We start from the raw sequence: 144179 nt of genomic DNA on the forward strand, positions 1-144179 counted from the left end.
CTTTCGAAATGGAGGAAAAGTAACTGGGCTATATATGTAGATTTCTCCTTTCCGTGTGTAGACGGCATCTCCAAGGGGTGAGTACAATTAGTGCTGCTGGAAAACAAAACTGGGGATGTAACGCATGGGCGTAGTGGCAGATTGAATTGAGGCGGCAAAAACAAGCAGCAGATAACTTGTTGTAGAGATAGCAGCAGGTGACTCTCTCATAGAGGGTCAAAAGAGCAACAGGTGGCTCTAGTGGACGTTATCTAAAAAGCAACAATAAGCAACCAAATTTTATCCCAATAATGATCAAAACGTTTTACAATGATGCATATTTATAGGCTTTTGAAAAGACTAATGCTAATCCTAATCATACGTTAATTAATTTCCTACTCTAAAGAAACTTCCCAAAACAAAAAACTCCTAACCTCAATCAAATTCCTAAAAATCCTCTAACTAAATCTATATAAAAGTGAAACTATTAACTAATTCCTTTTCTTGGACGTTACATCTAAAGAAAATTGCTAAAATTACTTAAAGCAAATCTTAAATAAAATCAAACTAAAATAGGACTCTCTTGAAGATTAGTAATCAACGTGGACCGTTGATTTGAGCGCCACATAATATCTTCTGAGTAGAGGGATTCTGACGGTCCGATCAAGTTTTTAATGATCTTGATCGTTGATCTTCTTAAGTGCGCAAGATGCATCTGCATCATGATGTTGGAAAATTCAAAACCGAAGAATATCTACACAATGGGGTCGGGGCGTGACATTATGGTATCAAAGAGAGAACTCGCACACTTCAATGTTCTAGTAAGGACATTGGGCCCTAAGAGGGGTGGATTGAACGATCACACATCGGAAAAGCGCTTTTAAAGCATCTCCAAGGGGCGGGCCCTGCGGAGTGGGTTGGGCATGGTTGGTGCTGCTGGAAAACAAAACTGGGGAGGGTGGAAAATCCAGAACCGAACCGGACAATATCTACACAGTGGGGTTGGGGCATGACATTATGGGATTGAAAGATCTCCACATCGGAAAGGGAGGAAAAGTTACTGGGCTATATATGTGGATTTCTCCTGCCCTTGTGTAAACGCATTTTCAGCATCTCTAAGGGACGGGCTCGCGGAGTGGGTCTGGCCCGGTCAGTGCTACTGGAAAACAAAGTTGGGAAGGGTGGAAAACCCAGAATCAGACAATATCTACACAGTGGGATCGGTGTGGCATTATGGTATCAGAGCGAGACTTCCCACAGTATGATGTGCCAGCGAGGATGCTGGGCCCTAAGCGGGGTGGATTGAAAGATCCTACAACAGAGAGGGAGGAAAAGTTATAGGGCTATATCTGTGGATTTCTCCTCTTCCTGTGTAGATGCGTTTTTCAACATCTCCATGGGGCGGTCCCTGTGGAGTGGGTCGGGTACGGTTAATGTTGTTAGAAAACAAAACCGGGAATGGTGGAAAACCCAGAACCGGACAATATCTAGACAGTGGGGTCCAGGTGCGACATATGGTCTAGAAATACTACGAAAGTGAATAGAATATATGTTTTCCAACCTGATGGTATGTTCTCCTCATTTAACACCTCCTCAAATCTTTCTCTCCCACCTCTCTACTTATCTTACACCAGGCAAACAAATAATCCATGAATATTTTTTCAAAGGTTGATAAACACGCCCTACATCTTTTACCAACTATGCCTATGCCAATCCTTCTTTGGTTCTTATTAGAATTCCAAGTACTTTGATCCGGCTGGACTAGCCCGCCTCAAAATTTTGAAAGTGTAGAGATGTTTTACTAGGTCCAATTCGGTGGCTATCATCACCTCTGTAGCTGCCACTACTCTCCATTCTACATGTGCCCATGAACAGTGACCACAAAAGATTAAGCATCAAGCCCCATAATGGATGTTAAAGTTTAAGAATCGAGTGCACCGTGGATGTTGTGCGTCGGAACAAAAAGTCACACCAATCAAATGAGAAAAAGGAAACCATACAACTTTGAAAGGGGAGTGTTGGCAATTTCACAAAAAGCCTTGTGCACGGCCCCTCTTCAAGCTGAATTTGTCTTAATCATTTAATTCCAATGAGGCGTCACTCCACCCCTTTTAACTTGGTTTGACGTCAAATAGTGTTAAAGTTTCCAATGGGGGCCACCAAAATACAAGAGTTGTGAACGGGGGACACAATTTTGAATTTTTTTTAAAGAGTTTTGATAACCCCCTTTTGAGAATTTGAATCCAAGAAGATCTTAACCGTGCATAGGTCCGAAAGCGACAACTCTACGTGTCAATTGCTAGGCTGTCGCACGTTCCCTCTGAATATCATTGTTGTCTGACAGCAATAGTGATGGGCTTACCGACGGGAGATGATAAATTCGCACTCTATGTAGGATAATTCGCACCCCTGGAACATGAATTGGCATTAACACTTACCCTCCTTTACAAGGGAGCGAATTATCCTTCAGGGCGTGCGAATTTATCATTGCCATTAGTCCATTACCGACAAACTGCTTTGAGCCATAGCCTGCGCTCCGGGCTTACGGCTTTATCGCATCCTTGAATATAAAATGAAGAAAAATACTGGTCCTTGCCAAGGTTTAAAATTTCGGTTTCGGTGTCGAAATCTGGTACAAAAGTCGAAATTTCGGTTTCAGTGAAATATTAAATGAATTTAAAAAAAAAAGATTTTTTGGGTCAAATTTCGGAAAAACCAAAATTTCAAGAAATTCTGAAATTTCGGCCGAAATAAGTGACCGTTTCGGTTTTTAGTGGTTTCAGTGTCGATCTCCACCGAAATTTTGTATTTCGGTCGAAATTTAAAACCATGGTCCTTGCCAAACCCCAGCTTCCAACAAAAAGAAAGAAGAAAAATAAAAAATGTATTCATGCCCATCGTTGTTGCTCACTATCATATCAATACCACACCTTGAAATCTAATATGTTTCAGTTGTTATTTTACGTACGGTTCTATTATCCTATAGTTTTAAATTTTGGAAATCTAATTAGTTTCCGTTGTCATTTTACTCACCGTTCTATAATCACCCTGATTTTAAAATTCAAAATTTCGGCCGAAACAAAATTCATAACAAATTGGATTTTTACAGATTTTGACCGAACGAAATTTTGTTTTTTACCGCTATTTACAAAATTTCTTCAGAAATATTAAAGATTTCTACTGGAATTTTAAAAATTTCTCCCGAAATTTAAAGATTTACACCAAAATTTTAGAAATTTCAGTGAAAATTTTATGAAAACCAAAATATAATCTTTTTTTTTTTTTACATAATTTCAGCCATGGCCGGAACCAACATTTAAATCCTTGATTATCATGAGGTTGTGTTTGTGTGAAGTCCATTATTTTTTAAGAAGTACCGTGGGCCCACTTTATAGGATGATCAAATCATTCATTCATTGAATTGCAACCTGAATAGAAAGGATGTACCTCTAATCAATTTCTTAGGATGATCCTAACCCTCTGACTATCGGGCTCACAAGTCACACATTGTAAAAGCTCTATAGATTGCAGGGTTATGTGATACTGCTAGTTACTCCAAAAGCTTAAGCGGTTGAAGATGTGTTATTTAATCCTTTATACTTTAACAGATCTAGTAATTTTCAATAAGATGGGTACTTTAGTTATTTTATATGAAATAGAAGTGCTTGATTATTTTCTGACAAGAAATAAGAAAACTTTGACCATTTTCATGTGTTAGTTATTTTGGTCATCTTCATAAGATAGGGGCATTTTAGTTATTTTTCATGTGATTGATGTATTTTGGTTATTTTTAGGGAAGTGATATATCCACCCCTTTTGATTACTAGGGACACCCAGAGCGAGTTTATCAATGACTAAAGTGGGGCTGATGTTCTTGACATTAGAAGAATTCAATGGGCATGATTATCACATACGCTGGCGCTGGGTGTCCCTAGTAATCAAAAGGGGCAGATATATCACTTCCCTATTTTTTTATTGAGATTATGGTATTTTATCTTTCTCCATGAGATATGTCTTGGTGATTACTTTTCAGGAGAGTGTATTTTGGTAATTTCCTATGTCATATTGGATGGACAGTTCATAGAAACCAAGGAGTATTCGAGCTTTATTGGTCATTTGGCATTTAATGAGGGTTCATCCAAAAATAATCATAGAAAATATTTTTTTCCCTTAACTTGGCAATTCATATATATAAAGGGCGATGATATTGTCACCCCCCCTGCGTACGCATTCGCCCCCCTTATTAATGCTTTTTGACGTCAAATCAAGCCAAAAGGGGAGCGAATGCGTAATTTAGGGGGGGTGACAATATCATCGCCCTATATAAAATAATAAAAGAAGTTTTTTGTGGATTTTTTCCCTCTTTAGGCTTAGTTATCCCAAGTTCCCAACAGTAGAAACGTCTTTTTGCAAAGAAAAAGTAAAGGGATAGTTGAGCGAAGGACGCTAGTTCTCGTTTTTCAGGTGATTTTGTCTTCATTCACGAGGTGGCTGTTGTCAGATGCAAAAGACCATCCGCGAAATGCCTTCTGCAATGGACGCTAGCATATCCCAAAAGTAAAAGGAGTTTTGTTACTTTTGTAATTTGTACTTGCCAAGTTGGCAAGCTAATCCGTCCTTTTTGCCAATTCTCCGCATTTTTTATGGGCAATTATAATTCGCACCCCCTGTAGGATAATTCGCACCCTTGCAACTTGAACTGACGTTAAAACCGTAAAGTCTGCCACGTACCCTCTTTTTATCATCGGAAAGTCGTACGTCAAAATTTTAAATCCGAGAAGATCTTAACCGTCCATAGGATCCGAAAGCAATAATTGCTACGTGTCAACTGCTAGGCTGTCGCACGTTCCCTCTTTAATATCATTACCCAACCGTTGTCTGACAGCAATAGTGATGGCCTGATGAGCCTGACTCTAACCTTTCCGACAAACTGCTATGAGCCATAACCTGCGCTCCGTCCTTTGGCTTTATGGCATCGTTGAATATAAAATGAAGAAAAATAGTGGTCCTTGCCAAACCACGGCTCCTAACAAAAATAAAGAGGAAAAATAAAAATGTATTCATGCCCATCGATTTTGCCCAATATTATATCGATACCACAGCATGAAATCTAATCCGGTTCGGGTGTTGTTTTACGTACGTTTCTATTATCCCATAGTTATAAATTTCCGAAATCTAATCTGTTTCGGTTGTTGTGGTTTTTTTAACCCTGAATTTATCTAAGAGCCCGGGCCGGGACCTTACATTTTTATTAATGAATGATAAAATACATGAGGGAACCTAGCACCTTATCTAGGAACTCAGAATTTATCTAATCTGTTTCGGCTGTTGTTTTATGTACGGTTCTATCATCACCGTAGTTTTAAAATTCAAAATTTCTGCGAAGGCCAAAATGAAACTCATAACAAATTAGATTTTTATAGATTTTGCTGAAATTTCACCGGAATCCAGCCGAAATTTTGTTTTCCCCCCATATTTACAAAATTTCCTAGAAACTGTTAAAGATTTCACCTGAAATATTAAATATCTCCCGAAATTTAATGATCTAAAATTTCAGTGAAAATTTTATGAAAACCAAAATATAATATTTTTTTTAATATAATTTCAGCCTTGGCCGAAACCGGCATTTAAATCCTTGATTATCACGAGGCTGTGTGTGCATGAAGTCCATTATTTTTTAAGAAGTACGGTGGGCCCACTTTACAGGATGATCCAAACCCTTCATTCATCGAACCACAACGTAAATAGGAAGGCTGTACCTGTACCTGTAAGCAGTTTCTAAGGATGATTCTTAACCCTCCGACACGGCTCACAAGTCACACATTATAAAAATTCTATCGATTGGAGGGTTGATCTAGTAATTTTCTATGAGAGCGGTACTTTATTTTTCATGCGATCCATGTATTCTGGTTATTTTTAGGGGAGTGATAAATCGACCCCGTATATCTTAAATCGATTTACCAGAGAGAGAGAGAAAGACACAAAGGGGAGTCGATTTAAGATATATGGGAGTCGATTTATCACTGCCCTATTTTTATTGAGATTATGCTATTTTATCTTTCAGCATGAGATATGTGTAGCTGATGACTTTTCATGGGACGTGTATTTTGGTAATTTCCTATGTCATATTAGATGGACAGTCCATAGAAAACAAGGATCACTCAAGCTATATTGGTCATTTGGCATTTAATGTGGGCTCATCCAAAAAAATCATAGAAAATATTTTCTCCCTTAACTTGGTAATTCATATATATATATAAAAAAAAGGTTTTTGTGCATTTATTTTCCTTTTTAGGCTCAGTTATCCCAACGGTAGAAAAGTCTTTCTGTGGAAATGTAAAAAAAATCTGGAAGCGATGGAATTTTATTTATTTTTCAGGCCCATTTATCCGACAGTAGAATCTTGGAAGGATAAAACATTCATTTCCACCACGGCTTTCCCAAAAAGTGTGTAATCGTACCAAGGTTCTTCCACCGACTAGCACATAGAGAATGATTCAGTGGGCGGGCCCAGCAAGGAATGGGGCCATAACCAAACAGTTTTATTTGAAATTGACCAAACGCAATACTGTTTGACCGTCCACTTATGAGCCATTAATCTGATGGTTGAGATCATGTCGATTGCCTGAGCTAATGGCCCCATCGTACTTTAGGGTTCAAATTAGGTCATCCAAATTGGGCCACGTATTCGGTTTTGTTAAAGGTCAAAATGCCGTTAGTTCCCTTGCCGACCCACTTGCGGCAACCAATAAACCCCTGGTAGGTCTTTTTCGGAATTTCATGGAACATGAGCGCTATTTCTGGAATGCCGAATTCGGAGCGTCTCGCATGCCATGATGGAAAAATAAAAAAATACAAAAAACATTTTCCATTGATTTTATCTCTCTACTCCTCCTTCTATTGATTTTATCTCTCCACTCCTCCTTCTAAACCCCCCCCAACCCCCCCCCCCCCCCCCTCTCAATCTCTCTCTCTGCAGGAAAATGGCGAAAACCTTGTATCCCCTTTTATTTCTCATCCTTTTACTGGCCGGAGTAGCGAACAGTCGTTTCATTACAGAGACATCTTCCGATCTAATTTCCGACGGAATCCGCCATGTCCGGCCATCTTCCTTTCTCCGAATCGGTCTTCCATCTGTTACAGAGACCTGTGACCAGACGTACGGATTCTTGCCTTGCACGACCACTGTTATAGGTAATCTCTTCCTTATCCTCGTCTATGGATTCCTGATGTTCCGGGCTGCCACGTATCTCTCGCACGGGAGCGAGATCCTTCTACAAGTCCTCGGCCCTGGCATCATCGGAGGCCTCTTCCTCCCCGTTATCGGTGCTCTTCCTGACGCTATGCTTATCCTCGGTATGCTCTGTTTTTTTTCAGGATTTCAGTTCTTTCATCACGTCTGAGAAACTATTAATCTGAAGGTTTTTGAAGCTATTAGAAGTGTAAATCGACTGTCTTTTGCTTGTTCTGCACTCTGCTTAAATTGTTCCATGGATATTTTTTTTTCTTTTTTCTTGTTTGAAGCTGTGGATCTTGTGTATCTGTTAATTCTCTTTCATTATTTGTCTATAATGTCTGAGTACTGGTGTTGTTATGATTTGAGAAAAGGTTACTGTTTGATCAATTCACGAATTTCGATTCAATCTCTACACAAGAAAGATCTGTATAGCAACCGTTGAACCTCCTAACTTTCATCTCACGATGAGGCTTTCTGAGGATATGGTATGTGTTAAATGTAGTTTGAGCAAAGTGGCTGAGCAGATATTTTTAATCAGTTGCTTATGAAAAATATAATCAGAGTTAGATCCATCTATCCTGTTAGTCTCAACTATTGAGAACCTTAAACAAACCTTTTTTTTAGACCTACTTTAGTTGTTTCAATCATTGTTTCAAAAAACTTCTCTCTGTCAATCATCGGCTCGCCGAAGTAGATTCCCTTTTGCCTTGGGCAAGGTCTTATCTGAATCCGTGTTTTGCCCTACCACAGCAATCAACGCTCCTTTGACTCTCCCGAGTTATGACTTTGTTAACTGAGTACTCAGCCGCACTGCAGAGTCAATTAGGATTTTCTTTGGTCACATTTTGGCGCACAATCGTGTTTTGAAACACGGGTTTCAAGTGGTAATTTTTGGGCCGTAGCGTTGTACAATGTGAGGAAAGACTTGATAGCTAGGAACGTAACAGAGAACTTGACCTTGGATAGATTAGAATGGAAGAAAATGATCCACGTAGAAGAAAACAACTAGAGCCAGGATTAGAGCCAGGTAGATTCCTTTCACCTTCTTCTTGAAATTTTTCTAAAGGATTCATTTAGCCGACCCCAACTAGTTTGGGACAAATGCTTTGTTGAGTTGAGTTGAGTTGAGCGTTGTACAATGTGAATAGTTATTGGTGTCTTTTTTGGTCAAATAGGTGTCTCTCAAGGAGTTTACATCAAGGGCCAAGTTATAGTGGTAGGGGTTTATGATTACTAAAGATAAATGCTTTATATTCTTTTGATGGAGTTTGATGTTTCATACGTGGATTTCGTGACACTATTCCTTTCTCCCTTTCTAGTTACTTGCTACAATAATTTTGCTCCATTGTTTTACTGTGGATTGGTTTCTACATTAAAAGAATTATTATTGAATTTATTTTCATACGTTATTTGTTAGGAAAGCAAGTTTCGACCTATTTGTTCCTGCCAATTTTTGTCGAGATTTGCTAGATCCTTGTTAAAGCTTCTCAGGATACCCCACATTGGTATCTTTTTGCAAGTTTTCTACATGGAAATGAGGGAGAAGACCGAATTTATGGGAAAGTAATGCAAAACAAGATGAAATGCATTGTAACGATACTGAACACAGTTTTAAAACTCCCCCACGGCGTCGTGGACTCCCCCGAGTTGACTCCCTTTTAACTTGGCCGTGTCCTTATCCGATTCCATGTTTTCCCCTACAAAATCAATCAAAACTCCTTTGCCTCTCCCAAGTCATGACAGCATCAACTGAGTACTCAGCCACGTCAACCGTTGTGCCTAGTTGACTAGGATTTTCTTTGGCCTTGTTTTGACCTGCATTCGTGTTTTGAAACACTTGATACCAAGTGAATTGAGTAGTTAAGTCGGGATGTTGAGGACACGATACTAAAGTTAGATTATAACACAATAGCTTTGGAAGGGTTGAGAGTAGAGAAACCAGATCTCAAAGAATTCTTACAAATGATGGATGGATTTAATGTCCTACCTAATTGGATTTGGAGGTTAGCAATGGCATATATGATATCGAGGAGATTACGTAAGGAGTTGATCTAGGCAATGATCATCCAATATATGATCATGCACTGAGGATTGATTGGACCCAAGGACATGTAGATTGACAAATGATGGAGTACACTTTCAGCCTTGGAAGACAGTGTGTTAATGGTGATCATGTGTGCCATGGGTGTGAATAGCTAGATTATAGAGTGAGATTGGAATTGTTGGGTTACTGCGTGAAAACAAATCCCGAATTATTCATTGATTGGATTGCCAAGATGGAAATATTCTTTGATTGGAAAGAAATACTGTAATGAGGAAAGTGCAATTTGTTAAAGATGAATTGAATGGATATGCACTAGTCTCTAATGGAATCGACCATAAGAAGTTGATATTATAACAAGATGAGGTGCAATTAGTACAAGATGGGAGAAAAATGTCACACAGAAAATTTTATGCTCATGGATTATGAATAAAATCTTCTTATCGAGCTTCGACTTTGCCAATAGAAGGATAATCAGTTGATAAACATATCGATAAATTCTTTGAGTTGGTAACTTGCGCCAGTACATTAGAAACTAGAGGAGTGTTGGCGAAAGGATATAGGATTGGATTTAAGCCATGGGTTGATGGGCTTGTTCCTGTTCACTTGTGGAATATGGTAAGTAGCATATCAAGTTGCCTTGCAAATTTATGATAAATTTTGTAGAAAAGCTGTTGTTTGAAAACTTAAAGTGAGACAAGCATATCTAAGGGTCGTTCCCCATCTATTTCTGGTGGAATTGAACCAGTAAAATACTTGGGAAGTGATTTGAAAAAGGAGTAAAATGATGATACAAAGCCTAGAGATGCTTTAAAAAAATTGTCTGAGATATTGAGAAACTATCACATAAGATAAAAAATGACTAAAATGTATAGAAATCAAGCATTAAGTTTTATACAAATATCATGATATTATTTCCATCATTTTAAAAGTATTGGAATTTCTCATGATAAATTCAATATATTGGATAATTATCGCAATAGATTTAGTAAATAAGACCCCCTCCCTCGCCAAACACACACACACGCACGCACACACAACCAGAACGACAAGCCTAGCTAAGGGAGGAAGATGAAGAAGCTGAGGAAGGCTGTTGTGACTACCATTGAAAGTTTCGTTATCCCTCAGAGTTATTTGATGCTTTTGAAGTATCAGTGTGCGGTTCTTTGACTATGTGGCCATGTTGTTGTACTGTTCATTAATTATGCCATTTTCCCAAAATATAATTTATTAGAGTTTAATCCAATCTCAAATCTTTGTTGAGAAGTGTAACTTGTTTATCATGTGCATCTAATCTACTATTGTTTATTTGCAGTATCCGGTCTTTCTGGAAGTAAAGAAACTGCTCAAAGTCAGGTATTGATTGGAATGGGCTTGCTTTCTGGGTCAACTGTTATGCTTCTGACAATACTGTGGGGTGCTTGTGTTGTTATCGGCAAATGTGATCTTTCAGAGAATTCAACTGCAATAGATATGAAGGATACAAAGCGGTTCAGCCTAACAGGTTTGACATTTTTCCAATATTTACACATGCAAGAATGAGCCGAGTCTAGCTATTGAACATATGAACTGTGTCCCATTAGAAGTGAAATGATGAAACTGCTCCTAACTATAAATGGCTATCCTAAATATTGTTGTGAGAGAGAATAGAGAGAAAGAGAAAAGTGAGTTAGGGCTAGCTCCCCCTCACTATAGTATTTATATATTAAGAGATAGAAATAGATACAATGACTATATTGCCCCTACTGGGCTTATTCTAACACTCCCCCTCAAGCTGGAATGTATAAATTATGCATTCCTAGCTTGTTACAGATATCATTCTTGCTTTATTCTCAATGGCTTTGTAAACATATCAGCCAATTGTTCTGCGGAACGAGTAAACATAGTTACATATCTCCCCTTTTTGAATCCTCTGACGGATGAAATGACAATCGACTTCGATGTGCTTTGTTCGTTCATGGAAGACTGGATTTGTTGCAATATTAATGGTAGCCTTGTTGTCACAGTACAACTGTGACGGTGAAGAAGATACAATGCCGATCTCAGACAAAAGTGATCTCAACCATATAAGTTATGTGCTTGTGTGCGCCATCGCTCTGTATTTTGCTTCAGCACTCGACTTTGCAATGACCTCATGCTTCTTGCTTTTCCATGACACAAGGTTACCTCCTACAAAGGTACAATACCCAGTAGTTGATCTCCTGTCTGCAGAAGATCCAGCTCAATCAACATCAGAGAACTCCTCAATTCTCATATGACCGTGTCTTTTGAATAATAGGCCCTTTCCTGGTGCACCTTTCAGGTATTTAAGAATCTGAATCACTTCACTCCAGTGTAAGGTACGTGGGGAGCTCATATACTGGCTGACTACCCCCACAACATAAGATATATTAGGGCGAGTAACAATGAGATATATGAGCTTGCCCACCAGTCTTCTATACCTGCCAGGGTCCTCCAACAAATCTCCTTCTTCTGGAACTAGTTTTGTATTCGGATCCATAGGTGCAGACACAGGTTTTATGCCAAGATTCCCTGTCTCCTCCAAAAAATCCAGAACATACTTCCTCTGTGATAGGGACAAACCACGAGAGGAGTATGCTACCTCTATCCTAAGAAAATATCTGAGGCATCCCAAGTCTTTGGTAGCAAATTCTCTTTGCAGGAAGGTCTTCAGCTTCTGTATTCCACCTGAATTACTACCTGTGATGGTGATATCGTCAACATACACGATCAATAGAATGCACCCTGTTGAGGACTGGTGACTAAATACCGAGTGATCTACAACGCACTGTCTCAAACCAAACCGCATAGCAACCTCACTGAATCTGCCAAACCATGCTCGTGGAGATTGTTTCAAGCCATACAAAGATTTCCTGATGCGACATACAGAAGAGGACATCTCCCCCTGAGCAACATACCCTGGAGGTTGCTCCATATAAACCTCTTCATGAAGGTTGCCATGTAAGAATGCATTTTTCACATCTAATTGATGAAGATGCCAGCCATGATTAATTGCAAGTGACAGAATAACGCGAACAGAAGGAATCTTTGCCATTGGAGAGAACGTTTCATGGTAATCAACTCCAAACGTTTGAGTATATCTTTTCGCCACAAGACGGGCTTTCAGTCTCTCAACAGTACCATCTGACAAGTATTTGATAGAGAATACCCATCGACAGCCAACAGGTTTAGCACCAGAGGTAATGGGAACCAGATCCCATGTCTGGTTCGAGTGTAGAGCACCTATTTCAAGGTCCATGGAGCACGCCAGCCTGGGCTGTAACAACTGTGGTAACACAATAGAAGACAAAGCGGAAACAAAACTTTTGAAAGTAGGAGTCAGACGATCATAAGAGATAACATCAGAAAGAGGGTGAGTAATAGAATGAGAACGAGTACGAGAGGCAATAGGTGAGTCACTGAGAACGACAGGAGAAGGGATAGAGGAAACCTGTGTAGATGGAACCGGGATCTCTACCTGTGAAGATGATGGTTTGGGTGGAGTTGTTGGAGGCCCATCTTTGCGCTGCCGCCTATGATAATGCTTTGTTACTAGTGGTGGATTTGCTACAGGGACTGAATCACCATCTTGAACAACAATAGGCTGACTTGGAGGTACAGATGGTAAAGAGGTCGGTAGAGGAACTGACTCGGGAAGTACAGGAAGAGATATAGGCACTTCGAGTTCCAGAGGGGCTGAACTAGGCAAAGATGGGGAGTGGAAGAAGGACTCAGACTCAAAGAAGGTAACGTCGGCGGATACAAACCACCGATGAAGACGAGGACTATAACAACGGTAGCCTTTCTGAGTTTTAGAGTAACCCAGGAAACACCGTTCTGACCGTGGATCAAGTTTGTCACGAACTAGACCTAAGAGATGAACAAAGTAGACACACCCAAAAACACGAGGTGTGAGGGAAAAAGGGTCTTGTTTAGGATACAAGACCTGAAAGGGGGAGGAGCCACAAATGACAGATGATGGAAGGCGATTCACAAGAAAACATGAAGTTAAAACCGCATCGCCCCAAAATGACTTAGGAACTCGCATATGAAACATTATGGTACGAGTGATCTCGAGTAAATAGCGCAGTTTTCTCTCGGCTACACCATTCTGTTGCGAAGTGTAGGCACAAGAGGATTGATGAAGAATCCCATGAGAGGAAAGATAATCCTGAAAGCCATGAGTGGCTGAGAAGAACTCTCGAGCATTATCAGTACGAAGACATTTAATAGTGTAATGAAATTGAGTTTTTATTTCAGCATGAAAAGATTGAAAAGCTGAAAAAACCTGAGAACGGCCCTTGAGCAAATACACCCAAGTCATACGAGAATAATCATCAATAAATACTATAAAATACTTGAATCCAGTATTTGACGCGATCCTAGAAGGTTCCCAGACATCAGAATGAACTAACTGAAAAAGACTATCAACTCGACTAACGACTCGGGAAGGAAAAGACACCCTGTGGTGCTTCCCGAGTTCACAAGACTTGCACTGGAATGAAGACATAGAAGCAGGAACTAATGACGTTTGCTGGAGCCTTTGAAGGGAAGGATGTCCAAGACGACAATACCATTGGAAGGCATCCACAGAGCTATGCAAAACAGTAGAAGTAGGTCTGCAATCAAGACGATAAAGGCCATCCACCTCACGACCCGAACCAATCGTCTTCCCAGTCGAAAGATCCTAAAACAAACAATACGAAGGGTAGAATGAGATTGAGCACTGAAGGTTTTTCGCTAATTGACTAACATAAAGTAGACTGAAAGGAGATTTAGGAACACAGAGTACAGAAGATAATGAGATACTAGGGGAATGACTCACAGTACCAATACCAGTGATGGGGGTAGTAGACCCATCAGCTAGAGTAATGGTCTGATAGTCAGAGGGAAAAGAGCGAAAGGATGAGAGCTGAGATTACTTACCAGTCATGTGATTGGAGGCTCCCGAGTCAATAATCCAGGACCCGAAGCTAGAGAGTAAAGTTGTGGGTGAACAACCTAGCTGGGCAAAAACTGCGGTGGGAGCGCGAGTACTCTGACGAAGGCGCTGTAATTCCTCATAATCTGTCCTGGTGAAGGTAAAGGCATCATCGGCAGGTGCAATGACAATACTAGATGGGGGAAGAGGCGCCTCGGAGGGGCTGGTCGTCGAGAGATGAGTTAAGCGAGACAGTCGAAAATCAGGATGGAGAGTGTAGCAAGTCTCAATCTGGTGGCCATCACGCTGGCAATGTGTACAGTAGGGGCGGCCTTGGCCAACGCGGCCACCACCACAGCCACGTCCATGGCCTCGTGAAAAGGAGCCACCGCTCCGAATAGGCCGACTACCAGTCGTATAAGTGGCGAGTGCAGAGCTATCAGCATGGAGGCGCGACGGAGACTCACCAAGACTCTATTGTGCACGATTATAGGCCTCAGATAGTGAAGGGATAGTGCCTGACCCAAGGATCTGATGACCAGATGAGGAACTCAGGGCCTAGGTTATCAAGGTAGTGAACTACACGAATTTGTTCCCGTTGTTGACGAAGAACAGTGATATCAGATGTAAGAGGCAGGAACACATCAAACTGCTGACATAGAGATACAAACTGGCCATAGTGAACCTTGAGTGACAGATCACTACGGCGTAATCGCATCCAGTCAGAATATGTGTTACAAATACGAGTGAGTTGATGTGCTCCAGTTTGGTAGTAGTTGGTCCCATCAAGTTTGGCAGTAGTCAATTGTGGGTAAGAGTTGTCTACAGGTGCCAAGGTAGAAGACGAAGACGGAGAGGGGGCCGAGGGTGTGGTAGAAGCACGGACCTCAGTGGTCATGCCAATAGAGGGATCAACAATAACAGGAAGATCCATCAGGACAACAAATGTCGACAACAGAGAGACCAACACCAACGGCTACGACTAGTAGAAGTGGAGACGACAAAAGATAAACCAACTAATCAACAGAGGGACTCATAGGACAATCGCATGAATGAAGAAGAGGTGCAGAGATGAGCCCATAGAGAAGCTAAGAAGATGCGGGAGATGAAAACAAAGAAGACAAATTTAACACATGAAATTAAAGGAGAAAAATTGGGTTGTGTTCGTCTCGTCTCGTCTTCAGGGGACAAATTTAACACATGAAACTCAGTTCGTCTCGTCTCGTCTTCAGGAGACAAATTTAACACATGAAACTCGGTTCGTCTCGTCTCGTCTCGTCTTCAGAGTTGTGTTTTAGAAGTTCTAGGTTTTGTGTTTCTTCAAAGATGGCTGGGTTTTGAAGGGTAAGGGTTAGGATTAGAGTTATGGTTAGGGTTAGGGTTAGGGGGGGAGATGATAAGAGTTAGGGTTTTCGGAGAGGCGGAGAAGATGGAGGCTACGGGGTTTCCCTAAGGATCAGAAGCCCTAGGGCTCTGATACCATGTTGTGAGAGAGAATAGAGAGAAAGAGAAAAGTGAGTTAGGGCTAGCTCCTTCTCACTATAATATTTATATATTAAGAGATAGAAATAGATACAATGACTATAATGCCCCTACTGGGCTTATTCTAACAAATATAAATGACCGTAAATGACTGGTTATCTCTCAACAACCCCTTCAAGTTGGCACATTATTTTGGTTTAGATTAAGTAGTAATTGGTGGTTTTGTCTTTCAGGAGAGGTAATGTATTTTGGAGTATTTAATTCTTGAGGGGATTTTAGAGTCAAATTAGGAAAGGTGACATGCTTTTAGTTGTTTATGGTTTTATTTGTTTGATATAATTATTTAGAAACTGGGATACTTAGTGAAATTAGGTCTTTTTTCTTAGCTATAAATGCTTGTGATAAGGGGTGTAGTAAGGGTTAAGCCTCTCTAGCACATTAGGTTAAGGCTTTGTTCATCAACCTACATGAGAGGGGTTGGGCCGGGGGGGGATTGTGTAGGAGATGAACCCCCCCCCCCCCGGTGGATTGCTTATGATCATGTTCATAGTTCATGTTCTTGGTATATCAAGATTTTCAGCTGCATCACTACTTTTTCCCTTGTTGGTTCTTCTGTTTTGGTTCCTCTACTACATCATATGTCTGCTGGTACTGTCGCCCACACCTATCAAGGAGAGCTATTGTTGCTATGCTTTCTGATGTTTCAACTACTCATAATCCAACTTCCATGGGTACTGACCTGACATTGTTTGTTGAGCACATGTATATGGTCGATACTTTTGATATTTCCTGCTATCATTCATTTTTTTGTACAATTGTTCACTTCTTCCACGAACCTCGGTGTTATCGCGAGACTTATGGTATTCCCCATTCGCAGCATGCTATGGCTGAAGAGATCCCGATTCTCTTGGAATCTTAAACTGGAAAACTGTCATTGGGTGTTAGTGCCTCTATAAGGTTAAGACCTAAGACTCATTTTAATGGTTCTCTTCACTATAAGGAGGTCTCTATTGTCACAGGTCGATTTTCCTTCTTCATCACCAGCATCACTCTATTGTGATAACAGAGTAGCACTTCATATTGCTTCCAACCCAGTGTTCCATGAGAGGACAAAGCATATCAAAGTATATTGTCACTTCGTGAGAAACTTCATAGAGGCGAGATTAGCACTGTCTTCACTCGGTCCGTGGATCAATTGTCAGATGTATTCACTAAATCATTAGGAAAGTCCAGATTGAGAGATATTTGTAACAAGCTGGGGTTGTATGATATATACACTCCGGCTTGAGGGGGACTGTTGGAGGGGTATTTCAGTCTTTTCATGTTATCCTTGTATACATATGTAAGACTCACTTTCTCCCTCGTCTCTCTTCTTCTCTTCTTCTCATGGAAATTAAACACCATTAATGATTTATATACTCCGCACTTTAACAATCAAAGTGCAATCAAAATCTCACAAAATCATGTATTTGATGCCCAAACCAAGCACATTGAAATAAAAACTCATTTCATTCACGAAAAGAAGGAAAGTGGGCTACCATGACACATTCTGAGTAAGGATCAGGTGGCTGAAGATGAAAGAGATATATGGTAAACCCTAACAATCTCAATCTCAATAGAAAAGAAAACAATAGCAAAGAAAGACCCCTTTTCTCTCTTTTCCCTTCTCTTATGTATGAAACCCTAGGCTTGATGCCCCCTCAATTTGAATTTTCATGCAAATAAATAAACTAAATTCCTAACGTACTCCCACGAGTTATTTAATAGAAAATGACAACTATGCCTATATTTGTTGTAATTAACAAACCAATCATCTTCTAGCCAGAAAAACTATAGTAGATGTTATCCATTTCACCTCAAATTCAAACCATAGATAGTTGACTTGATGATGATTCTCCACACCATGTTTCAACTCATATGGTTTACAATTGATTTTGCAGAAATTAGTCTCTAATTTGAGCAACCTTTGCCACTACTAATTCTAGGTTGATGACAGAATAATTCAATTATTTTTCTTTCTTCTTTTTGCAGGGTCAGGTGTTACTACTGATTTTTGGACGAGTTATGCTGCAAGGATCATGGTTATATCTGTGGTCCCATTTATCATTGTGCAAATACCACAAATTTTCAAATTATCATCTGGAAGTCGTGTGGCAATATTGACTTCTCTCATTATTTCCATTGTGTTCCTACTTTCATATTGCCTATATCAGGTAATCCATTTTACTTATGGTACTATTACTAAGTCCAATAACTCGTTTTGTTGGCCATATATGATATATCTATGAATCTTCCGAGAATAGTGGTCCAACCCAGGAGTCCGTTTTGATTTTTACTCATTGTGGGGTAGAAGAACTTCAAAAAATTTAGTGTTAATTTTATAAGCATATAATGTTGTATTGAAAGTAAGCATCTTCAATTTTTTTTCATTAGTGTTATCTGTATATCGAAACGTCTACTTTGATTTTTACTCATATTATGGGTAGAGGAACTTCAAAAATTTTAATGTTAATTTTATAAGCATATAATGTTGTATTGAACATAAACATCTTTTTTTTTTTATTGTTTCATTAGTGTTCTGTTTGTGTATATTGAAACCCATGCAGGTTATTACTGTTGTCACAGGTATTGTCACTTAAGTTAATTTCAAAATTATGGGATGGTTAGTGACTTTCAAAATATTGTTCTTGCATGTCCCTCAATTGCATTCCAAAATATTCGAGAACATATCTCCACCCTAAAAAAAAAAGCTCAGCCCTAGGGCGCATTAGGTGCTTGGATATCAACAGGAGGTCCTACTCCCATTTAAACCTCCATAGCAATTATTTTGATGCGATGAGGGTGACAAACTGGGATAGCCCAAATGTCATTGGAGCTCCGTTCAACAAACATACAGTAGGCCAAGGATTTGGCCAGATCCTTGGGTGGTGAAAATATGCCAAGGATGTGGCCAAATAGTGGTGACTAACAAAGATACTCAAACCATTAAAAAAAAACAAAAAACAAAAAACAAAGATAGCTCTAGAATTGAGTTTTTGGGACAAAGTCATGGTGAATAGTCCCTAATAATGACACTTTTTTTGGGTAGGTAAGTTGGAGTCGAACCCCCGACCTCAGGGTGAAGAACATAGTCTTTACCAGCTGTAGGTAACCCATTGTATACCTGAAGTCTTTTGGTTTTCAAACTCTAGCCTTCTTCTTCGATCATTGACTTCACTCTCTTCAAGTGCTTAAGAGAGTGAAGACATGAACATCGTTGAATAGAAGGTCGGTGACATGAACATCGCTGCATGAAGAGAGGTCAACGGGGAAATTGTCGCTTGAAGAGAGCCAACCAACGATGGGGACACCATCATCTGGAAAGAAGGTCGACGGGGGCATCGTCGCCTGAATGATATGAAGAACAAACAATGCGGATGCAAAGGAGCAACTCACAAAAGACTGACAATGAAGATGACAAGACATATGAGGAAGAACAACACGAAGAACAACACCAACACTCCCCTCTCGGGCGAGAGACTATAGGAGCCTGGACACAACAACAAGACAAGAGAAAGGACAACACTCCCTCAAGAGAAGACAACAAAAGAAGAACTACATGACAACATGATAGCACTCCCCCTCAAGTTGAAGGTCGAATACCTTCAACTTGCAACGAAAAAAAAGAGACAATCAAGGCATCACACCTCATTCTGGCATTTCATCAAACACTTGGTGTGCACCTTGAAGAACAACACATTGTAAATTCAGGACAATGGGAAAAAAGAGATGACAGAGAGACAACAACAAGAGAACAACACGAAAACAATACAAGACAAACAAAAAAGAAGACATTCAAGGCACAAAATCTCTCTCGAAAATTTCATTGAACACTTGAGATGCACCTTGAAGATGAAGAGAATAAATGAATAAATGAATGAATAAATTTGGGGAGTGGATCTATAAAATAGAAGAATAAATGAATTTGGAGTTGAGATTGGGGGTTTTGGATGGAAGGCCAAAAGGGATTTAGGAAGAAGATTTCTTCCCAAATGAATTCAAAAGAGAAAGAAAGGAAAGATTTGGGGTTTGAATGGAGATTTGTGATTGGAAGAGAACCAAAAAATGGGTTTACAAGAGGGAAAAAGAACTAAATCTTGTTTTTTTTGTTGTTTGGAAGTTACAACAACCCAAATATGGATATATATATATATATATATATATATATATATATATATATATATATATTGATTTACTAGAAAAAGTAATTGGAGATCTGAGTTTGCAAGGGGAGTAATTGCAACACAGAACACAGAGGCGTCGAGATTAGAGAGAGACATGAGGCTTGCGATTAAAGGGGGAAAAAGTAATCGCACACAAACAAAGAAAGAAGAAAAAAAAAGGTAATTGCAACACTGGAATTTTTTATTATTATTTGTTTTTTCTCTCACGTTATTCTCTCTAAAATCTCTCTTGGCTCTCTCTCATCACGCCTCTCCTGTGTTAGAAATGAGATTAAGGTTAGAGAGAGGGGAAGAAGAAGAGGAGTAGAGATATGGAGAGTCTCCACTAGGGAGCTCGTCATGTAAGTGATGTATATATGCCCCAATTAGGGCAATAGTGTACAAAGACTACAATACCCCTAATACTACAAGTAATGACTAAACTAACCTAATACATTATTCAATAAGAACTATTCTTTTTATGTGCATCTTGGAGCAGACGAGTTTCTGATGCAAACTTGGTTCAGACGTACAATATGTAGAAATTTGAATCTCTCTAGATTTCCAAGGTCTTAATTAGTCTACTGCCTATGTTATATGTGTGTGCGTTTGCGCGCACGTGTGTAGTTTACTAAATGTGAATCTTTCCTTTGTCATTCATCTTTCCCCATAATTTTTTTTATTTCTACTTTTTCCATGGAAATTTTTTCAGGAATATCTCAGTAGGATCTGGATTGCGTCCTTATCTTATCCTTTCCTTAGGAACTACACTCTAATAGAAATAGAATTCATATAATCTGCTATAACTGCTATAACTAATAGTTATAGTTATATTCTATATATAATATATAATATATCCGGAGTATGAACCGTAAAAGAAAATACCTATTGAACCAATCACAGGAATACCAGTTACAGTACCTATCAGCCAAAGAGGAATCCTTCTTGTAGTATCAGCCATTTACCCCGCTTCCCTCCACATTTCACTTACTCGACAAGGAATTTCGCTACCTTAGGACCGTTATAGTTACGGCCACCGTTCACCGGGGCTTCGGTCACCGGCTCCCCTGTCATCAGGTCACCAACTTCCTTGACCTTCCGACACTGGGCAGGCGAAAGAAAGCAAGAAAGACTCAATAAGAAACACTCAATACAATAATAATTAATTGTATGGTAGAAATTGTATCCTTTAAAGGAGATTGACTCCTTTAGCTTTAGAGAGAGAGGAGGGGCGGATGTAGCCAAGTGGATCAAGGCAGTGGATTGTGAATGGAGGTAGGGGTGCAGAGACAGATAGGAGGTTTGCCTAGAAGCAGCCACCCTTGAAAGAGTGCGTAATAGCTCACTGATCGAGCGCCCTTGCGCCGAAGATAGTCCTTCCTATCATCCCTCCTTGGATCCTAGGAACAAGGATTTACAGTCCTTTAGGAGCCTTCCTTTGGATACCCTGATTTTGATCCCTGACTTTTGTACCCAAGCAGTTGGAGGAGAGTTGGATCTCTGACCGCGTGCTTGTTGAAGAATGAGCCGGCGACTCATAGGCAGTGGCTTGGTTAAGGGAACCCACCGGTCTGGCTACAGTTTTTGAAACTCCGCCCATTTCATAAAGTATTCGACCTGGTTTAACGACGGATACCCAATATTCGAGGGATCCCTTACCCGAACCCATACGTGTTTCTGTGGGTCTTACTGTAACGGGAAACTGGTAGAGATATGCAAGAACAAACCATATTTATTGGAAATATTCCTCTAATGAATTCCTTGGGAACCTCTATAGTAAATGGAATATACAGAATTGTGATCAATCAAATATTGCAAAGGACGTTTCATTTTGTCCCCGCTTATGAAAGGTCAAGCAGATATGATAGGTATCGCTATGTGAAGGGCTTTACTTGGAGAAATAGAAGGAACAAGTATCACACTCGCAAATTGGTGAGGCAATAGCTTACCAAGGCGATGATCAGTAGCTGGTCCGAGAGGATGATCAGCCACACTGGGACTGAGACACGGCCCAGACTCCTACGGGAGGCAGCAGTGGGGAAGATGAATAATCATTTTACTATTTCATTTCCTATCGGAATAAGCGTTTAGATCCAATCACTAGGATAGGATCCATAGACCCCCTGTTACAGGATCTAATCCTCCACGAAAAGTAAGAAATTCTGCGTATTTTGACCAATTCAAGGTGAAAATGGGGTTGCTCCCTCGGCAAAACTGGGATAAAGTTGAGCCAAAAGATCCCGATTCAAGATAAACTCATGAGGAAGTGGTATCTCTCCCGCCGTGATCTAATGAGAATGGATAAGAGGCTCGTGGCATTGACGTGAGAGGGTAGGGATGGCTATATTGCTGGGAGCGAACTCCAGGCTAATATGAAGCCCATGCCCTTCTCCGACCCTTACTGCCCAACCGGAGAGCGGACAGCTAATGCGTTCCACTTATTGAACAGGGTCTATGGTCGGTCTGTGACCCCTGGATGCCGAAGGTGTCCTTGAGGTGATCTTGTAGTTCCTACGGGGCCAGCCTTGATCGTTACAAAGGGCGATGCTACCACATCGAGCCTGTTGCTGGGGAGGAAGATCAATATATTGCTTATGTAGCTTGCCCTTAGACCTTTTGGAAGGAGTTCTATTTAGAAAAAGAATAATGAAAGAGCTTACAAAAGTGAACTCAATTTTATTATTTGGGTTGAGGAAAGGCTATCAACCGAGTGGGCGAATAGCCCAACCCTTGGAACATACTACAGCCCCAGGTGGCGAAGAGCCGACATCGAGGTGCCAAACCTTCCCGTCGATGTGAACTCTTGGGGAAGATCAGCCTGTTATCCCTAGATGGGAGTTAGAATTAATTCCTGTTTACCTACTTTTATCCATGTGGGGAGGTAAGAAACGTCTGTACTCAGTTACAAAGTTCATTTTGTACACTGCGGGGGGTTCGATTTTTCTCTTAATGGGAGTTCCAGGTATGGGTTTATATGGTTCCAATGAACCACCTCCCCGTGGGAGGCCCGCAGGGCTATTAGCTCAGTGGTAGAGCGCGCCCCTGATAATTACGTCGTTGTGCCTGGGCTGTGAGGGCTCTCAGCCACATGGATAGTTCATGCTCATCAGCTTTGAAATCCGATGGTGTTTTTCTTAGCAGTCCAAGGGGTTGGTTTACTTTTGGACATGCTCCGTTTGCTTTGCTCTTCTTTTTCGGGCACATTTGGGTTGACAAAAATTGTTTGCAATTGGATCAATCAAATCTTGATATGGATATGGAATGGTTCGGGCTGATGAATCCATCCGTTTATATCAATGCGCAATAATGATAAAGAAAAGGAAGAGAAAAGTTTACAAACAAATAAGATTCAGAAAAAGGTAGGTTAACGAATTGAGTTCGTATAGGCATTTTGCACGCAGCTATTTCAATAGCTGCTCTGGCTACAGTTTCTGAAACTCCGCCCATTTCATAAAGTATTCGACCCGGTTTAATTCGTCAGAGTGTAGCCCCACCGACTGGAACACTTAGAGGGGCTCCCGTGTCAATCACTTCCATTCCTCTCATCAGACCATCTGTAGCACTCATAGCTACGGCTCTAACTCGATTATTTCCTTGTGTTGGATTTTTTTACACCTCATGCAAAGTTTGGGTACGGCCACCAATTTTTTTTTTTATGGTAGGGCCCACCATTTTATACGCCCTCCTTTTTATACCATGTTTTGATGGGTTGGGTCCCACCAACTCCACCCAAACCCATGCATCCGATGGGGCACACCATTTTAGGTCATGTGTTGATGACTTGATGGGGGTGGCCCACCCAAACCCATGCAAATGGTGAGGCCCACCATTTACACCTAATATTTTGACGTGATGGGGCCCACTATCTTACATATGTTTTGATGGGATGGGGCCCACTATTTTACAAACATTATTAGAAAATTTTAATGGAATATTTTTACTAGAAATTTTTATTTGAATTTTTTTCATAGAGAATAAAATTTCCAGCATTTTCTAAACTGATTTTACATGGAAATTATTTTCCAAAATTGAAATTGACCCTGTTTTCGAGGGACATTTCAAACCTGCTAAAACTTGGATTTTTTTCCGTGGAATATTAATTTTCATGAGTTTTTTTAAAACCTTGTGCATATCATGGTGGGACCCACCATCTCCACCCAAATGCATGCATAGGCTGTGGCCCACCATTTTACACCATATTTTTGGGAAAATGATATATTCGCTTCCATTTATTTCCTGTGGCACCCCTCTAGTGTATTTATTACTATTTTTATGCTACAGGGTGGTAGTCCAGGGAAGATAAGGGGACAAATATATCATGTCCTGATTTTTTGATGGCGTGGAGCCAACAATTTTACACCACTTTTTTATGGGGTGGGGCGTGCGCGCGCGCACACACTATGTGCTAGTAGCCATGACACCAATGCGTTTCCTTTTGATATCCCACAGGTCTTTCAACCTTGGATTCAGAGGAGAAAACTAGCATATGCAAAGCACAAACACGTAATATCAGGAATTTTAAGACATTGGCAAAAGAGTACAATGGGAAAGCTCCTCACTGATGCTGGTGAACCTAATGTTGATCTTATAGAAAAGTTAGTTTTTTATTGCATACTTTCTGCAACTTTGGATTCTATAGACTGCTATGGTTGGTTATTGTTTCCCTTTTCTGATTACAGATTATTTAAAAGAGTCGATCAAGATAAAAATGAACATTTATCAAAGAACGAGATAAGTGCACTGCTTATAGGGATAACATTTGAAGAGATAGATTTGGACGAGGATGATGCTGCCAAAAAAATAATGGAAGAATTTGATACATCTCTTGATGGGAATATTGATGAGGCTGAGTTTGTGAAAGGAATAACAAAATGGCTTGCAGAAGCTAGGCGTTCTGTTCCTAATCCAGGTCGTTACTCATCGAAGTTTGCATCTGACTTTCATCAGGTAAGCAGCCTCATGGTATTTCTTTCTTAAGTCTATTTCTTTCCTCAGCATATCATGTTGTTATGATCTATGACATCTTCAAAATGCATATGTAGAAAACTAGAGAAGAATATGATGTGGTGGCTGATAAGAGTGATGAGGTTGTGGAGGATATTGATAATCCTTCTTGGATTATCTTTAAAGCGGTATTATTGTTGTTGCTGGGGACTGTTGTTGCAGCAGTGTTTGCAGATCCTCTCGTAGATGCCGTTGACAATTTTTCCAGTGCTACTAGTATACCGTCATTCTTCATCTCTTTTATCGCAATGCCTTTGGCTACCAACTCCAGTGAGGCTGTCTCAGCAATTATTTTTGCCAGCCGGAAGAAGCAAAGGAGTGCTTCCTTAACATTCTCTGAGGTTTGTTTCTCTCACAGTTTTTCCACTTCTCTTTTAGATATTAATACACGCGACTACCTACAGCTCTGTTTTCAAGAGTCTTATCTGTCTCGGATCCTTGTGAACACGACTAATTCATCTCAAATGCTAGGAACATATAGCTAACATAAACTTTAAACCTCTCACAGAAATATATTCAGGAGTAATTATGGTTTAAAAGTTAGATGGTCCCTCTAGATGCATATGTGGTACCATCCCTTCAAATTGCTATCCCTATTTTCTTGCTTTATTTAATTATTATAGTTGGCTTGTTATAGATAGACTGTCTCTCTGATCACTCCTTCTAAGAGGCTCACTGAAGTGGGCTATCTGGAAAATTTTGAGCAATTTGGACTTTACATTTGTATGGCGAAGCATTTACTTTAACTCCGTGAGCCAATCTGACAATAACTTTACATGTAAACCTTGGCGTTCAGAGCCTTAGACCATATGTAAAATGATCCTGATGTCTTCAAGTGACCATTTGTAACACCAATGTGTTGTAGTTTCAGGCCAACACTTTCAACCTGACTAGAAATCCAACTTACGTGCGAGCTAGTTTTTTTTTATAACGGTTAATAAAGATAAAACACATAGGTGCAATTTTTTATTTTTTTTTTGAAATGGAGAGAAAAAAAAAATTGGAATATACCAGAGCAGGAAAATTCAGAGTAGAAAAGGCTACACCAGGTAAATATTTCCTAAATCTCTGGGTATTAATATATGCCCCCAGAACAAAGCCATCAAGATATAGATGCAAAAGCATCTCTCTCTCGCATAGGTGCAATTTTGTGTAGCCTTAATCCCAAAAATAGATGGGACAGACCGGTTCGTCGACTTTTGACCTTCAGCTTGGTTGGCAGTGTGTACAGGATCATTGCCCAAGTTTTAGCAAACCGTCTCCGGGGCATGTTGGGTTTTGTTGGGTAATTTCAAGAGGGCGGAGCGCTTTTATCGAAAAAGGCAAATTTTAGATGGGGAGCTTATTTGCTAATTGTGGACCCCGATCCGAGGACGGTGCCGAGGGACGCGAGATCCCTCCTGCGATCCTCTAAGATCTCCACAATGTGAAGGTGCCACCCTCACAGCATAGCATGAGTGGGGATATAAAAAGAAAGAGATACATCCTGATCCGGAGCCAGAGCTCGAAACCAAGATATATCTGAAAATAACTCAGAGTCGCCATCCATGGATGCGCCATGGAACCAAAACAAATGCTCTGTTTGCAATGGATAACCAGAGATACAAAAGGTCCGTGCCTGATGACGAATGGAGAAGGTCCGAAGAGCGCCCCCAATTCGCCCGAGTGCGAACACTTGGTCTCTTATGCCATTTATTATTAACCTCGAAGAGTTTTGGGCAAAAATCATGTGAAATGGGAACAATCCTCAGGAGTCATCTACCTAAGCATGCATTTCCTGAGGATAAAGATAATAAGCACCCATAAAATAAAATGAAAGATGTGTTGCCTAAGCATAGCTAGGTTATGAGTGGCATGCCTAAAGGGTGTCTAAGTTCTGATGTGCAAACACATGCATGCTACAGCTAAAGGTATAGGTCTGCACAAGAAAGTAAGAAAACACTACAAAATATACAATATAACAACACAACAAATCCTAAGACTCTAAACGATTTAGCCCGAGTCCTCGGATTCATCCAAAGAAGCCTACGTATCCCCGCCTCCACGAGAATCAAGGCAACGTAGTTCTTCGCACTTATTCTAAACTATGATGCCTAAGACACCTAGACCTCTATCTTAGACTCGATCTAAAAAACCGGACTAGTTCTTAAAGTTTATTGTACGATTATTTAAATTCCAGTGAATTGTGGATTTTAGGACACCCTATATGCCCTAGCTAAATGCGGGTTAGCCCTAAGCTAATGCAGGTGGTTCCTACAACCTATGTGTAACTAGGCTGAGCTTCCTAAGGAAAACAATGGGATCACTAACGCATCTTAGACTTAGTCATCAGTCGGCGATGTGAATCGCCAACTGACCGGACGGACGCACAACAGACTCCTAACTCTAACACAAACACAAACAAAACACACAACAAGCAAACAACACACCCAGGACGAAACTCTTAACTCTAAAACAAACGTAACAAGCACATAACAAATCAAAGACTAAAACCAAAGACAAACCCCTAACTCTAAAACTCTCATTCTAGGACAAACTCCTAACTCTAGAGGAAGATCTTGTTGAAAACAACGTTTTGAAAGATTTTTATATTTTTTAAAAGGTTTAAAAGATTTATTTACAAAGTTTGGCTGGACTTGGGATAAAGATCCCAAGCTGCACTACGTACCTCGTGGAAGAGGATCAAGCCAACGTAGTTCGAAACGAACTCCCAAACTACGCTTCTAAAAGAAACACTTTATATATATTTTTTTAAGGTTTTCAAATGTTTTTTGAAGTGCTTTTATATTTTTGACGATTAAAAAGTGTGTTAACACCCTTCAGCTAAAGGGGATCCGATAGAAGAGCCTCCTTACCCACCATATCGCGGTAGAGTAATTTTAGAGGGAAACGGGATCCCTAAAGCCTAAGGGGAAAGAAGACAAACGAAGGAACTAAAATCCTAAAGAGAAGAACAATCTCGAAGAGACGAAAACAAAACTAACGAGCCCTAATCAATCTCCAAAGGAGACGATATCTAACCCGCGAGGGAAAACCCTAAACAAAAGATAGATGAAAAGCTTCTAACCCTAAGGGACAGATAAAAACTCTATAAGAAGATCTATTAAACGATCAGTCACTGAGAGAGGGTCCTAACTAGTTAAACACTCTAGAAGGAGAGAATCCCTTAACCTGCGAAAACTCTAAGGCAGGAAGGGAAGAGGTTGGCTCAAGAAACGTTCCATCGTTGCCAAACCCAAGAGAAGTGTTCCCAAAATCGATGGAATCCAGAAACTCGAAAAGGATCCCGAGGAACGCGCAAAGAATAGTCCCGAAAAAGAAAGAAAACCCCTCAAACCCTGCGAAGGCCCTAAGATGGGGGAAAATGATAAGAAGGGCAAGGGGCTGGCTCAAGAACATTCCGTCATCGCCTGACCCGACAATATGCGCTCCCAAAATCGATAGGATCCTGAAATACAAAGAAAATCCTGAGGAGCATGTAAAGGATATGTCTCGAAGAACTGAAATAGGCCTCGAAAGATAGGGATGACCCCAGAAATTTTAAGGAACCAAAGGTAAATGAAGACCCCAGAAATCTCACAAAGACCCTGAATGCTAGAGCGAAATCTGCAGGAGAGACGAAAGAGGCTTGGTGAAACACTTGGATAACTCCCAGCACTGCACATCGAGAATTAGGGGCCATGATAAGATATGACCTAGAGGGCGGCTAGGAGGGATTTCATGAAAGGGAAGGCCCCTATTTAATGATCTTTCAGCGCAAATTCACATTATTTTGAGAGCAAACAATCAGGGCATTCAATGACCAAACACAGGTATTTAACAAAATTTTCGAAGGACAAAGCCCCTAATTCATACTATAAGAAATGACAATTGATCATCATAACAATACCCTAATATTCAAAGTCCAAAACACATCATATTGAAACCAAATCATACAACAGGCACCATTCAACCAAGCGGATTAGAGCAAGAACCAACCACTAGTCTTGAACCCAAAATTAGAAATGAAAAGGAAAATTACTTACACTGATGATTCGCAATCCGGAGAGATGCCGCAATTCTGGGATCAATGGCAGTGATTGCGGATCACGGGAATGTCCAGATTTCAATAGGATCTCGCCGGAGATGATGATTCTCATGGGAATTGCAGAGGAAAAGGGATTAGAGTCGAGATGCTGGCTAAAAAAAAAAGATGAAAACTCGCTTGCATGATGAAGATCCGACCAAGATTAGCAAGAAAAACCGGTCACTACTCTTCCTCCTCTCCTGCAAACCTTGAAACCTTATAGACAAACCCCTTTTTTTTTTTATATCCTTCCTCTCACATCCGAACCACGTGGAATGAGGGAAAATGAAGGAGAAAAAGGGTTTACAGGTAGGTGATAATGGTGGAAGGAAAGGATTTGCTAGATGGGGGTAAGGAGGCTGCAAATGGAGGGTTTAATGTTGAAGATGGAGGAGTGAAGCAACTGTGATGCTTGACCGGCGGGAGGATGGTTGGATTCTGGGCCGGAATTAAGGGGTATTGGTGCTGGGGTGCTCGGAACCAAGAAATGGTGGGTGTGGCTGCTGTTGGTGAAGATGAATGGCCTAGATGTTGGAGATGATGGCCGGATTCCGTGGAGGTTGCGGCCAGAATGGGGTGGAGATGGGTCTAAGAGATAGAAATGGGTTTCTAGAGGGGGTTTGATCGGATTTAATGGAGGTGGCCGGCCGGAGTTGCAGAAATGGGTGGAGATGGTCGGATTTGATGGGTTTCGGCTGTGGGTTACAGAGGTAGAAGATGGTGGTTGGTCGGTGGCAAATTGCAGAGAAAGGGGTTTTGGGTTTGAAATGGAGAAGATGGGGTTGCGGAGGTGGCCGGCCGGAGATAGTCGTCGGAGGTGGGTTTGATGGTGAAGCTCCGGTGGAGAAGAAGATGGAGGAGGTGGGTGTGGGTTTTTGAGAAGAAAAATAAAAATAAAATAAAAATAAAAGAAGAAGATAAAGGAGATGGTGGTCCGCCGGAAAGATGAGGGAGATGGCCGGAGCTCCGGTGGGTTTTTCTTCTTCTTCTTCCTCTCTCTCTCTCTCTCTCTCTCTCTGCAGATGGGTTTGGGAAAAAGATGAAGTGGGTTTAGGGGATAATTGATGGTGGTTGAGAGGGTTTGGGTGGTTTGGGTGATGGAAGATGGAGGTGTAGGGGTGCGGCTGAGATGAGGATCGGTTGGAGGAGGTGGGAGAAGATGATGGCTAGTGGGTTTGATCGGATTCCGGCAAGCTTGCCGGAATCAATGGGTTTGCCGGAGGTTGAAAGGGGGTGGCAGATGGGAAGAAAGTGGTCGATGGTGGATGGGTGTGGCTTCGATGGAGGCGGCCGGAGATGGGGATGGGTTTGAAGAAGGAGATGAAGAAGAGGGTTTTGAGGGTTAGTAGAGAAGATGGAGGCGGGGATCGGGTGAGATGGAGCTCGGCTCTCCCGTTGCAGCTCCCGCTCTCCCTCCCTCTGTAATTTCTATGCGGCTCCTCCTCAATCAAGAAGCCCCCCTTTGGAAACCCTAGTTCACGGGTTTTATTCAGAGGAAAATGATATATTTAGCCTCCTTTTCTCCCATGGGCAGCCCTACCAGTGTATTTATCACTACTCTCTCCTCATATGGAGGGTGGCTAGGCAAAGGGGAGGGGAGGGGCAAATATATCATTTCTCTTTTAGGACAAAGGGATTGGTATCGGCACACATCCCTTGTCCAAAAATAAACCCCCTTCTAGTCTTGTTTAACTAAGAAAATGGCGAGAACAACCATTTTTTTGGTAAACGCACTCCCCCAGCTCACCCTTTCTCTTTTGGGTTAAAAGTAGATGGGAACTGACATGAGAACATCTCCGCCTCGATAAGCCACGCTCCTTCAACATTGAATGAAGAAAAAGGATGTCAGTACCTGTTTTCGGGTTTTTCAAAAATATTTTTTTATGTAAACGAGGGAACTTTGGATTTTTCAGGCTCTTTCGCACTCAGGACTAGATTTATTTTTTTTAGAAATTTTGAGATCGATTTTGAGAATTTGAAATTGACTCTGAATTCGGTTTTGAAACTTGGGTTTTGGGAACTTTAATCAATTTCGAGCACTTTAGGGTCCGGTCAAAATGGGATGTCTACACTAATAAATGCATTGGATGTTACCATAGAGTTGGCAAGCCGGAAATACTTTGTAAGGTGGACGTGGAAAATGCCCATGACAGAGTGGAATGGAAGATTCTTCAAAGAGCATGGAGAATCATAAGTCAAATGGGTGAACTCCGTTGAAAAAAGATGTCAGTTCGAGATTTTTTTAGCCGTCGTCGTTTAAACCCTCAGGTGGACTTCGACTCTGGCTCCAATCACTGTATTTGTGGTGCTAACCTGGATTGGGCATCCCTGACGATTCTGGATTTACTCGATAGCGGATATTCGAGCCACGAAGTTTTCTCCTCGATCGGGGTTTTTAACAGTTGTTGTCGGAGCTCCTTGATAGTTTTGGGCCAAAGGGAAAATAGAGATGCCCTCTCGTGGCGCCCTCCCAGATCTTTCCCTCGATCAATCGGAAGCCAAGAAGATGTGGATCTATTGACTCGCCGTCTTGACCTCAGAAATGGCTTTGCTCATGGAAAGCAGTTTGTTTCACCTCCTACTGATTGGAGATGTTCAAAGTGTAGCTACAATTATTTTGACCATAGATGCATTTGTAGAAAATGTCTGGAGCCGAAGAATAGGAAACCCACTGATTTCGGTAGAAAGACAGCTTCAGGACAAGTATGGATACCGAAGTTGCCCCAAATCATTCCGGAACCCTCTAGGGAAGGCAATCCCGCAATATCTATCTCTAGTGAAGTGATTAGCGAAAGGAAGAATTTTCTGAAAAATTGCTTGATTGGTACCCTGAGAAATAAAGCACTCCTGGAAGAAATCTGGACTTGGGCTAAAAATCATTGGGCTCTGCCACAGCTAAGCAAGCCCTATTGTTTGAGCCCTTTATCGGTGTTTTCCCCTTCGATTCCCAGCGTCATCCTACCTCTATTCTACGTCTGGGGGGTGATGCTTTCGGAGGTTATCTCTTGTCTCTCCAATCTTGGTCTCCGATTTTGAATACGGGTGCAAGATCTGTGAATCTTAGATTCTTTAATATCCCCCTTCATGCATGGTCCCTATCAGCGGTGGAGAAGCTGGGTCAGCACTTTGGTCAGACTTTGGATTCGCAATTGTCGGGTAGTCACGAGCATTGTATGGAATTTGCCACCGTCAAAGTTTTAACTCCCTTATGGAATTGTTTGCCATCTTTCATTAATATCACGGTAGACTCCATGATTTTCCCAATTGGAGTTAGGTTGGTGGAAGAGCCTTTAAATCCATCAATGTTTCTCTGGAGGAAAGGCCACCTGTGGTCTCGGAGGAAGGCGATCCGGTCGACTCATCTCCGGTGGAAGTTCCGCTTCCGGCTGGGCCCTTTCCGGTTGCCTCTCAGGGTATTTTTGTCAATTCCACTGGGAAAGATCCGGTTGGTATACCTACTCCGGAATTTGAATTTTCTTCCACCTCAGGAATAATTGCTCAGACAGATGTAGCGATTGGTCCTGTCTCATCACCGAATGGGATTTTGGTCAATCCCAAGGAAAAATCAGGCCAGTAGTACTCAAAAGCTAAATCTAGTATTCCATCAGGGAAAGGCGTTAGAAAGGATGTATTTGACAGTAACCTTCACCCCGTGTCAGTAGAGAAGTCGTTAAAATCAAAAATCATTTTTTCAGACGGAAGAAAAATAAGATAATCCCAAAAAGTTCATCAAGGAATACCAATAGTCGATCGCTTAGGAGTGGTGCCATCATTACAAGCGATAAGCCCTGAAAAGGTCTGCAGGGGCGAGGGATGAATATCGAGAACAAATATTTATTGGCAACAAAGGGCGGTTTGTTTCTCTTCAAAAGAAACCTTCTGGGTTCTTATAAGAGAGAGGCTCCGAAAAATCTTGTGTCCAAGTTTAAAACTCTCCTTAAAGATTTTGATAAACCTTTCCGCCCTCTTACCTCCTCTATGGATTCTCCTGCTCCATCTCTTCCTTGTTCTCAGGAGGTAACCCCGTTCGAGATTGGCGACCTTCAGTTCCTCCGAGAATTATAGTATGATGAGATTCTGGCATCTAAAGAATGTCCTATGCCTAAGGAAATCTATATGTCTATCTTGAAGAATCAGTGGAAGCAATTCATACGGGAAGCTATGGCTAACAAGGAAAGCTTTTTCTAGATTTCAGGCATGTCTGATCCAAAAGAAGTTTTTGTTCAAATCTATAAGATGGATTTTTTCCAGAAGGCCTTGGAAGAAGAGCGACTTGCACGTCGTCATCGTTGGGAAGATAATAAGGTGGCAGAGATTGAACAACTAGAGAAGTTATTAGGCTCCTCGAATGAAGTCTCCTTGGTGTTCCGAGACACCTTTGACAGGGAAGTTAGCTCTGAGATTCGCAAGCGGATGAGTGAGTGTAGACACCCCATTTTGACCGTACCCTAAACCTCTCATGTTTGAGCAAAACCTAACCAAACCAATGTTTTAAAAATCCTAATTTCACCTCAAGGTAGGTTAGGGTCCCAGCAAGGTCCCTGTAAAATTTCGTCGAAATCTGAGCGCGTTGGCCTAGCGAACAGGCCGAGGCATTGCTGTAGGGTAAATGCGCAGAAGGGGGGTGAATTATCCGGAGCGGTGCAGATCGTGGTCCGAATAGGACACGACAGAACCGCTCGTCTATCACTTTTTCGCGCAACCGCGCGCTCATCACAACTAGAAGTGCCAATATCAACTTCCCCTTCTGCCTATAAATAGCAATATAACCATCATTTTAAAAAGATTTTTAGTTTTTCTTAACCTAATCTAGAGAGAGAAGCTCTCAGTTTTGAGAGAGAAAGCAGATCTCGCAAGTTATCTCTCCCGTTCATCTTCTCCGATCAACCTTTTCCGGTGGGATTGCCAAAGCTCCGGCAAGCTCTTTTCTCTACTGCTGGATCTAAGGCTTCCGGATCTATGATTTCTGCTGACGAGCTCTTCTTAAAGAGAAAAATCCGTCCAATGAAGCTCTCATCTCACGTACAGAGGCCTCAGAATCTCGCTCCTTTGCTATATGTAAAAAAAAAAAGAAAAAGAGGAAAAGAAACTCATTCTTAGATTTGAGAGGGTGAAAGAGAGAGAGAGAGCGAGGAAATGGATAGATCGGCACCTTGTTCTTTGTGAAAAAAATCTCGGATTCTAGAGCTAGGGTTTAGAGAACGTATTCAGAGGAGATTTCGACGAATCGAGGCTCTCTGATCTTCGATTCTACTGGATTTTTGTTTTTGGATCGTTAGGGCTTCGGATTCGAGGTATTTTTGGGGGAAATAGCGGAAGATTTTAGAGCGGAGGATTTCAGGAACGTGTTGAGAGGAGATGTCGACGAATTGACACTCTCTGATCTTCGGTTCCACTGGTTTTTTGTGTTCGGAGTGTTAGGGTTTCGGATTTGAGAGGAGAATCACTGCGGACGGAGGTTTCAGGGAGTTTGGACTTTTTCATCTTCCTTTCTATTTGATTTTGGTGCTTCGAGCTGGTTTAGGGTCAGATTTGGTTTGAGTATCGTTTTCTTGGCTTTCTTTTTGGATTTTTACCTTTTAGAGCGAGTAAGAGTTCGGATTTCTTTAGGAAAAATCGGAAGGAGGAGGTGCAGATGTGAGATCTGTTGAGGATTTTGTGAGTTATGGCTTCTTCCGAGGTTTCTGTGAAGGGGAATAGTTGTAGTGGAAGAGGAGAGAGTTTCTCTTTCGGTTGTAGCGAGCCAAACGATGGCGGAATCGCAAGGAAGGCCGTTCCGGAGCCGCCGTGCCGGATTTCAGCTTCTCCGGCTGCCGGAAAAGATTCCGAGGACTCTCTCTATACAGAGCTCTGGCATACTTGTGCCGGACTGCTCGTGACAGTTCCTCGAGTAAGTGAGAGAGTTTTCTACTTTCCTCAGGGGCATATAGAACAGGTTGAGGCGTCCACGAATCAGATCGTTGACCGGCAGATGCCTGTTTACAATCTCCTGTCAAAGATACTTTGCCGTGTAATGAACGTAGAATTGAAGGCTGAACCGGAGCTCAGATCTGAGAATTAAAGGAGAGCTGGGAGTAGAAATTTGAGTAAAATTGAAGAAATTAAAAGAGGAAAGGAGGCTATTCATCATTTTTTTCAGATATCACTGGAGCTTTGACCGAGCTACAATCCAAGTTTTTTTTATCAAAATCATCATCAAATATTTCTGGCAAGTATCTTCTTCAGGTAAGTACTCTCTAATTTTCCATTTTATTTTTCTTATAATTTTGCTATAGTCTTTAAGATTTGATGTTTATAGTGTTAGGAAGGGGATGTCAATAAAGCATTCTGTCAAGTCAGTATAATTTGTTTTAAGTTCATAATTTTTGAAGTGTGCTCCAAAGCTTTCTTACTTTTAAAAAAAAATACTATTTTCCCTTGCTCTGTTCATTTTAGTATAGTGATACCCACATCTTAAGATTGTGAGTTTATGCTGTGTTACCATAGATGTATGAGTCATCTAATTCCTTTTGTTTTTAAAGTTAGTTTAGAGCTATATTTGTTAAGTTTCATAAAGGCTTGCTTGTTTTCAAATGAAGTTATCCTCAGGATATATTTTGAAATGACTTAGTTAATCTTTCCCATACTCTTATTTTGAGCTGATAGTTTCTATTGTGGATACTCCAAAAATGCTTATGTGTGAATGAGTGTTATAGGGCTTGACTTTCTCTTTGGTGGTTTTTGTGTTGGACTTTGAGATTATTGATGCAAGTAATGTGCTTTCATTGAAATTATAGGAAAGAAGTTTCATTTTAACAAGGGCGATGAAGGCGCTAGCCCAAGCCGGGGGACTTGCACAGTTTGAATAGCACTCCCCTCCTTTTGTTTTAAAACTTGCTCCATCTTTTGAATACCTTTAAAACATTAGGAGCCTTATCATTGCAAGGGCGATGAAAGAGTCATCTAGAGCCCCTGGTTAGGGAGACAAGCTATGTCTCGTGCAGAGAAAATCATACCTTTCGAAGACAAGCTTTGTCTCATTAGCGAGTCATACATAGGAGACTACCCAAGTCTCAAATAGAACATCTCCTTTAGGTTAAAGACCGACTTGGTCTGTTAAAAACCGTACCCCATCTTGTCTTTGCAAGGGCAATGGAGCCCATCTATGTGTTTAGGAGACCAGCCTAGTCTCACTAGCACCCTTCTTATCTCCTCTTCTTTTAGGAGACTAGCCTAGTCTCATTGGCACTGCCCTTTTAGGTTTTTTGCATTAAGAGTCAGTCCTTTCGTATAGGAGTCAGTCCTTTAGCATAGGATCTCTGTCCTTAGCTAGAGAGTCCGTCTTTCAGGAGTCTATCATATCATCATAGGGGTTAGGATTTTTTCCAACCTCTCGTCAAGTCATGTGATTTCTTATCCGCTCCTGCAAGGTATATGATGCTGTCCAACCCTTGCAGAGTTGTTATTCTTTTTCATTCCCCCGCAAAGCATAGGATGCTGTCCGACCTTTGCGGGATATCAGGAGTCTTGTCCTGCCCTTATGATGATAGGATTCTGTCCTCTTGTGTCAAAAATAACAAAAACATTTCAAAATCCAAAAATCTTAAAAATCTTGAGTCATTCAGAATAGTTAGGAAATTCTATTCCGAACTACGTTGGCTTGATCCCTTTCAACAGGGTACGTAGTGGAGCTTGGGAGCCACGTCCCAGGTCCAGCCAAACCTTTAAAAATAAACATTTCAAACCTTTCAAAAATATAAAAATCTTCAAAACCTTTTCAAAAAGATCTTCCCCTAGAGTTAGGAGTCTGTCCTAGATATTTGAGGTGTTTTAGAGTTAGGAGTCTGTCCTGATTTGTATTGATATGGTGTGTCCTGTCGGGTGAGTGTCCCTAGAGTTAGGAGGCCTCAAGTTGATCGATTAGACACTTAGTCGAACCGATGGCTAGACTAGGAAGCATATAGTCAGCCCATGGTTTTCATTAGGATGCACAGCCTAGATATACATAGGATATAGGGTCCACCTGCATTAGCTTAAGGCTAACCAACTTGCATTAGTTAGGGCATATAGAGAGTCCTGAAAATTACAATTCACCTGAACTTAAGCAATCGTGCAAAAAGCTTTAAAAATCAATCGAGTCTAGTGGATCGAGTCTAGGATAGCGGTTCTAGATTGTTAGGCATCGTAGTTTAGAATAGGTCATCGAACTACGTTGACTCCGATTCTTCCCGAGGCCGGGATACGTAGAGCAGCTAGGATGGACGGCCATCTTGGTCCGAGTCAAGTCGCATTAGAGTTTTAGGATTCATCTTGTCCAGTCATGTATAGAATTGAATTATGTTGTGTGTTTTGCTGTGTTTTCTTACTTTCATGTACAGATCCTATACCTTTAGCTGTAGCATGCATGTGTTTGCACACCAGAACTTATACACCAATTAGGTATGACACTCATAACCTAGCAATTCTTAGGCGACACTACTTTCATTTATTTTGTGTGTGCTTATTAATCATCTCCGAGACATGCATGATTAGATAGACGTCTTCTCGGAGATATTCGTTCCCATTTCATATGACTTTCGCCCAAAACTCTTCAAAATTATTAAGTAAATGGCATAAGAGACCAGGTGCTTGCACTTGGGCGGATGAGGTGCTGTTGGGACCTTCCGAATTCGTAACCAGGCACGAACCTTCTTTTATATCTCTGGTTATCCGTTGCAACAGAGCATAGTATGGGATCCTTGGCCCACTTCCTTGGATGACGACTCTTATTTGTTTAAGGTACGCCTCGAATCTGGGCTAGTCCCCGAATCGAGAGGTATCTCACCTTTGTATCGCCACTCATGCTGTGAGGGGTACTTTTTTCGAGAGTTTCTTGGTAGAGCTCTCCATTCAGGTGGATGATCCTGAGAGACTCGCGTGTGGGGGCCCGTCCCCCGCCCCTCTCGGATCGGGGTCCACAGTGAGGAGGTGAATAGATTGGAGGAGGATTCTAGCCCTTTAGTCTTCTTGGATTCCGAAGAGGATACTGTTCTCCCTCGTGAAGAAATGGATGAGCTCTTGGCGGTAGGAGATGTCTTTGGAATTGGTTTTGATGACAACTTTGAAGCAACAAAAAACCTGTTCCGTGATATGGCTATTAGGGCTTTGAAGGAGTACAGAGAAGATGGTAAGGAGACGAAGATTAAGGGGACCGACGGTAATAGCCCTGAATGATATGTCTTCTGGCCCCGTGGAAGCAAAAAGAAAAAAAGAAGGGAGGAAACAAAAAGAGAGGAAAAATAGAGGAAGAGAGGAAAAAGAAAAAGAAAAAAAAAATGAAAGGATGGAAGGATTAGAGAAAAAGGAATAGAAAAGGTAAAATGAGGAAAAGAAGAAGGAAACTGATAAAAGGACTTAGAAGAAGGAATTACAGGGTAAAATGTTTTAGTTCAGTGAGCTAAGAAGATTGATTTTAGGCTAGTTTAGGTTGGATTCGATGTTTTTTTTAGGAGGCTATGCGAGCCAAAGCTTCAATGTTCCGGTTTAAGGGTTATGAAGAACGTTCTGCCCCAGGATTTATGGACTAGTAGTTGCCGATTGCGAAATAGCCAGAATTCACTTTTAATTGTAGTAGCTTGAGAGATTTGTTCTTTTGCTTCGCTATGTCTGGTCATTTTAGCTAGGTCCTTCCTGGGGGGAGTAGGAGCTTCGAAGTGCAGAGTTTAAAGGGGGCAATATTATCTACTTCCCAGTCTTTCAAGATGACGTTTTGAGGTTCCAAGGTGCTGGTTAGTAGTGAGTGGTGGCTTAATCATGAATAGATGGTATATATTTTGTGGTCAAAAGACAATGAAAAGATTACAGCTTTTTGTGCAGTACAGGGATGTATATATTCTAATGTCAAGGTTATGTTTACTTTGGACTGGTGCCGGCATGTCGGTCCAGTCCTCATTAATATTTTGTAATGCAGGATGGGACTACTGGTCCCGATTGCTATCTTAATATTAATGAAATATGTCACTTTTCAAAAAAAAAGAAGGAAAAAGAGTGGAATGGAAGTGCATTGATGCCACCATGAGTCGAATGGGATTCGGTTGCAAGTGGAGGGATCGATGATGAAGTGCATATCCTCTACGTGGTGCTCGATTTGGGTCCATAGATCTCCTTGTGGCTTACTTTAAAATTTCAAGGTCCTTTGTCAGGGTGACCCTCTCTTTCCCCCCCTTCCTATTCACTATCCTGGCTGAGGTTTGAGTAGAATGTTGGACAAGGTCATTGGAGGTTTCAAAGTAGACTAATATGGGGTCAGCATATTAGCCTGGCCTCCTAGAGGAACCGCATTTTTTGACCTATTCAGAGTTTTTGGGTTCTCCATGGACACATTGCATATCACATTGAGTCGTGGGCCTTTACCCCCTGGTCTCCTAGAGGCAAGGTTGTTTTTTTGTTGTCGTCCTTTGGCTGGTTTGGAAAGAAAGAAACGTGAGACTTTTTAAAGGTACCTCAAATGGTGTTTGTTGTTTAGTGTTTACAAAGGAAAATTTTCTTGACCGTAATTTGGTGGGCAACCATTGTTCCTTTCTTCTGTGGAATTCCACTAGCTTCATTCTATAGAGCTTGGGAGGAAAACTAGAATGAGTAGATGTGTCACACGGAGGGCCCGTGGCCCAAGTGGGAGCCTCCTCTCTAGGGAAATTGAAATTAAATTTCAATGGTTCAAGCCTCGGCAACCCAGGGTGGGCAGGTGTCAAGGGTCTTCTGGGAAGAGATGATGGATCTACGAGTTGGATTTTCTTGGGTCCAGTCGAAATTAAAGATTCAAACAAAGCTGAGGTCCAGGCGATTCTACATGGAGTTAAGTTTTTGGATCTCTCATAGCTAGAGCAGACGATGATAGAGGGAGACTCTCGCAACGTGATCATGTGGGTGACAGTTAGTTGTCTGCCAAACATACTAGATATCTCTGAGACTGGCGGATGCCATTGAGGAGATCGACATTCTGGAGGGTCATTGGGTTGTGTTCAACTATGTTTTGCAGACAACTTACTCGGAGGAAGATGCTCATGCACTCTCTAGGCTGATCAGGAAGTCGATCCAGCTGACAGATCAGGCCATATGAGCCGGGGTCCTCTTAAGTTCTGTTTTCCTTTGATTATCCCTGCCATACTTTGGGATATCTTTTGTATTGCCTTTTTCTTCTTTTCTTCGTAGTTATTTTGTATTTGTCCACCTCAGTCATGGGGATTAGTTCCTTTAATAAAATTTCGTCATCTTTCAAGAAAAATAATAATATAGAGCAAGATGGATATTAATTAGTCCATCATCTTTTCCTGTCTGGGTCAGTTCACTGGTTTCCTGTTCAACTTGTTTGGCCTACATCAAGTCTCAGTACATTTCGTAGGTTCAATCCCATTTTACCTACCCTAAAAAAGTCTCAGTACAGTCCAAGTCATTTTTTGATGATTTGAGACTGAGTGGAGCTGATTGTAACTTATGGACTCTTTGATATACCATGTTTATTAACTCCAATACTTCAATGGAAGTGACAATACACTTGTTCAAAACTCCTTACCTTTATTTTGTCTTCACTTTCTTGTAGAACATACTTGGTATGTACAGTGCTCGGCGTTCTTGTAGAGCATACTTGGTATATAAAGTGCTTGGCTGCAACATTACTTATCCAGATATGGTCCTTAAAAAAAATCTGCATACTTGATAAGGGTCTGCCTGCTGCCTAGTGGTTATACTAGTGCCTAATGATCTCAATGCTTAATTTATTCTTCTTTGTCTTTAATTGTTATTAATTTATTCTCTAGGCTGGTGTAATTTCTCTTTTTCCTCTTATTGCCCCATCTGTTTGGAGTTTGCAATCCTTGGATCAATGAGCAATAACGTCTATGCATCCATAAATGTTATCTTCTATAAATTGAAGAATTAGACAGACGAGCCACACAGCAAAAAGTTTCACCTTCACTATAGGCAATGAATGTAGTGAGAGGGTGAAATAATCATTAGGATTTTTTATGGATCTATTCCAAGCAAGATAACAAAGGACCTCCCATTTTTCTCAAAACATGTCTTGGTCCCACATGAATATGTTTTCTAGTTATCATTTAAGATGCTCCTCAAACCAGTCATATTACCTTGAGGTGGCTAAACCAAGGGCAAATTGCCCCTAACAAAATATTGTGTAGGTTGTAAGATATGTGAATCTGAGCATGTATCCTTTTTCTTGTTTTGGTGATTTGGCCGACACCGAGGCAAGGGCACTCTTGCTCGGGCTATGCATTTTTAAAAAGGATTTAGGTAGATCTCTAGGCATTGAAGGGGATTAGTTGAACACGATTGGTTGGGCATTACGGACCGTGGAGATTCTCTCATATTTTCTAAATGAAATTTCTGATATTTGTAAAGATCTACATGTTTACTTTTAAAAAAAAAAGTTTTCAGCTATACGATGGCGGTAGCCAACTCCTTTGCTATAAGCCGAGTTATTTCCTTCTCACTCACGATCTCTCAGATCTTTGAGTGGTGTTTCATTGATTTCCTTGTCACTCTTGATCTCTCCATGCTGCAACTAACTAGAGATAGTGATACAAACACGTAGAGCCAGTAGAAAATATTTATAATCAGCATGTATACTCACTATACAAATTCACTAACTAAAGGAATGCCATCTGAGCTTTATATTTTTTGTTGCTGCGGCAGATCTACGGTGCAGTGACCATGAACAATATCCTTTGTTTGGCCGTGTTCTTGGCCCTTGTTTACGCGCGAGACTTGACATGGGACTTCTCGGCCGAAGTGCTGGTCATTCTTATCGTCTCCATTGTAATGGGTTTATTTGGTAGCTTCCGCACCACGTTCTCGCTTTGGACATGTTTCATAGCATTCTTGCTCTACCCATTCTCGCTAGCGCTGGTTTATGTCCTTGACTATGTTTTTGGGTGGTCGTAAACTCTTGAAATGATAGAGGGTGATGGTGAGTCCAGAGTGCAGAAATTTTCTTTTCCTTCTATTTCCTCATACATTTTTAGCATGAGAATCTTTGGCTTGAGATGTTACCTAATCTTATCTATCGTTATGTATGATTTTTATTTTCCGAAGTAGTAAAACCTGGGCATCTTTTCCATCACCTTGTTAATAAACTAATTGTGTTTTTTTTTTTCCTGTATTTGTGGCTTGCTGTGGAGTCAAACCTGTAACATGCGAACCTGATATTCAGCTTCCTCAGTCTAGGGAACATGAACCAAAACTAGTACAAAAACCAAAACACGCACAAATGCACAAGGGTGCGGAGACTATCATGATCTAACAAATCTTCAACCCTTTACTGAGCGAGACTATCCAGGTATAAATAATTTGCCAATAGCCCTGAAATCGTCCTTCTCTGCGTGGTAACTCATTTTCAAGGTACATGCCCCCCGCCCCGCCCCCCCCCCCCCCCACACACACACACACGCACACACACACAACGAAAGCGTGATTTGGTTGCAGCTGGCTAGGGCTGCAACTCAAGTCAAGGGTGCCCATTGGATCCATGTCATCCTACCGCATTTATGATGGCACAAAGAAATGAAAATTTACAGGAAGATAAATGCGGTTACCTGAGGAGGATCCAATGGGGCACCCTTGCAGATGGGTTTTTGGTATATATTTGGAATGGTCATAGGCATTCTTGATTCATTGAATTACCATGCTTTCTAGCAAATACAATACACCTTGATTAAGATGAACCATTCACATGATATGTTCCAACTTAGATAGGTTGTAGTTCAAAAACCAAATCATACCATTAAATTCATTTAATGGTCACTCAATTTGAATAGATGTATATTCATGTTTTTTATTATTTTATGGATCTTGATCGGATACTTATTATCCTCATCACAATTTCTCGGCATTGCATCAACCAAGGTGAGGTCTACAGTGGTGAAAATGGCTTGTATTCTCTCCCACAGTTCAAGAGTTAATTCAATGATAACTGGTCGAAAAGATGGGTGAGATTCACGTGCTTACAAAAGACACAATAAGAAAATCGATGGTTTCTGACTCTGAGTCTTTTATAAGTAGACGAAGGAGCTGCATTCCCGAATCACTTCTCTTCCATTTAATCATCGGAAGAGGGCAGAGCCCTTTCTATAGGTGGGCTTTCATTTACTTGGGCGACGAGGAGGAGGTTTTGACAAATGATAGGCCTTCTCCAGTACTGAACTTACATGGGTGGAAGTGCCTAATTTTATGGGCGACAAAGCATGCCCATCTTGGTTTGTTCTGGGTAGGGGAAACCTTGGGCTAGCTTTGGCACGTCTAAGCTCAATAATGAAGGATAAACAAAGAGGAAAAGCTATGTAGATGTAGGAATTTTAAGAATTGAAAATAAAGAGAACAAGAATTAAGAGAGGAGGCTTCAGTGTAGATAAGAAGAAAACGGCACTTTTTTATTTATTTTATTCAATCACCCTCTTGTGAAACAACTAGCAGACACATCTTGATATAGATGTTGGTGTCGGTCAAAACAGCCACACGTTTCATCTCGTTTCCCAAAGCTAATAGAACTAGAACCTACTTCAACAGAAATACTAAAAAAGTAAACGACTTGGGTGGGGCCCATAACACTGCTTCCTATTTGAATTAGTATTCCAACAGTAGAACGGTAAGAGCTTATATAGTTTTAGTTTTATTAACATGGCTGAATATCATTGGAAAACAATCCTAGGAACTCTAGGACCCTATTTTGAATTTTGAAAACCGATTGTGAGTCCAAGTTCAAGACCCTGTTTAATTTTGAGTCCAATAATCAATTTTGTACTCACAATCGGTTCTCTAAATACATAACAAACAGGGCCTTGGATTCAACATTTTGCTGTATCAGCAATTCAGCATAGAAATCATGTGCATTGTACAATATCATAGACAATTATGGGGTTGGCAAGCTGGGGTTTATCTTATCCTTGAACAGGTTTGCTCGTCTCAGTTCACATGTAGAGAAGCACCTCAATAGGTTGGGCATACTTATAGAGGCAGCGTAGCCAATACCGACTAGTCAACATAAAATTAACGAAGTAGGGTCACCAATTCCAGAAGCAGCTTATCCAGGGATTCTATCCCCGTGAAGAACAGCCCCGTTACTTTTATTATGAGGCGAATCAGATGAATGGTGGGGGATCAATCAACGGTTGGTCTAGAAAGCATAGTTTCGAAACTCCCCGCATCACCATAGACTCCCCTAAGCCAACTGACTTTTACTTTAGCCGCATTTTAGTTCAAATCTGTGTTTTATCCTACAATGTCAATCAAAATTTCGTTGATTCTCTCAAGTTATGACCGCATAAATCGAGTATTAAATTGTGGTGCCTTATTGACTAGGATTTGCTTTGACCGCATTTTGGCCCGCATTGGTGTCTTAAAATACTACTGAAGAGAGTTAATGTTGGGTAGATGGAATAGTGGGTTAATTGATTGGAGATGGGATAATTACTACTTGGGTAATGAGAATACAATTGACGCGGTAATAATTAATGTTCCATAAATTCATAATCTCTTATATCTTATTGCTTAGACCAAGAACCAACTGCCGATAATTTATAGTGTCTTATTTTTATTACTTTATAAAAACCGAGTGATATAAGAGAGTACCTTGTTAGAAAATGATAGGGCTGCAACTCGGGTCGGGTATTTTTTTCGGAAAACCCACGATTCCCAAACCCGGCCCTACCCATGATAAATCTCGGGTCGGGTCTCCATCTATATAAAAACTCTCGAATATCTCATATAAAATTTAGCCTCCATCTATATAAAAACTCTCTAATATCTAATATAAAATGCAGCCCCTCAATATAAATGATTAGAGCTCCAACTACAAACCACTTTCACTTTGCATTTGTCACAGACTATATGAATAAGCAAACTTAGTAGTACTGTGCGTCTGTGCGTTCATTAGATTTTAGAAAGCCTCTCTCTCTCTCTCTCTCTCTCTCTCTCTCTCTCTCTCTCTCTCTCTTCAAGATGTAGGTAGTTTTATTTTTTTGTCATGAATCATGGTATACACCGGGACACAAGACGGCCAACACATGGAGCCCACAAAAAGCAATAGAAGACAAAGTGCATTTATCTTGCTCTGCATGGCTTTGTATTTTCCAATTCATCATTCAAGTAACAAGACTGCAAAAACAAAACAGTTTCTTTTAAAGCTAAAAAAGACACCTACAATCTTTTGTTTCTATCTCTTTCTACTCACATGGGCCGATTCAGATATCTGAGCTCATTGTATCCTGCAAATCCTCCACACAGATCTGCCCCTCTGAGACACTGAATCAGAAAGGATCTTACTTTCATTGAGGGCCCAAGAGGAGAGACACACAGGCTTTTCACAGTTTTAAATTCAGATCAACACTCTCAGAGCCTTCCCCCCTCTGGTCACTAGAGTTGGCTGTATGACTGGTGGGTCCCACTGGCAAGAAACTGTAAAAGGGTTGTGGTGGTCCCGAAGCACTGGTTCTGAGAAATTCAACTTTCATGCTTCCCTGGATCAAATGAAAATACACATAAAAGAACAGATCAAAATCAACATCATTAGACTTGAAATGTGGGATGGAAAGCTGGTTTCATTTTCTTTGATCTTACTTGGAAGGGTGGTAGCTCTGGTTTTAGATTTGATGTGGTAGCTGGGGGAGCCAGGGTGAGAAAACATTCATCCATACATTCATTTTCCTTGGTGGGGTTAATGTCATCAGCTTGATATGTATTAGAGCTGGAAGGAATAGTGCTTGAATTGGAACGACCCTCTCTGTGGGAGAGCAACAAAATGAGCAAATAAAATGGAAAATAAGAAAACAAGTTATCTCTCAAATAAAATTAGAGAACAAGTTTACAAAAAACTAAAGTTACCTGAATAAGATTGGGTTTTTTGAATCCATTTTGAATGCGTCAAACGAAGATGATAATTCCTCATATCTGTGAGATGGGGGCACGAATGGTGGGAATTTGTAGTGGAAGGTGTTGGCCGGAGGATCATCGAGAGCAAAGGGCCAAGGGCGCTTCATGCCAACCATCTATACTACATTCTAACCAAATCCACAATCAGAAAGCATTTTCTGTTTTAATTCATAAACTCAACTAAATTTTATGGAACAATCATTTACAGAGTAATCTAGACAGACAGACATTGATACATAGTCTCATGCCAAGCATCTATACTGCATTCTAACCAAACCCACAATCAGAAATCATTTTCTACTTTAATTCATGAACCCAACTAAATTATATCATCCTATGTAAAGAAGGAACAGCATTCACAGAGTAATCTTGACAGACATTGATACATACCCTCTCTTCCTGAGGCCATGATCTTGTTGAATTGCTATAATAGCTTTGGTTTGAAGGGGGCTCTCTCTGGAGATTAACTCCAGATGATGTAGAAAAATTCATCTGCAAAAAACAACAAGCCTCTCTCATTTGATTTCTCTTAATAATAAAATACACTAAGACCCTGTTTGGATTGCAAGAATTTTTCTGGAAACGTTTGGAAAGAAAAAAATATTTCCAAAATCACCTACTTTATTTAAACATGAAAAAGTACAACTTGAACCAATCTTATTCAATTTTTACCGTGCTGATAATGATATTCTTGCCCTCTAAATTGTGGAAATGAGAAAAAAATTCAGTCAGAAATGTTTTTCATGCAATCCAAACATGAACTAATAGAGAGAAAAAAAAATTCAATCAATCAGCATACCACTGGATAGGGCTCCTGTTTTCTCTGTAAAAAAACAGGAGGGCGCCAAACAGGATTTGATGAGGAGGATGAATCATTGTGGAAAGGAGGGCGAAATGTATCGAATTTTCGCCCCTCCCAATCATGATTGAAATCCAAGGGATTCCATAATACAGGAGGCGGCATGAAACCCAAACCAATTTCCTGCGAATAAGGCGGAGAAGGAGGTGGTGGTGGAGGAGGAGGAGGAGGAAGAGGTGGGCTTAAAAGCTCGAAATTCGAGATTGAAATGGAGGACTTAAATAGAGAATTAGAAGAAACCAGATCTGTTGGAGATTGTGGAGGAAAAGGGATTGGAGAATGTGGAGGAAATGAGATCAAAGAGGTAGAGGCATTCTTTTTTTGTTCTTCCAATCTAATCTTTTCAAGCTGAGCAACCCCAAGACCTCTTTGTGGGATCTTCTTTTGTTTGGGCTTCTTGTTAGATCTTTGATTTTGCTGTTCTTCCTCAGCCATTCTTTCTATAATGTTCTATCAATACAAAAACAAGAAGTGCCATCTACCCAACAAAATCCAAACAAAAAAACCCAAACAAAATCAGTCTCATGGAAAAACTAAAAACAACCCAAATGGAACCCCAATATAAAAAAAAAAAAAAAAAAAAACAAACTAAGATTTTGCAAAACCGTGTAATCTATAGAAAATCCAGAAACTCCAAATTCTCATGGAGAATCTGAGAGAAGCAGATTTTTCTCCCCATTTGCTTTGTTTGAGAGGCAGATCAGAAGCTCCATAAAACCGTTTCAAACCACGCAAATCCAAGCACTTATCGAATCTTTTCCCTTCACTTTTCTCGCCCAAATCCTCTCTCTCTCTCTCCCTCTTTTTTCTCTAGACCGACTCTATAGATCTTTTTCCACCTTCAACTCCACAAATCCAGCAACCATAAAATATAACATCCAAAAAGAATAAAACACTAAAAACCCACCAACTAAAATCGAATGAAAACCCAAATCAAATCAAATCAAATCAAAGATATTTTACTCATGCAATACGAGAGGACATGTGGGTTTCATGCAGCCTCTCTCTCTCTCTCTCTCTCTCTCTCTCTTCCAACTTTTTCTTTACTATTTTCCTCTACTGGTTCTGATAATTCTGCAAAATTTCTATTTATAAATGCGAAGACTCTGACTGAGAAACAAACCCTCATTTCTATTTGTAAAAATAAACGCATCTTTACCTCTTTCTGAAAAAGCAGCCATAGTTCACAGCTTTCAGTGCCCATGTGGCCATGTGTAGGCCCTCATGACTACAAGTCGGACCCACTTTCTGAATAATCCAAGCCATTTATACACTGGGCCATAATTTGTATGCAGCCGAATCAAATTAAAACCTATTAATACAAAAAAAAAAATTAAAATTTAAATTCACCAACCAAAATCAAACGAAATCCAAATAAAATCAAAACGAATAAAAGATATTTACTGATGGTAGTAAGAGATGATGACATATGGGTCATTGGGTCCCACCTGTACACAGATTTAGTTATGTCCGGTGGGCCCCATCACCATCTAACTTGGTTTTTTGTTGGAGCTGATATACACCATTTTTTTATTGGGAATTTTAGGAGACCGAGCAGATGAAAATGAAACTTTCAGTTTCTTTCCTTAAACTGACCAAACATCTGTTGCAGTATTGTGCTTTGATAAGGAAATGGTCACACAATATAAATGTACTTTTCAAATGAAAGTCATACACAATTATTTAGTGTATAATCAATCATCCAACGTACATTCGAGGAAAGGTTTTCATGAGGGGATATTATATTTTCGCCCCCTTTTCTTCCCTTGCTCACCATTACTCACCAACCACCATCTTCTGGTGTCAAAAGAATAGTAAAATATACACTAGAGGGGTGGCTCAGGGAAGAAAAAGGGGGCTAATATATCACGTCTCTTTCGTGATAATGAAATGGCATGTGGACAACTACTAATACCATGATTCTTGAGATCCTTGGATGTATAGTGCTTTAGTGGATGTTGACTATACACCAAAGAATAGTGTACGTTACATATGGCAAAAATGGATTCCAATGGGTTGCCTACGTCCCTTCTATAAGATAGTTGGATACTTTGAACAGTGAATTTTATGATAAAAATTGGTGGGCCCATCGACCCAAGACGTTGGTTGGCATAAACAAGCGTATAGGGGATGTTAATGGATTCAGACGGTCCTATGTATCAAAAATGAATCTAAACATTATTGAATAGGATTTGGGCATGGCTTCTAGACTTCATTTTGGATCCGTATCCTATGGTCCGAAATTTTTATGGATCATATCTCACTTAGATACAGATTTTGATAGAGCATCCTAGATTTGAAGGGAGGAAAGTGGATCCGTTTATAACACCTAGGAGTATGGAGGATGCTATCAGACTATCTTTCTTTTGTTATATCTTGTTGGGCAAGATGTACTGTGATTTCCTTGAGGGGCCCACACCCCAAAACCAATTATTGATGAACCTTATAATGAAAGATAAAAGATCTTCTTGGAGAGATGGGACCACCACTAGACCCCCCTCCACTTAAGTCAAAGATTGCAAATGGGGAGTTAGGACCTGTCACGTGCTCATGGGCCCCACCGGCCCGTTGGATATGTAGTTTTGTGCTCGAAGTATGAAGGCCACACCTTTTTGGTCATCCTCATCGTAAGATATCGATGCCAAAGATTCGCTTAGATGGCTGCATCCGGGCAAAGATCCTCTTTATTTATTATAGAAGAAATTTAGAAGAATAAGATATAAGACAAAGGAATAAGGGGAAAATAAATAAAGATCCCTAGGTCATCAACCTTAAAAACATCCTTCTTAAATTGATACACTGGTGGACCTAATTCTTTTGTTAGAGCTAATATTAAAGAGAAATGCTCCGTTGGATCTTTTTTTAACATATACTTTTTGAACTAAAAGAAAACTTTTCGGTGGAATATTCACTTTCTGTTGTTTCTATCGATGAATGTATTTAATTTATTCGGAGCTATTAGAGCGGCGAGGCACGTGTTCTCAGTCGGCGAAGCCTCACAACAAGAGTAGATCGTTCAGTTCGGGACCGAACCTCACTTCTCTTTTAGATGTTTTTACCAAAAAAATACACTTAAATAAATAGTTTTATATATTTGTTATACGGCTTTTGCGTTGACACTCAACTCTACATGTCCAGTCCGTCCTATCGGGATTGGGCATTGGTCATTCGGGGAGCCATGGCCACTAAACTAGCTAAGCATGAATGTTCTACAGTTGACCATAAAAGGGATTTCACAAGTCATTGGGTGTGGGGGGCATGGCCCCCTCATGCTATATGTGCCTCCTCCCCTGCCTATCAGACATCCAGTCTGCATGGGACTATGGCCATTTGTGTCACCTCATGAGATCTACGCTTAGTGGTGCCCACATTTTCCATACCAATTACGTACTATTGCCTCATTTATCATTCGCACTTAACATGACTGACAACCCCCCCCCCCCCCTTCTACTAGCTCTTTCTTTGTGCCCTGTAATTTCAAAAAACAAGAAGAAGAAGAAGAAATAATTTTGACAATGACACACCTCTCATAGTTACATGTTTTCTAATTGGTTGTTCGTAGAGTTTTGTGGATTGTAACATCATCTAACAACTGATCAGAGACTCTTAAATCAAATAGATGAGTGCCATTATCAAAACAAGGGAGTGCCACCATCATCTCCCATTACAAATCATAGGTAGCCAAGCAATAACGTGGATATGCTATTTTAAAATATGGGATTTGCTAGGGTCCGTCGCAAAAGGCATTTTACAGCTGGTCTGTAGCATGTCAGACCAGCCACCTCGTGAATGGAGACAACAACTTTTGTCTTTATTCACGAGGTGGCATCAGACCAGCGCGAAATACCTTTCGCTATATAGACTATACGGTATATATACTTTACACTTTAACCAACTCTAGAGAGCGAAAGGCAGAAAAAGAAGAAGAGAAGAATAGAAAGCTGGAAATCTTATAGTATTATGTATATTTTGGGTTTTTTTTTTTTGCAAACTTTGTGAAGGTGCAACAACAATTATACTGTATGATACTATTTTCCCTAAGTTTTTACCTTGGAAATGGTGGAGACATTTCATGTGAGTTGCCCTGAATGAGACAACCATATCATGAGGGAAACGCATTAGGGACCTTCTTGTTATAGCAACTTGGAAGCCTTCCTAGCAAATCCTCAGAACCCAAATAGCTGTGGTAGAAATTAAAGCTCTTAAAAGTTTGTGGTAGAAAGCTGCAAGCCATGAAAAACCATGAGCTGTTAATAAAACCAGCCATTTGGTTTAAATGAACCCCCATTTGTAGAATGTGGTAGCTCCCCTACAAATAGATATTGTTCCATTAAAAGGTAGGTTTGAAAATTAAAGTTATAAGAAACTTTTCTTAACTAGGACCAAGTATACCTGATGTGAGTACCATTTTTGCTACTAGTCACCAAAAGGTTGGTCCCCATGGCATCATTTCCATCCTTAGGGAATATTTCTAGTATTCATCTAATGTGAGTGATTTGACATAGCCATTCAGTGGCAAGAACCCATGCTAGGCAGGTAATTAATGAACCTTGCCAATTTGATTAGGCAGCTACAAGAAGATGGTGGGGACCTTGCATGAGCCTAAGATATCGATGCCAAAGATATTCTAGATGGATACATAGATGGCTGCATCCGAGCAGAGATCCTCTTTATTTATTATAGAAGAATTTTAGAATAATAAAATATATACAAAGGAATAATAGAAAAATAAATAAAGATCCCTAGGTCACCTACCTTAAAAAATCCTTCTAAAATTGACTTACGGATGGGCCTGATGTTCTAGTTAGATCGAGCTAAGAAAATGCCAAAAAGATGATGGACGTTAAGATCTTTTTCAACATCTACTTTTTGGGCCCATTTGTGCCGCTTGGAAGTGATCCGATCTCTGACCAGCGATCACAAGTTTAGCCCATTTCTGCTGTCCCCTCCTCGTTGATAGGATGATCCTACCCACCTGATCTGTCATACCTATCACACATCCACTCTACATGGGACCAAGGCCATTTGTGTCACCTCATGAGATCTAGGCTTAGTGGGTCCCATACTTTCCCTACCAATTAGGTGCTGATGCCCCATCCATCGAGTGGATCGTTTCTCATGATAAAATGTTATGAAGACACATTTATCCTAGGGTTGCAAATGAGCCGAGCCGGCTGACTTTTGGTGTGTTCGGGTTCGGCTCACTTAGTTTGAGCTTCGGCTCGTGTTCATGACGAGCTTTATACTAGGGGCTCGTGTTCGGCTCGCCAAAATTCAACAAAGCTCGAGCTCGGCTCGGCTTGTTTAGTAAACTAATGAGCTCGAGCTCGGCTCGGCTCGTTTAGTAAACTAATGAGCCCAAGCTGAGCTTTTAATGAGCCGAGCCGAGCCATGCTCGAGCTTGGTTGGGTTCGGGTTCAGCTCGTTTAGTTAATATATAGTAATATAACGAACATAATTTGAGCTTTAAAGCTCAGCTCGGCTTTATGAACTGAGCCTAAAAAGTTCACGAGCTTGTCCAAGCCGAACTATACAAAGCTTGAGTTCAGCTCGTTTATTTGACGAGCCTAATTTTTGGACTCGGGTTCAGCTCGTTTAGTAAACGATCAAGCCCGAGCTGAGCTTTTAATGAGCCGAACCCAAACATGGTTGTGATCCAGCACAGTTCATTTGCAGCCCTAATTTATCCTTTGGACCTGAAATGACCAAGCCACCTCATCTCTTCTATTCTTTCATCACCCTGTAATTTCAATTTCAATAAAAAAGAAAGAAAGAAAAATAAATAATTTCCGCACTCTCATATTTTGATAATGACACTCCTCTCTTAGTTACATGTTTTCTGATTGGCTGTCCATACAGTAGTGAATTGTAACATCATATATCTAACAACTGATCAGAGACTGTTAAATCAAATAGATGAGTGCATTTAACAAAACAAGGGAATGCCACTATCATCTCCCATTATAAATAAATTGCAGATCATACCTATCATGCATATTGCATTTCTAGGCAGTCAATCAATAATGTGGATATGCTATTTTAAAATATATAGACTATACAGTATATTAACTTTATACTCAAACCAACTCTAGAGAGCAAAAGGCAGAAAAAAGAGACCATGAGCTATTAATAAAACCATTAATGCATAATAGTACTATTTATATTTTGGGTTTTTTGCAAACTTTTATGGAGGTACAACAACAATTGCATAATACTATATAGGGAAAATTACATTTACACCCCCTCTAGTTTCTGACACATCGACTTCTACCCCTATAGTTTAAAATGTGACAACTACACCCCCTGTAGTTTCAATTTGTATAAGGTAGGCCCCCTCAGTTGACGGTTCGTCCACAGATTGAAGAGTTAGGATGATCCGATGGAGCTGATTTTTTGGGCACACCCTATCTATGTCCGGGCCCATCAAATGAACGCTTTGGATCATCCAAACAATGTGGGCCCATACCCGAATCCAAACACTACCAAAAACACAGTGGTCTCACATTGATTGGATGATCCGAAGCGTTCATTTGATGGGCCCTGACATAGATAGGGTGTGCCCAAAAAATCAGCTCCATCGGATCATCATAACCCTTCAATCTGTGGACGAACCGTCAACTGGGAGGGTTTACCTTACTTAAATTGAAACCACATGGGGTGTAGTTGTCACGTTTTAAACTATAGGGGTAGATGTCAGAAACTAGAAACTAGAGGGGGTGTAAATGCAATTTTCCCTACTATATATTTTCCCTAAGTTTTTTTCCTTGGAAGTGGTGGAGACATGTCATGTAAGTTGCCCTAAATGAGACAGCTATATCATAAGGGAACGCATCAGGGACCTTCTTGTTATAGCAACATGGAAGCCTTCCTAGCAAATCCTCAAAACCCAAATAGCTGTGGTAGAAAGCTCTTAAAAGTTTGTGAAAACCATGAGCTATTAATAAAACCACCGGTTTGGTTTGAATGAAAACCCTTGAACCCCATTTGTAGAATTTGGTAGCTACCCTACAAGTAGATATTGTTCCATTAAAAGCTAGCTTGATAAAGGAAAGTTATAAGAAACTTTTCTCAACATGAACCAAGTACACCTGATGTGAGCACCATTTTTGCTGCTAACCACCAAAAGGTTGGTCCCCATGGCATCATTTCCATCCTTAGGGAATATTTCTTGTAGATTCATCAGATTATGCATTTCTAATGTGGGTGATTTGACATAGCCACTCAATGGCAAGAGCCCAAGCCAGGCAGGTAACTCATGATGAACCTTGCCCATTTGATTAGGCAGCTACAAGAAGATGGTGTGGACCCCAGAGCGGAAAGCATATCGGTTCCATGGTAATGGCAACTTCTAGGGTTAGGGTTAGGTCATTGAGAGGCAACACATGTGGGTCTCCATCTCAATAGCTGACAAGAAATGAGAACAGAGCTATCAAGTTTGCCAAAGCTAAATCTTCAATGCCATTATGGCTCAAATCCTCAATCCTCCAACCTTAATGAGTTATAAGTAGGAAAACTACCACATTGACAACCAACTTTGCCAAAGCTATCAAGTTGGTAAGTTTCTAAGAAACTACCAGCATACCAAGTCTAATGGATGAAAAGACTAAAATACTCTTCCAACTTTTCCATGCACCTTTTCCTGCAACCTCTAGGGTTTTTTTTTTCTTTTTTTTTCTTTTTTTTTGAGAGAGAGAGAGAGAGAGAAGAAGAAGAAAAGAGGAATAAAAAAAGGAAAAAATTGTGTAAAATATAGGCAAGAAGAAGGGGAAAAGGAAAAGAAGAAGAAACATAAAACAATAGAAAAAAAATCCTAAAATTATACTGAAGAATAAGAAAAGAGTTAAAAGAACACGAAAATAAAGAAACCATAAAAGCCATAAAAATCAAGTGAAGTATGTTGTTGCCAAACCACTTTAAAAAAGGTACTCTTTAGAGACACGAAAGGTGGGTAGTTCCAAATTCCAATGCACCAGAGCTTAGGGAAATGAAAGTAGAAGGACACATTTTCCACTTCCTAGCATTGCTTGGTAGCAATTTACTATTAACATGTTAGTACATGTCGGCAGTAAAATTTTCCAAATGCCAGCGCTATTCCTCTCAAATCAAGAGAAAAGGGAAACACAGAAAAAGGAATCTATATTCCTCTCCTTCTACTTTTATATTATGTACATCCAAACGGATCTTAGATGTCTTAGTACTGTATGTTTATAGTCTGAAAACCAGTCGCGTAGTACCTTAGATAGGCACTATCCTCATATGTGAAATACATTTCCGACTGAAGTAAAAAATCATCCTACAATTCTCATATGTTATTCGATAGGATTTGTTTTTGTTTGACACCTGGACAAACACTACCCTTTAACAATACAGACTCTATCCTTGTACAATACATGCCGGAAGTTTAGGGAGTGCAGACTGGTTTGAGAATCTCCTTCTTCTGGCTAAGCGCTAAGCTTGCGAGGCTAGCTAGCAACTCGTTTTAGACTTTCTTTCGGGCCGGGCAACGAGGGCAAGCCTAGCCCGGCCGGCTTGACCGAACGTTAGCGCTAAGATAGGAGACACTCGCTACCCTGGAAAGTTAAACATAAGTATTTGTCATCTGTTCCTACTAAAGTAAAATGTTCTTGAATCTTGATGGCAGTTCTCATATGTTATTTGACACAATCTGTTGTTGTTTGACACCTGGACAAATCTTACCTTTTAACAATACAGACTTTATCCTTGTACAATACCATAGGAGACACTCGGTACCCTGGAACATAGAACATAATTATGGGAAATGATATTTACGCCCCTTTCATCACCAGGGACACCCATTTGCCAGTGCACTTTGCAATCCAAGCCACTAGATTTTTCTGAGATACAGTACATTAGCCTCCCTTTTGCCATTGATACACTGACGCTGGGTGTCCCTGGTGATCAAAAGGGGCGTAAATATCACTTCCCCATAATTATTTGTCATCAAGTAGTTTTGTATTGGAGTCTGATTGTGTTAAGTTATTTGTTAGTATAGGTCGCAACGTGATACCCTTAAACAATTCATCCAAGACCTAAAAAGACAAAGACGCAGACGCTACATGGGAATAATATATAGGAATATAGGATACCTTGAAATTAGTTTGTTATTGTCCAATAGGCTTAATTGATGTCTTCTTCTTTCCTCGTCCGATTTTTTTTATGTTTTTTACAAATTTTCTTCTTCTCTTTTTTCCTCCTCTTCTTGTAAACCAACTTATTCTTCTTCCAAAACACCCTTATTCTTCTTCCTTGATTTTAGGATCATTTTTATTTATTTTTACAGTTTTTATTCTCTTTCTTCGTCCTTAATTTTTATTTTTCTATTTTTTTCCTAATTTTGTTTTCATTTTTTCCTTCTTCTTGACTGATTTTTTTATATGTTTTTTTTTTCTATTTTCTTCTTCACCTCCTTATAAGAAGAAGAAGAAAACAAAAACAAGAATAAGAAGAAATGATACTTTAGTCTTTTTAATTAACCTCAAAACTTGGTGCGTTGTTTCTTTCTTTAAAAGGATTTGCTAGAGTCCATTGCAAAAGTCATTTAGCATATGGTCTGTCGCACGTTAGAGCAGCCACCTCGTGAATGAAGACAATATATATATATGCTGAAAAGTGAGCCAGTGGCTGTGTGGCTGCTCTAACGTGCGACAGACCATTTGCAAAATGCCTTTTGCTACCCTAGAGATGGTTAAGGATACAACAACATAAAAAACAAGTGATACTAAGGCTGTAAAAAATCAAAAATTTCCAAAGCTACCCTACCGATCCTGGCATGGGCCAATCTATCTGCATTACCATTAGCTGATCTTTTCTTGTACTAAAACTTTACATGGATGAAGATGACTATCATTTATCCATCGGATCACATTGAGTGAATCTCTCTTCATCAAACCACTGAGAGTATCTACATCAAATATTCGGATGCCTTGTAAAACCGCTCTTAATTCAGCTTCATGTGGTGATTTGTAGCCTAGTTAATTAACCAACGGTTGATATAATACTCCGTAAAGAAAACTCAACATTGTGTTATTTTTTCAAATTAGAAATTAGGGAAAAAAACTATGTAATTAAAAACATAGCAAATAAATAATTAAGTCCACGGGGTTGATACCAGTTGAGAAAAACTATGCGATTAAAAATTAGAGTTTTAGATCTTGAGAATTTCTGTAAATATATTACAAAAGATCTATGATTACAAATAGGTAATCAAATATAACAAAATAAAATAAAATAATGTAAGATAATGTCCAATCTTGATGTTGTCAAGATAACAATCAATCTTTGATTGCAATTTTTATTTGGTTCGCATGTTATCCTTTGCATCCCCTACAGATGAATCGGGAAAGACTAAACCATAATATTGTCCCATAAGAGAAGAAATTGTTTCAAGTTTGAGGGTTTTATGAGAACATCTACAATCTGATCGAGGTTGAGGAGAATTGAACAACTGGATCCTTATGTGTATCTTTATCACGGATGAAATGAAAATCAAGTTCCACATGCTTGGTACATGCATGGCAGATAAGGTTGGTTGTGAGATAAATGGCTCCAATATTTTCCACACCATAAAATCAAAGGTTGTCCAAGGTAAAAACCCAACTCGTGAAGTAAAGGTTGCAGCCAGGCGAGTTCAGTAGTAGTATTAGCAAGTCATTTGTATTCGGACTCTATGTTGGGCTGCGCGACCATTCGTTTTTTTCTTGAGCTCTAGGTGATGACATTGTCAAGAATTTCTAAAAGTCAGGATCATGGAACCCCACAGAACAGAAATACTCTACAATCAAAAAAGAGATTTTATCTATACAATTTCAAAGTGAACTTCTAAATCAAGAATTTCTACTTGTACAGATGCCTCATATATAGGATATAGAGGAATACTGAAGCAAAAGGTTAATGATACCGGACAATCAGTTGAACAATTAGGGCCCGTTTGGATACCTTAGATTTTGTATTTAGATTTGGATTTGAATTTCAGTACAAAATGAATAGATCTGCCAGCTCATGTTGAGGGAGACTGAGAGGGAAGGGGGTATTTCCTGCTGCAAGGGAGAGGTTGAGGAGCCAAGAGGGTGAAGGAAACTGCCATATCTGTGGATTTCCAATTTCTTATTTCCACAGCTTATTTGGAAATCTGATTTTTTTCACTGTCAGTCGCTGAATTGGAAATTAAAGTATTTGATCGGGATCCAAATGTAAACGCAAAAAGCGCTGCAAATGTGAGAATTCCAAATCAAAATCTTCCTGGCATCCAAACGGGCCCTTAGTTCAATTTACATTACGATCATGGAACCCACACAACAGAATTTTAGGCTTGCAAAATTCTTATCCTGATAAAACCCTATAGAACAAAAGGCTAGGATCATCAGATCAAGGTGAGAGCAACGGCAAACCGTTGAACTTGTTTTTGCCGGAAGGGGCTATTTGGATGTAGGCGAAATTTATCTCCCGAATATCATTCCGTGGAAAATAAATTTTCCAAAGTTTGGCTAAATCATGTTTAGCTGATTTTTTTTGAAATGGAGTCATGTTTAGCTGATATGATCTTTTAAAGAGGAATGCTAAACTCAGGGGTGACCTTGCAAAAATATCTGAAAGGGTGCCCCCATTGGCTGCACCATGCATTTAAGCAAGGGCACCCCTGAGTTTAGCATTCCTCTATTTTCAAATATTGATATGTTTTTTTAAGGGGATTTGATATGGTCCATCTCAGGAGGCATTTCGCGAGCCGGCTGTTGCATGAGATTGCTCAGCTACCTTTATGAATTAAATGAACAAGACAAACTCTGTTGAAAAGTGAGGCTATGTGGCATGGCAGCTCTCTCATGCAACAGCCGGCCCATGAAATGCCTTCTGTTAGAATATGTGGGATCCAACGGTTGGATTGGGTTAAGATCTCACCGTTGGATCATCTTGGAGGTAGATTGGGTAAGTTGGCTAAATGAAGCAACTAGATAAATTAGCCAAGTGGATTAGAAGAGGCAAGCAAGAGAGATTGGGAAAGTAGATTTGATTAGGTTAGATTAGAATATTCTAGTATTATCTCTTTCCATAGTTGTCTTGATTTATTTCTATGTTTATCATGTAAGTGCTCTTTATAAGTACCATCAATTGTCTTTGTAATTTATCCAAGATATTCAAGAATTAGTGAAATCCTTAAAATTCTTCATGATATCAGAGCGGGTCGATCCTACCCGGGTGCGGCCTTGACGACAACCCTACAATCTTTGCTTTCCGGCGGATGGCCGATCTAGCCGTCCACTCGGCCACCATCTTTCCCAACTTTGTTTTACTGTCTTTTTTATTTTTCTCTTAGTTTTATTTGTCCTAACCATCCAACAACACCATTGTGTTGTTTCAGTGTGTTTGCAGAAGTGCCATTATAAGATCACAAGGGTAGAGAATGAGTTCGTCCATCTCCTTGAAACGTTCTTTTTTTTTCCCGGTTTATATTTGGTGAACCATGGTGCCCTCACCTCAAAATTGATAATGGCAGCAACATTTCCTTCTATTTTTTAGACTTTCCTCATTAGCAAAACTTTTGCACTAGCTTTGATAAAGGCAGCCCCTCCATTCTATATTTCATATCTCCAATCCCCATCTAAAATTTTATAGTTGGCCCATTATTGCGCCTTTCTCATGTAATTGTCGTTATTGTTCTAAACTATCTAATTGCCGCTTCTCACAAATTCTTTTTCTCTTCTTCACTTTTTTTTTATATATATATATTTCGGTTGAGGTACTTCATTTGAGGTGCGTGCCCGGAATATTCTCTCTTTTAAATTGAGATGCTTCATTTGTTTTGAAGTGCGTGCTTGAGAGAGTTGTTTTCAAATTCCGTGAGGTTCGGAACTTGCCGATCCATGTGTCTGGCCCATTGAGGTTCATTCTCGCCCATGGAGGCATCGTTTTTGCTCTTTGAGGCTTGGTTCAATGTGACCTATTTGCAGAAGGTTCGATATTCTAAATCGGCCTAATGACTTGCTCATTATGGCATTGGTCCATAGTGACCCATTTCGTGCCCATTCCGGCTTTGGTCCGTAGTGACCCATTTCTTACACATTCCGGCATTGGTCCATAGTGACCCATTACCACTCGCCCATCGAGGCTTGATTCTTGTCTAGCCCATTGAAGCTATGATTTGTTCTCATCCATCTCTTCACGGCAAATCAACAAGCAACATCTTCGGCAATATACATTTGGCGACAACATCAAGGCATATTCATCATCAAACTTCGGCAGTGCGGTTCCAATCAAAAGATTTTATTTTCTTATGGGGAGAAAATTTTATTTTCTTATTGGGGAATTTCATTGTAATCAAACGTATTTTCAATCCACATACGTTTGAGGGGGCATGTTAGAATATGTGGGATCCAACGGTTGGATTGGGTTAAGATCTCACCGTTGGATCATCTTGGAGGTAGATTGGGTAAGTTGGCTAAATGAAGCAACTAGATAAATTAGCCAAGTGGATTAGAAGAGGCAAGCAAGAGAGATTAGGAAAGTAGATTTGATTAGGTTAGATTAGAATATTCTAGTGTTATCTCGTTCCATAGTTGTCTTGATTTATTTCTATGTGTATCATGTAAGTGCTCTTTATAAGCACCATCAATTGTCTTTGTAATTTATTCAAGATATTCAAGAATTAGTGAAATCCTTAAAATTTTCCATGGCTCCCTAGCAAAACCCTTTCCTCTCTCTCAACACAAATGTGCACAAAAGTTGCCCTTTTCAATTTATCGTGCACTTCCTTCATCGGCTTTTACAATTCCCAAAGAAGTATCATTAAGCTAATAGTGAATGATATTTCCACCCTTTTGTTTGTTTTTTCTTAAAAGTGACTTTATTTAGAAGAGAAGACAAAAATGAGATAGCAATGCAGCCATTTTTATCATGGAAGGAAGGTGGAATTCTTGAAAAGGGGTGAAATATCATTTCCGAACTCAGTCATACAAGTTTAAAATGAGGAGCCTCTCGATAAAATTCCAGTTTAAAATGAGGAGCCTCTCGATAAAATTCCCTAGCAGTACTGTTAAATTTTGTATTTTTCACTAATTTCTGGATATTTCTTCATTGAAGAGTAAAGGGTGCTTAAATAAGCACTTTCATAAAAAGATTAGAGATAAAGATAAGAAGATTATCATCCTAATCTAAACCAACTTCCCTAATCCACCACATCCTAATCTAAACTAACTCCCCTAATCTACCACCAAATTATAAACGACCAGATCTTATCGTGATCCAATTTACAAATCTTAACATTACTCTTCTTATTTGACCAAAAGACTCCTCCCTGTCGAGGAGTGCAACTCGGGTAGGGATGGATCGGGTTGGGGCCAACCCGAGATAGCATTCGCTCAACCCTAATGCTACCCAACTCGAGCCTCAGGTTGAGGATGGTCAACCCTAACCCAACCCGTCTAAATCTCTTTACCCCAACCCAATCCATCTAACTTGTTTTTTTCCAAATCAGGTTGGGTTGAGTCTGGTTGGGTCCGGGTTCAGCTAGGGCCAAGCAGAAAATAAAAGAAAAAACATAACCCTAAGAAAATCACGATAAAATTAGAGAATGGAGGTTAGAGGTTGGGTACGGGGCGGGTTGGGTTGCCAAGTTCTCAACCCTAACTCAACCCAGAAATAAATCGGGTTGGCTTTCCCAAACCAACCCATTGAAATACCAACTCAACCCAAACCAAAATCGGGTTGAACCCGTCTGGGTTGGGGTTGGGCCCCCCCAAGTTGCACCCGTATGTCCAGACTCCAGACTCCAGACTGCAGAGTTCCAAATCATAAGTAAGCTTAAAATTCATATTTTCCGCCGTTCAGTTTCGACATATTACCAAACTTAACCCCTTAGAATGATACGAACACACCTTTTCCTATGAACAACTCACTTTCTACGCAGTCCTGTTCCTCCCCTGCAGAGCGCCACGGTAGCTCGCCTCCAACGGTAACATGAGCACCCCCTCTTCAAAGTCTGATCCCTTCTGCCCTTCTCCTTTCTAATCCCCCTCGATTAAAATAAAATTACACATAAAAAACTCATCACATCCAACGGCTATATTTTCCCCGGAGCTCCATTTCTCCCTTTCTTCCTAAATGCCGACCCTTTATCTCTTCCTCTTCTTCTTTTCTTCAATCCCTATCTTCTCAGTGTCTGAAAAACACCAAAACCCTAACCCTAATTTCTCTCTAAAGGCGAGAGAAGCTCTCGAATCATTCAAGGGGGATAACGTGAGGGCCGGTTCGGATCTCTGGTGTGTGGCCAAGAACAACGCAGTAGATGCAGCGTTACAGTCAGCACTGGATTGGGCCTGTGGGAAGGGAGGGTCCGATTGTGGGCCCATCCAACAAGGGGGCCCATGCTCCGAACCCTCCGACATACAATCTTACGCGTCCTACGCCTTCAACGACTACTTCCTCAGAAATGGGTTGACCCCACAGAGCTGCGATTTTGGTGGGGCCGCTGCCCTCACCTCCTTGAATCCCAGTACACACTCTTTCTCTCTCTCTCTCTCTCTCTCATTAGGGTTTTACAGGTTCTGTTATGACCTAACATCGGCCAATGCATGTTGAGTATGGGATTCTCATATATATGTTTCGGATTGGTACTCCTGTTTCTGAAATGGGTTTGTGTTTTTGTGTTTACAGGTCATGGGGGCTGCGTATTTCCATCGAGGTGCGTTTTCTTATTAATTTTTGTGTTATTCGTTTTCCCAATTTCCCTTTCCCTTTCAGTTTCATGACCATAATATGTTAGTTTATGATCTGGTGTGCAATTGTCCACACTGAGTACTTGGGGCTGCACATTTGTCTGATTTTGATCGGACGGCTATCAGATTTCCTACTTGGCTGTCATAAGCCTCTGCTTTCCAGTGTGATGATTTCCTCATATCTGAATGCAATTCCATCGAGATCAAACGGCTATGAAAATATCTAGATCAAACACCAGCATTACAGAGGGGTTGGTTTTCTTGTATGGGTTTCTTTTGATGTAAAATGGGAGTTCAAACAATTTTTACGTCATTTTTTAACCGAATAAATGGAAGTAAGATTGTTTTTACGCCCATTTTATGATTGAAAGAAACAGTATGAGACCTGGAACACTGGTGGTCCTTTTAACATATCTCCATGCCATTGATTCCTTAGGCATGGGACCTGAGTACACTGGTGGTCACTCGAATCAATGGTCGCAATCAGCAAAAGGGTATATCACACTGTTTAAGAATTAATTCCCAAGTTTAATCCTCGACTCCCACTTGTGAAAAATCTTGTTTAAGCCTGAATTTTGTCCCATTGAGTCAGTCAAAATTGCAATTGACTGCCCAAGTTTATAAAAAGTTGACCACGTCAATCTTTACTAACCTCATCTGAGTTCTCATCTAAGATTTTAGGAGAGATCCTCTCCATCAAATGTTTTCGAAGTCGATGGTTTCTCAGTTGGCAACCGTGACAAAGCGGGAATCGGAGGGGTGTTTAGAGATAGTAATGACACCATAATCTGTTTCTTTTCTGGACCAGTTGAAATAAGACTAGTGAAACGGATGTTCGAGCTCTTCACTACAGTATGAGGTTATTTAGGAATCAAATGGAATACGAGTTGGAAGTAGAAGGGGATTCTTCAAATGTCATTTCTTGGGTTCAAGGCTTGAGCACGGGTCCATGGAGATTAGCTAAGTTTTTAGATGAGATTAGTTCTATGACTAATGATAGCTTTCTTTCTTTTTCTCACATCCCTAAGAGTGCCAATGATCTAGCAGATGGATTGGCTAAATCCAGGGATTTGAGGGGGACTTAGTTTACTCCGAGCCCTCTCTCCCATTGATGTGTATCTGTAATCACTTTTATGCTCGGAATATAGTTAATTTTTTCAAAATAAAAATAAACACTACCATCCCGGTTGCCAATTCGCTTGTAAATGTTAGATATGTATTTACCATCATGTTATCATTCTAACATTGTAATTGTATGACTTGTTATAGTTCTTCGGCAAAGAACGGGAGCTTTATTGGTACCACAACAGGAGCGATTTATGGAGTAGCGCCCACTGGAGCAGATTTAAACGACAGTCACATTGCGTACAGGTGTGCCCGACGTCTAATCCTAGCTCTTTTGATGTTTACAGCTGCATCAATTTTCCATTAAACACAGAAGAATGTGGCTTGCCCCATACTTTGTCATCTGTTAAACAGCTGCTTTGTAGATTTTCTTTTTAGCTCTCTCAGATTCAATGATCCCCAGGCCCTCCTTAATGGGCTCTAGTAAGGGGTAGGTCATTTAGGTGGTATTGAAGAGAAGTTAGACCCCAAAATGTCAATATCTTTGTATTTATATAATCTGGGTTTGTAGATTTTTCTGGGTAATCAATTTGTTTGCAGATAATTTCATCTATCAAGATTTTTCTAGGCACGACATCCTTAAAGAAGAAACTTCATTGGCATGTATCAACATCCGTAAGACAACGGTATTACCACGTAAATTTTGTACTTGGTTGATGATTTAGTACTTCAACCACGTAAAAAAAAGGGAAAGGTGATAAGCTGGGGTCAGGCGGACCCCTACCAGTGTATTAATTAAAGAAAGATGATAGAAAAAGATAAACAAGACCACTCCCCAATCCTTAGAAACAATGACTAAGCTGGGGTTAGGCGGACCCGACCCCTACCAGTGTATTAATTAAAGAAAGATGATAGAAAAAGATAAACAAGACCACTCCCCAATCCTTAGAAACAATGACTAAGCTGGGGTTAGGCGGACCCGACCCCTACCAGTGTATTAATTAAAGAAAGATGATAGAAAAAGAGAAACAAGACCACTCCCCAATCCTTAAAAACAATGACTAAGAAGGGGCATAACAACCAAGAACATGATATCCTTGAAATCGAAACTTAAATCAAGCAAGAGAAGAGAGAATACACATGAATTCTAGAGCCTCTTACAAGAAAATGGCATGCCCTATGTGCAAATATTATTATCCCGGAAGAAAGTATGATTATTTGCAGATGGTAGTAACTTAAGGGCGGGCTAGAGTATATGATTCTCCGACTTTGCTTTTGATTTATGTTTTCTATCGTGTGCTTTGCCTCTCTTTCATGCTGCAGGAGGTTTCTTAATTTTCTATATTCTTGTTTTCTTTCGCCTTGTATTCAACCGTCTCTGTCTCCTTTTATTAATAAAATTATTTCAGTCATTCCGGAAAAAAAGTTAATTAAATTATAAGTATAATTATATGATGAAGGGCCATCTGTATAAACACGTACTCATCATCCCATCCTTGATATTACCTTTTATTAATAAAATTATTTTGGCAATTCAGAAAAAAAAAAAGAAGGATAAACTATAAGTATAATTATATGATGAAGGGCCATCCGTATAAACACGTACTCATCATCCCAACCTTGATATTTGATCCAACATAAGCTCACTTTTTTAGAAGCTGCTGTTGGATCAAATATCAAGGGTGGTGCTTCCATCGTTACCACCTTTATTACATGTTTACATGGCCCTTTATCATATAATTTCTCTTGCAAATAATGAAGTTAACTATAATTATTTTCAAAGAGGCGGCCTTATTGTCCCAATCGCAAATAAGAGCCATTTTTGGTGGCACAGCCTAGATCATATATTTCCGCAATAAGCACTCTGATTGGTGATGATCAAGTTAGATCAAACACAAGATTTAAGAGACTTGACATCGACCTCAGCCTACTTCTTATAGTTAATACTCTACGCACCCATCTAGTTAATTCATACTTCCGCTACATGGCTACTTGTTCATGAACGACAATGGCCACACACCTTAGCGTTATATGCTAAGCCTAGACTACTTCAGTTTGGCCTTACACGCCTAAAACCTCTTTTGTCCTCGTATAACTCACATGTAACTCACGGACTGCGGACTCATCTCTTCGGACACAACTTTAAGCATACACATTTTCTGACATTGCGTCACAAGCCTTATACGCAAAGCTCACAAGCCTTATGCAAGTCACCATTTAGGTGCTAGGTAGATCCTTGTAAAGTAATTGATTCACCATATGGTCAAGGCACAAACATGTGCAATGAAGTCTCGCACACGACAACTGAAGTAAGACAAGGTCTTACCCATGCTTTATTCTACCAGGTCCTATGGCTCAAATGCTCAAGACACATGGCCGGACCAAGAGCCAATGTGCAAGACCCGCACCCTACTCGGATAACTAAAGCCCGTCATCGATCTCCCTGTGCCAAAATTTGTTAAACATATAATGTGGAAAATTATATGTCTCACGCTTAAGATGTGACCCTACCATCTACATTATTAAAGGTATAATGAGACGAAAGGTGCGGAAAGTTTAATGCCACTCCAGGGGGAGCTGTGTGGCACCGAAGTTTTCGCGGCTATTACAATAATCACTACATTATTAAAGGTATAATGAGACGAAAGGTGCGGAAAGTTTAATGCCACTCCAGGGGGAGCTGTGTGGCACCGAAGCTTTTCGCGGCTATTACAATAATCAAGATGGCTCAATATCTAATCAGAAAAGTGTAAAACAAATTGACTAGTGTTACTACCAAAATATGGTAGATCAGAAGGACAGAGCTTTTCACAAGTACTGCAAAACGATGCTCATCCACATCCAATCATAAAAGTGTAAAAACAGCTAACAGTGCCATTATTAAAACATGTTAGTAGTGTGGATATCAGTCCCCCACACATATCTCCAAAGGCCCATTGAAATTAAATTGACTGTAATTATGATGGGCTTGTAAGATACAAGCTCCAATCAATCAAACCAAATCCTCCTAAGCCCATTACCAATGGGAACCGATTGGTGGCTCATTGGGCCTCCATCAAACGCTTCTCCGTTGACCTCAGCTCTCCATGTGACTGAAACCTGTCCACATGGATGGGATGGGATCAGATTTGGTCAAGGAGTAGGCCTACTTTGAATTGGCAGAAATGGCACCGTTTGGAAAGGCTAAACCATCAGGAATAACAAAAGCTCAAATGGTACGTTCACTTTTTCTTTTTCTTTTTTGGAAAGGAATGGCGCGTTCACATTTAACCAGCAAAAGACACAAATCAAACTCCTAGTAGATTGTCTAGCAAACCCTCTTGTAGCCCATCCATCTTCAATACTAGTGCCTAAATTCAAGGGAAAGGAGAGCAAGCTTCCAACAGAAGTGCCTCAATTCAAGGCAAATTGCATAAAATAAACATTAAAAACAAGGACGACTTTATTGTAACAACGTCATATAATTCATACGACCGCTTTAAAAAATTGGCTTTCCCCACCAAACCCTCTGAAAATTTCATCTTCTTCCTAACCCTGTAAGTTTCACCGACTGCAATGAAACCCTATTTCTATCAAAACTTTTTGGGAAAAAAAAAAGGAAGCACCAAAAAACAGAGTAAATAGGAACTCAATACACACCAAAAAAATGAAAATATATAGCATCTATAAATAAATAAAAATAAAACAAAGAAAAGCAATGGGTGAGAGAGTAGTAAAAGAAACCTTTTTAATCTCTCCTACCAAATTCACTGCCTCTCTATATCTTCCACACCATCACCTTGTCCACATGGCTGAACTCTCCTCTCTGATCTATCTCTACCGAGACTCATCATCCTCCTAAACGAGCTCCTAATTCCGGACCCACCCACCTTTGAAGACTGCCCCACAGCATCCGATGCGCCCTCCAAATCCACAGGTGGAGCAGATGCACTCACTGTAGTTGACTCACCCAATTCAACTCGGGCTTGGGGCTCAGCCCCAGTTCGGCAAATTGGGCACGTAGAGTGCGAGTACAACCACATATCAATACACTGCACATGAAACATATGCTTACAATTTGGCAGAAGCCTAGCCATCTCATTTTCCTCTAACGAGCCCAAACACACGGCGCACTCCACGCCCGAGTCATCGGGCTGATCTGTTCTTTTGTAGGTGAATATTGGTAGCGTCTGGATGACCGAAGCGTCTAGCCCTCTCATGGGTGGCTCGCCACGGGTTTGTAATTGTGCCAAGCCTAGGCTCATCTGATGAAGTGTGGCTCGTCGCCTTGCTTGGCGTTGGAGGACGCACCTCGCGTAGATGTGAAGTGAGATGACGACCATGATAACGAAGAACAAGCAGGTAATGGCTGTGAGCATTATTCTGCTGTTTATGATATTCTGGTTATCGTATTCCTCTGTTTGGTTCAAGTTGTTGTTGTCCGACATGGTTTAAAGTATAGTGTGCTCCCAGGGAGAGAGACCCTCTCTTTTTTTCTCTATCCGGGTTTCTACCTTGGTGCTTATATATCGAAAGTTTTGGGGTTTGTTTTTTCAAGACATTGACTTAAATTTATATTGCTTTCCAATTGAATTAAAGCCCCTTAACAGACAAACGGATCGGGTTTGGTCCAACCATGTCCTTAATAAATTAAAGGAAATGAAGTAAGCACAACCATGCTTTAATAATTGCACAAACACAGCTTGTCTTTTACTTTTTAATTGGTTTGTAAGACCCTTTTGGGAGCCGAATTAAGAGGAATGAAAGAATGAAGAGCGCCCTTACAAAAATCAGCTTCAAGAGCGCCCCTATTGGCTATTATTTCAGCAAAGTCGAAGCCGTTTCCGTTTTTTTTTTTAGCAATCTGCGCCACCATAAATGCGCATTGACTCTTCGCGCTCTGTGAGCAGACATACATATATGTTGAGCTAAAGCTTGTACTTGTGTACTCGAGCTCCTCTTCTTCCTACGGTTTTTAATGCCCCTCGTAGGGGCGCTCTTGAAGCTGTTTTTTGCAATGACGTCCTTCATTCTATCATTCCTCCTGTAATAATAACCCTTTTTTTGAAATGACATAGGGTATCCAACCCAATTTTTAGGGCGGAACTATTCCTTACGAATGCACGCAATCACCCATAAACCACACGCATCGGGAAAGCCCAGTGGATTTGAACTCACGCCAATGGAGAGCATACCCATGACTTTAAGCCCACACCCGTACAGGTTTGTAATAATAACCGTTGACAGTTCTTTAAATACTAAAAGACAAGATGGGTCAGTGCAATTAACAAAACATGGTTGTGCTGATATTATTTCCCTAAATCAATTTAGAAACCAAAAGATATGAAGAGTCTAAAGAGAAATAGAAAAGGTAGGCAAAATAAGAAAGGCTATCAAAGGTTATCACAATTCCCAAAAAGCTTTCAGAAGCCGTTTAAAAAAGAATAGACAAGCTGGGTTAGTACAATTATTAAAACTTGGTAGTGCTAATATCAGTAGCCTGAGAAAAATAAAGCACATAGAAAATTCTTGAGTTCTGACTTGGAAAGTTGGAAGGTTGTTTCCCAACCTTGAGGTGGCAGGTTCCATCCCAGCTTACCTACTCAAAAATAAATAAAAAATCAACGTTCTTAAAATAGATTTCTATCTGTTAATTAAAGAACCTAGCGAGAAATAGAAAGGATAGAGACGTGCTTCCGTATCTCTTATGTTGGGATTAGAGAGCTTAAAATTTGAATGGGAATAGAGGGCCTTAATGTCAATGGCGTTGAAAAGTGAGTAAGATTTGTGAGGTGTGGTGGGTCTCATTTGTGAAAGAAGGGTAGGGTTTGGTGAGCGTTTTCCACTGCCGTTGTGTAGCGGATGGGACAAGTTATAAGAGATGGTGCAACTGCAAGTGTAAATAGGGTTTAGATTTTACGTGACGTAACTCGCAAGCAAGAAAAATGCGTGAGAGCGAAAGTCCATGGAAATTACGGAGTCTTTGGGTGACTTTACGCACATGGATGAGAATGGACAGTGAACAGTTGTAAAATAGGTGGAATTTCTTGGTGGAAGAAGGTTAACGCTGTTTTGGTGGGGATTCGAAGATGGAAATTGGGATGGTCCTTCTGACCGGAAAATGTGGGAAGGTCACCTAATCGGATTCGTACTGATTCTCTGATGGGACCCAGATATGATGGGCCTATTAGTAGGAAGATTGCACGGGTTAGATTGATATGATCCAAGTCTCATTTCATCCTACCACTGTCCCTTTGCCCTTTGGCTTTGGTCCCAAGAAAAGCAGACCTTTCTCATGCATTTCAGTTTTATATGAAAGGGTGATGATAAATTCGTACCCCCTGTTGGATAATTCCCACCCCTTTAACGTGAATTGATCAATTGATGTGTTTCATAAGAGCTGCTGGATAATTCACACCCCCTTTTGGATAATTCGCACTACTTTAACGTGAATTGATGTGGCAGAGTTTAACGCTTTTTCACGTTGAAGGGGTTCGAATTATCGTATAGGGGGTGCGAGTTTATCATCGCCCTCATGAGATTGGATTTTCATATTTGGGATTTGGTTCTCTAAGTGTAATGTCACAACTCCTAAGTTCTTCTGCTAAACTGATCCTGGCATAGCTAACAAATAACAAGTTTTCCCTAATCCCAATAACCGGGACCATATTTAGGGTAAATTTGGGCGTGCAACCTAATTGAATTGTGGGTAGCCTTTTGTTTAAACTGCAATCTATCTGGTTGCAGCTTACACGGTGGAATGCAATTGGGTTGCACGCCCAAACCAACCGTCAGCAGTGTTATTAGTTTGTTTAAACCTTCTCTATTTTAATCTCATTGGAAATGACTCTAATTCTGATCATTGCAAAAGTGTGACTTTAGCACGAATTCTATAATATCTTCTCCAAAATCGTTGTGAAATACATCTCGTTGATCCTCCCCAAGCTTATATTTTCCTAGCAAAATGCTTTGGTTAAAGGGGGGCTATTTAATTAGCTCACATAATGCAATTAAAACAGCATCCGGGAGTTGTGTATCAAAGTGGACATCACCGAGGCTTTCGATGACTGGAGCTTTTTTTTTTTTTTTACACTGATTTTCTTGGGACCATGTATTTAGGTTGGGGCATAACAACTGAACGTATGGTTTAGATCTTTGAACAAGGTGGGCCCCACTCTATTTTTAAGAATACGTGCACCTATGTACAAATACCAAATAACACATATTTAATAGAAAATTCATTACGGCCCACGTTATTCCATTATCCAAACCATTCATATGATGGGCCCAATGTACATAGGCCTTTCTCCAAAAATCATCTCCATATGATGATCCTAACACTCTGATCTGTCGAGATTTCTATATGATATGGTATAGTTTATCTAAAATGGAGATGTCTTTTGGGGCACAATCTAGAAACATTTGAGCCCGACGAATTGAATGATTTGGATCTTCAAACAAGGTGGGCTTCATTGTATTTTCCAAAATACCATGAATGGACGTAATACACACTGGGCCCACCTATCATATTAGATACATCTAGACCTGGCAAACGGGTGGGTCGGGCCGGGTCAACCCGCGGGTGATGCGGGTGAGGGTCACACGGGTCGGGTGAGGAAATGACCCGCATTTTTGTGGGTTAGAATTTAGGTGACCCGCGCGGCCCGCGGGTGGGCCGGGTCAACCCGCGGGTCACCCGCAAATTCAAACAGTTGCTTATTTTGGGAAATGTTATCACTGGATTTTGATGAGGGCGGTATGGCCGGCACCGTGGGATGATCCAAACCATCCATTAGATGGCCCACATGCTAAATAGGTGTTGCCCCAAAAATCATTTCAATAGGTTGATCCTAACCCTCCAATCTATAGAGGGTTAGGATCAAGTGATCAACCCTCTAACATTCAAATCGGAGGGTTGGGATCAACCTATGGTGCTAGCCATAACCTATTCAGGCATCAAACCCTTAAAAAATAGATTAGCATGACAAAATCACCATCCTTGGCATTAGAAAAAAAAAAGCCATCTAACTAGATTAGCATAACAAAATCACCACCCTTAAAAAAGCGGGTGCCCGCGGGTTGACCCGATCCGACCCATGTTTTTGCGGGTTGGGTCACCCGCGGGTTAGTTTTGACGGGTCACTAAAACTCAGACCCGTGCCCGCAAATTTGCGGGTGGGTCGGGTCGACCCGCGGGCACGGGTCGCGTTTGCCAGGTCTAGATACATCATACAATGCGTATTCTTAAGAAAATTCACTAGGGCCACTTTGGTAGAAGATCTAAACTGATCATTTGTTAAGCCTCAACTTAAATAGGCTGTGTCACAAAAATCATCTCCTTTGGATGATCCTAACCCCCAATCTAATACGACGACACGTCATTAAAATCTTAACGATTAGATGAGTTAGGATCATCTTAGGGAGATGATTTTTGGGGCAAGGCATATTATATTGGGTCGCAACAAATGAACGGTTTGGATCTTTGAACAAAGTGAGCTCAAGTGAATTTAATGGGCGGAGTTGGAAGTGTTCGACTTTGGGCTGAGTTGGATGTGCCCGACTTTCTTTGCCCTTGATTTGTAGTTGTTTTTCTTTTTTGTATCTTCTCTTCTATATTGTTTGATCTTCTCGGTCGCCAGGGTTCTCCCCTTGTTTCTTTTCTTCGTTAATTTAATTCTTTGCTATTCAAAAAAGAAACAGAAAATCAGCTCAAGTGATTTTTTTGTTTTAAAAAAAACACTATTTATGGTGTCCGCCTTCAAATATCTAACCCATTTGATTGTTGGGCCCTACTAAGGATTCGTGTTCAAAGAGAGAAGATAGACAGAGTAGGCACAGGGCCTGTCTTTAACATGTAATACGCCAATTACGAAAGCGTGTTAACATCGTTGGCGCATCACGCTAGCGTTTATCTCGCAATAATGTCATCTTACCCTCCTTATATACTGGTTTAATCTATTGAACATGCTGCTGTGGTCTCCAATTAATCTGATACATAAAGAAATACAATTAAACTTGCATTAGAAAAATGGAAGTTATACCTAACATGCACAACCAACACAAAATAAAACAAAAAAGCCAAACATAGATGCTACTTTGGTTTTTGAGTTAGGCTGCATGAACTAATTCCTCTTAATGTGCTTGAAATATTTAAAAACATCTCTCTATTCAACCATCTATAAATATATAGATTCTCAATATAAGAACCAACAAAATGAAGGACACAGCCTATGTCCTGCATTCCTCTCTCTCTCTCTCTCTCTGGGATGAGAACATAGCGTTGTTTTCAACTTCGAATAATCTGTCTACAAAAGTGTCCAAAATTGTAATTGTGAGAACATAGCGTTTTTTTCAACTTCGAATAATATGTGTACAAAATTGTCCAAAATTGTAATTGTCAGAAATTGACTCTTGCAATTAATCTCTCTCTCTCTCTCTCTCTCTCTCTCTCTCTCTCTCTCTCTCTCTCTCTCTCTCTCTCTCTCTCTCTCTCTCTCTGGGATGAGAACATAGCATTTTTTTCAACTTCGAATAATCTGTGTACAAAATTGTCCAAAATTGTAATTGTCAGAAATTGACTTTGCAATTAATATCTCTCTCTCTCTCTCTCTCTCTCTCTCTCTCTCTCTCTCTCTCTCTCTCTCTCTCTCTCCGGCGAACTAAAAATCTCCTATGACATTGTGGATTTGTGGCCCACAAATGAACGGTTCGATCATCCTCTGAAGTGGGACCCAGAAGAAAACTGGAATTCACGCAATACACACACCATATAAAATCTCCACTGATACGCTCAAAATATATCAGTTATAACATGGTGGAAGCTTGTATAGTTCAAATTATTTTTTAAAAAGTACTGTATAACTTACCATAGGATGATCCAAGCTGTCCATTTGATGGGCCACATCGTAAATACAGTGCACCCCAATGAATATGGTTTTTGGGGTGCAATGTATTTACGATGTTAGGATCATAGCCCAAAAACTCATTTCGATAGGATGATCCTAGGCCACATCGTAAATACATTGCACCCCAATGAAAATGGTTTTTGGGGTGCAATGTATTTCCGATGTTAGGGTCATAGCCCAAAAACACATTTGAATAGGATGATCCTAGCTCTACGATCTGTATTGGAATTGCATATTATGGAGACCTTTCATAGGGCTAGGATCGTTCTATTGAAATGAGTTTTCTGGCATATCCTTACATTGTGGCCTATCAAATGAACGGTTTGGATCATCATATGGTAAGTTGTACAATACTTTTTGAATGATACCAGACTACATGAACTTTCACCATCCCAAAACAAATTACCCATGCCATGCTAGGAGTGTTAAATAGTGGGCCCAACCCATCAAAACATGTGTAATATAATTTGGCCCCACTACATGAAATGTAAGGGAAAAGTTATACTAGCCCCCTTTTTTACTTGGGAGAAACCCTCTAGTGTAAAAGAGTAATGGGCCTCACCCATGTTCTGCCCCTCCTAAAGCAAATTCCTGGCTCCGCCCCTGATGGGAACCAACCAAATGAAGGACTTGCCAACTAGATTTTGTGGATCTTTTTCCTTGATATATTATTCTTAATATGCTTGCAAATATTTAAAGGCATTTTTCTAATCAACTTAATAAATATAACTATCCATGAGATTCTCATAATGAGAACATGCCAAATGAAATCTACATTTTGGGGAGAATTTTACTTGATATAATCAGTGTGATGACACCCCATATGATCTTTAAGTTTTTTTTTCCTGCCCAAAAGTTAGGGTATAGAGTAACCATTGATTATGTCTATATATAATTTGAAAACACGAATATGGATCGAGACAGAGCCACCCAGTCAAACCCGGACCTGGACCAAGACAGAGCCACTCACTGAGTCGAGGTGACTAGGTGATAGATAAACTCTAGTCTTATAACTTATAAGTAAATTTTAAGTAAATATTTTTCACGATAGAATATTAAAATAATAGAAAATTCAAGCTGAAATGATATAAAAAACCTACTGATGAGATGCGGTACGTCTACCTTTTCCGGTCTTTCACCCAGTGAGTGACCAATTGAATCAACTCAGGCTAGCCTCTAGTAGGCCAGCAAGCCTTTCCAACTATGGAACTATGGTTAACTTATGTTAACTTTAACCGAAAATCTAGGCTATAATGGCATAAATTTTTACCCGAATCCCAATTTTAGCACCCTATGGCTTCAATAATCATAGGTTAAGTTATACAATATAAGTATTCATGTGATATTTTATGAACGAGTGGGCCTATTTGTTCTACTATGGAAACCATTCAACTGTTGAGCATTATTATATTTTTTTTGGCAAACTGTTAAGCATTATTATGGATAGATCATGCATCAAAATTTCACCCCCATTGGTCTCTAATTTGTACCTGTAGAACAGACGGTGAGAAGATAAAGAAATAACAATCTATATTCATAGCCACAAATTGGAACCTTAGAATGTCCCATGGGAGTTGATTTTGATGCATGAACCATCCATAGCAAGGCCTAACAGATAAATGGTCTGGATCACAGAACATGTGTCCCCAACTTTTACTTCTACATGCTCTTATTTTTCTTTAAAATATGCACATCCATAATATAACCTCCCTACAAAAATTTACCAAAGCGCCAATTTTAATTACTCTTTAAGTTCAATTACTAGGTTATGCCACACCCATTCACCTTAATTTGCAAGGATTTCTTTTATCTATAAATCCCTAATATGTAAAAGGGAAATGATAAATGCGCCCCTTTTCATTACTAGGGACACTCAGCTCCAGTGTATGCAAAGGGGCTGATGTACTTCACGTCAGAAGGAATGAAGTGACCTGATTGCCACGTACAATTCAGCTGGGTGTCCCAAGTGATGAAAATGGGCCCATTTATCATTTACCTATGTAAAATATACACCTATTAAACATCAAATCATGATTTAGACAAAAAGCTTGTTTTTGTTTTTTTTCAAAAAAGAAGTCTGTTCAGTAGTAATAAGTTCAAAGTTTGAACTTTAACATATGTTAGTCACATTTTTTTAAAGAAAATGCTCTTTCTAGTATAATGCTGCATTTGGGTTCCCATTATCTAGAATCGGCATCCTATTCTGATTCCCTCGATAGTCAGAATGGATTATAATTAAAAATAAAATAATAAAAATCAATAAAAAATTTATTCAAATTGGGGCAGAATTAGAATGCCACCTCTTGGGCCAGGAAACAAATTCAGTTATTTCCCTGCTCTAATTTTGCCCCTTGATCTCTTCATTTTTTAACCAAACGCTTGAACCAGACGGAGTCAGAATAGGATGCTGATTCCAATCCCGCACTAAAAGGATGACTTTTTTTTTTGGTTCTTATATCCCTATAAAATTGCAATCGTATAAAATTGCAATTGTTTTTAATATGAAAAATAATAGATTAAAACTCCTTTTAGCGAAAAAATTACATTTTTAGATGTGATTAAGGGCATTTTTATAAAAATAATATGGGAAAATAATTTTTAAGGACACCATGTCAGGGACTACCTATGCCCACCTATACGGTGACCACGCAGAGGTTGTCACAGGCCTGGCGTGTTGGTACCACTCCCTTAAAAAAAATTGGTATGGTGTTTGTAGATATGTAGGGTTCGTTTGGATACGCAAGTTTTAGAATCTTTGATTTCCTCAAAATTGTAGTTGGAAGACGTGAGAAGAAGGAGACCGACCGTTTCGCTTTTCTTTAAGGGCCGTTTGGATACGCGGATTTTAGAATCTTGGATTTCCTCAAAATCCTAGATGGGAGACAAGAGAAGAAGGAGGCCGGCCATTTCGCTTCTCTTTAGAATCTTGGATTTTAGTAAGAAATCCAGGTTTAGAAATCTCTCTCCCATCCTGAGATTTCTAAAAACCTAGAAACATGAGATGATCTCCTGCTCTCTTGCTGAAGGAAAGAAGGGTAAGAAATCAGAAAACGAGGGCTGGTCTCCTTCTTCTCTCGTCTCTCATCTACGATTTTGAGAAAATCCAAGATTATAAAATCCGCATATCCAAAAGCTAGAATCTTGGATTTTTAGTAAGAAATCCAGGTTTTAGAAATCTCTCCCCCATCCTGAGATTTATAAAACCTAGAAACATGGGATGAAGGGCGAGAAATCAGAAAACAACGGCAAGTCTCCTACTTCTCTCTTCTCCCAACTACGATTTTGAGGAAATCCAAGATTCTAAAATCCGCGTATCCAAACGGTCAGTTTACACTACAAGTGGGTGGCCCAAGTAAGAAAAAGGGCCAAATATATCATTTCCCTAGGGGATATCAAGGTGGGTCTTATAAAGTCAATGTTTGGATTGATCGTAAAATATTTAAGAATAATGATATGGTAACCTAGTTGGGACTGAGAGTGGAACCAAGAAAATAGCCACTTAACACAATAGATATCTTTCCTTCGATTTTTAGCTTTTACTCTATGAAGATGGCAAAACTACCCCCACCCATGCCACATGGCATGTGGCGATTTGTTAGGTTACACTTTCGGTTCCTCTCTCGGTCTCCATAGCAGCACTCAATATTTAGTTCTTGTTAAAATCATCTATCTATCTACCTACTTATCTATCTATCTATTTATATAAAGCTGAATGTAGTAAGCTGGGGTGGCGCCATGTGGCACCCCCACTGCATTCTGAAATTTAAAAACGCTTGAAGGGGATGTTGCACACTGTTTAACACTTTTGGAATTCTAAAAGTTTTTTCTAGAAAACAAATCGTTCTATATTCCACGTTGCAACCCCTCTTCACTGTACTCCATTTCTATTAAGGAGAAAATAAATGATAAAATCTCTCATCTATATCTATAAACGAAATTCTACACTAATGTTTCGCATTCTACACCAATAAAAAGGGAATTCTACATCTTAACGTTTGGTATTCTATTTTGGACTGTTTTGCTCTTTAGTTATAATAAAAAAATATTTCAAGAACATATTTTTCGTCGCCCCTTGCATCGCACCGGACTGCAACTGGTCTATCTATGTATCTATCTATAACATATATTAAGGTTCCTTTCCATCGTCATTTGCAATTTTTCCAAGAAACTTTTAGTTAGAAAACCTTTTCCTTATATCTCACGTCTTGTTTTTATAAGATGGGTCCCAATAACTTATACCCAAATATAGCATGAGTGGCAGCCATCCATTTACACTTGTACCTAAACCCATGCATATGGTGGGGCCTACCATTTTACACCCCATGTTAGGATAGGACGGGGCCCAACATTTGATAACCATGCCTAGCATGGGTAGGGCCCACCATTTTACACCTCATGTTTTGATGGGGCGGGGCCAGCCATCTTACCCATTATGTTATTGATGAGGTAGGATCCACCATCTTTGGCCAACCTTACATTTGTTTTTGGTGGGTACTTTAGATCATGGTTTTAAATTTCGACCGAAATCCGAAATTTCGGGTGGGGACCGAAACCGGTATTTGGCGAAATTAAATATTTCGCCATTTACCAAATTTCGAGAAAATGCAATTTTTATTTTTAAAAAAAAAAACGTTACAAAATTTCGAACTGGAGTACCAAATTTTGAATTGGAGTACGAAATTTCGGTTCTCCGAATGTTCGAAACGGTTACTGAAACCGAAATTTTAAACCATGGTTTGGATGCACCATGAAACTTATGGGCAAGTTTTATTGTCATTTAATAGTAGTTATAATATATTTTGATTAGGAAGAAACAAGAGGTCCCGTAGCTCAGTTGGCTAGAGCGTTGGTCTTATGAGCCGAAGGTCGCGGGTTCGAGCCCCGCCGGGACCAATATATTTCATTACGCTATTTTTAACGATTTTACCCTTTCTTCACATAAGGCTATTTTACGAGTTTACCCTTTCTTCACATAAGGCTATTTTACGAGTTTACCCTTTCTTTAGTAAAGACGTAGTAAGGTTTCCTTTCTTAACGCTGATCCTGGTTTCCCGTATTTTTCCTCGATTCGATTTGGAATAAAGAAAGGAGCCCCATCATTTTCAACAGCTCCGTTTGTTCATCTGTCACTGTATCCATTATTGAGACTGGAATTCATTATCCAGCTGCAAATGGGTTTGGGTTTGGGTTAGGGTGTCGGTTTGAGAGAGAGAGAGATTTATTTATTCTTTTCTCAAACCCATTTGAGAGACATTGCTGTTGGGCCATGGCTTTCTCTCTTTCTTTACCCCTAAGCTTGCCTTTCTCTACCCTTCTCCCAATCCTAAACCACCCACCTTCCCAAAACACCTCCCTCTGGGTCTTCTTTCAACACCTCTTCAGCCTCAGGTATTACATTCTTTCAATTACAACCCTTTTTGTTTCATTTAATTTATCATCTTCATCGTCACCTTTTGCTTTCTGCCTCTTGTTTCTATGCCATAGAATGCACCCATGTTCTTGCTTTTCTGTTTTCTAATTTTTTTTTTCATGCTCTTTACTTGTTATAATCGAACAGGTGAATGTGGGAATTTTTTGCATTGGAATGCTACTAGGGATTGATAAGCGATTTCGATACTGATATGCACTTTGTCTACTGCAATTTGGTTTAGTAATCATTAACGTAATCTTACTTCAACATATCAATGTGGATCTTGTTTATTTGTGTTATGATGGCACAACTATAGTGGGTATGGATAGATTATGTTGGATTTTGTAGCTGCGGAATGCAAAATTTCTAATTTTACTTGATGCTCTAATACCTTGAAATTATTGATAATGTACTTCAATCCAATTTCAGCCTCCGCGGGTTGAAAATGTGACGAGTTTCTTAGTTGGTGTCTAAGCATGATGGTTATTGATATGAATATAATAGATTTGGATTTGGTATTGTAATGTTATCACTTGAAAAAAATGATAGATGAGATAATTATTGTTCTTGAAGTTTATCATCCAGCACAAGCACTATATTTTCCAAACATCAAATATTCATAGTATTGCAACCTTTATATTAATTGGGAAATTTTGAACTCCAGAGTTCTCGGACTATGTTGTTCCCTAGAATACTAGAATATCCTAAAGCCCAATAGCAGTGGATTTTTGCAACCCTGAAGCCTTCCTAGACTAATACTATCTTAAGCACATTGACCAACAAACTGCTAATAACATGTGTATCGATGCATGTGCAAGTAAATACATTCTGTACATCATGATGACCCACTAACTATGAATATAACGAATTTTGATTTGGTATTGTCATGTTATCCCTTGAAAAAATGATAGATGAGATAATTATTGTTCTTTAAGTTTCTCATCCAGTACAAACACTATATTTCCCAAACATCAAATATTTAGAGATATTATATTGCCAGCCTTCTGTAATCATTAAATTCTGAACACAGAGTTCTTCGAGTTTAATTCCCTCGAAAACTAGGATATCTGAAACCCCGAAAGCACACTATCAGCAGAAAAATGTGTTTTTTTTTTTGCAACCATGAAGTCTTCCTAGACTATCTAAAGCTCACTGATCTAGAAAACTGCTAATAATGTATACCGGTGCAAGTATAAGTGACTACATGTCTGCCACCATATATGTTTATGTGGAGAACTGGAGACGAGAAGGTCGTCTACAGATATTCCTAAATGTCTTCAAAGTCCTTCGAGTAAGATTCATGTCAGCCTCTTTGCAATTTTTAATTTATTTGCTTTCTTTTTCTTATTAATATGCTCTGGGATGCATAACTTGTTCTAACCATGTAATTTGCTTTTAAAATTGGAACTGAATTAGGCATAAATATGAAGGCAGGCAAGAAATTTTGTCAATGTGTTTCTGTTTTACCAGTCGCTAGAGCTTAAGCTAATTACTAGTATAATTTTGCTGAGTTTTACATTATGCCCAGGCTTCATATCATGTATTCGTATGATTCATGATGTCTATTTCTCCTCGAACTTCTCCTGCCAGTAGCTCAAGCAATCCCAAGAATTTACATGCTTATGTATGTTAAAAGCATGCAATTCTCATTATATCTCTTCTTGCTAGCAAGTATGCTTTTTCCCAAAACGGGGAGTTTGTTTATGTGCTTGTAATGAAGCTTTCTAGCAACCCTGTTTTCCAATTACATACTTATCTGCATTTAATGTGTCTGGGCATGGTACCGTTCTACTTGTCCTGTAATGTTAATCTACTTAGGAAGCCTCTTGTTAGAAATTTGCGATCTTTGTATTGGTAGTTTCCTCTGTACAAAGAATTTTAAGCCAGAAACCATCCACTTTCACTCCTTCATTGGACATTTTTCTTTGTGACACAATATGATTTGTTTCTAGTCATAGATTTGCATTTATATAAGTTTTCGGCATCATATATCTGTATTGCTTAAAAAATCTAGTCATCACGATGAATATTTCTGTGCCAGGTTTCGGTTAAATGGCATAAAGTTAATCCATATCCAAATCAAAGAGAATGGGTTCTGGTGACTGGTTTAAGACAATAATTAGGCTAAAGAAAGGGAAAGAAGGCAGATCGAAACAATCTAAGGTAAATACTCCTCAAAATGCTTTTCCTTTGCACTATGATGTTCTGTCTTCTTTTTTTCCCAGCCAACCTTGTTGGGAGACTATGTATTAAAAGTAAGCCATCCAGCTTATATGCTTTAATTTACCCTGCAATAAATAGCTATCTGCTACATTTAATTAAATTGATGAAATGAATGTGGTTTATGAAAGGGCGTGGAACATTTTTAATATATAGCTATTTATTCAAGTGTAAAGTGACCTTCCAAACATACCTTCCCATGTGATTCCCTTTGTTGGGTTTGTGTTCTCTTGCATTCTATTTGTATGTTCTGTACCTTAGACACCCTTCAACTGATGCTATTAAATAAATTGAGATATGACCATTCACCAGAGTTATTTACTCCTGTTAGGCATCTGTGCGGCGATGTGGGATAGTGAATGATGATGTTAGAGGGAAGGATTGGAGAATTTTTGGCCTTGATTAGGTTTAGTGATGTGGGAGTTCGTCATGATTCAATATTCATTCACGTAATCAACGGGTGGTAGAATCACCACAAGCATGAGAAAATTCTCCCAGTTTGTTGGGCAAAATGAGCCCATGGGTGTTGATGGGGAGGGGGTCTTTTACGTGGTCGAGGGTTGTGATGTATCCTAATCATTGCCTTATTACCACAGTAAAGACTCATAGGTTCCTAAACTTTATAGCCCAACTAATGTAGCAGCATTTTTAACCACAACAGGTCACACACCCCATGAGCCATGGATATGAAATCTACATCTGCACCCAACCTAGCCACATATGATTGCTTGTTACACCTCCAACCAACCAGATTCAACCAAAGAAAGAATAGTAGTCAAATGTGGACCTGCGATCTGTGACTGATTGATGCAAGCCAGGGAAGAGAAATAGAAGAAAGAGGAGGAGAAGAATATAAGAAAAAGAATATAAGGGAAAAGAAAGAAGAGGCGAAGCAAAAATTAGAGGGGAGAATCTGTAATCAATATTATTTCATCAAAAACTATCAAAGTCCACTTCATGAGAATGGAAATAAAATTCCATGAAAATAAATAAAATCCCCAACTCTAAATAACATGGAAAATAAAATCTCTAAAAAGGTCCTAATGGGCAAATATGCCACTTATCGGGCCCCACGTGTCCACGATCCGCATCACTGATCCTGCCCAGTCTGCATCTGTATATGCCTTGAGCCTAACATGCCCATGATTACAAAAAGTAAGGACCTGTTCGTTTGGGATTGTCCCAAAGATTGTGAGCCCCAAACAGATTATTGGACTCCAAATTAAACGTAATTTTGAGTCCAATATTCAGTTTGGGGCTCTCAATCGGTTGTCAGAATCTCAAACGAACAGGGCCTAAGCCTCTACCCAGATCCCTTCAGGTACTGAAGAACCCTATGTGCTGCAACCAAATGTGAAGTATGAGGGGAATGCATGAATTGGGTGATCACACTCATTGTGTTATCTACATCTGGACAAGTATGAGAGATAAATCAGTCTGTCAACAAGTCTATGAAATCTCCTAACATCAATGAGTGTATTGCTATCTGCCTCATTCTATTTATGATTCGGTTCAATCGGGTTCACTACTAGTTTAGAACCCTCACTCAAGAAGCCCTGCACATACTTTCTTTGCGGGATAAAGATCCATTTCCCTGTTCGAGCTACCTCAATTCCAAGAAAGTATTTCAATGGACCGAGATCTTTTTTCTCAAACTCAGTTACCAAATAAGTCTTCACAACTTCTACACTGCCTCCATCTTATTATCAGTTACGACTGGCTGTTGTTTTTATCAGTTTTATACTGGACAAATACTGTATGGTCATCCTAATTTTGCATATATCCGAAGTTTTCAAATACAAGAAAGTATTCATCTATTGATTTGATCCATAATTTTAATAGAACCTTTCGTGGTGTATGCTTCAATCCATCTACTTTCTTGGAGAGTCCCATCACCCAAGGCTTGAGCACTTAGGACTCTTGCTATAGAAAGGGCACTCTTCTAATGCTATTAGTTGGGCATCAATGAAAGATTTATATTAGTTGGGCATCAATGAAAGGTTTATGCATGTTGGGGGTTTTATTTATCATGGACAAGGTTAGGATTGAAGTAGATGGAAGAGTTAGCAATGTTTTTTTTAGTGAGCAATGTTTTTTAGTTAGCAATGTTTTTTTTTTAATGGTAAAATATATCATTAAAAGAACTGAGATGGTCAAAAAATACAAAGAGAAAAACAAAGAGAGAGAACACAAGCTATATGCAATGTTGATCTATCCTGTCACAGTCATATTTAATGTGAATCCATGAGTTGGTAGACACATTAGAGAAGTAACACCTAGGCACTTGCCATTCTCTGAATCTTTTGTATTTTATCCTTTTTTTCTTTTCAACAGGATTATTTATAGAGGAAAAGCGCAATAAATATCCCTTGGGGTTAGAATAAATGATAAAGTACATCTAACATCCAAATAGAGAAAAAACATCATTATAACATATTTATATTATTTTTGAGTCTTTGTTGCTCATATTCGGTTGGGCACTATGAGTGTTCTCTTTCTTTGTTTATGGTATTTATTTATATTTTCCTTGCTGCTTCTAAATACTTCTCTGTTTCTTTTTTACTTGTCTGTATTTCTTGCAAAAGTCTCCACATGCCGGCATCCTTCATGGTTATTTTATATAATTTATGCAATAGTGATTTGATGACCAAGTACACCAATGGAGCTCCTTATTTTGTCCCCAAGGCTATATTAAGAAATGCTATATTTTGATGTTTGTTTTTACTATATACACCTACATTCAATGAATAGGAACCTTCAGCTACTGGAAGATCAAATGGGTTCAAGTGGAGGCATCAATCTCATAAAGAGTCAAATATATTTCGCAATGGTGGATCCGGTCAAAATCATAGGGTTCATGGTATGCCAATCGAGGACATAGCAGCTGCTCGGATTCAAACTGCATTTCGAGGCTTTGTGGTATATAATGACAATTTGATGAGTATTAGCTACACAGATACTCTATCTTCTAACCATTGATGAACTCCCATCCTTTGATGCTCTTCCCTGTATAATATCGCCGTTCTTATGCATATTATAAAAAAATTATCTTATAAAAGATTTTCTTTTGCATGTTATGCAGCATGGTTGTTTCTTTATCAATATTCTAGTTTCTAGAAGCTTCAGTGAATTGATGGCAGTGAATGCAAATTAAAAATGTGGAGCCCATTTCGTGGGACCGAGTTCCCCCATCTCTCTCACTCGCTCTTTCAACTCTTCTGGGAGTATGAACTGCATCACTAGTTCAGTGAGCTGGGTAATTCATCCCAATCAAGTCGAAAGGGTTTCCTATTGACTAGAGATTTTATTGGCTCAGTAGGGCCTAAACCGGCTCTGCCTGGCTGATTCAATGGTTTACCAGGGAAATTTCTAAACATTGATTGACAAGGAGTTCCTCAATGTTGTCCGGTGGGCCAATCTATGCCTTGGTGTTTGTGGAGGCTTGATGGGAGTACTCTGAAGGTTTTAGGGGCCGTTTGGATACGTGGATTTTTGAATCTTGTATTTCCTGAAATCCTGGATGGGAGACGAGGAGGAGGAGACCGTTCGTGGTTTTTTGATTTCTCGCCCTTCTTTCCGTCGAGGGAGAGTAGGAGATCGTCCCGTGTTCCCGGGTTTTAGAAATCTCGGGATGGGGGAGAGATTTTTAAAACCTGGATTTCTTAGTTAAAATGCAAGATAATGGATTTTAAAATCTAGAATTTTACACCGCTTTCAAACGAAAACCTGGATTCTAAAATCCACATGTCCAAACAGCCCATAAATATTCTTAATAAAACAGGTGATGTTTTATTTCTGCATGTATAGGGAAGCCAACTCCCCGGTTGTTCAGTGGCTTAACTGTGGTATTTAGCTTCCACTTCCATAGCTTTGTATGGGAGTTAATCCTCATTAATATGCGTATTTTGTTTGTTTGGTATTCTCTGGTCTTCATCATCTTGTGAATTGATACAACATATATGAGTCCTTTCTTACAATTGGATCATGAGAGTTGACCTTTGTGAGATTGTCTCTGGCACCTCACTTTCTTGTTGTGATCTTACTGTTACCAACTGTAAGAAATAATTTCACCAATGACAGGCACGAAAAGCTCTACGTCGTTTGAAAGGGGCAGTAAGATTGCAGGTCCTTACCCAAACACATACTGTTAACAAGCAAGCATCAATTACGTTGAGCTATCTCAAATCATGGAACAAAATACAAGCCCAGGTCAGAGCTCATCGACTTTGTATGGTAACAGAAGGCCGCATTAGGCAAAAGAAACATGACAACCAATTAAAACTTGAGGCTAAGCTTCATGCCCTAGAGGTAAGAACGACTATTCTTTCTCTACCTAAGTTGTCAAAAATTTATGCTGGCCGCTCTATACACTGGTGGAAGCTCCCCCCTTCCAAATTGATGTGTTTACTTTCAGTATTATTAATTATATGAGCATCCATTTTCTCTAGAAAGTATTGACATGCCATGGTTGATGTTGACAGTGTTGTTACATCTTACTTTATATTTCATATTTACTAGAAATGACGTAGAGGCATCTGCATTTTCTATCGGTATCATATAAATTTGCTCAGTAAGTTGGTTCAGCATTTCGTTGGACTACATATACTAACCAAGAAAGAATTAGAATAACATCTCTTTGATTGTTGTATTTCATAAGCTACTAGAGCTTATTTTCACAGAACGCTAGGCATTTTCGGGATCAGTCTATTGAAAAAGTTGGTTTTATGTTAAAGAAATAGCAAGTACAATATTTAGACCTCTGCCACCTCGAATTCTTCTTTTATGGCATTTATTCCTTGGCACACGCAACACTTAGCTCCATCATGATGCCATCTATTTTCATTGCTAGAGTTACATGTTAATAGACTCATACATTGAGATTCTGAAAATCCAGTCTCATCTCTTCCATGATTGCACTTTCAAATGTGTTGGGCCATTTGGATTTCATCGGAAAATAATTTTCCTTTCTATTTTTTAATTGGGATAATATAAATTTAAAAACCAAAAAGCAATGAAAAGAACAAATCTCTATGGAGCACTTTGGTAGATTTTTTGAGCAAACGAATTTCTATGAAAAGATCTGCACCAACCACACTGCAGTACTTGGCAGTTCTCTGGGATGCTCACAAGGGTTGAATCTCAATTTTGGAAACCCCAATGGGTCTGATCACTTGGCTTTTCACGAGCTTGAGAGCAGGCACCCTTCTTCTATTTATGGATCACGTATTCGCTGTTTGGCAAGTGGGTTGCCTTATAAACAAAACACATAGGCTAAGCCTCTGCTTATGCGAATTTTAACACCTCGATCAGTAAACTAATTAGATTTGTGCCATTCAAGAAACTAATTAGATTGGTGCCATTAAAAAAATAATAATAATAATTAGATTTGAATTTTATATGGGGCATTTCTTTCCTCGGGACATTTGTCAACAATTTGTATAACATATAAATTTTTCCTTATCCTCAATCCTTGTGTACGCATCTATTTTTTCTGCTGAATGGCACCATCATCCTGCTTGCAAGAGAACTTGATCGATCACAAACCCTAGCCTTGGCTATCCTCTCGGTAGGCAATTGAGATCATCCCGATCATCCCAATTTTGGAGTGTTATGCCTTTTTAATTCAGATTTATTGTCTTTTATGTAAGTCTTCCTGTTAGGTTTGCTAGTACACTAGAAGCATTGCAAAGCACATTGACATTATCAAAACATAGATATTTGTTAAGCAAAACAAGGCTAAATCATTAAATATAAAAGTAAATAGGAACTTGTGGTGGGAACCATATATGTCTTTTCATTCTGGGACCATGAGACCAGAAAAAAAATGTAGCGGCTGATATGGCCGATGTGTGTCGGTTTGGACATTGACTGATATGCCAACCAATACAAGCTCTAGCTGTCTAGCATCATCTGGCTGCCATTTCATTTCTATTCACGATAGTTTTCTTTTACTGTGGCATTAACAATTTCGCTCTCCACAGGTGGAATGGTGTGGAGGTTCTGACACAATGGAGGAAATTCTCTCTAGGATACATCAGAGAGAAGTAGCAGCAGTTAAGCGTGAACGAACACTGGCATATGCCTTTTCTCATCAGGTCCGTATGATCCATTCTCACTCCATCACTTAAATGTTAAGGCGAAGGGGAATAACAATACCATGTGAATCCTATGATTTACAGTGGAGAGCAAACTCTAGTCAGAACTGGGGGCAAGTTGCTTATGACTTTGGCAAAGGTGATTGGGGTTGGAGCTGGATGGAACGTTGGATTGCTGCACGCCCATGGGAGACCAGGATTCCTTCTCAGCCCATCGTCCCTAAGAAAGTTCAAAGTTGGATAACCACCAACGCTGGTAAAGATATGAAGCCATCAACAATTAGAGTCTCTGTTTCAGATAAACCAGCTTCTAATGGGAAAGGGCTAATGGAAAGGGCTAACGCGTCTAATGGATCTCGAAAGGGTAAAAAGAATATCGACTGAAAAAACAGTTGCCCAAGAAGTGAAGAATAAGGTAATGATTGTTTCTCCTCCCAAAATTGTGAAGTCAATTATCACACGGCAACAGTCGGTTTGGTTTAAAACAAGTGAAACGATTTTGATTACTGCAAAACTACATAGGCCTAGACTCGATGACAAATTATCTCAGAAGAATGGTGTTTTCAGTTTGGAGTTGATCTTCTTGCAGAAGGTTGTGGAGGCTTTATTTAGTTATTTTTCTTATTATTCATATGGAATGGTGTGAATGTATATGGTTTTCTGGACTGGCTGCCATATAAGTTGCAGAATAAACAAGTTGATGATGTAATTAGCATGTTCAGACGTCTCTATTTATAAAGTGAAGTTCATTAAATGCATTAAATGTGCTTCATGGAAATAGGTTCTAGGAATTAAATATAGGGAATGAATGTTCAAACTGCATTTTTATATTGGCACTCCCCTCTCTACTCTCTAGTCTTGAACACTTTTGCTGTTGATCGCTTTTTGGGGAGTTGTAACAGCCTTTAATAGCTAATTACAAAAGTGTAAATGGAGAGGTGCCATTATTCAAACGAAAGGAGTGTAGCAATCAATTCCCAAAATATATCTGGCTAGGATCTTTCTTATTAGCATTGCGAGTATGTACTGGCGGCAAGTTTTTCAGGATGTACAAAAGCAAAGTACCAGTTGTGAGGTGAAATTATGGTGGCAAGTGTTAAAGTAGAAAAGATTAAACAACGTCGTCTCTTATATCTTAAGCTTATGGAGTAATTGGTTGTTTCACATGGTATTAGAGCTATTGCCTCTGGCAGGTCCAGGGTTCAAAAACCCAATATGCTAAATTGAAGGGTACCCTTGCAAAAATGGGGGTGAAACCCAATATGCTAAATTGAAGGGTACCCTTGCAAAAATGGGGGTGAAAGGGCACCCCCATTGGCCAAATGTCACCATCTTGCATTTATGAAGCCTGAAGTCAAAAGGTAATAAATGCAATATGGCACGTTTTGGTCAATGGGGATGCCCTTTCACTACAATTTTTGAAGGGCACCCCTCAGTTTAGAATTCCTCTAAAATATAAATGATTATATAACACAAGTCTGTTAAAGTATAAAAGATAAATACTGCCTTCCTCCAACAGCTTAAGCTTTTGGAGAAGTTGGTTAGTTAACATGGTATCAGAGCCAAAGGTCTCGAGTTCAAACCTCCTGGATAGCAAAAATCCACATGCGATGGTCGGCCCAAAGTGGGACCACATGTGTCACGTGTTTGCCAAGTGGGCCACACGTGCGGGGGAGTGTTAAAGTATAAAAGATAAATACTGCCTTCCTCCAACAGCTTAAGCTTTTGGAGAAGTTGGTTAGTTAACAAAGTCAGCTTAAGCTCTTGGAGTAAGCAGTTGTTTCACATCAAGTTCATAAACCCAAAACCTTTTAGGCCACCTTGAGGCAAAATGATGTTGTCAACTTCATTAACCCAAAACCTTTTAAACCACGGCTAATGATGGTTGTTGCGTGTCTTGCTTGGCTTTGCATTTTTTACCTCTTTTCATCTCTTGTTCTTTTACAAAATAAGTAGTATTTTTTGCATTTTAAGAAGATAATTACTCTAAAATGAACATAAAACAAATTTTACGTCGAAAGATATTTCTGTTTTCACCTCGTAGGCCAGGTGATCGCAAAATCAATAGGTTTTAAACCCGATTTTGCAAAAGTAAAGCGTGGTCAAATGAACCATCTTCTTCTTCCCCTTTAATTATTCCCCAACAACCCAAACCCACTCCCACTAAGCAACCATCTCTCTCAGCCCTAATGTCCCATGATTTCAGCCCTGAGAAGGCTTTCCATGGCACTCCCTTCTTCCAATCTTTTCTCCAACCACATGGATTCCATCTATGGAGGCCAGCGTCTAAGAAACTTAGCCCAACAGCTTCGTCTCTACAAACCCCCTTTTTCCGACGAAGACGAGAATGAGGAAGAAAAAAAAAGAGTAGGCAAGGTTATTTCTCAGTTGGGTTTGCCTGAATCTGCAGCCCCAATAACTCCCCCATCGAAATTCAAACCAAAGAGAGCTGCTGTTCTTGTTTGCCTATTCGAAGGAGATAAGGGGGATCTCCGTGTTATTCTCACCAAGCGTTCTTCTAATCTCTCCACTCATTCAGGTAGTTTCTCAATCTCTTTTTTGTCGTAAGGGAAGATGAAGATTCAGAAAAATTGTTGCTTGAATTTTATATCAACAACATTCAAATTGATTTGATTGTATTTTTTTTTTCTGGGTCATAGGTGAAGTTTCATTGCCGGGAGGAAAGGCGGAAGAGGGTGATGCTGATGACTCTGAGACGGCAACGAGGGAAGCCAAAGAAGAGATTGGTCTGGACCCATCTCTTGTTACAGTTGCAACTGTTCTTGAACCCTACTTGTCTAAGGTATGGGATCAACTATGACAATGAAGCCATTCATTCTGGGTGTGTTTTGAGGAATTCCCAAACTGTAATTTGGGTCCTTTCGATTGATTGTGCTTACCATGAACTGAAATCTGAGAAGACCCAAATTGCAATTTGGGTACAATCTAGATGCATACTTTTTTCATAAATTTAACCGCTGAGATTTGATTTTTCTGTGTCAAACCTCCTCTAATGCCTGTGAGGTTCTTGGATAGAGTTGGCTCAGATATCTCAAACCTCATATGGCAATCAATAACTTCCTCATTGAATGTTAGGATGTATTGGATCAGATCTGACCATTGGATCATGTAGTGGTAGATTAGGAAGTTATTTAGTTATGTATTTTGAATTTCAAACACAAGTAGTTTAGGTAGTTAAGCACATGTTTTAAATGTGTTTTATGTAATTGTTTCTCTATAAATATAGTGGAAAAGGCAGCCCAGATAAATTGGGTTTTCCCCTTATTTTCCGTACATTTTCATTGAAGACGATACATATTTCGTTCTATACTGCTTATTTGACGAAACATGGTCTCCTCTGTATATACTCCTTATTTTTCTCTTCTTTCTGCCTATGTTTGCTCTAGCCACTCTCTATCCTTTTTTAACAAATTCACTGCTTTCCCAGCTGCTGAGTAAGAGGAAGAAATTGTAGCCTACATCCCAAATCTACAATCAGCATCATTGTCAAATTAAGGAAGAATTTTACTCTTAATTACAGCTACATCTAATCCTATAAAACCTTAATTGCATTGTTTTCTTATGATGCTACTACCATCTTGAACTTCCAAACAACCAATTACTCCAATAGCTTAAGATGTTAGAGTTGGTGCTATTTAATCATTTATACTTCCAACACATTTTTTTTTTTTGAAATGCTTTCAACACATTCATATTACAATCATGACTTCCTCTATCACTTTTTCTTGTTTCGCTTCATTTCTTGTGCTAAACTTTCTGTCTTTGACTGGATGATTTTAATCAAGATCCATGGCTGAAAGTCTTTCATTTGCTGGCTTATAAAGCCTTAGATGATTTTAATCAGGCTCCATGGCTGAAGGTCTTTCATTTGCTATCTTATAATGCCTTATCTATCGGCGCCATTTCCACAAGCTGTAATCTGTTATTTAGAGCTCGTTACCCAAACAACTGTGACAATGCCTCAAACTGTCATTTGATATTTAGTGTTCAGTGCCCAATAACCATCAGCTGCAACCCTAAGATCTTTTAATGTAATGCCTATGTCAAGCCATAACATCTCATTGCAAAGATCCTAAACTCTAATGAAGCTGTCAGATATATTCACTTGTCTCATTGTCCACATGAGTTATTCATAATTGTTTCCAGTTCTGGATAATAACATTGTCGTTAATGTGTCCATTTGTACAGAACACCATTTTGGCTCCAAGTCACAAGTTTCTTCATCCCATATTATCAACATTACGCCTTCGTGGGAGTGATCTATTTTCATAATTATGTCTAATTAGTCACTGCAGGTTTATGCCCTTGGCTTTAACTTCAAGTAAGTTCTGCTCCATCATCTACTAGTGCCAAACAAAGCCCATAAACCTCACAACACAGTTTATATTACTTGAGTTTGATGAGGGGGCTTAAACCTCTGAAGAAATGATGAGGGGGTTTCTCAGTTTATAAATAGTTTCTGGTGCAGGATTTTTGGGTTGACTGGCTGGTCTTCTGAGAGCGGTATAGTGGTTTCTAGTTTCACGGGGTCAGAGGTTGCTGTTGGAAGGGTTGTGGAAGGAGGATGTTAAAATTTCTGTTGGTCTGTTCAAATCACGGGTCTCTTGGTTTGAATTGATGTTTTTTGGGCGGTAGTGGGAGTATCTGAGTGTGCAGAAAGAGCTGTAGGACCTTGGTCCTTCGCTGCTTGAGGGATTTATCTCTCTGAAAATCTTCATTGTGCCTTTGTTTATGAGTCTTTTGTTTGACTCAGGGTTTCTTAGATTTGGATAATGAAGGTTTTTGGCAGAGAATTAGGAATGTTAGATGGTGTTTGAGTACCTCACTGGAGGTCTTAGTAGACTCTTGGAAATTGATGTTTTTACTTTTCATTTTTCTTTTGGCATTGGAGTTGCTCCTTTGCATTTTCATACTATGTATTGTGGGGGACTCCTGGTCCCTTCCAATTGTAATGCTTAGTATGAATATATATGTCATTTTTCAAAAAAAATATTACTTGATTTTCGACAACATAAACATATGATAAGAACAAGAACATAAAACAATGCCATCATAAGGTCGAAAATGTGTATGCAAAACAGATGGGAACAGAGGCAATTGGATCATCCTTTTTATAAATGAACAGAAGCAAAAAATAATGGCATCTTGAGGATGGCATTTAATGTCCAAAATGATATCGTAGTTCCAATTTACAACCAAACTGCTGAGATATGTTTGTTTAAAGTCACGATGGAAATTAACAAACGCAATCAGAGCATCCTCTTTAGAATGGTCCAGCATCTCTACCTACCATGTGTTTTGTAGAGTTTTGAAGGTTAGCTTTAATTTCTGACTTAAGTAAATGGATCTGTTTACAATCTGCTTTGCAGCAACTTCTGAGAGTAATTCCTGTGATTGGAATACTTTCCGATAAGCAAGCATTCAAGCCAGTCCCAAATGCCAGTGAAGTGGAAGCAATATTCGATGCCCCCTTCGAGATGTTTCTCAAGGTAGCTCTTATTCTATTTTGCTTTCTTCTTTCTTGGGCTTTTATTATTTTGAATTTTCTTTCTATGGTCTCATTTCATGGCGGATACAGGATGAGAATCGGAGGTGGGAGGAGAGGGAATGGATGGGGACTAAGTATCTTATTCATTTCTTCGATTTTGAAGCGGATAATAAGAAATATGTGATATGGGGTTTAACTGCCGGGATTTTGATTCGCGCCGCATCAGTCGTGTATCAGCGACCACCATCCTTCGATGAACAGAAGCCTAATTTCAAGATTCGTGGCTCAGTTAATGAAGGGGATTCAGTGCCATGAACCCAAAAGCCATATCAAATCGTTTCAAGGGAAAAGTTTAAATTGTTCATGGAAGATTATTCTGCCCATGTCAGATTTGTTTTTCAGTCATATAATATAGATGTGCCCATTCGTGATCGAGAATTTGAAATCACATGGATTGAGACCAAATGTGTGCTCGCCCATTATTGAAAATTCAAAGTCATAGGATCAAGACAGAGTAAAAAGTTCAATGTTAATAAGGCCCTGTTTGGTTTGGATTTTGAGAACCAGTCCAAAACTGATTATTGGACTCATAATTGGACTCCGTCATTGTTGAATTTAAACTATGTTTAATATAATAATTACTCACATTGGTTGATTGTTATCAATTAAATATCCCTACTTATAAAAAAAATGTTATTATCTCAACCTCCGTACACATGTTGATGAATGATATTAGTTCTACCTTCAAGCAACTCGTTTTTTTATGCGTGAGCTGGGGTTTGGCAGGGATCCCTACGGTTTTATTAAATTAAAGAAAGGTGGTGGCAGGGACCCCTACGGTTTTATTAAATTAAAGAAAGGTGGTGCATTTAAGAAAGAAAACAATCATCCCTATCCATGAGGCAAACTAGATATCAAATTCATTGAGCAACTTTCTGCTATCCTTCATATGATTCTGATGTAGTTTGGGTGAACTTGATGCCCCCTATTGTTCTAAGGATGTCTATCACCTCCACGCAACCTTGCTCAGGGAAGGGCTCCAACTTTGCATGAATTTTTTTTTTCTGGAAGATGGGCGTGAGAAGCTCCGGTTATTCATAGAGAATCATATACAAGAATGTTTATTATTGCTCAAAACAACTCCTCTACGCTGCTAAGTCTCTCCATCTCTACCCTAAATGCAGGTATCGCAGCTTCAGGCAAAGACACAAGGACCTTGAATCCATCCTTACTCTCACTGGCCGAAGAGTAAGGCAAGAAAAAACAAGGCTCTACACTCCCAAGAAGATTCCAAGAAAGAGGTTGAACGGTGACAGGACTTCCCCAACCAAAATCCACAGTTGAATGACCAAGGTGTCTCCAATCCGTGAACCCACTCACTCCTTTACCTGCCGTGATCCCCTCCTCATAGTAAAGCTGTTGAAAGTCGATAAAAGACCGCACGTACTCGTCTGTGATGTTCCTTTTGCTCTCCTTTATCTTCTCGGCCGTCTCCCAGATGGGTCGCGCCACTAAATCTCTGGCTATTAATTGTACGTACACAGGGACGCAACCATTGCCCCAATACCCAGAGGGAAGTGGTGGGTTCAGCTGCTTTCTTATGTTCGTGGAGTACACAAATTTCACCTTCTCATCTCCTGGAATCCCTGAGGCCTTAACCCTGTTCATCAAAGCCAAATTAGAAAAATGTATCAATGGCCCTCAAATCGTCATCGACACTGGACAGTTATTAGTGAGACTTGTTTTGTTTTGATAAGTCCTCCATGGAGTGCAGGAATTTTCAAAAAAGAAAAGTTTGGAAAGAAAAAACTTTTCCACGTTTCAATTATTTGGTTAGACTGGGAAAAAAAGATTAGCCAATCGGTTCAAATTTTAGTTATACGGACTGATGATATCCTCTAAATAAACCACAACCATATCATCTCCCTCTAAACCTTAGAAAGGAAATTTTTGCTAAGAAAATATTCTCCACAAAAATATATTTTTCCCGCAGTCCAAACAGTAGAGCCTCAGCTTTACTGAATGCTTCCCATGACCTTGTGTACAAAACCAATCAAAACACGCTACAAAATAGATATAGGAGCTAACCGACACCAAAACATCCACTTTTTGACAAAATACCCAATAATAGACACTAACACCTTCATTAGTTCTTAGTAGTCATTAACCGCATATTATCACTGCACTTGCTCACGACAGCCAACCACAAGAGTTAGAATTTTGTAATTTCCTTAAGGCTCTCTTCACTTGTTTTCCCAGGAAAGGAAAAGAAAAGGTTTCCCGGGAATCTGACGTGGCATTAGGAAAAGAAATCCAGGGAAACTGTGTAGGAAAAGGTTTCTTGTCAAGGTCTTGTCAAGGACAAAATAGGGTGTTTTCCAGGGATTTTGCTTTCCCGAGAACACAAGTTAGGCTCTGTTCGCTTGCGTTCCCTGGAAAACAGCATCTTTTTGCCTTGACAAGACCTTGACAAGACAGAATTCTAGTGTTCACTTGCTTTCAAGTGGAAACAGAATTCTAGTGTTCACTTGTAATTACACATGTGGAATTTCTACAATAAGTTAAAAAAATGATATAGAAAAGCCCATTTTCCCCTCCTTTAGGGATTTCATTTCCGACCAAAAACACACGGATTTTGTTTCCTTGGGAAACTAGTGCAAAAAGAAGGGCAAGCAGTTTCCGTGGAAACCTTTTCCTGCGCAAGTGAACAGTCCAGAAACATTCCAGGGAAACCTTTTCCTGCACAGATTCCCTGGATTTCTTTTCCTAATGCCACGTCAAATTTCCGGGAAACATTTTCCTTTCCTTTCCCGAGAAAACGAGTGAACAGAGCTGTCAGATTTCCGGGAAACATTTTCTTTTCCTTTCTCGGGAAAACGAGTGAACAGACCTGTTCACTTCTTTTCCCCGGAAAGGAAAGGAAAGGATTTCGTTTTCCTTTCCTTTCCAGGTTACATGGCAAAAGGAAAAGGAATCCAGAGGAAAATGCTTCGTTTTCCCTGGAAAGCCTCTTTCCGATATATTTAATCGGAAAGCAAATTTCAAGTAACAAGGAAAAAGTCAATTTCCACATCATTTTTAGCTTTTAAATAAGAAATTCTACATCTGATAATAGTTTTCCCTGGAAAAGAAGTGAACACAGAAATTCTGCCTTATCAAGGTCTTGTCAGGGAAAAAAAAGTTGTTTCCCAGAAAAAACAGCACCAGGGAAAAGAAATGAACAGAGCCTAAGAGAAAAATGCGGTTATCAAATCAAGGAGGTGAGAAAATCAACTTTCTAACAAGTGTATGAAAAAGTTAAAAATATCAGCATACTGTGGAAGCAACTTACTTGGCCTGCCATATGAACGCACCCAAAGCTTCAAATGTAGTAAAGGTTGAGCCAGATTTTTGGGACAAGAGTGCTTTGAAACGGTTTATGCACTCGTCCTTCACGGGAAAACACTCTCGTAAAATATTATAGGTGGGGGCGGAATAAGGAAAGGACTCCTTATCCAATTGAAGAAACTCGTGGAATTGGAACTCGACGCGAGGGGGATTTCTTGGCCCGAGCAGACCCGACCGGTCCCACACCGGCTCGATCGATGGCTCACACGCCCCACGCGCCAACTCCGCCACAGCATTCAAGAACACAGTAGATCCGAGGCCGTCGCACATGGAATGATAAATGCACATGCCGAGGCTGAACCCACCGCAAGAGAAGATCGTGACCTATGTTTGGAGTATAAATGATTAAATATTACACCGTAATAGCTTAAGAGTAATTGGTTGTTTAACACATGGTTTTAAATTTCGAACGAAATCTGAAATCTCGGATTTCGGTGAGGAACGAAACTGAAACGTCCCGAAATTGAAATTTCTGAAATTTACCTAATTTAGTTCGAAATTAAATTTCGGAAATTTCGTCAAAAAACCGGGATTTCAAGCGTTACTACCAAATTTCGGCCAGGATTTAGGCTGAAATTTCAGTTTCGGATAAGTCCCAAATTTTAGCTGAAACCGAAATTTAAAACCATGGTTTAACATGCCAACATGGTACTGGCCCTCCAGGTTTAAAACCCAACAACTCCTTAGTATTAAAAATTCATGTGTAGGGCTGGCAACAGGGTGGGGCGGGTCGGGGCCGGATGTAGCATTCCCCGCCCCGCATATGGTTGAATTCCCCGTCCCCGCTTTCGGGGGAACCGGGGGATCCCCATCCCCGCCCGCGCGGGGAATGCTTACCTCTCATCCCCGCCCCGTCCCCGCCCCGCAGGCAATCCCTCTTTGTTTTTTAATTTTTGGAAACTTTAATAACTTTTGAATTTTGACTTTTGAGTCTTTGACCGCTGTTTCAAACTTTCAATAGTAAAAGGCAATATGCCAATATGAGTTAGTGCATTTATAAAACATGGCTGCCAATATCAGTAGCCTATAACAAAAAAATTAATTTTTGCACTACAACTACAAGAATAAAGGAAAGGTTTCACTGTTTCAGAATCAGTTTTGCTGTTTCGATTACATTGGTAGTATTACTATGCGGGGCGGGGTGATCCCATCCCCGCACCGGGGAATCACTTTTGCCTCCGCCCCGTCCCCGTTGGATACGGGGATTCCCGCCCCGTTCGGGACGGGCGCGGGGCGGATCCCCGTCTTCACGGGTGAAATTGCTGGCCCTATTCATGTGCACAGCTATCCCAAAAGAAGGGCTACAAGTGAGGGATAGAGTGTTAAAGTATAAAAGATTAAACAATGCCATCTCCAACTATTTAAGCTTTTGGAGTGATTGGTGATTTCACATGGTGCTAGAGCAGTTGGCCTACGCCAACCCTAAAAAGAGGGGCCACATGTGAGGGAGAGTGTGAAAATATAAATGCTTAAATAACACCAATTCTTAGGGCTTAAGCTTTTGAAGTAATTGGTTATTTTTGAACCTGGATGATAAGTGGATGGAGGAGCTCCTCGCCCAAGCGCGGATCGGGCACCAACTGTTCGAGGAAATGCGCAACTGGGTCGTCGAGATAATTGACTGAGGCGAGGGTACATTCTGCAGTGGCGCGGATGAAGGGCACGCCTTGCTCTTCTGCGCGGCATGATAGCTCTAGCCGGTTGTCAGTGGATCGGCGACGGAGAGTTCCGGCAACAGGGTAGTAGTAGGGGAGAGCTTTAGAGAGGGCTTGGGAAATGACGTGGGCTGGATCGGAAGGAAGGGAAGAAGAGGAGTTGGGATTGTTGGCGTAGGCACGGAGGGTGCGAATGGTGACTTGGACGTTACGATCTTGGTCGAGGTGGGAGAGGGGGAGGACGTGGTCGTGATCGAAGGTGGGGCGAGAGGGGGAGATGATGGACGTTTCCAATATCTTCACTTCCATTGCTTTGCTTTGGCTCTCTTGCTCGAGGCAATTTTGGGTAGATCTGCATATCTATATATCGGTTTCTGACTTTCTGGAATCCCACCTATCGTTGAGGAATTTTCACAAACACGCGACATGACGTGGAGAAGGCATAACCAGATGAACTGCAAATTTACCACCCGTTCTGGACCTCTAGTTTGCTAGTTGGGAAATGTCTTTCTCACTGTTTGGTGATGGTAAGAAAGGACCACATTTCACGGTTGCGTAATAAAATGCAAATCTTCGAGCAGGAGAAAAGGCATGAACTCATTGTGATACAATGTGCCCCACTTGCTACGATAACTTTGATTGATCTAGACCGTACATTTGGAAAAAATCATCGCCCTTCTAGGATCAGATAATGCCTCTTTTTTTTGGTGATAATTACATTTACACCCCCTCTAGTTTCTCACACATCCACTTCAACCCGTGTAGATTAAAAAGTGACAAAGACATCCCCTCTAATTTCGTTTTGTTTAAGGTTTGCCCCCTCAGCTGAAGGGTCGCCCATAGATTGAAGGGTTAGGATGATCTGATGGAGCTGATTTTTTGGGCACACCCTATCTATGTCAGGACCCATCAAATGAACGCTTTGGATCATCCAAATAATGTGGGCCCATACCCGAATCCAAAGCGTTTAGCGGGTATGGGCCCACATTATTTAGATGATCCAAAGCGTTCATTTGATGGGTCCTGACATAGATAGGGTGTGCCCAAAAAATCAGCTCCATCGGATCATCCTAACCCTTCAATCTATGGACGAACCTTCAGCTGAGGGGGCAAACCTTAAACAAAACGAAACTAGAGGGGATGCCTTTGTCACTTTTTAAACTATAGGGGTTGAAGTGGATGTGTCAGAAACTAGAGGGGGTGTAAATGTAATTATCCCTTCTTTTTTTTGTCGCGCAATGTGAACCTATGAACTGTCGCCCGCGTGTAGTTTTTGGCCGCCTATATTCAAAGCCAACCATGCAAACTACATTTGTTTTTGAGCAATGATAGATATAAGGGAGCTCTTGCATAAAGAGCCACAAAAGGGCTATTCATTGGATCCACGTCATTTTCAGTTACATTTTAAAATTGGTTGAAAAAGTAAAGTCAGTTACATTTGATGACGTGGATCCAATCCAGAGCCAGGCTCCCTTGTATCTATCATTCTTTTTTCTTTTTTTTGAAAATTTTAATTTATTTGTTTGGCTGTTCACAATTTATATTCATGCGGGCCAACAATGCAAACTATTAGGTGCCAGGATTAGATGATTAGTGTGATTTTTTGCCCATGAGAGATCAAAAGCAAGGATTATCAAATCGACGGTTCGGATCAACTAAGGATGGACACATTTGAACAAATTGAGCACACCAGGTTGTAGTCAGCTGTCCATATCCTAGGCAGGTGTTTTGGTATAAAATAAGGGAAGTGATATATCCGCCCCTTTTGATTACCAGGAACACCCCTGTCAGTGTTTATGGCAATAAAGGTCATTGAATTCCTCTGGCATAAGTACAACAGCCCCTCTTTAGTCATTGATACACTGACATGGGATGTTCGTGGTGATCAAAAGGGGCGGATATATCATTTCCCTAAAATAAACATGCAATTTATGAGTTATTGGCTTATTCGTTCGTTAGGCCCCACAGATAAGCGTCCACGGTGTAGATTCGCTGTTAGTATTATGTAGTCTGTCCATGCAGTCATCGATCGTGAGGCCATCCTTGCTGGGCCCATTGGATGAAGAGCCCACATCCCATGCAATTCATGTTGCCGCATATACGATGAAGATATGCTGCTACATCATTTTTCGCGTCTATGGATCCAATATTTGAGGCTTTGAGCCGTGCCCTTCTTACTGGGTCCCAATCGCTAAAGATCCGGATCCAATGCTTCAAGACACGTGTACAGTCGTGATCGCTTACGAAACGCACTCTATTTGGGGAGAATCATGCATGCATTCTCCATTGCAAGTTTCAACTTGCAAGTTGCAAATACCGGGAACCAATCCTTTCAAAATTTCGACTTACCTCCTGGCTCCTGCTCCTTTACTTTTAATTGGGCCTTTCAAATTTCAAATCTCCCTCGTTCACGTTCCGTAAAAACAGGAAAAACATCTCTCTCTCTCTCTCTCTCTCTCTCTCTCTCTCTCTCTCTCTCTCTCTCTCATTTCAGATTTCAAAACTGAAATTGTTCTCCCTCTTCAAAATAAAACGAAACATCTGAAAAAGTTTAATTCTCCCCTCCAAAGTCCAAAACCCACCGTTACAAATACTGGCTCTCTCCTCCCTCTTCTCAATCTCTTCCCGATTTCAGCAATGGAAATTATTTCTTACTCTCAATCCGACAACAAAGAAAATCTTCCCCCCATATCTCCCCAATGCCCCAACCTTCTTCTTGCAATCTCTCCATCATCCAACCTCATCAAAAGAAAACGGAAGCCTCTTCAGGACATTACCCACCTCTTATACCAAACCAACCATCTAATCCCTTCAACCATTGATACCTTTTCCCTTCCCATCGGTGTTCGGTTCCTTTCTTCTGCTGATATGGGTTTGGCTCGTCCAATTATCCGTGCTTCAAATCCTCGAAAGAGAAAAGCTGTAGATCCCTTATATGCAATGGAGAGTTCTCGTCTGATGTCATTAAGAAAGGATTTCAGATAATTGCAGCTGCCATTAGTCTTAATTGATCAAGATTGAATTCCTTCTAATTGCAAGGGTTTGGGGTGGGATATTTTTCCTCAGTTGGGGATGACATCAATGGTGAAAAATAATTACTTTTTAGATATATACTGCGGTGATAAACCAATACATTTGAGGATTTTTGTTCAGGTCTTTATGATATTGCAAGCTAATATATGGTTTTTACACTTGAGAAAAGGAATTCATTTGAGGGGGAATTTTATTATATGTTCTCATTTTAGTGTTTTAAAATTACAGTAGTGTGTTAGCATCAAGGCATTCTCCCTTTCTTTTCTGAGAGCTATGTTTCCTAAAATTCCTTGTTGATTATTAAGCAGAGTAAACATCTTTCTACTTGGCATTACTTTGATCAGTATAAAAAACGTTCAAAATCATATCAACATGATTAATTGCATATCAAACATCATTTGCAACCAAATAATATGGGAAAGAACAAAACTTGGCTCCAGCCCGGCTTGGAGGAACTTTCCTCCAAACCTTTGCTAATAGGAAGGGGTGTGGACAGCATGGAATTGATATTTCCACACCCGTTGCTATTAGAGGGGTTGGGGGAAGTTCATCCAGGCTCCAGCCCGGGCAGGAGCCAAGTTTTGTTCTAAGGCTCTGTTCACTTCTTTTCCCCAGAAAGGTAAGGAAAGGATTTCCAAGGAAAAAAAAACCAGGGGAAAGAAGTGAACAGAGCCTAAGGGAAACTTAAGAAAAAAAAAGGTTAACGTTGTTTCGGCAAATTAATGTGGCAAGGGGGATTTGTTGTGGGCCTTGTGGCAAAGGTTGTTAAGAGCAGTCACAGAAAATTCTTTTTGTCTACTCATATTGGCAGTACCATGTTTTAATAATTGCAGTAACTCAGCCTGTCTTTTATTATTTAAACAATTGTCAATTCTTATTAGAAGAATGGCTGAGTTTGTGCGATTATTAAAACATGGTGGTGCCAATATCAGTAGGCCATTTTTTTAGATGGTTTGTTTGACTAGGAAAATTCTAGTATATGCATTGAACAGTCCTGTGTATAGGGGCTAGTCACTACCAGTTTTAAATTTCGATCAAAATTTGAAATTTTGGTCCGAATTCTGGATTTCGAAATCCACAATACAAATGTCACAAAATTTAGACTTCAATTTTGTTTTTCCTGCAATTTAAAGAATTTCAACCCAAAAATCTAATTTTTTAAAATTATTTAATATTTTTGCAAAATTTTGACCGACATTACTGAAATTTCGGTGAGGATTGGAAACAGAAATTTGAAACCTTGGTCACTCACTACTACCTAGTAACATGGTCTTGGTAAGGGAACTAACTTACTAGCTGTAGTTCACTAGTTCGGATTTGCCTATACGGGTCCCACATATAGTTGGCCTCACCATGCAGTCATTGGCCAATAGCGACCACACCAATTTTCGATGGACCCTAGCAAAACCCTTTTTACTTTTTATAGTACTAGTAAAATATGCACGTGCCAATAAGGTATTTTACGATTTGTTTATTTCAATATTTATCAATGAATTAGTATAACTTTTTAAAAATATTGTTCAATATTACTACGTAATTATTGTTAATTTCAAAAGAAATTTTATCTTAGAATAATAAAAGAAAAGGCAACATGATCAATTAGTAGAAGAAACACGAAAAAAATTTCTTTGAAAGAACAAATAAACTTCTCAGATTTATTGGAGGAAGAAATAAATGTTGTGGGGTGGCATGGATCGAATGTTTGCCTGAAACTGAGTTTTTCCATAGGCTCCCTTCAATTCAGTATTCTTCTTAAAAGAAAGGGGATATTTTTTTACAAGGAGGAGAGGGTATTTGAGAGGCAGAGAGATAAGACTGTAAACGTATCATATACATATCACAAACCTAAGCAAATCTGCATCAAGTTTCGAATCTATAAAAAATCAAATGATAATGATAGTTCCAGCAGAACCTAATTCTATCATTTCAGCAACCTATCAACATGCAATTCTCCAATTGCCAGCTTCCACCACTGAATAAGATCTCGCTATATAGCGGTTTCTAAGAACCAAAGAACAAAAAGCATGATAAAAATCTCTAATCCCTATTTCAAAACATCAGCAGAACACGCACAACTCTTCCCGAAGCTTTTGATCCATCGGAGAGACTGGGCTCTAGTAACAATTTTACCTACTAAGATTGATAAAAATAAAATGTAAATCAAGTTAGAATAGATATTATACAGTCTATACGAATTTTCTTTTGAAAACCATAGACACATGATCAGGATTTCCGATTGAGAAATAAAAAAACATAAAGAAATAAGAATTCCCACAAATAACATGGCAAATGGCAGGGACATTGCAGCAGTGATATGACGAAAGTATCCTAGAGAAATTGATCCAAACCGTCCATGTAATGGAACACAACATAAATAGGTTGTGCCCGTAAAATCATTTCCATAGGCTGATCCTAACCCTCCAATCTATAGAGGTTTCCATAATTGTTGTTCCTCTTAAAGTGCCCGGAATCGTCAATATTTTTACAGGTGTCCGCATTCGTAATATCAAACTTTCCGTAATTTGACCCTCACATAGTGAATAAGGAAAAGTAGTTTTTTCGTCATCGTTAGGGGTGTAACTCAGGTCGGGTTGAGACCAACCCGAGGAACCCATTTTTCCAACCCAACCTGATGTCCAAATCGGCTGGGTTCAACTCGACCCAACCCGATTTGCAATTTCCTCAACCCGATTTCCAATTCGGGCTAGGTTCGGGTTGACCCAATTTGATATGGTACCAATTGTTGACCACCTCAACTCAAGCCGTGTTGTTTTGGAATTTGGGAAGCAATAGTGAGTCACCAATAATCAGTTTTTAACTCACAATCGGTTCTCAAAATCCAAAACAAACAGGGACTAACAATTAATAAAGGGAAATGTTATCCGCAATACTATATTTTGATGATCACAGTCCTCACTTGATTAAAGTACGGTATGGCCCGGACCATAGGATTATCCAAACCGTCCATTGTGGACTGTGGAGACTTCAATGTTGAAAAAGAAAAACACATATACAGAACTTCTTCAGATGGAACCCAAATTCAGGTTTCGGGTCGGGTCGGGTTGCCCGATAACCCAACCCGACCCAACCTGATTTCCAATTTGGGTTGATTTTCCCCAACCCAACCCGATTTGCGAAAAATCTTAACCCGACCCAACCCAAATTCGGGTTGAACCCGACCCGCGTGGGAATATCCAAGAACATCGATGGTTTCAAATTATATATAGTGCTAATGTCCTCACTGCCATATTTTATAATGGCACTACTCACCGTATTCTGATGATCGCACTCCTCACTTTGTTAAAATGTAAGGTATGGCCCGTACTATAGGATGATCCAAACCGTCCATTAGATGGGCCACTGCCTAAATAGGTTTCGCCCTAAAAATAATTTTCATAGGTTGATCCTAACCCTCCGATCTATAGAGGGTTATAGGTTGATCCAAACCGCCAATGTGATGGAACACAACATCAATCGGTTGTGCCCATAAAATCATTTCCATAGGCTGATCGTAGCCCTCCAATCGATAGAGGTTTCCATAATTGTTGTTCCTCTTCAGGTGCTCGACATCCGTCAATATTTTGTAACTTGTCCCAAATGCGTCATATAACGTAGTTTTTTTCGTCATTGTCATATGTCTATACCTTTTTTTGTAGTTTTTTTTCGCAATTGTCATAGACAGGTACCATATATCGGTACTTTTCGTATGCAATTGACGATTGTACCCTCAAATCATTTCTCATTCCGAGAAACTTCTAGCATCAAAATGACTTAAATGCCCCCAGCTAATAGGATACAGTAGGAAGTTTTTCTAAAAGAAGGGCATGGAATTATCATATGTAATTATTTTTTGGGAACAATCAATTTATATTGTGGCCCATTAAATGGACGGTTTAGATCATCCTATGATACAAGGTGTACGATTCTTTGAAAAATACTTGATTGTACGGACTTACAACATAGGTTGTATGCCAAAAAACATTTCCATAGGATGATCCCAACACAGTTGCGGGGTTTCCAAATTATGTCATTTATCTATAGATTGTAGGGATGCGATCATCATTTAAGAATGATCAGATAAACGGTTTGGATCATCCTATTGTGTAGGCGGTAAAATATTCACTCCAATTTTTGATAGGTAAGTTGGGGTTTTGTGGGGACCCCTACCAGCTTATTAAAAAATAGTTCACTACATGGGCTTACACCATATATATTGTAACAAGAATTTTGTGACAAAGCTTGCAAACCAAAAACATATTTCTTACACTCCCTATTAAAAAAAAAAAGTATTGTATAACTTACACCATAGGATGATCCAAACCGTCCAATTGATGGGCCACATCGTAAATAGGATGTTCCCAAAAAACACATTTCCATGCGATGATCCTAGCCATGCAGTCTATAGAGGAACGACATATTTAGGAAACATTTATTGATTGGAGGGTTGTAATTATCCTATGGAAATGAATTTTGGCACACAACCTACTTACATTGTAGCCCATCAATGGACGGTTTGGATCATCCTAAGATGTAAGCCATACAGTGCTTTTTGAAAAACAATATTCACTATAAGGACTTACACTATATATAAAAACTCTCATAATTACATCATTTCCCTCTAAATCATGGGGAAACGGGTCAAACTGGCCGGGTCAAAGTGACGCGAGAAAATTTACGGGTCATTGGGCTTGGACCCGCACCCGGCCCGCGGGTCAACCGGTTTTTTGACGTATGTTTTTAAGATTTTTTTTTATAGGGATTTGCTAGCCACCTTCGCAGAGCGTATTTTTCTCCTTGTTCGCCCATCGTTTGCTGTGAAGTACGGTTTGTGCAAAGGTGGCTACCAATACATAATAGCAATAAATAATAACCATGCGCGGGTACTAAGTTTTAAATGAAAAATTACGGAAAAATAGAAGCAAAGCAGAAAAATTACTAAGAAAATACCGAACGAGAGTACTAAACTATGACAATTACGGCCAAAACTATAAAAAAAATTGAAAAATTATGACAATTACGGACAAAAAGGCGAAAAAGAGACCATTGGCGTAAGGGCATATGAGAAGCGGAAATGACTCAAAAGAAGTAGTGAAATAGGACATACTTGGGAGTTTTATGGAAATTAAAGCGGGAAAATAAGGAAATAGCAGGAAAGAAGTAGACGATTTTTATGGAATTTTCCCATTTAGTAGTAGAGGATAAAGGATTTTCCTAGAAGAATCAGGCTATTCCGTTTTCGTTCCCTCGCAAAAGAAAGAAATCGAATTTACAAGATGAAATCCCACGCTTCATCTCCCGCTCCGTACGTTGCAACCCAAAACATTCTCCCTCCATTTTCTCCATCTCCAAATCTCCACCAAGCTTTTCTTATTCCTCTTCGTCTATTCCTTCGACTGTGGACGATAATTTCGAAGTCGAATTAGGGCTCCTGCCTTTGGCTCGTTTTCCTTCCCGAGACTTTGTCCTGTTCGATCTCCTCATCACGTACCAGGAACTGAACATGCTACTTCCCAGGTAATCAGCATTTCCCTCAATTTGTTCTTGCAATTTGTATTGGAATATAAAATTACAGTTCCATTTGGATCTTCCGATTAAGTTGTTATACTCTCGCTACCGATTAATTCGCAAGGATATATGACTAGTCACCTAAGAGGCCATTTTCCAATTAAATACGATTTGTTACGGCACCTTTGCTATTCGAATGCCATAACCATCGACCATTAGGATTTGAATCTTTGTGAAAGCACATATGTTGTCGAAGAGCCTCAAGGGGGCACGGACTATAGGATTAGAACATGTCCGTTATTCGAACGCTTGGACAACAGTTAGCGTGTGGTTTAACCAAAATAACTCCACATGTTAGTAAGAGGGTTGTACGAAACCGAATGGTTAGAGATGGTTAATCAACAACCGCCTAGGCGAAAGCATATAGATGGAGAAGAAGAATTGAGAATTTGAACATTACCATTCTACTTTTACTTTTCATTTTCTAGGAGTAGTTTGTAATTTAGTTATTGGAAATCTAAGCTTGATCATTTGACCAATTATCCATCTGACCATTTGACCACACGTTGTCTTGGAAATTGCTATTTGCATGGAGCTTGCTATGCACCCATTGAATGTTCCTACATTGGAACCTTGCTATATTGACTCCTACATTAGGAGCGTGCTACATTGACTACACTACATTGGAAATCTACTTTTTGGGGAGATTTTGTTTCTTGTTTTGGGACTTTACAAGACATTTACTTTACATTTGTTAGTGTGTTAGTGGTGGCTTAGGAAAACGGGCACTGTGACTTCTTTTTGTGAGCCATTTTAGTGAAATTTGAAATCTCTTTACTAGTGTGACAACTTGGGCTTCATTGTTTGTGTGTTTGGCATTAAGAGAACAATTTTTTTTCTCTTGAATCTCATCTTCTCCCTCCATCTAGTTGGTTTCATTTCAACAAAAGTGGTATCAAGGCAAGGTTGAAGGTTAATCGTGGCATCCAATATGTTGCAAACTCAATTTCCTCGATTCAACGGCAAAAACTACAGTCAATGGAGCATTCAAATGAAGGTGTTATATGGATCTTAAGATCTATGAGATATTGTGTGCCATTAAAAAACTCTATAGGATATTGTTGAGGCCTACGTGGATTAACTGGAGGATCAAGCGGCTCTCACTCCACAACAACCCAATTATTTAAAAGACAATCGTAAGAAGGACAAGAAGGCCATGTTCTTCATCTATCAAGCAGTGGATGAAGTCATCTTTGAATTAATTTCAATGGAGAAGAAAAACTAAAGATGGTAAGATAACCATTCAAAAAAAAAAAGTAAAGTTGTTAAGATTACAAACTCTTAGATGTGAGTTTGATTTATTAAAGATGAAGGATTTGGAATCATTATAAATAATCATTTTTTTAATGATAGCCAATATATATATAATCATTATAATTTCAAAAAAATAAAAATGCAAAAATTGAGACCTGTATTTGTCTAACACGCATATTTGATTTATAAATTGGAGAAACATTATCTAGAAAGAGTTGGAAAAAAGTGTGAGAAGTGATGCAGGAAGTGACACGTCTAAAAAGAGAAATTGTGGAAAGCAAAAGGCATTAAGAAAACAATGTGGGAAGTAACGATGAAACGCGTGGGAAACGTCACGGGAAGTGACATGAAGCATGTAATAAGCCTCACTAGAAGCGGACATGAAGTGTATAGAGACAGATATGGTCATAGTAGGCTAGGGAGACATGGTTAATGTTGGTTAGAGTTGGAAGATGTTAAAGAGGACTTCACAACTACAATCTTTATGGTTTATTCATTTAGATTTATTGTTAAATCTTTGGAAAAAAAAATCACTTAAGTTTTATTTGAAACTTAAAATAAGTTATTCAAGTTTTAAAGATGATCTATTTAGAGATTGTAATATATCTAAATAGCTAGCTTTAGTCCCAGTAAAGGATCTGTTGGCAACTAGATTGTAATATATCTAACAATGGCTTAAGTTGAGTGATGCACCATACAGCTGTTAGCAGAACAAAGCAACACCCTCATTTTAGTTAATGAAATGAAGTTGATTTTTCTTTTTCTTTTTCTGGTTAAGTAATTCACTGCACTTCATAGCGACTAAATATTGAACTTAAACAAACCCAAAAGCCTCTTCATTCACATTTCTCTGACATCATTTTTGTCATGGAGGCAAAGTTACATGTCTATATGGTAGACCTTTGAGGCTTCATGCATTTTGGCAGATTTCTTATGGTGAATGAGGGCATCACTTGGTTATGCTGATTTTGTTGTTGAGATAATGTCATGTAGAATTTGACATTTCCACAAATCCCATTATAAGAAAGCCAGGGAAGAAGCTACCCTTCTCTGTGAACATATTGGGTGTATTATTGAACTGCTCTTACGGTGATGAATTAAAATGAATTTCCACATGATGTTCCAAACCATCAATTTTGTCTAAACCTTGATTTTGGCTGTTTCAAATCTTTGGTTGTGGCTAAATTGCCAGTGTATGTGCTAAAATCATCATTAAAGAATGTTATCCATTGTTTTGTCCTCATATAACTTACTCGGACAGAATTGTTAGTCATGCAGATAGAGCTAAAGTCATTTGTCAAACTCAATATCTGCTCTGGCTTCTTGTCTTATACTAATAATCAATGATAAGGAAATTGGTGTGAAGACTACATCCCAATCTTATCTTTGAGATCCTATTTTACTATTACTTCCTTTTCAAATTGATACTTCATTTTTTGTTGATCTGACTCGGCACTATCGTCGTCCTTATCTAGGAGCATTAACCGTAATCCAATAAACTAATAAAGTAGACTTTACAAGTAAACCTAGGAGTTTACCTTATCAGAATCATTTGTTGGATGACTACACATCAGCCATAACTGGGTTATCCTTCACCAGTGGTCATGCTTTTTCGCCTCAACATTGCCCAATGAAACAATTACTCATTAGCAGTTAATGAATCCAGGTGTAATTTGCTTTCATTGGCTTCAATCTTCAGCATAGATGAAAGCAGAGATTTGGTATCTATAAGATGTATTCTGTAGGTTTTGCCTTTCTTTTTTTTCATATGAAAAATAAGTGGAGATGGGACTCTTGTGAAAATGAAAAGGGTTGAGGTTGTTAGGGAACCTTGTGAAAATGAAGTGGAGATGGTACGGCAAGGGAAAATCAGGAGGATAGATTGACAAGAGGCCATAAGAGTGTCAATCCATTGTAAGAGTAAGCCTTTCCTAGGATAGCCACATGTTATAGCTTTCCAGCACCACAAAGAGATATATATGGCCAGACATCCACATATCTGACTAGGCATCTTAAGTGCCATAGGGGATAAAACAAGAGAAAGGAACTGCAGAAGAGAGAGATTTGGAGGAGGCTGAGGTTTTCTTTTACTTCTTCCTTTTTTTTGTTTTTTGAGAAGCCAGAGTGGAGAGTGCATTGGTTTCAATGACAAACTGTCATTGGTGGACTGTTTTAGCACCTGCAGAAAACATCACCAATTTAGTCACCCCACTAAGCTTAAATTAAAAAAAAGGGAGCTAGCTAAGGGTGCTATATAAACCAAAACTTGATGCCTCAGAACCTCTACTCTAGCAATTCAAGGTGTAAGAAGAGTGAATGGGGAGTTCAAAGACTTTGTTGTGTGTGGTCCTAGTCTTGGTTCTTGTGATGGGATCAGAGCCTCGTGGTCTGGATCGAGTTCTAGTGGGATGGGAGATGAAAAAATTCCGAGGACCGGCTGTTGAGGATGCCAAAGCAATGCTCAAGTCAGTGTCAAATATACAGGGATCAGTGGCAAGCAAAAATGAGTCCGACAGATTGAGTCCTGGAGGACCAAACCCTGCACACCATGTTAATTCTCCTAAGTAGATCATTTTGCAAGCCCTTGTGTATTAGACCATATGTAAGGAGTTTTGTTGGAGCTACTACTACTTGTGGCTCCAGACTTCATAAATAAGTAAAATAAAATAGAGCTTTGTTAATACTTTGCAAGTACTGTCTGTTGTAATTGTTTGAGACCTTTGTATCACTTTTATGATAAGGTATCAAAAGGGCAAACTTATAAAATCTATCTTTTTTTCTTCTAAGACTAATTAACTGGGCAAATGCCATCAATGGAATTATGGAAACATGGAAATGAGTTCATTCGATCAGTTACAAAGCTTGAAAAATAACTGTGAGGGACAGACCCTGAGGGGCGGATACACAGATTTTAGAATCCGGGATTTCTTCAAAATTGTAGCTAAGAGACAAGAGAAGAAGCGGACCAGCCGTCATTTTTGACTCGTTGTTGACTTCTCGCCCTTCTTTCCGTCAGCAAGAGAGTAGCAGATCCTCCCATATTTCCAGGTTTTAGAAATCTCAGGATGCAGGAGAGAGTTTAAAACCTGAATTTCTCACTTAAAAGCCAAGAAACGCTGTCAGGACAGCATGCAGCAGCTTGATCATGAACCCTCGTTTACACTGTTTCAAACTAAAAACCTGGATTCTAAAATCCGCATATCCAAACGGCCCCTGAGTGTCAATGATACACTCACCACATTAAAAATGTAAAACAGTCCTGAATAAGATTTAAACATTTTTTAGTGATAATATGATTTCTAAAATTCAAAAACTTGCTTCAGAATAAATAGAAAAGCATGATTTCAGTCTTTCATACAAAAACCTATGAAAGAAAGGTATTCAACTAACTTCTATGGTAAAAAATGGTGACTGGGAATATTTTTGTTTGTCAGGAGACCAACGTCCATATGAATATGTGATTAGGCATGGAATGCTAGAATGATTGATCTGTGTAATGCCAGCATTTTCACTAATGTTTCATACACATCCGAGACCGTTTTATCAAATTTTAGTCAAAGATGAATGTTATTGCAGTCACACAACCCCCTGATACAGGGGTTTTTTCATATTATAGCCACCATCTCATGTGAAGTTTGAAAATTGGTGAATATTTAATGGAGATGATATGACCAATGGAAACAATTAAGAAATTGATTTATTAATTGTTTGTCAATGATAGGTTAGCTGGGCAGACAATGGCAAAATAACATTAAAAATAGAGTGAAGTTAATCTTCTCTATGTTACAATTATTATTTGGGACTGATGAAGTTGTATTCTTGTTTTTATTATGGGACTGGACATCTCGTTGTCATATTGTATTGTTTTCATTTATTTTAATAAAGTTGCTTTTTTTTATTTCTCAGAAAAATTTCGTTTCCAAATTTTCGAACAGTATTGCTGTATGTTTTGAATTTCATAGTCAAGAAAATCATTTTTGTGTTGCATGAATGATGTTCTCTTCTTGCATAACTCATATTGCATGATTTTCTGGGTTAAATCTGATGATCTAGATAGCTGTATTACTAAAATGTTTTGATTAATTGAAATAATCAAGATAGTTTGTAGGCTTGCATCTAAAATTCTACTCATGATATTGTATGAAAACTGTTGAATATATGATTTTTCCTTTTGAGACATAATTAGATCAATTGATCTAAATTAGCTCGAAAATTGATTTTCATGATTCATGTCTGTAATTCATGAATAAACTTTATGTTCTAGAAGAAATAATGACTTGAAAGTTAATTTTACATGAATGAAGAACCAACTGGCAGTTCATGTTTTGGGACTGATAAGATCTGGTAATATTTCTAGTTAATGTATCAGTTTGGAATACTCATTTATTTTCTAGTTAATATTCTATTATTGTATAGCAAGTTATCCTGATTAAGTTAATATTTACATATTTTGTTCATCACAGTTATGTTTTTCCGTATTTTACTTCATTTTTAAGCTTTGGGACTTAATGCAGAGCTTCTGACGTGTATGAATCCTGCAAAGAACTAGGGAAACATGAAATCTACAAAGTTGTCGGAAGAAATCAATATTTTTATCTGACTACTGTTTTGAAGATCAGATAGAATGGAAAGAAGACAAAGGAAATAATAACTATTCTTAGTTAGCAAACATAAATCATCATGCTTACATAAGTGAAACTGGAGCTTAATAGGGAACACTCATGGTTTTTGGTTTCACCAGATGTGTCTAGGGCCTTCAAGGTCCAAAGTGCAAGTCACTAATCACCACTTTGGCATCTCATGTATCTTAGTCGATTGGCAATGTTTTAAAATGAGTGTGTGTAACATGCAGCTGGTTTGGCATTCAAATCAACATCCTCGTTTTAGTTAATAAGTTGATGTTTATTTTTCGTTTTCTTTGTGGTTATCTAATTCACTACCCTCCATATAAGCCAAATCTTGAGCTCAGACATGAGGCAGAACATTGCTTAAACCCAGAAACCTCTTAATTTCCTTACTATGGTGGGCTTGTGTATGGTGTAATTCCCTGTGGGATTTGCCTTTTTGTCAAAACCTCCTACAAGAAAGTCAGGGGAAATGGTACCCTTCTCTGTGTCCGAATTGAGTGTACTGTTGAGACCTGCTGATGCGATAGTCGGTGGAGTAATTTTCCATCCCTGGCTTTCCAAATCATCAATTTTGTCTTAGAACTTGGCTTTTAGCTTTCAAATCTTTGTTTGCGGCAAAACGCCAATGAATGAATAAAGCTAAAATCATCATTAAAGAATTTTATTACGTGTCTTATATTGATATAGCTTTCTTGGATAGAATCTAAGTCATGCAGATAGACCTTTCATTTTTTGTCAAACCCAATATTTGCCATTGATTCTTGTCTACATGCTGATATTTAATTGTAATCAGGCAATTGATGCGGAGACCTCGGAATAAAAACATCAAAAACCTACTAAACTACCTCCACCTTTTCAAATCAATTCTTTATTTATTATTAAACTCAGTCAGCATTATACGCATGCTTATCTAGACTAGAAGCATTAACAATAAACCAATAAACTAATTAAGAATTCAACCTCGGGAATTACCTTAATTTAATCATTTGGTGGATGATATGTTTCTTTCACACATCCCTTGGGTGAGCAATAGAATCGGAAATGGGTCGGCTTTAACTGTGGTTTTCTTAACTAATGATCATGTTTTGAGTTTACTTTGTACACTCGTGGAAAATGAAGTGGAGAGGAGAAAGCATGAACGAATAGGGGAGGAAAGAGTGAGCAAGAGTGGTCATAAGAGTGGGCTTTCCTGGTAAGAGTTAGGCAATCCTGACCATGCGCTTCTCATTGCTTTCCAGCATCACAAAGAGATTTAAATGGACAGACATTTACCTATCTGACGAGGCACCTTTGCTCTAAAGTGCTATCTATTAGGAGATAAAACAAGAGAAAGGGACTGGAGAAGAGAGACAAATTTGTGGAATACCGAGGAAGGGGGTTTTAGGTATCTTTTTTATTGTTTCTTCCCTTTTCTATTGTGAAATCAGAGTAGAGAGCCCATTACAAAATTGCCGCTGGGTTTCTGTTTTTATTACAAGGCAGTTTAAGTGACAAAGCAACTGTCGTCAGCACTTATAGAATAAGCCACCGTGTTTAGTTTGCCCCACTATAGCTTAAATTAAGAAAAGTAGGTAATCTGAGAGTGTTATATAAATCTAGCCTTGGTGCCTCAATGCTTCTACTCTAGCAATTCAAGTTCCTAACAGAAAGAATGGGGAGTTTGAAGGCTTTGTTGTGTTTGCTTTTGGTCTTAGTTTTTGTCATGGAATCGGAATCTCGTCATCTGGATCGAGATCTAGTGGGAAGGGAGTTGACGAAAATCCGAGGACAAGTCTTCGAGGATGCAAACGCGGTGTTTAGGCCAGTGTCGAGCATAGAGAGGAATGCGGCAAAACGGCAATACAAGTCCGAAAGACTGAGTCCTGGAGGACCAGACCCCCAGCATCATGCTAAGACTCCTTCGTAAAGCATTTTGCCATAGCTAGTACCTTTAGACCATTGGGACGAAGCTTTTGTGGGAACTCTGCCCTGCCTCTTCACTTAATTAATATGTAGTTAGAAAAAGCTCTGTAATTCGGTGCATGTCTTTTGCTAATACTGTCCTGTGTACTTTGTGTGAGACCTTTTTCATCCCTTGTCCTAAAAAGGACAAATTAATAAAGTCTCTCCTTTTTTCTTTGACTAATTAACTGTTCACGTGCAATCAATGAAAACAAGGAAACAAAAGGTTCGGTTTAGTTTTGACATCCGTACGGAGTTTTCAACTGAATAACGTTTTAAGAGGAGGAATAAAAGAGGAATTAGTGATGCCCGATACTTCTTTCCAGGAAAGCCGCATCCCACCTTTTAAGACGGAAAGCGTTTCCACGATTTATGAGTGCTCTTCCATCTACATGGAAAGGGCTTTCCCCTTTAAATTATCTGTTCCTGAGGAACCAAACAATGGAAAATCTTAAAAAGTTGGAAAAGACTTTCCTTTCCACCACTTTCTTGCAATCCAAACAGGCTTATTTAATAACCGTGTTCACATTAGTAACCCTTTCTTGATCCCTTCTTGATAGCTTTTGGGAATTTTAACAGCCTACTCTGTGTGTGTGTGTGTGTGAGAGAGAGAGAGAGAGAGAGAGAGAGAGAGATTCATCATTTCCAAATGAAATCCCAAGTGTTTCATCATGTCCAAATGAAATCCCATTTTGCTAGCAGCCCCTTTCTTCCATAACAGGTTGACAGATAACATAATAAACTGTTGCTGCTGGTGCGACTGTAAAGTTTGCGACTCTTTGGAGCAGAAATAACAAATTTTTCAGGAGAGAAGAGCTGCCTCATAGCTCAATTTGTCCTATTCATTTAATTCTCATGATGTGGCACATCTCTCCTGAGAAAGATAGCTGCAAAATTGCCTAGACACTCGCCATTATCATAAGTTTAAGTCTTTCTATATAAACGGTGTTTGTTAAAGATGTTTTTTCATGTGTAATCAAAGGATGGAAAAGCAGGAAATTCTCATGCTTGAACTATGTATTGTCACGCAAAACTTTTCACTTCACGTGTGAAGTTTGAGGATGCAAACAAAAACTATTTAAGAGATGCGTTTAACTATTTGTTTAGAGACAATAATGAAGAAAAGGTCAAATTACCAAGAAAAACTTTTCCCATGATAATGTTTGTCTGTACTTGAAAATGGTTGAATAGCTTATCACAACGTTAATTTTTTTTTCCAAGCAACCTCCCAAAATCTAATGCTTGCAGGCACTAGACGTGGGCTGAGTGGAACTCCTTCCATAGTCATAAGGACAAAAATAAGTTGCTAAATCTAAGTGACTTGAATAAACAACACAAAGGACAAGGAACGAGTGTTTATTTTTGTTCGTTATATGTGTTGGGAATTTGGGGTGGGGTTTGAAATTTTAATCCAAATCAATGGAATATACAGTGGGCTTCTGCCGTACTTTCAATTCCATGGTCAACACATAACATAGTACAATATACAATATAGAGCACAGTGACTCAAAGTCTGCTTTTCTGGAAAAGTTAGCCCATTAACCTCTGCCACTTCATATTTAAAAGGCAGCGAGATGCTGGTCTTTAGAACAAGGGCCCAATGGACAGCTGGCCGTATTTTGATAATGCCCCTACTTAATTTGTTTTACGCTTTTTAATGAGCTTTGAAAGGCTGTTTGCAGTACTCAAGAGATATCAACATCAAGACCAGAAAACTCACGGCGCTATCAGCATCGAAACCAGAAGTGTAAAACAAAGCGAGTATTGCCATCATAAAAAAAGTTTTGTTAACGTTTAAGATGAATTGGGAAAGGAATTCTACACATGTTTTGATAAAAATGACTCAAAACATTTGTAAAATTCTCAAACGATGTGAAAAAATAATTGGAAAAGTCCTTTCCCAATACACCTATAAGCACAAGGAAAGAGCAATTGACGGGACCAACCTACAAAAATGAAACGGTCCCTACGTAACCAGTCATCCATAATATCAAATAAATCATTTTCTTCTTTAGTAAATGTACCAAGGGCTATAGTCATAGTGATCCTCATATTCAACTACTTCAACCATTTCTGAACACCTCATATCATTCTCAGGGCATACGAGGGTTCAATCATCTATGGACGATCCTCCCTCGTCCATTGCCCCTTCCAATGGGTTTCGAAGATACAAATCCTTCCTTTCTATTCGGCCGCAAACCAACCTAGGTAAATCCATGAGTTTGATTCGATTATTCCTTCTTATTCTTAATAATAATCTGAACCCTGAATTGTCTTATGACTCGTCAATCAGATTCATTTTGTGAAATCGCTGTCAAGGAAAAAGTGATCCTTTATCGGGGCACTCATTAACAAAACCCTTTTAAAAATAGTGTAGCGTGGATATCAGCTGCCTACTTAAATCATATGGTTCATGGATTTGGACCGCGTCATAGGGGTGCAACTCGAGTCGGGTTGAAGCCAACCGGAACCAGGAACCCTTTTTTCCAACCAAACCCGAGTTTTTAAGCTTAAAAATAAAAAAAAATCATAAAAAAAAGTCAAGTTTCACTCGGGTCAGGTTGCCCAAACCCTCAACCCTAACCCAACCCGAACTCAACCCGGTTTGGGAAAACTCGACCCAACCCAACTTTTTTCGGGTTGAATCTGACCCGAGTTGCACCCCTAGCTGCATGTGTTGCGACCAAGATTTTAAATTTCAGTTTCGGGGTTAATTTCGGACCCCACCGAAACCGAAATTTCAGCCGAAATACCAAAATTTCAGCCCAAATTTGGTAATGGGGTGCGAAATTTAGAATTTTTGGATAGAAATTTCTGCTGAAATTTCGGTTGAAATTTGGTAAAGGATTTAAAAAAATACTTTTTTAATTGAAATTTCGGCGAAATTACCGAAATTTCTGAAATTTCGACCGAAATAAGTTGCATTTCATCGATTTCAGATTTCGCCCATTTCGATTTCGGTCTTGGATGAAATCTGAAATTTCAGATTTCGGCCGAAATTTAAAACCTTGGAACTTGCGACCCAGCATGAAAATGAGAGTGAAAATACCATTCGGTGGGTGCCCTGCCCCAATTTGCACTTGACATGATTTTGAGGAATGCTAGATTGCAGGGAGCCCTTGCAAAATTGAGATGAAAGGGCTTCCCCATGACACTCTAAAATGTAAAATGTCAAAGAGTGTCAAATGCACTTTGGTGACGTGCAGCTGATGGGGAGCCTTTTCATCTCATTGTTTCATGGGCTCCTTAAGTTTAGCATTCCTCCTTTTCTTTTCTTCAATCTGTGACAAATGGAGCAAGCTGAGGTGGGCCCACTTTGATGGATGGACGGCCAAGATTAGACCAAGATCTCTTTGTTGTAGCCCTGCTAGATTTAGACTCACAGACGGACTACTAAACCAGACTCCTGAGGTTATTAGTTACATATTCTGTGACAATTGGAGCGAGATGGAGTGGGTTCACTTTGATGGATGGACGGCCAAGATTAGCCCAAGATCTCTTCCTGGTAGCCTTGCAGACCCATTCAAGGTCACAAACGGAATTCTAAACCGGAGGACTCCTGATGTTTTTAGTTTACGTAGTTAATTTCTTTACTAGGTACAAACTGCAACTTCAAAACCATCGTGCTCTTGGATGATCTCACGATTGCCTACTAATTCCAGTAGAGTTCTCTACCATTCTCTCTCCTTCTTCAACCCTAGCTTCTCTATCTTCTCTCGTAATGGCTACTGTCATTACTGTCAATAAGTTCCATTACTCCATGACAAATTCCATCTCCTACTTAAAGCATTCTCTGAAGCCCGATCCTCGAGACCAACAAAGTCCCTCCACGCCCTCCTCATTATCACTGGCTCAGACAAATCCATATTCGTCAATGTTACGAACCCGAATCGGTTCGCAGCAGATTTGATCTTGTTAGAGGGAAGATCGGCCTCTTGATCCACTTCGAGGGAAGGATCAATCCTCCATTGTGCAGAAAGACACAATTTCTAAGATATTTTCTTCGTTGATGAAATAGAAGATTACTACTTATTTATATCCCATAATCCTATATACTTTCCTACATAATAAGATTCCTACCCAAATCTACTTCCCAATTACATAATAGCTTACTATTCTAAGAGTACCCAATATGCTAAGAGTCCCATCAAATATCCATCTCCTACTGAATATAGATAAGTACTAAAAATATTGTCAACAACCACATTAATATCAAAAGCCAATTTAGATATTGCTAAATCCTAAGTGGGACCCATCTAGGAACGTATCAGTCAACAATAATTCCGTTAACACATATGCCTCGATTGGCGAATTATCGCTTGCCAAGATGTAAAATTAGGAGAAGATTTCACTAATTCTTGGATAATTTGCATTAAGCACAAGGACAATATAGCCTAATCAAATCAAATCTTCTAATCTCAGAATATTTGATCTTGATTTGATTTTATTCTCCAATGTGCCCCCCTCAAACGTATATGGATTGAAAATCGATATATGAGATATCCCCAAAAAGAAATAGAAAAATTTGTAAATTTTGATATACACTGCCACAATTGATGTCCGTCTAATGTAAGTTGCCGATATTGCCGAAGATGATTGTCGCATGCTGTTGAAAAATGTGCCACATGAAAGATGAGCCGCAAAGAGCTTCAATGAATTGGATTTGACTCAAGTCTGAATGAGCGAGTCATATTTAGGCCGATTTTGAATACCGAACCATTTGGAAATGGGTCACTATGGACCGATGCCGGAATGGGCAACAAAGATGAGGAAAAAGCAAAGAGATGGGCATCAATTAACGGCAAAAACGATGAAGCAAAAATCGGCCAAAAAATGGACACGGCATTAAAAAGAGGGTGGGTGTGAAACAAAAATGAGTGGTGAAATTTCCCAGCTTTCATTATAAATTGGATGAATAGCAAAGAAAAAAAAACAATGTGAAAGGTAAGGGTGTAAACGAGCCGAGCCGAGCCGAGTTTGGCCAGGCTCGGCTCGGCTCGTTAAGCTCAAAAGCTCGGCTCGGCTTGGCTCGGGCTCGAACCAGGCTCGGGCTCAGCTCGGTCAGGCACGGCCAGGCTCGCGAGCGGCGCGCGAGCCTTACCGAGCTCGGGTTATATTATGTTCACACCCCTCATCTTCCCTGGACAGCCCTACTAGTGTAATTTGACTACTTTTTTTACACTATGGGGGGGTGGTCCTAGTAACAAATGGGGTTCCAAAAATGAAGTGACATATTTCCCCCCCCCCCCTTTCACTCCCTGGACAACCCTTTTAATGTATAAATTAATATATAATATATATATATTTAAATATATTAAATTCTTAATGAGCCTTAACGAGCCGAGCCGAGCCTGGCCTAAATTAGGCTCGGCTCGTTAAGCTTAACGAGCCTGGTGAGCCGGCTCGGCTCGGCTCGGCTCGTTAAGGATTCGAGCCGAGCTCGAGCGAGCCTCCGAGCCCGAGCCAGAGCCAAAATTGACACCCTTAGGTAGAGACATAAGAAGGAGATAAATTCTTCTTGGGAAGCAAAGGTACCCGTCCTATAATTTCTCTTCACCTTTTGGAATAGATGATAGAGCTGGTATGACCAGTCACGACATATTAACTCTCAAGGGAATTAAAGGAAAACAAAGCTGGGGTTGCATCCCTTCAAGTACCAAAGTAGCCCATGAAAGCGAGTAAGTTTGGAGCGCTAATCCGGGTAGCTCTGGTACTATCTCTCTCTAGTTTAATGTTATCCCAAGAGATGCTAAAGCATTGTTAGGCCTTATCTTAAATATGACGGTCAAGCATATCAATTGGTGGGTGGCTGAAAATTCATTTTTCGCCTGGGAGAGAGATCATATCGGCCATAACACCCTCAAATTTGGTGACCATAAAGTGGAGCCGATCGCGGGAGCCGGATCCAGCGGCTCTGCCCAGGTGAGATCGAAGCCCCGAAGCCGGTTGAGAGGAATTTGCCCTCGGCTGTAGTTACGAGGGCGCAGCCGGGAGTTTGTTCGGCTCGGACTTGGCTTAGGGCGGCTTGGAGGTCGTCGATGACGGTGGGACTGAAACGGCGCTCGTCGTCTCCGATTAGGGTTAGGACGAAGACACGGCCGTGTTTCTCTAACGTGCAAAACACGAAATGAATATTTTATTTAATATTAAATTTCGGCCGAAATTACCGAAATTTCGGTAAAATATTAAATTAATATAAAAAAAACAGTTTTTTTTTGGTCAAATTCCGAAATTTCGACCGTTACGGTTTTGGTCAATTTTGGTGTCGGTCGATTTCGGTCCGAAATTTTAAACCATGGTTGGGAAAGCAGTCAAAGCATTCTGTTGGGGCTTGTGTATGGTGAATGAGGGCGTCACTTGGTTATGCTGATCTGAATCCTTGTTTTGAGGTAATTCCCTGCAGGATTTGCCTTTTTGTCAAAACCTCCTACAAGAAAGTCAGGGGAAAAGCTACCCTTTCTCTGTGTCCAAATTGAGTGTACTGTTGAGACCTGCTGATGCGATAGTCGGTAAAGTAATTTTCCATCACTGGCTTTCCAAATCATCAATTTTGTCTTAGAACTTGGCTTTTAGCTTTCAAATCTTTGTTTGCGGCAAAACTCCAATCAATGAATAAAGCTAAAATCATCATTAAAGAATTCTATTACTCGTTTTATATTGATATAGCTTTCTCGGATAGAATCGAAGTCATGCAGATAGACCTTTTGTCTTTTGTCAAACCCAATATTTGCCATTGATTCTTGTCTACATGCTGATATTTAATGGTAATCAGGAAGTTAATGCGGAGATCTCTGAATAAAAACATTGAAAACCTACTAAACTACTTCCACCTTTTCAAATCAATTCTTTATTTATTATTAATCTCAGTCAGCATTATACGCATGCTCATCTAGGAGCATTAACCATAAACCAACAAACTAATTAAGTATTCAACCTCGGGGATTACCTTAATTTAATCATTTGGTGGATCATATGTTTCTTTCACACATCCATTGGGTGAGCAATAGAATCGGAAATGGGTCGGCTATAACTGTGGTTTTCTTAACTAATGATCATTTATTTTTTTTTCCTCAACAATGTGCAATGAAACAACTATATGCTAGGACTTGGGCCTTGTTTGGATTGTGGGAAGAACATTTCTTGAGGAAAAAACTTCCTATGAATTTCTTTCTTTGTTTCCACATTTTAGAGGGAAATGATTAATTTTAGAGATGTCATTATAAATCAAAGGTCCTGTAAAGAAAACTTGAAATGTCATGTTTGAAATTACTTTTTTTCAATAGGAATCAAACAATGGAAAAGACATTATCTACAGTGTTTTATGTGATGCTAAGTGGATTGATCCAACCGTTACATAGAGATGACACCTGCATGAAAGGCTGTGACTTGGAAAGGGTTGAGTTTACTTTGTACAGTCGTGGAAAAATGAAGTGGAGAGGAGAAAGCATGAACGAATAGGGAGGAAAGAATGAGCAAGAGTGGTCATAAGAGTGGGCTTTCCCGGTAAGAGTTAGGCAATCCTGGCCATGCGCTTCTCATTGCTTTCCAGCATCACAAAGAGATTTAAATGGACAGACATTTACCTCTCTGACTACCTTTGTTGGACATTTTTAAAATATTTTATTTTGTAAAATAAAAAATGAGATTTTACAAAGGGACACTTCTTTTTATGTGAAAAGGTATTTCTAATAAAAAAACACATAACGTTTTTTTCAACTTCGAATAATTTGTGTGCAAAATTGTAATTGTTAGAAATTGACTCTTGCAATTAATACCCCTCTCTCTCTCTCTCTCTCTCTCTCTCTCTCTCTCTGTGTGTACAAAATTGTCCAAAATTGTAATTGTCAGAAATTGACTCTTGCAATTAATACTTCTCTCTCTCTCTGGGATGAGAACATAGCGTTGTTTCAACTTCGAATAATCTGGGTACAAAAGTGTCAGAAATTGACTCTTGCAATTAACAGCTCTCTCTCTCTCTCTCTCTCTCTCTCTCTCTCTCTCTCTCTCTCTCTCTCTCGGATGAGAACATAGCGTTTTTTCAACTTCGAATAATCTGTGTACAAAATTGTAATTGTCAGAAATTGACTCTTGCAATTAATCTCTCTCTCTCTCTCTCTCTCTCTCTCTCTCTCTCTCGGATGAGAACATAGCGTTGTTTTCAACTTCGAATAATCTGTGTACAAAAGTGTCTAAAATTGTAATTGTCAGAAATTAACTCTTGCAATTAACAGCTCTCTCTCTCTCTCTCTCTCTCTCTCTCTCTCTCTCTGGGATGAGAATAGAGTGTTTTTTTCAACTTCGAATAATCTGTGTACAAAATTGTCCAAAATTGTAATTGTCAGAAATTGACTTTTGCAATTAATATCTCTCTCTCTCTCTCTCTCTCTCTCTCTCCAGCAAACTAAAAATCTCCTACGACATTGTGGATTTGTGGCCCACAGATGAACGGTTCAATCATCCTCTGAAGTGGGACCTAGAAGAAAACTGTAATTCACGCATACACACACCATATAAAATCTCCACTGATATGCTCAAAATATATCAGTTATAATATGGTGCAAGCTCGTATAGTTCAAATTATTTTTTAAAAAGTATTGTATAACTTACCAGAGGATGATCCAAGCTGTCCATTTGATTGGCCACATCGTAAATACATTGCACCCCAATGAAAATGGTTTTTGGGGTGCAATGTATTTACGATGTTACGGTCATAGCCCAAAAACTCATTTCGATAGGATGATCCTAGGCCACATCGTAAATACATTGCACCCCAATGAAAATGGTTTTTGGGGTGCAATGTATTTCCGCGATGTTAGGGTCATAGCCAAAAACACATTTCAATAGGATGATCCTAGCTCTACGATCTATATTGGAATTGCATATGATGGAGACCTTTCATAGAGCTAGGATCATTCTATTGAAATGAGTTTTCTGGCATAGCCTTACATTATGGCCTATCAAATGAACGGTTTGGATCATCATATGGTATGTTGTACAATACTTTTTGAATGATACCAGACTACACGAACTTTCACCATCCCAAAACAAATTACCCATGCCATGCTAGGAGTGTTAAATAGTGGGCACAACCCATCAAAACATGTGTAATATAATTTGGCCTCACTACATGAAATGTAAGGGAAAAGTTATACTAGCCCCCTTTTTTACTTGGGAGAAACCCTCTAGTGTTCAAGAGTAATGGGCCTCACCCGTTTTGTGTTTATTAAGCAGACTTATCCGTCCATTTACAAAAGACAGGTTCGAAACATGACTTTAGAGAGAGTCATTTGATGACAACTTTGATGACTGCAGTTCGTTCGAATCCGTGGTTTTACATCCTGTTCAAACATGGATCCATATATACAACAACGAAATCATGTAAACTATGATGGATTTCTTAGTTGCTTAGTTGAGTTCATCAAATTAGAAAAACCAAATAGACATATGAAACCGGTTGTATGTCTCGGTTCTCCAATACTTACCCATAAATATCATAACATATCATCTTGCTATATTCTCTATTCGAGCCTAGTGAGAACTCAAACAACACCCCAAAACCGTTTTCAAGTCAGTTTGAAGAACTAATATGTCTCTTCAAATTAAAATGTCTCTTATCTTAACTCCACAAATCACACTCTCTTTGGTAAAAAGACAGAACACGTGGAGAATTTCCATTTTGGGATAAGTGGAAAATAATAGTTCAAGTAGGCCACATACATCCTTCTTATTCTTACAGCAAGGAGTTTTTGGCCGTCGTGTCTTCATTTACATTGAGGTAGATGGATCAATGACGGCGATCAATTTTAGTGTCTTACTAGTTACTAGAGGCGTTTTTTGTGAAAAACATAAAACCATTGTGTGTGTGTATAAGTTCTCAACAACAATTTAAATAGAATCGTGGTTGATGATGTGATCAACCGATACAATCAAGTGGGACCTAGCGAATACCTGTAAAGAACAAGCCTACCAACAGACACTTAGATCAAGATACAATCCAAACCAAGCCCAAAAATAGAGTATCTTTCACATTTTAGGATGTGATTTATTTATTGAAATCAATACTCATGTTTATATAAATATAAATAGTTGGTTTTTTGAATGCTTGTGAACTCAGCTAAGTTACAAGAAAAATGAACTCATTGAAATATGATGAGTATTAAAAAAAAAAAAAATTTGAGATTTTAGCCCACAAATCTTTAATCCTATTTAATATTTTATGAGAAATTATTTAGCATCAGTGTGACTAAATATTTCTTTTCATGAATAAAAACTCTTATATTTATATGGTAGATTTGAAATGCTACATGGATACTTGATATTCTATAAATGTTAGACTAGCAAATATCAGTTGCATTATATTGTGTGGCATTGAGTACTCATTTTCATGAATTGTGTGAGGGTACTATTTAAAACAAAGATATATCAAGACATCATATTCGGTAATTGTTCATAAATGTGGTTGTTGAAATTATTTTGTAATTGTGATTATAAGCATTTCAACATGAATAGTTGAATATGATGAAAATCTCTACAGAGTGCCTCATACTTGAAAATTCTTGTTTTTTCATGTATTATGATTGAGTTACCCTGAGTAGATAATCATAGTGTGATTGATATAATCATAAAATGGATATATTTGAGTTCTTTGGAGATACATGATGATAGTGTATCAAGTAGATATCTACTTTGAGAAGATAGCATGCATATATAAATGAGGAATTACATTGTAAGATCAAGTTTTTTGGATTTGAAGTAAATTCAAGATTGCAAGCAAGATTTTAGATTTGAGTGAATCTATATGCTAGAAGATTTCATATTCAAGTAAATCCAAGAGCATAGTTTTATGACCGGATGATAAACTGTTTCTTTGATTTTTTATTTCAAGAAACAATGAGGTATTGTGCTATTATTCATAAGACTATAGAAGTGACAATTAGTGTCACTAAAAGATAAATTTGTGATATGAATAATAGGCTTATATCACCCATGAAATCAGAGTAAGTAGCAATATATTGCTACTAAACAGGTAAAGTTTTAACTTGGATAATTGTATTTCTTCAGAAATGTTTTATCTTCTCAAGATTCAATATTGTCTATGAGAAAATTAAAATACATATCCATATCCGAAAAACTAGTAAGAAAAGGGGAGTGGCCATATACCCTCTTACATTCAGTGATAGAATAATGAAGGGATAGAATATGGAAAACCTCGAGGGAAATTGGATTATTACCGGTATGTAAGGCATTCGAGTGAAAGCCTACTATCTAAGATAGTTTTCAAATAGAGAATGGTATGCGATCACTCTTCACATTAGGAGTTCAAAGGAAATCACTAAGTGATGTCTTGGTAGAAGTTTAGCGAGAGGCTATACTTCCGGTGCATTAAATATCATAAGAGTATTTGAGACGACTCTTATTAAAGTCCCATTTCTAAGGTAAATGCATTATCTACTTTCGCAAAGTACGGTGAGGCTGAACTTTCAAATTTTTTAACAGACTTATACATCTGATGTGGGCGAATAAGTTGTTACGAAAGCGCTCTTTATAAGTCTGTATATTCAATGAGGAAGTCAGGGTCGCTTTCTATGAACTAGACTGGTATAGTTCTAAAGCACTTGCGAAACGAGGTGAGCGCATGACCTAAGTAAATAGAACGCGTGACCGCCACGTGAACCAGTGCCATGATATATTGCGTTGAAACTGACCTATTACACTCATATTGAGAAGATTAAGGTAATCATCCTCTTATCATATGGAGTGGTAGCTTCAGTTCTGCTCGATATATTATTTTACATATTTTTATATTTTAAAAATAGTGGGAGATTATTGGATATTTTTAAAATAATTTATTTTGTAAAATAAAAAATGAGATTTTACAAAGGGACACTTCTTTTTATGTGAAAAGGTATTTCTAATCAAAAGACACTTATGTTATTGGGATCTCATTTTTAAGTAGTCTTTCTCCTCTTTATTCTTTCTATTTTCTTGTTATTTAAGGGCATACTGGTTGCTTTGAACTTGGGGTGCAGCCCTTGTTCTTAGTGTAGGCATTGTATCCTGGGACTTATTTCCATGGTAGCCACCTGCATAAGTGGGGAAATTAAAGTCTTTAAGAGAAAGCCTTTTGCTTGCCTTGCCTACTTCTCTTCCTCTCTTAGTCTCTTTCTGTGTTATAAACAATTTTGTTCGTCCTTAGGCTATGCAAAGCCTAAGGACGGCCTTAGGCTATGCAAAGCCTATTGGACGGCCTTAGGCTATGCAAAGCCTTTGGGTTCAAGAATTTCGTAGTAGAGTCAGACATCAAAGTTCTCATGGATTTCATCTCTAAGAAAGGAAGCCACCCCTGGTCCATCTCTTTCTTCTGGCCCGAAATCATAGACCTCATGGACCTCTTGGGCCCTCATCATCAGCACCAGTTTAGAGAAGGTAACCAAGTGGCAGATGCTCTTGCAAATGAAGCTTGCAAATCTAGATCTCATCAAATTTTCCATGGATGGTCAGAAATGCCTCGCATAGCCCGGGGGGCTGCAAGATGCGACACTAATGGTTTTCCAAATATTCGCCCAAGCAAATGATCGAAGCAGGTGGTGTTGTGTAGGGTCTTTGGTACCCCTTTGTTTGTCGCGGTCTAGAGGGCTGGTTGTTTGCCTCCTCTTGTATTGTGCCTTCAATAAATAATATGCAGAGGCCCGCCCCGGGGTCGCATTCCTTTCCGGGTTAAAAAAAAAAAAAAAAAAAAAAAAAAACAATTTTGTTCGTCCACCATTCCAATTTGTCCCAACAACCTTTGCTCTAAAGTGCTATCTATTAGGAGATAAAACGAGAGAAAGGGACTGGAGAAGAGAGACAAATTTGTTGAATACCGAGGAAGGGGGTCTGAGGTATCTTTTTTGTTGTTTCTTCCCTTTTCTATTGTGAAATCAGAGTAGAGAGCCCATTAATGTCAGGGACAAAATTGCCGGTGGGCTTCTGTTTTTTTTATTTATTACAAGGTAGTTTAAGTGACAAAGCAAGTGTCCTTAGCACTTATAGAATACACCACCATGTTTAGATTGCCCCACTATAGCTTAAATTAAGAAAAGTAGGTAATCTGAGAGTTATATAAATGTGCCTCAATGCCTCTACTCTAGCAATTCAAGTTCCTAACAGAAAGAGAATGGGGAGTTTGAAGGCTTTGTTGTGTTTGTTCCTAATCTTAGTTTTTGTCATGGAATCTGAATCTCGTCATCTGGATCGAGTTCTAGTGGGAAAGGAGTTGGCGAAAATCCAGGGACAAGTCTTCGAGGATCCAAACACCGTGTTCAAGCCAGTGTCGAGCATAGACAGGAATGCGGCAGAAAGGGAATACGAGTCCAAAAGACTGAGTCCCGGAGGACCAGACCCTCAGCATCATGCTGACCCTCTTTCATAAAGCATTTTGCTAAATCGAGTATCTTTAGACCATGGGGAAGAAGCTTTGTAGGAACTCTGCCCTTCCTCTTCACATAGTTAATACCAAGTTAGATAAGACTCTGTAATTCAGTGCCTATCTTTTGCTAATACTGTCTTGTGTACTTTTAATAAAGTCTCTCCTTTTTCTTTGACTAATTAACTGTTCACGTGCAATCAATGAAAACAAGGAAACAAAAAAATTAAACCCATTAACAAAGTCTCTTTCCACCCCTTTTGTTTCTCTCTTGCCCCTTGTAAAGTCATTTTTCTAAAGGGAAATCATATCCACACTTCCTTTGGAAGTCATTTTTTGCCTTTTCACTCCCTTAGTTTTTTATAATCGCCGTGTTCACATCGTTGAGAGTCATCACCGCCTCTCTACATATTGTGGATGGGTCGGTGTGGCACGGTGCGGGCCCACTTGGGCTAGAAAGAATCGAATTTGGTTAGTAGAATTAGAATCCTAGTCTAGTTAGGAGTTTGGTTTAAGTTGGATTACTTATAGGAATTATGCTTGTAGGAGGGTAGTTTTGGAATTTTAGAGAAAAGCAAGGAGGAAGTGAACGTGTGAGCAAGGTTTAAAATTTCGATTTCGGTTTCGTTCTCCCCTAAAACCGAAATTCTGAGATTTCAGTCGAAATTTGGTACTCTCGTTCGAAATTCCGGAGACAAATTTCAAAATTTCGGACGAAATTTTGTAACGCTTTTTTTTTTAAAAAAGAGTCATTTTCTCGAAATTTCGGACCGAAATTGCCAAAATTTTGGACTGAAATTCCAAAATGGCGAAATTTCTGATTTCGCCAAATACCGGTTTCGTTCCAAAATTTCGGATTCCGGTCGAAATTTTAAACCATGCGTGTGAGTACAGAGAGTTGAGATAAAAATTAAAAACGTCAGAGTAGAGTTAGAATTGGTTTTGGTATGTTAAAGTGGTAGTGGTCTTTGACTCTTTGAGTCGTAGATGGAGTCTTCTACTTTTGCTTTAAGTTTTACCTAGTGGAGTTAGTCTCCTATTGGGTTTCTTTATTTTGTTTTGTTTATGAAAGGACGGCACTGAAGAACGTTAGAATAGTGAAGAGAAATTTTGTTTATGTATTAAGTAATATACAAAGAGAAATTTTTCTCCCTCTTTCATCCCTTTGTGAATTTGTGTTCTTTGGTTTCTTGTTTTTTATGCTTTGATCTTTCTTGTTCTAAGCTAGAGGTATCAAAGCCTTTGTGTTTTGATCCTTGATTTTCTACAAGTGGTATCAGAGCCACAAGTCCGGAATCGGTGTTCGGACGGTTAACGGTCGTCGAAGAAGTCACTAGTCAGGGACTAGTGAAAGAAAGCCAAAGGAAGAAGATCAAGCTTCTAGAGACGAGACCCGATACGTCTGCGCTCAGGGATCAGACATAGAAGTTGTAGATCCAAGATCCAACTTAAAGTTTGCCACTCGTCAGAAGCTTTGATCAAAGAGATGAATTTCGCCAATTCGGACAACGGAATTGAAAAGTTGAATAATTCAAATTATTCATATTGGAAATCTTGCACAGAGTCCTATCTCGAAGGGAAAGATTTATGAGAGATTGTGAACGGTGCAGAAACCACTTCTCCCAATGGAAGTGTCGAAAACTCAGATGCTTTGAGGAAGTGGAAGATTAAAGCCGATAAAGCCATGTTCGTGTTGAAGGCAACCATCCAGACGGATTTTCTCGATTATATTCGAGATGCCATGACGCCTAAGGAAGCGTGAGATGTCTTTGCCGCTTTGTTTTCAAAGACAAATGACGCTAGACTCCAGATGCTTGAGAACGAGATAGGCTCTGTATCTCAAGAAAATATGACGATTCCCGAGTATTTCATGAAAGTGAAGAAGATTTGTTATGAAATATCACAACTCGACGAGGAGTCCAGAATTTCGGAGGCACAGATGCGAAGGATTATTATTCGATGATTGAAACCCAAGTATAGTGATTTTATCACAGCAATCCAAGGATGGCCAACTCAACCAACGCTAGTGGAATTGGAGAGTCTCTTGGCAAATCAAGAGAGTCTAGCCAAGCAGATGACTGGAGCTACGATAAAGGAGAACGAGGAGGTTCTCTTTGCTGGACGAGGAAGGAAGTTCAAAATTTCAAAAATCAGAAAACTAAGCTGAAAGCCAGATCAGACCAAAGGCAAGAATGTTCTGATCAAGGGGGAGCCTCAAACGGCCGTGGTTCTGAGAAACTAACTTTGAACAAGGGACAAAGATGGATGTGCTACAATTGTGGTAAGCTGGGCCACTTTGCCAGAGATTGTCGTGCACCAAAGAAGACTAAGGAAGGTAGTTCTGCAACAACGGAAGATCTCCAAAAGGTTGATAGCGACGAGGAGTAGTGTTCTCTTCTCTCCATCGCAGAAGAGCAAACCGATGTGTGTGAAATTACTCTTATGACTACAGAGGTAGTGGATGTCGCTAGTTCGGCGAACACAAGCAAAGGTGACCAAATAGACTATTCTAGAGATTGGATAGTTGATTCGAGTTGTTTGAATCACATGACCGGTGATGAACAGAAGTTTGTGACAAAGACTGAATACAAAGGCAGTCGGATGGTGGTAACAACGAATGATGCGAGATTGCCTATTACCCACATAAGTAATGTTTTCTGATCTAGTGGAGAGCACAATTTATTGAAGGATGTCTACCATGTTCCAGACATGAAGATGAACTTAATATCTATATCTCAATTTACATGATCAGGAAATTATGTTCTTTTTGGCCCAGACGGTGTGAAGGTCTTCAAGGAATTACGTGTTTCGGGTACTCCTCTTATAGAGGGAAAAAGAGTAGACTTGGTCTACGTGATGTCAGCTCATGAAGCGTATGTGCAGAGAACCCGAAAGAACGAGACTGCGGATTTATGGCATGCGAGATTGGCGCATGTTGGGTACTCAAGACTGAATGTGATGATGAAAAGGCAATTGGTAAAGGTTATTCCTGATCTAGAGGTTCGGCATGACACTGTGTGTGCCAGGTGTCAATATTGAAAGGCACATCAACTTCCATATACCAATTCAACGTTTCAAGTGAAGAAGCCGCTCGAACTAGTGCACTCAGACTTTTTGGGAAACTGAGAATACCATCAATTAAAGGTATGAATTATTTGTTGACATTTATTGATGATTTCTCACGTTTTGTGTGGGTTTATTTTCTCAAAAAAAAAATCAGAAGTTTTTGAAAAGTTCAAAGAGTTCCAATAACAGGTGGAGCGTGATTTTGGTTGCAAGATCAAGTGTCTGAGAACCGATAACGATGGCAAGTACACATCGAACGAACTCTCAACTTACTTACGTAAGCATGGGATTCGCAGGCAACTCCCTTGTCCTGATACACTTCAACAGAATGAGATGGCCGAAAGAAAGAATTGGCACTTAGCGGAAGTTTCGCGGAGTATGATGCATGCGAAGAACGTACCATCTCGGTTTTGGGCCAAGTGTATGAGAACCGCCGCTTATGTGACGGATCGTCTTCCACAGCCGAAGCTTGGGTTTATCTCACCCTACGAGAAGTTATACGATACCAAACCCGTTGTAAGTCATTTCAGAGTTTTTGGTTCAGTTTGTTATGTGTTTGTACCTCATCATCTGCATAGCAAGTTTGATAAAAAGGCACTTCGGTGTGTCTTTACCGGGTACGATTCTGAAAGGAAGGGTTGGAGATGTGTGAACCCAGAAACTAGAGGTGTGTACGTTTCAAGAAACGTAGTTTTTTACGAAGCTTCATTGTGGTGGTCGTCTGACCAAGTTATTCTTCAAGATAGTCCAGAGCTAGAGACTAATCTGCAAGAGAAGTTAAAAGCGGATGTTCCAAGTAGAGATGGACAAAACCTCAAGGGGAGGTGGTGCCTAGACAAGAGAGTCCTAAAAGTCCAAAGCAACGAAGTCCATAGAAAACTGGTGTTCATGAGACAAAAACAGCTGAAGAAATGAAACCGTCTCAACTAGAGGAATCTGACGTTGAAGTGATCAAGCCTAGAAGATCCTTGCGAATACTTAAGCCAAATTCAAAGTTTGCAGATGCGGCATAGGAAGAAATATCCGGAGAAGAAGTTGGTATTGCGAAACCGACAACTTTGAAGAAACGTACAAAGGAACTTGGCGTGACAAGTAGAGAGTCAGCGCTGAGGGGGAGTGTTTAGAGTCATCACCGACTCTCTACATATTGTGCCGGAGGGGATGGGCCAGCGCGGCACGGTGCGGGCCCACTTGGGCTAGAAAGAATCGAATGTGGTTAGTAGAGTTAAGTTAGGAGTTTTGTTTTAGTTGGATTACTTATAGGAATTTTGCTTGTAGGAGGGTGGTTTTGGAATTTTAGAGAAAGTCAAGAAGGAAGTGAACGTGTGAGTATAGAGAGTTAGAATTGATTTTGGTATGTTAAAGTGGTAGTGGTCTTTGAGTCGTAGATGGAGTCTTCTACTTTTGCTTTAAGTTTTACCTAGTGGAGTTGGTCTCCTATTGGGTTTCTTTATTTTGTTTTGTTTATAAAAGGACGGCAGTGAAGAACGTTAGAATAGTGAAGAGAAATTTTGTTTATGTATTAAGTAATATACAAAGAGAAATTCCCCTCCCTCTTCCATCGCGTTGTGAATTTGTTTTCTTTAGTTTCTTGTTTTTTATGCTTTCATCTTTCTTTGTTCTAAGCTAGAGGTATCAAAGCCTTTGTGTTTTGATCCTTGATTTTCTACACACATAGTAACCCTTTCTTGATCCCTTCTTGTTTTTTATGCTTTCATCTTTCTTGTTCTAAGCTAGAGGTATATCAAAGCCTTTGTGTTTTGATCCTTGATTTTCTACACACATAGTAACCCTTTCTTGATCCCTTCTTGATAGCTTTTGGGAATTTTAACAGCCTAGTTAGTGTGTGTGTGTGTGTGTGTGTGTGAGAGAGAGAGAGAGAGAGAGAGTGTGTATTTCGAAATGAAATCCCTTTTTGCTAGCAGCCCTTTTTTGCAAAATTGCCTAGACACTTGCCATTCTATAGGGCCGGTTTGGATGAAAAACATTTTATGTAGAAATATTTACCCTAGATTTTTTTTTCTCTACACAGTTTAGATGGAAATGATATGATTGTGGCTTATTTAGAGAGATACTATCATAAATTTAAGTCTTTCTATATAAACCTATGGATTTCCAAAGCTCCAAAGATGTGGCCATGACGAAGGATCGACCGTTCTGATAACAATTGTTACGAACGCGAACGGTTCGTAATGTGATTGATCTTCTTAGAGGGAAGATCAGCCTCTTGATCCACTTCGAGGGAAGGATCGGCCCTCCTTTGTGCAAAAGACAATTTTTAAGATGCTTTCTTCATTGATGAAATAGAAGACTACAATTTATTTATAAGCCATAGATCCTATTCAACTTTCCTACTTAATAAGAATCCTACCCAAATCTACTTCCTAATTAAATAATAACTTTATATTCAAAGAGTAGCCAAGATACTAAGAGTTATATCAAATCTCCTTATCATACTAAATATAAAATAAGTACTAAAAATAATTCTAGACTGAAGGGAGCCCTTGCAAAAAAGAGGTGAAAGGGCACCCCTATTGGCTGCACATCACCCTTCGGTTTAGACTTCCTCTTGTTAAAGATGTTTTTTCATATGTAATCAAACAATGGAAAAGCAAGAAATTCTTGTGATTGAATTATGTATTGTCAAAGTTCGAGAATATGGCCAAATATTTAATGGGATTGATAGATGCATACAAAAAGTCAAAAACTATTTAACAAATGCGTTTAACTATTTGTTTAGGGACAATAATGAAGAAAAGGTCAAATTACCAAGAAAAACTTTTCCCATGATAATGTTTGTCTGTACTTGAAAATGGTTGAATAGCTTATCACAACGTTATTTTTTTTTTCAAGCAACCTCCCAAAATCTAATGCTTGCAGGTACTAGACGTGGGCTGAGTGGAACTCCTTCCATAGTCGTAAGGACAAAAATAAGTTGCTAAATCTAAGTGACTTGAATAAACAACACAAAGAAAGAGGAAAGAGTGTTTATTTTTGTTTGTTATATGTATTGGGAATTTGACCGTGGGGTTTGAAATTTTAATCCAAATCAATGGAATATACAGTGGCTTCTGCCGTACTTTCAATTCCATGGTCAACACATTACATAGTACAATATATACAATATAGAGCACAATGACTCAAACTTTGATTAGTCTGCTTTTCTGGAAAAGTAAGCCCATTAACCTCTGCCACTTCATATTTAAAAGGCAGCGAGATGCTGGTCTTTAGAACAAGGCCCCAATAGACAGCTGGCCGTATTTTGATAATGGCCCTACTTAATTTGTTTTACACTTTTTAATGAGCATTGAAAGGCTGTTGCAGTACTCAAGATCAAGGTTTTAAATTTCAGTGTCGGTACCTATTTCGGACCCACTGAAATCCGAAATTTGGGACCGAAATTCCAAAATTTTGTAACATTTTTTTTTAAATGCCATTTTCTCGAAATTTTGGACCGAAATTACCGAAATTTCAGACCAAAATTTCTGCAGATATTTGGTATTTCACAAAATATCAAATTTCAGAAAATTTCAGTTTCGGTCCCCACTGAAATCCGAAAAATTTAAAACCATGCTCAAGATGATATTATCAACATCAAGACCAGAAAACTCCCGGCACTATCAGCATCGAAACCAGAAGTGTAAAACAAAGCGAGTATTGCCATTATAAAAAGGGTTTTGTTAACGTTAAGAAGCATTGGGAAAGGAATTCTACACATGTTTTGATAAAAATGACGCAAAATTTGTAAAATTCTCAAACGATGTGAAAAATAATTGGAAAATTCCTATCCCAATGCACCTTAACGGCACTCGTTAACAAAACCCTTATAAAAATAGGGCGTAGCGTGGATATCAGCTGCCTACTTAAATCATATAGTTCATGGATTTGGACCGCGTCACTTAGGGGTGCAACTCAGGTCGGGTTGAAGGCCAACCCGACCCGGGAACCCTTTTTTCCAACCCGAACCCAACATGACCCGAGTTTTTAAGCTTAAAAAATTAAAAATTTCATTAAAAAAAGTCAGGTTTCACTCGTTGCCCAAACAAACCCTCAACCCTAACCCAACCCGAACTCAACCTGGTTTGGGAAAACTCAACCCGACCCAACTTTTTTCGGGTTGAACCTGACCCGAGTTGCACCCTTAGCTACATGTGTGTGACCCAGCACGAGAATGCGAGTGAAAATATCATTCGGTGTGTGCCCTGCCCCAATTTGCACGTTGACATGATTTTGACGAATGCTAGCTTGCAGGGAGGCCTTGCAAAATTGAGGTGAAAGGGCTCCCCATGTCACTCTAAAATGTTAAAAGTCAGAGTGTCAAATGCACTTTGGTGACGTGCAACTGATGGGGGAGCCTTTTCATCTCATTGTTGCATGGGCTCCTTAAGTTTAGCATTCCTCCTTTTCTTTTCTTCAATCTGTGACAAATGGAGCAAGATGAGGTGCGCCCACTTTGATGGATGGCACCAAGATCTCTTTATCGTAGCCTTGTACCCCCTGCTAGATTTACAGACGGACTACTAAAGCAGACTCCTGGGGTTATTAGTTACATATTCTGTGACAATTGGAGCAAGATGGAGTGGGTTCACTTTGATTGATGGATGGACGGCCAAGATTAGCCCGAGATCTCTTCCTGGTAGCCTTGTAGACCCATTCAAGGTCACAAACGGAATTCTAAACCGGACTACTGATGTTTTTAGTTTACGTAGTTAATTTCTTTACTAGGTACAAACTGCAACTTCAAAACCATCGTGCTCTTGGATGATCTCACGATTGCCTACTAATTCCAGTAGAGTTCTCTACCATTCTCTCTCCTTCTTCAACCCTGGCTTCTCTATCTTCTCTCGTAATGGCTACTGTCATTACTGTCAATAAATTCCTTTACTCCATGACAAATTCCATCTCCTACTTAAAGCATGCTCTGAAGCCCCATCCTCGAGACCAACAAAGTCCCTCCACGCCCTCCTCATTATCACTGGCTCGGGCAAATCCATATTCGTCAATGTTACGAACCCGAATCGGTTCGCAGCAGATTTGATCTTCTTAGAGGGAAGATCGGCCTGTTGATCCACTTCGAGGGAAGGATCAATCCTCCATTGTGCAGAAAGACACAATTTCTAAGATATTTTCTTCGTTGATGAAATAGAAGATTACAACTTATTTATATCCCATAATCCTACATACTTTCCTACATAATAAGATTTCTACCCAAATCTACTTCCCAATTACATAATAGCTTACTATTCTAAGAGTACCCAATATGCTAAGAGTCCCATCAAATATCCATCTCCTACTGAATATAGATAACTACTAAAAATATTGTCAAGAACCACATTAATATCAAAAGCCAATTTAGATATTGCTAAATCCTAAGTGGGACCCATCTAGGAACGTATCAGTCAATAATTCCATTAACACATGTGCCTCGATTGGCGAATTATCGCTTGCCAAGATGTAAAATTAGGAGAAGATTTCACTAATTCTTGGATAATTTACATTAAGCACAAGGACAATATAGCTTAATCAAATCAAATCTTCTAATCTCAGAATATTTGATCTTGATTTGATTTCATTCTCTAATGTGCCCCCTCAAACGTATATGGATTGAAAATCGATATATGAGATATCCCCAAAAAGAAATAGAAAAATTTGTAAATTTTGATATACACTGCCACAATTGATGTCCATCTGATGTAAGTTGCCGATATTGCCGAAGATGATTGTCGCATGCTGTTGAAAAATGTGCCGCATGAAAGATGAGCCGCAAAGATCTTCAATGAATTGGATTTGACTCAAGCCTGAATGAGCGAGTCATATTTAGGCCGATTTTGAATACCGAACCATTTGGAAATGGGTCACTATGGACCGATGCTGGAATGAGCAACAAAGATGAGGAAAAAACAAAGAGATGGGCATCAATTAACGGCAAAAACGATGAAGCAAATATCGGCCAAAAAATGGACAAGGCATTAAAAAGAGGGTGGGTGTGAAACAAAAATGAGTGGTGAAATTTCCCAGCTTTCATTATAAATTGGATGAATAGCAAAAAAAAAAAAAACCATTGTGAAAGGTAGAGACATAAGAAGGTGATAAATTCTTCTTGGGAAGCAAAGGTACCCGTCCTATCATTTCTCTTTACCTTTTGGAATAGAGGATAGAGCTGGTATGACCAGTCACGACATATCAACTCTCAAGGGAATTAAAGGAAAACAAAGCTGGGGTTGCATCCCTTCAAGTACGAAAGTAGCCCATGAAAGTGAGTCAGTTTGGAGCGCTAATTCGGGTAGCTATGGTACTATCTCTCTCTAGTTTAATGTTTTGCTAAGAGATGCTAAAGCATTGTTAGGTCTTATCTTAAATATGACGGTCAAGCATATCAACTGGTGGGCGGCTGAAAATTCATTTTTCGCCTGCGAGAGAGATCATATCGGCCATAACACCGTCAAATTTTGTGACCATAAAGTGGAGCCGATCGCGGGAGCCGGATCCAGCGGCTCTGGCCCAGGTGAGATTGAAGCCCCGAAGCCGTTTGAGAGGAATTTGCCCTCGGCTGTGGTTACGAGGACGCAGCCGGGAGTCTGTTCGGGTCCGACTCGGCTTAGGGCGGCTTGGAGGTCGTCGATTACGGTGGGACTGAAACGGCGCTCGTTGTCTCCGATTAGGGTTAGGACGAAGACGCGGCCGCGTTTCTCTAACGTGCAAAACACGAAATGAATATTTTATCTAATATTAAATTTCGGCCGAAATTACCGAAATGTCGGTAAAATATTAAATTAATATTAAAAAAACAGTTTTTTTGGGTCAAATTCCGAAATTTCGGCCGAAATAAATGACCGTTTCGGTTTTGGTCAATTTCGGTGTCGATCTCCACCGAAATCCATGGTTGGGAAAGCAGTCAAAGCACTCTATTGGGGCTTGGTGATCAAGGGCTTGTGTATGGTGAATGAGGGCGTCACTTGGTTATGCTGATCGGAATCCTTGTTTTGAGGTAATTCCCTGCAGGATTTGCCTTTTTGTCAAAACCTCCTACAAGAAAGTCACGGGAAAAGCTACCCTTTCTCTGTGTCCAAATTGAGTGTACTGTTGAGACCTGCTGATGCGATAGTCGGTAAAGTAATTTTCCATCACTGGCTTTCCAAATCACCGATTTTGTCTTAGAACTTGGCTTTTAGCTTTCAAATCTTTGTTTGCGGCAAAACTCCAATGAATGAATAAAGCTAAAATCATCATTAAAGAATTCTATTACTCGTCTTATATTGATATAGCTTTCTCGGATAGAATCGAAGTCATGCAGATAGACCTTTTGTCTTTTGTCAAACCCAATATTTGCCATTGATTCTTGTCTACATGCTGATATTTAATGGTAATCAGGAAGTTAATGCGGAGACCTCTGAATAAAAACATTGAAAACCTACTAAACTACTTCCTGACAGCATTATACGCATGCTTATCTAGGAGCATTAACCATAAACCAATAAACTAATTAAGTATTAAACCTCGGGGATTACCTTAATTTAATCATTTGGTGGATGATATGTTTCTTTCACAGATCCATTGGGTGAGCAATAGAATCGGAAATGGGTCGGCTATAACTGTGGTTTTCTTAACTAATGATCATGTTTTTTTTTTTCATCAACAATGTGCAATGAAACAACTATATGCTAGGACTTGGGCCTTGTTTGGATTGTGGGAAAAACATTTCTTGAGAAAAAAATTTTCCTATGAATTTTTTTCTTTGTTTCCACATTTTAGAGGGAAATGATTAATTTTAGAGATGTCATTATAAATCAAAGGTCCTGTAAAGAAAACTTGAAATGTCATGTTTGAAATTACATTTTTTCAATAGGAATCAAACAATGGAAAAGACATTATCTACAGTGTTTTATGTGATGCTAAGTGGATTCATCCAACCTTTACATAGAGATGACACCTACATGAAAGGCTGTGATTTGGAAAGGGTTGAGTTTACTTTGTACACTCGTGGAAAAATGAAGTGGAGAGGAGAAAGCATGAACGAATAGGGAGGAAAGAATGAGCAAGAGTGGTCTTATGAGTGGGCTTTCGCAATCCTGGCCATGCGCTTCTCATTGCTTTCCAGCATCACAAAGAGATTTAAATGGACAGACATTTACCTCTCTGACTACCTTTGTTGGACATTTTTAAAATATTTTATTTTGTTAAATAAAAAATGAGATTTTACCAAGGGACACTTCTTTTTATGTGAAAAGGTATTTCTAATCAAAAGACACATAGCGTTTTTTTCAACTTCGAATAATCTGTGTCCAAAATTGTCCAAAATTGTAATTGTCAGAAATTGACTCTTGCAATTAATCTCTCTCTCTCTCTCTCTCTCTCTCTCTCTCTCTCTCTCTCTCTCTCTCTCTCTCTTTGGGATGAGAACATAGCGTTGTTTTCAACTTCGAATAATCTGTGTACAAAAGTGTCCAAAATTGTAATTGTCAGAAATTGACTCTTGCAATTAACAGCTCTCTCTCTCTCTCTCTCTCTCTCTCTCTCTCTCTCTCTCTCTCTCTCTCTCTCTCTCTCTCTCTCTCTCTCGGATGAGAACATAGTGTTTTTTCAACTTCGAATAATCTATGTACAAAATTGTCCAAAATTGTAATTGTCAGAAATTGACTCTTGCAATTAATCTCTCTCTCTCTCTCTCTCTCTCTCTCTCTCTGGGATGAGAACATAGCGTTTTTTTTCAACTTCGAATAATCTGTGTACAAAATTGTCCAAAATTGTAATTGTCAGAAATTGACTCTCTCTCCTCTCTCTCTCTCTCTCTCTCTGGTATGAGAACATAGCATTTTTTTCAACTTCGAATAATCTGTGTACAAAATTGTCCAAAATTGTAATTGTCAGAAATTGACTTTGCAATTAATCTCTCTCTCTCTCTCTCTCTCTCTCTCTCTCTCTCTCTCTCTCCAGCAAACTAAAAATCTCCTACGACATTGTGGATTTGTGGCCCACAAATGAACGGTTCAATCATCCTCTGAAGTGGGACCTAGAAGAAAACTGGAATTCACGCATACACACACCATATAAAATCCCCACTGATACGCTCAAAATATATCAGTTATAATATGGTGCAAGCTCGTATAGTTCAAATTATTTTTTTAAAAGTATTGTATAAGTTACCAGAGGATGATCCAAGCTGTCCATTTGATGGGCAACATCATAAATACATTGCACCCCAATGAAAATGGTTTTTGGGGTGCAATGTATTTATGATGTTACGGTCATAGCCCAAAAACTCATTTCGATAGGATGATCCTAGGCCACATTGTAAATACATTGCACCCCAATGAAAATGGTTTTTGGGGTGCAATGTATTTCCGATGTTAGGGTCATAGCCCAAAAACACATTTGAACAGGATGATCCTAGCTCTGCGATCTATATTGGAATTGCATATGATGGAGACCTTTCATAGAGCTAGGATCATTCTATTGAAATGAGTTTTTTGGCATAGCCTTACATTATGGCCTATCAAATGAACGGTTTGGATCATCATATATACAACAACGAAATCATGTAAACTATGATGGATTTCTTAGTTGCTTAGATCGATATTCATTATGTCAAAGTTTCTTTAGCCGTCGTGTCTTCATTTACATTGAGGTCGATGGATCAATGACGGTGATCAATTTTAGTGTCTTACTAGAGGGATTTTTTTGTGAAAAACATAAAACCATTGAGTGTGTGTGTGTGTATAAGTTCTCAACAACAATTTAAATAGAATCGTGGTTGATGATGTGATCAACCGATACAATCAAGTGGGACCTAAAGAACAAGCCTACCAACAGACACTTAGATCAAGATACAATCCAAACCATCCATTTTAACTTGTTGGACCCAAAAGTAATCGGAACATTCTTTACAATAGTTAGGGCACGTAGGTTTGACCATTCGATTAATTGATTGAAGATCGGTAATTGCTCATAAATGTGGGAGTAGTTGAAATTATTTCGTAATTGTGATTAGAAGCATTTCAACATGAATAGTCGAATATGAAAGAAAATCTCTACAGAGTGCCTCATACTTGAGAATTCTTGTTAGTGTAATGGTTATCATGTCGGACAATCAAATATGCTATCTATATTGATAGATATTGTGTTTTCATGTATTATGATTGAGTTACCTTGAGTAGATAATCATAGTGTGATTGATATAATCATAAAATGGATATTTGAGTTCTTTGGAGATACATGATGATAGTGTATCAAGTAGATATCTACTTTGAGAAGATATCATGCATATATAAATGAGGAATTACGTTATAAGATCGAGTTTTTTGGATTTGAAGTAAATTCAAGGTTGCAAGCGAGATTTTAGATTTGAGTGAATCTATATGCTAGAAGATGAGATCTGTGTTTAAAATCCTAAATGAGAGATGTGATTCGGATTCAAGTAAATCCAAGAGCAAAGTTTTATGACTGGATGATAAACTGTTTCTTTGATTTTTTATTTCAAGAAACAATGAGGTATTGTGTTATTATTCATAAGATTATAGTAGTGACAATTAGTGCCACTAAAAGATAAATTTGTGATATTATTATAGGCTTATATCATCCACGAAATCAGAGTAAGTAGCAATATATTGCTACTAAACATGTAAAGTTTTAACTTGGATAATTGTATTTCTTTATAAATGTTTTATCTTCTCAAGAAGCTGGTGAAATCAATATTCAATATTGTCTATGAAAAAATTAAAATACATATCCAAATCCGAAAAACTAGTAAGAAAAGGGGAGTGTCCATATACCCTCTTACATTCAGTGATAGAATAATGAAGGGATAGAATATGAAAAACCTCGAGGGAAATTGGATTATTACCGGTATGTAAGGCATTCGAGTGAAAGCCTACTCTCTAATGGTGATAGTTTTCAAATACAGAATGGTATGCAATCACTCTTCACATTAGGAGTTCAAAGGAATTCACTAAGTGATGTCTTGGTAGAAGTTTAGCGAGAGGCTATACTTCCGGTGCATTAAATATCATAAGAGTATTTAAGACGACTCTTATTAAAATCTCATTTCTAAGGTAAATGCACTATCTACTTTCGCAACGTACGGTGAGGCGGTGAGGCTGAACTTTCAAAGTTCTTAACAGAATTATAGATCTTATGTGAGAGAATAAGTTGTTGCGAAAGCGCTCTTAATAAGTCTACTTATTCAAGTGAGGAAGTCAGGGTCGCTTCTCATGAACTAGACTGGTATAGTTCTAAAGCACTTACGAAACGAGGTGAGCGCATGACATAAGTAAATAGAACGCGCGACCGCCATGTGAACCAGTGCCCATAATATATTGCGTTGAAACTGACCTATTACACTCATATTGAGAAGATTAAGGTAATCATCCTCTTATCATATGGAGTGGTAGCTTCAGTTTTGTTCGATATATTATTTTTACATATTTTTTATATTTTAAAAATAGTGGGGGATTGTTGGATATTTTTAAAATATTTTACTTTGTAAAATAAAAAATGAGATTTTACAAAGGGACACTTCTTTTTATGTGTAAAGGTATTTCTAATCAAAAGACACTTATGTTATGGAAATGTGTTGTTTTAAATGAAAGGGTTCATTTGAAATGGTGTTTTCGTGTCTTTTTACCTTCTATAAAAGAAGACTTGGGATCTCATTTTGAAGTAGTTTTTCTCCTCTTTATTCTTTCTATTTTCTTGTTATTTAAGGGCATACTGGTTGCTTTGAACTTGGGGTGCAGCCCTTGTTCTTAGTGTAGGCATTGTATCCTCGGGACTTATTTCCATTGTAACCACCTGCATAAGTGGGGAAATTAAAGTCTTTACGAGAAAGCCTTTTGCTTGCCTTGCCTACTTCTCTTCCTCTCTTATTCTCTTTCTGTGTTCTAAACAATTTTGTTCGTCCACCATTCCAATTTGTCCCAACAACCTTTGTTCTAAAGTGCTATCTATTAGGAGATAAAACGAGAGAAAGGGATTGGAGAAGAGAGACAAATTTGGTGAATACCAAGGAAGGGGGTCTGAGGTATCTTTTTTGTTGTTTCTTCCCTTTTCTATTGTGAAATCAGAGTAGAGAGCACATTAATGTCAGGGACAAAATTGCCGGTGGGCTCTTCTATTTTTTTATTTATTACAAGGTAGTTTAAGTGACAAAGCAAGTGTCCTTAGCACTTATAGAATTCACCACCATGTTTAGATTGCCCCACTAGCTTAAATTAAGAAAAGTAGGTAATCTGAGAGTTATATAAATGTAGCCTTGGTGCCTCAATGCCTCTACTCTAGCAATTCAAGTTCCTAACAGAAAGAGAATGGGGAGTTTGAAGGCTTTGTTGTGTTTGTTCCTACTCTTAGTTTTTGTCATGGAATCGGAATCTCGTCATCTGGATCGAGTTCTAGTGGGAAGGGAGTTGGCGAAAATCCAGGGACAAGTCTTCGAGGATCCAAACACCGTGTTCAAGCCAGTGTCGAGCATAGAGAGGAATGCGGCAGAAAGGGAATACGAGTCCAAAAGACTGAGTCCTGGAGGACCAGACCCTCAGCATCATGCTGACCCTCTTTCATAAAGTATTTTGCTAAATCGAGTATCTTTAGACCATGGGAAAGAAGCTTTGTAGGAACTCTGCCCTTCCTCTTCACATAGTTAATACCAAGTTAGATAAGACTCTGTAATTCGGTGCCTATCTTTTGCTAATACTGTCTTATTTACTTTTAATAAAGTCTCTCCTTTTTCTTTGACTAATTAACTGTTCACGTGCAATCAATGAAAACAAGGAAACAAATAAATTAAACCCATTAACAAAGTCTCTTTCCACTCCTTTTGTTTCTCTCTTGCCCCTTGTAAAGTCATTTTTCTAAAGGGAAATCATATCCACACTTCCTTTGGAAGTCATTTTTGGCCTTTTCACTCCCTTAGTTTTTTATAATCGTAGGAGGGTAGTTTTGGAATTTTAGAGAAAAGCAAGGAGGAAATGAACGTGTGAGTACAGAGAGTTGAGATAAAAATTAAAAACGTAGTAGAGTTAGAATTGGTTTTGGTTTGTTAAAGTGGTAGTGGTTTTTGAGTCGTAGATGGGGTCTTCTACTTTTGCTTTATTTTGTTTTGTTTATAAAAGGACGGCAGTGAAGAACGTTGGAATAGTGAAGAGAAATTTTGTTTATATATTAAGTAATATACAAAGAGAAATTTTCCTCCCTCTTCCATCCCGTTGTGAATTTGTTTTCTTTGGTTTCTTATTTTTTATGCTTTCATCTTTCTTGTTCTAAGCTAGAGGTATCAAAGCCTTTGTGTTTTGATCCTTGATTTTCTACAAGTGGTATCAGAGCCACCAGTCCGGGATTGGTGTTCGGACGTCGAATTCATCCGTCAGGGACGGTGAACGGTCGTCGAAGAAGCCATTAGTCGCCAAAGGAAGAAGATCAAGTTTCTAAAGACGAGACCCGATACATCTGCACTTAGGGATCAGACGTAGAAGTTGTAGATCTGGGATCCAACTTAAAGTTTGCCACTCGTCAGAAACTTTGATCAAAGAGATGAATTTCGCCAATTCGGTCCACGGAATTGAAAAGTTGAATAATTCAAATTATTCATATTGAAAATCTTGCATAGAGTCCTATCTTGAAGGGCAAGATTTATGGGAGATTGTGAACGGTGCAGAA

General features: G+C 39.3%; 7 protein-coding genes and 1 non-coding gene across 8 annotated transcripts; 5 read left to right on the forward strand and 3 right to left on the reverse strand.

Moving 5' to 3' along the window:
* The first annotated feature begins 6911 nt into the window (after positions 1 to 6911).
* LOC143860158 (sodium/calcium exchanger NCL1-like) lies at positions 6912 to 42025 on the forward strand. Its single transcript, XM_077370699.1, has 7 exons — positions 6912 to 7335; positions 10573 to 10761; positions 17692 to 17873; positions 24312 to 24457; positions 24542 to 24809; positions 24905 to 25207; positions 41599 to 42025. The coding sequence occupies exons 1-7, from the start codon at positions 6963 to 6965 to the stop codon at positions 41845 to 41847; spliced, it is 1710 nt and encodes a 569-aa protein (XP_077226814.1). The 5' UTR covers positions 6912 to 6962; the 3' UTR covers positions 41848 to 42025.
* A 2958-nt stretch (positions 42026 to 44983) lies between these two features.
* LOC143861743 (uncharacterized) lies at positions 44984 to 47745 on the reverse strand. The gene is made up of 6 exons (XM_077372635.1): positions 47293 to 47745; positions 46628 to 47165; positions 46219 to 46320; positions 45781 to 45944; positions 45517 to 45679; positions 44984 to 45416 (listed from the first exon to the last, which is right to left on the reverse strand). The coding sequence occupies exons 2-6, from the start codon at positions 47120 to 47122 to the stop codon at positions 45261 to 45263; spliced, it is 1080 nt and encodes a 359-aa protein (XP_077228750.1). The 5' UTR covers positions 47123 to 47165; positions 47293 to 47745; the 3' UTR covers positions 44984 to 45260.
* Positions 47746 to 61515: 13770 nt separating this feature from the next.
* Positions 61516 to 64084, forward strand: LOC143861768 (PLASMODESMATA CALLOSE-BINDING PROTEIN 5-like). Its single transcript, XM_077372684.1, has 3 exons — positions 61516 to 62192; positions 62354 to 62381; positions 63685 to 64084. The coding sequence occupies exons 1-3, from the start codon at positions 61802 to 61804 to the stop codon at positions 63845 to 63847; spliced, it is 582 nt and encodes a 193-aa protein (XP_077228799.1). The 5' UTR covers positions 61516 to 61801; the 3' UTR covers positions 63848 to 64084.
* Positions 64085 to 66295: 2211 nt separating this feature from the next.
* On the reverse strand, positions 66296 to 68006 carry LOC143860732 (E3 ubiquitin-protein ligase ATL41-like). Its single transcript, XM_077371538.1, has 2 exons — positions 67204 to 68006; positions 66296 to 66579 (listed from the first exon to the last, which is right to left on the reverse strand). Exon 1 carries the CDS (start codon positions 67905 to 67907, stop codon positions 67227 to 67229), a length of 681 nt encoding a protein of 226 aa, XP_077227653.1. The 5' UTR covers positions 67908 to 68006; the 3' UTR covers positions 66296 to 66579; positions 67204 to 67226.
* A 10177-nt stretch (positions 68007 to 78183) lies between these two features.
* On the forward strand, positions 78184 to 78257 carry TRNAI-UAU (transfer RNA isoleucine (anticodon UAU)). The gene has a single exon. It is a non-coding gene; the product is annotated as a tRNA-Ile (tRNA).
* A 747-nt stretch (positions 78258 to 79004) lies between these two features.
* LOC143861866 (protein IQ-DOMAIN 9-like) lies at positions 79005 to 87852 on the forward strand. The gene is given in 7 exon segments (XM_077372821.1): positions 79005 to 79026; positions 80816 to 80937; positions 83746 to 83913; positions 85075 to 85302; positions 86976 to 87089; positions 87174 to 87407; positions 87409 to 87852. Coding segments are annotated over 6 exon segments (1146 nt in total). The 5' UTR covers positions 79005 to 79026; positions 80816 to 80862; the 3' UTR covers positions 87736 to 87852.
* Positions 87853 to 89140: 1288 nt separating this feature from the next.
* On the forward strand, positions 89141 to 93289 carry LOC143860075 (nudix hydrolase 22, chloroplastic-like). Its single transcript, XM_077370590.1, has 4 exons — positions 89141 to 89628; positions 89750 to 89892; positions 92480 to 92599; positions 92689 to 93289. Exons 1-4 carry the CDS (start codon positions 89286 to 89288, stop codon positions 92911 to 92913), a joined length of 831 nt encoding a protein of 276 aa, XP_077226705.1. The 5' UTR covers positions 89141 to 89285; the 3' UTR covers positions 92914 to 93289.
* A 221-nt stretch (positions 93290 to 93510) lies between these two features.
* On the reverse strand, positions 93511 to 98284 carry LOC143860074 (HXXXD-type acyl-transferase family protein). Its single transcript, XM_077370589.1, has 3 exons — positions 97512 to 98284; positions 95930 to 96309; positions 93511 to 94258 (listed from the first exon to the last, which is right to left on the reverse strand). Exons 1-3 carry the CDS (start codon positions 97947 to 97949, stop codon positions 93730 to 93732), a joined length of 1347 nt encoding a protein of 448 aa, XP_077226704.1. The 5' UTR covers positions 97950 to 98284; the 3' UTR covers positions 93511 to 93729.
* Between the last annotated feature and the right edge of the window lie 45895 nt (positions 98285 to 144179).

This window comes from Tasmannia lanceolata, unplaced genomic scaffold, assembly GCF_043159265.1.
Source record: "Tasmannia lanceolata isolate RefF3 unplaced genomic scaffold, GAP_Taslan_0.1 ptg000037l, whole genome shotgun sequence".
Lineage (NCBI taxonomy): Eukaryota > Viridiplantae > Streptophyta > Magnoliopsida > Canellales > Winteraceae > Tasmannia > Tasmannia lanceolata.

What these genes read in the sequence shown, in the direction of transcription:
- LOC143861768 (XM_077372684.1), top strand. Translation starts at nt 61,802, where the DNA reads ATGCCGACCCTTTATCTCTTCCTCTTCTTCTTTTCTTCAATCCCTATC. An exon ending in CCTCACCTCCTTGAATCCCA is followed by an intron (nt 62,193 to 62,353) that starts GTACACACTCTT and finishes TTGTGTTTACAG; the next exon opens with GTCATGGGGGCTGCGTATTT. An exon ending in GGCTGCGTATTTCCATCGAG is followed by an intron (nt 62,382 to 63,684) that starts GTGCGTTTTCTT and finishes GACTTGTTATAG; the next exon opens with TTCTTCGGCAAAGAACGGGA.
- LOC143860074 (XM_077370589.1), bottom strand. Translation starts at nt 97,949, where the DNA reads ATGGAAGTGAAGATATTGGAAACGTCCATCATCTCCCCCTCTCGCCCC. An exon ending in TCCATCCACTTATCATCCAG is followed by an intron (nt 96,310 to 97,511) that starts GTTCAAAAATAA and finishes CTCCAAACATAG; the next exon opens with GTCACGATCTTCTCTTGCGG. An exon ending in GCGTTCATATGGCAGGCCAA is followed by an intron (nt 94,259 to 95,929) that starts GTAAGTTGCTTC and finishes TTTGATGAACAG; the next exon opens with GGTTAAGGCCTCAGGGATTC.
- LOC143861743 (XM_077372635.1), bottom strand. Translation starts at nt 47,122, where the DNA reads ATGGCTGAGGAAGAACAGCAAAATCAAAGATCTAACAAGAAGCCCAAA. An exon ending in AACAGGAGCCCTATCCAGTG is followed by an intron (nt 46,321 to 46,627) that starts GTATGCTGATTG and finishes TGTTTTTTGCAG; the next exon opens with ATGAATTTTTCTACATCATC. An exon ending in AAAAACCCAATCTTATTCAG is followed by an intron (nt 45,680 to 45,780) that starts GTAACTTTAGTT and finishes GCTCTCCCACAG; the next exon opens with AGAGGGTCGTTCCAATTCAA.
- LOC143860158 (XM_077370699.1), top strand. Translation starts at nt 6,963, where the DNA reads ATGGCGAAAACCTTGTATCCCCTTTTATTTCTCATCCTTTTACTGGCC. An exon ending in TGACGCTATGCTTATCCTCG is followed by an intron (nt 7,336 to 10,572) that starts GTATGCTCTGTT and finishes GTTTATTTGCAG; the next exon opens with TATCCGGTCTTTCTGGAAGT. An exon ending in AATGTTGATCTTATAGAAAA is followed by an intron (nt 24,458 to 24,541) that starts GTTAGTTTTTTA and finishes TTCTGATTACAG; the next exon opens with ATTATTTAAAAGAGTCGATC.
- LOC143860732 (XM_077371538.1), bottom strand. Translation starts at nt 67,907, where the DNA reads ATGTCGGACAACAACAACTTGAACCAAACAGAGGAATACGATAACCAG.
- LOC143860075 (XM_077370590.1), top strand. Translation starts at nt 89,286, where the DNA reads ATGATTTCAGCCCTGAGAAGGCTTTCCATGGCACTCCCTTCTTCCAAT. An exon ending in TAATCTCTCCACTCATTCAG is followed by an intron (nt 89,629 to 89,749) that starts GTAGTTTCTCAA and finishes TCTGGGTCATAG; the next exon opens with GTGAAGTTTCATTGCCGGGA. An exon ending in CCTTCGAGATGTTTCTCAAG is followed by an intron (nt 92,600 to 92,688) that starts GTAGCTCTTATT and finishes TGGCGGATACAG; the next exon opens with GATGAGAATCGGAGGTGGGA.